The 143,112-nt window shown below is 47.1% G+C and overlaps 3 protein-coding genes and 1 long non-coding RNA gene across 9 annotated transcripts; 3 read left to right on the forward strand and 1 right to left on the reverse strand.

Moving 5' to 3' along the window:
• Positions 1-21,619: 21,619 nt before the first annotated feature.
• LOC310657772 lies at positions 21,620-33,823 on the reverse strand. Its single transcript, XR_014501921.1, has 2 exons — positions 33,584-33,823; positions 21,620-21,817 (listed from the first exon to the last, which is right to left on the reverse strand). It is a non-coding gene; the product is annotated as an uncharacterized lncRNA (long non-coding RNA).
• A 16,082-nt stretch (positions 33,824-49,905) lies between these two features.
• On the forward strand, positions 49,906-53,098 carry LOC310657653 (olfactory receptor class A-like protein 1). 2 transcript variants are annotated; one of them, XM_083398642.1, is made up of 2 exons: positions 49,906-50,099; positions 50,227-53,098. In XM_083398642.1, the coding sequence occupies exons 1-2, from the start codon at positions 49,984-49,986 to the stop codon at positions 51,089-51,091; spliced, it is 981 nt and encodes a 326-aa protein (XP_083254768.1). In that variant the 5' UTR covers positions 49,906-49,983; the 3' UTR covers positions 51,092-53,098. The 2 variants fall into 2 exon arrangements, with proteins under 2 accessions (XP_083254768.1, XP_083254769.1); XM_083398643.1 differs by having other exon boundaries at positions 50,031-53,098.
• Positions 53,099-62,199: 9,101 nt separating this feature from the next.
• Positions 62,200-104,622, forward strand: DDRGK1 (DDRGK domain containing 1). The gene is made up of 9 exons (XM_083398726.1): positions 62,200-62,451; positions 72,423-72,584; positions 77,608-77,714; positions 80,110-80,211; positions 92,021-92,143; positions 97,224-97,262; positions 101,711-101,767; positions 103,138-103,186; positions 104,403-104,622. Exons 1-9 carry the CDS (start codon positions 62,364-62,366, stop codon positions 104,573-104,575), a joined length of 900 nt encoding a protein of 299 aa, XP_083254852.1. The 5' UTR covers positions 62,200-62,363; the 3' UTR covers positions 104,576-104,622.
• A 2,218-nt stretch (positions 104,623-106,840) lies between these two features.
• Positions 106,841-115,486, forward strand: LOC310657679 (uncharacterized protein). Of its 5 annotated transcripts, none has more exons than XM_083398754.1 (4): positions 106,846-107,185; positions 108,499-108,823; positions 111,995-112,159; positions 114,836-115,486. In XM_083398754.1, exons 1-4 carry the CDS (start codon positions 107,030-107,032, stop codon positions 115,036-115,038), a joined length of 849 nt encoding a protein of 282 aa, XP_083254880.1. In that variant the 5' UTR covers positions 106,846-107,029; the 3' UTR covers positions 115,039-115,486. The 5 variants fall into 5 exon arrangements, with proteins under 5 accessions (XP_083254884.1, XP_083254880.1, XP_083254883.1 ...); XM_083398757.1 differs by lacking the exon at positions 106,846-107,185 and adding an exon at positions 107,223-107,546; XM_083398755.1 differs by lacking the exon at positions 106,846-107,185 and adding an exon at positions 107,619-107,739.
• Positions 115,487-143,112: the final 27,626 nt, after the last annotated feature.

Raw genomic sequence — 143,112 nt, forward strand, 5'->3', positions numbered from 1 at the left:
AAAAAAAAAAAAAGAAAACCTCCAGGTAGGACCAAGGAAGGAATTGGAAGGAATTTTATTTATACATACATACATACATACCCCGCCCAGTTGGCTGGGTTTCCCCAGCCACTCTGGGCGGCTCCCAGCGGAATATTAACAATAACCATTAAAAAATGATAAAACATCAAACATTAAAAACTTCCCTGCAAAGGGCTGCCTTCTAAAAGCCAGATAGTTGTTTATTTCCTTGACATCCGATGGGAGGTATTCCACAGAGTGGGCGCCACCACCAAGAAGGCCCTCTGCCTGGTTCCCTGTAACTTCGCTTCTTGCAGTGATAACACAAGAAACTGCCTTCTACCAAATCAGGCCTGCAGTCTATCCGGCTCACTGTTGCCCACACTGACTGGCAGCTGCTCCTTAGGGTTGCCAGCAAGGTTGGTGTTTCCTGCTTGGCAGGGGGTTGGACTCGATGGCCCTTGTGGTCTCTTCCAACTCTATGATTCTATGATTCTATGACAGCTCTACCTGCCTTCTGCGTGCAAAGGAAATGCTCCACAATTGAGCTGCCACCCATCTCCATCAATCAGTTGGAGGGAGAATGTGTGCCTTTAAACACTCAGGATCTTTTCTCTATGCTACAGTTGCAGCAAGAATACTCACTGCGACAAAATGGAAAAGTGATAAAGTCCTTTCTATTTTTTAAAAAATAATATTTATTAAAAGTTTAATAGTTACAGAAAAGAAAAAAGAGGGGAAAAACAATAAAAAATTTAACAAACAATACATCGAAAATAAAAAGAAAAACAAAAAACAATACATCAAAACAACAAGAAAAACAAAAACGTTTAAAAAGAAAAACACATCCAATATTTTCCATTATCTTTCATTAACTTATTTCCTCAACCTCCTCACACCTCCCTTTTTTGTGTTCTAGTTATTAATTATTTCAGCAAATCCTTTCCATCTTTCACTGCTTTCTGTCATTTAATTATCTTGATTTATTTTAACATTATTTTGATGATAAAGTCCCTTCTAGATCAGAGTGGATTCAAAAAATGACCGAATATGCAGAATTAGACCAGTTATCAGAAAGAATAAAAAAATAAATCAAAGGAAGTATTTACCACAAAATGGGAAGTCTTTAAAATATATTTGAAAAGTAGCAATGACAGTTTGAAGTCTGTAGCAGCATTTGAATAACTTCAGTAGGAGTTTTAAATCTGATGGGAAACCTAGGATAGAATAAATAGCATTAAAGCCAAAATATGCTATAATATGGCACTGAATAACGGATGAGAAAAAGTCATTTTTATGTTAAATGTTTTGTGAGCAATATTCAATGTATTGTTGTTGTTGTTTTATTTTTATTTTCTTTCTTTCTTAGTTGTTAGGAGGTGATGGATATCTGTGTATCTTCATATTTTCTTTTTGTATGTGGTGTTTTAAAATGAAATAAAAACTAATTAAAAATAAAAAAATACTCATGATCTGGGCCACAAAGGGCTCCCACTTGCTGAGGGTTGGTTCATTCCGTAACTTCCTAAACTCTGTCCTTGCAGAATGTTGTTTCCTGGCATGCCAGTCTGTCTGCCAGGGTGCCAGCAAACACAAATCCATTTTCTCCTGTTCTGTTTGGCAATGCAGAAGAGGCGCAGGAGCCTTAACGGACCTTTTCTTGCACCAGATCCGCTATTTCCCTTTCTTATGTCCTTGCCGAGAGTTATTTAAGTTGTCGTCATGACTACTGGGGAATAATCTAACTTCCTTTAGGAGTCTTTTATTCCTTAGCAGTCAGTTAGTTTAAATAATGGGGGATCCTTTTTTTGTGTGTGTAGCTGTTCTCTCCTCTCTGTCTAAAAATGTATATTCCTTTTGAAGGGTTTCTCTCCTCCAAACACTTGTTCGGAAAAAGCACACGGCGGCATCAGCCAACGCCGCCACATCGTCTTTGTAAAAATGCGAGGCTGCAGATTCAATTATCAGCCTTCGCAGTTTTGGCAACCCGCAGGTCTCTTTGTACAGAGCAAAAGGTTAATCAGATAGGAGGCCGGCCAAACTTTTGAAAAACCTTCCCATTCTAACATACCCAAAAAGCCTTCTGGTCTGCATTTAAAAAATCATTGACTTCTTTAAATTTTAATAATGAGATATCCACAGGAGGCTAGATTCTGAAACACCATCGAAAAGCGGGGAAGTGGATCAAATGAATTGGTGGCATGCCTCCCCCCTAAGACCAGGTTCCAGAATCTTCCAGAGACCTCCTGAGAGTCCTTGGTTTGCAAAGGCATTGAAACAAAGTGGGAGGCACAGTGTCATGTGATTGGTTATGTGGGCGGGGCTTACCTGCTCCCCCCTCAAATATTTTATTCAAGTTGGCACCCCTGCGATTGAAGATGCAGAACAGAGCCCCCACACATACCCTCACAACGGTTTCCATTTTCATATTTTCTTTTTAAAAGGGGGCAAATCAAGTTTTTGTTTTTTTATGGGGGATGGAATCAAGTTTTGAAGTGGGGTGTTATGTACTGAGCTGAATCTTAGAACAATAGGATCCAGAATGCAGCAGTCTGATTGGTCCTCAGGAGCCACCCAATCCAGCTCCAGGTAGAAGTGAATCAGCAACCTGATTGGCCTACAGGAGCAGCCAATCAGGCTCCTGGATGAAGTGAATCAGCAACCTGATTGGCCTGCAGGAGCAGCCTATCAGGTTCCTGGATGAAGTGAATCAGCAACCTGATTGGCCTACAGGAGCAGCCCGGAATTAGCCAATCACACGGGGCCCATTGTGTAAATAATGTATATATAGCTAGACGTTTTGGGGAAAGTTTCATTCATTGCTACTATGAGCTGAATAAGCAGCATGAAATTCACACTCAACTCGAAGTATATTTCATGGGGAATCAAAATTGCAAAGGCACGCATTGCAAATAGAGCCCTCGAAATTATTAAGGCAGAGTTGGACACTTGTGGCTTTGCGGATGTTGTTGGACTCAAACTCCCCCACTCCAGCCCAGCCAGTATGGCCAATTGTAAGGCAAGGAGTGTTCAGGGTGAGGAATTAACTCTTCATTGTCAAAAGTATACTTGCACGTTAGGAAAAGGTATGTCCCACGTCTCTCAGCGACTTCTAGGTGTGCATCCGATGAGGCAGTTGCAGCAACAGAGACCCCCAACCCCAGCTTATGGATCTCTCCCCCCCCCCACACACACAATTTGCGCTCAAATAAGCAGAGACTAAGCCTGAATGCAACTTCTGTTCCTCCCTCTTCGATCCTCTCCTGGTCCTGGGAGACAGTGGAGCAGGACAGGTAGGGGCAAGAAGACGAACTTCTGTTTTGGGGGGGACAGGGGGCAGGCAGGTGTGGAGGACCCCCTGGTACGGAATGCGGTAACTGTGCCCCTGAAGGACCAGGTGCGCAGCCTGGGAGTCATTTTGGACTCACCGCTGTCCATGGAGGCGCAGGTCAATTCTGTGTCCAGGGCAGCTATCTACCAGCTCCACCTGGCATGCAGGCTGAGACCCTCCCTGCCCCAGACTGTCTCGCCAGAGAGGTGCATGCTCTAGTTATCTCTCGCTTGGACTACTGCAATGCACTCTACGTGGGGCTACATTTGAAGGTGACTCAGAAACTGCAATTAATCCAGAATGCAGCAGCTAGACTGGGGACTGGGAGAGGCCACTGAGACCACATAACACCGGTCTTGAAAGACCTACATTGGCTCCCAGTACATTTCCGAGCACAATTCAAAGTTACATGTTTGCTTGCCTGCGGTAAGAAGCGAGAGTTTATTCTGCGGTTATTATGAGAAGTAGAGAGGGATCGGGGTGTTTCCTTGCTGAAAAGGTGCATTGTGAACCTATCATTCAGAAACCTTTCTGGAATGTTTGTCATGCCTTTTTGCAGGTTTGCGAAAGGAAGCCTATTGTGCAGTAAATATTTTGCAGAGCTCAAAGCTCATTGACTTTGACAGTAAAGTTATGCGCGTTTTTCTCAGTCCCACTCTCCCTATGTGCCTGCCGATGATCGCATTGTAGTGTGCACTGACTCTGTTCCTAATGCTGTTTTTTTTTTTTTTGTACTGCTGTTGTAATACAATAGTAAAACAGATTTTTTGAGAAAACAAGTTCCACGCTCATTTTTAACTACTTAGCTACAGAATAAAGCGTTTCATTTGTTTCAATGGTTCCTCTTCATCCTGGAGAAGAGTGACTAGTGGGGTGCCACAGGGTTCTGTCTTGGGCCCGGTCTTATTCAACATCTTTATCAACGACTTGGATGATGGACTCAAGGGCATCCTGATCAAATTTGCAGATGACACCAAACTGGGAGGGGTGGCTAACACCCCAGAGGACAGGATCACACTTCAAAACGACCTTGACAGATTAGAGAATTGGGCCAAAACAAACAAGATGAATTTTAACAGGGAGAAATGTAAAGTATTGCACTTGGGCAAAAAAAAAAATGAGAGGCACAAATACAAGATGGGTGACACCTGGCTTGAGAGCAGTACATGTGAAAAGGATCTAGGAGTCTTGGTTGACCACAAACTTGACATGAGCCAATAGTGTGACGCGGCAGCTAAAAAAAGCCAATGCAATTCTGGGCTGCATCAATAGGAGTATAGCATCTAGATCAAGGGAAGTTATAGTGCCACTGTATTCTGCTCTGGTCAGACCTCACCTGGAGTACTGTGTCCAGTTCTGGGCACCACAGTTCAAGAAGGACACTGACAAATTGGAACGTGTCCAGAGGAGGGCAACCCAAATGGTCAAAGGCCTGGAAGCGATGCCTTATGAGGAACGGCTAAGGGAGCTGGGCATGTTTAGCCTGGAGAAGAGGAGGTTAAGGGGTGATATGATAGCCATGTTCAAATATATAAAAGGATGTCACATAGAGGAGGGAGAAAGGTTGTTTTCTGCTGCTCCAGAGAAGTGGACACGGAGCAATGGATCCAAACTACAAGAAAGAAGATTCCACCTAAACATTAGGAAGAACTTCCTGACAGTAAGAGCTGTTCGACAGTGGAATTTGCTGCCAAGGAGTGTGGTGGAGTCTCCTTCTTTGGAGGTCTTTAAGCAGAGGCTTGACAACCATATGTCAGGAGTGCTCTGATGGTGTTTCCTGCTTGGCAGGGGGTTGGACTCGATGGCCCTTGTGGTCTCTTCCAACTCTATGATTCTATGATTTGCTTTGAACCTTTCGCTTTCCCCTTGTTCACTGTCCCCTTTACATCCCTTTTTTGCTTTTGAAACCAAAAATATGCCACTCATTTAATTCTTGCAGTTCATATTAAATTCTCTGCCACTTGACCTTTACATAACTCATTATGTAAGTTAGCATACACTCTCTGCATGGGGGAGAAGGTCACCGACTTCCCCTTCCGCTGGCCTGACCTTCACATCTCCACCTCACATCTTTCCATGGGTGCGGGGAGGTCGAGCATCATGCGCACATATCCATGCCCCACTTACAAATGTGGCTGCCCCACCTAACAAGGAAGGCTGGCGACAGGGCTGGTTAGAGTACAAATCTCAGCGTGTAGTTAAGCTACAGGATTTTCTGACAGTGAGAGCTGTTTGACAGTGGAATGTTGCGTGGCGAGTTCCCGGCCCCCCCAGTGGAAATAATGACACACGACACAATTATTAAGGTTAATGAGCTAAATAAGGCCACAACTTTATTGGTTACAGGTGATGAGTGGTATTGGCTTAGGCATTGGTCCTAACCGACTATATCCGACTTCAGCCCGTCCAATTGAAGTCTGGGAAGGGTTAACCACCAGTGGGGAAGAATGGCAGATGAAGGTGATGGACTATATGGAATTGGTGGAAATGACCGGCAGAATCCGAAACCAGGGAGAAGAGTTGGTGGAAGAAGATTGGAAGAAATTTAAAGATTATTTACAGAAATATTATAAAATAAATTAATGTTAGAATGATGTTGGATTGAGGGTAAGGGGTTTTTAGTAACAATGGTACGAAGGAATATGGAAAAATGGAATGCTAATAGATGAAAAGCTAAAGGCATAATATATTAAGATCAAGATAAGGATAAGGATAAAGATAAGGAAAGGATTTGCTGAATAAATAATTGAACTGGAATACAAAGAGGGGAGGTGTGGGGAGGTCCGGGAAGTAAGCAAATGCAAGATATATTATGAAAATTGAATTGTTTTTAATTGTTTTTCTTTATTATTTTTGTACTTTTCTTTTTTCTTATGTGAAAATCTTAACAAAATATTATATATAAAAAAATAAAATAACCACCAGTGGGGGGAGTCCTACTGATGCACATCAACTAGGAACTCCCCTGGGGTCACCAATAGGGGGCATGCCTTAGGCCCTCACCTCCATAGGCTTCGGACAGCCCCCCCCCCCGAATCCTTTATCGGACTACCCTTCAATATGTGGGGCAGGTGACGGCGCTTCCTCCCCTCTTCCATCTACAGAACTATACCAATGCCTAACTGCCAATACCCAGAAAGTTGTGACGATTTGCTACGAGGTAGGCGAAAACCAAGTGGCTGGTGCCAATTTGCCAAGTGGAAAAATGCCTACCAGGCCCCTCAACGGCGACCAACCAAGGTCCATAGCAAGGTCAAGGAACGAAAACCTTATAGGGCGGAGGGTGGGAAACAGGAACAGCTGGGAGGCGGCCAAGAGGGAGATCCCTGGCTATGTCCTGCCTTAAATAGGGCAGGCCACGCCCCCTGAGCCAGCCGATTGGCCGGCCAGGGAGTGATGTGGCCGGGAATCCCCCCAATCACGCGGGGGCTGGGCTCCAGCCTCTGAGCGCATCGAGGGGACGTGAAGCCCGCAACCCCACCTCCTCCATAGGACAGAAGTGGCTTTCTCTCCTGGGAGGTTGTGGTCTGTCTTTTCTTGGAGGTTTCTAAGCAGAGGTTGAATGGCCATCTGTCAAGGATACTTTAGCTGAGATTTCTGCATTGCAGGGGGTTGGACTGGATGACCCTCAGTGTCCCTTCCAACTCTACAGTTCTATGATTCTGTGATTCACCTCCATGCTCTAACACCAACATAAGGACAGCTGATCAGAGAGCAGGAATAATCAGATTTCACTTGCAAAAAAACACAAACCGGATACGCATTGGAAACATTATTCCGTGACCTCAGAACAAGGTTCCCTTGGTTCTGAATAGATGCAATTCGTCCGAACCGTTTTCCGCATCTGCTTGACACTGCTGCTTTCCAAACAGCTTGTATGCTCCCTGACACCTCTAGGCTACAACCGGCAGTTGAGTCAGGACATAAACCCAGAATTTGTTTCTCTACCCCTGTTGCACCTTGAAGTACAGCGGATCAGACAGTGTGTCTCACAAGATTCTTCCTTCTGTCTCTCAAGAATTCAGTTCTTCTGCATCTGAAATTCAGGTGTTGTAAAAGGTACACCGTAGAGTACGGCTAGAGGATGGCTTATTTGATTGTATTGGACTGCTGGCTGTTTCCAGATATGGGAGATTATTGTGGGATGGGAGCTCTTCAAGAAGGCAAGTTATTTTTCAGTGTCCACACAATGTTGTTGGCACTAATATGTCAGCCCATATTTCTTCCCCTTTGACTCTAGATGCACCATTTCCAGGGGAAATGGAATAAGTTAAAAACACACACATAAAACCACCAGGCATCTGAAAGCTAGACTTTAGCAAATCTTTATTTTCTATTTGATGCCTGAAAGTGTAAGTGGGTGTTATATTTATGATGACAGAGCTATACATAGGACAATCCTTGGATTTTGTTCTTCCTTTCCTCATTATGTCATTTGGGAATTATCAAACATATATGCAGGAAAGTACATTTTGATATATAATTTTTTTTTAAAGCCAACACACACAGCAAAGAACCTGTTGCTGTCTATCTGCTTGAAATCTCTCAATGACCTGTTTGCAAATTAAGCCCTCAAGTAGACTCTCAGACACCCCCTTTTATTATTTGGTCCTCCCTGTGATCTCAAATGGGACGCGGGTGGCGCTGTGGGTTAAACCACAGAGCCTAGGACTTGCCGATCAGAAGGTCGGTGGTTCGAATCCCCACGACGGGGTGAGCTCCCATTGCTCAGTCCCTGCTCCTGCCCACCTAGCAGTTCGAAAGCACGTCAATAGTGCAAGTAGATAAATAGGTACCACTCTGGCGGGAAGGTAAACGGCGTTTCCGTGCGCTGCTCTGGCTTGCCAGAAGCGGCTCAGTCATGCTGACCACATGACCCGGAAGCTGCATGCCAGCTCCCTCAGCCAATAAAGCGAGATGAGTGCCACAACCCCAGAGTCGGCCACGACTGGACCTAATGGTCAGGGGTCCCTTTCTGATCTCAAATAGGGCATGGCACAAACACCCCACGCTATAATTTCATGGAATCATATGATCATTTTCTATACTGCTCAGTAATGCCGTCGTATTATCTACAGTGCCAAGAATGCCCACCATCATTCCTTACAAGAAGCAAAACCCTTTCAGGCATCTCCTTGGAACACACACACAAACACACTGTGACCTCATTTCTTAAAGGAGCCCATCCCAACATTGGCCAAAAGAAACACCCTCTGAACAGCCGGCATAGCTCAGTCGGTAGAGCTTGAGACTTTTAACCTCAGGGTTGTGAGTTTGAGCCCCATGATGGGCTAAAGGATTCCTGCATTGCAGGGGGTTGGACTAGATGACCCTCAGGCTCCAGATGCGGAGATGACCTCGTTGCCTTCAGCTGGGCCATCACTTACAGCTGCTCCACTGCCGGTTGGGTCAGAGGAGGCTGAGGCGGCCTCTGGGTCTAGTAACCCATCGACATCCCCCGAGCTGCAAAGACTGAGGTCTGAGCGAAGGAGAGACCTGAGTACTCGCAGGAGGAGTACTCGCCTTCGGGCAAGACAGGGAGGTGAGTCACCGGGGGATCAGGACCAGCCGCTACCCCGACAAAGATAAAAGGTTGTCGGACCTTGCCCCAGGTTGCGGGAGCAATATTGCTGTGTGCTAGATCCTGACTGAGATCCTGTACCTGTCCTTGCCTGGTTTCTTGCCTCATGTCCTGCCTTGGTCCTGTCAGACTGACTCCCAGCAGAACCTTCGGATTCTGGACCAGTCCTGGACCGCGATTCACGGGTTACTCCCAGGTGCAGCACAAATTCTGCGATTCCAAGCTCCAAACCATTGCCATTTTCTTTTCCGCCCGCAGACCGCTCCTCGTGCTTCCTGTGTGAGCAGATTTTTTTTCTCTCAGAAGGCTTTAGCAGCTGGGAGGGAGGCCTCCCACCCCCCTTGACTCATCAGAGCATGGCCGAGCATGAAAAGTGGGGCATTTTAAAAACAGCGTGCAGAAATCAGATGCGCTGCACATGACAACACCTAGCAAAGAGGTCCCTAGGCAGCACGATGCAGAGTAATGTGTTGTGCATACAACATGGGGTAAGCATATGTCAGCTATGCGCTATCCAGTAGCTACGAAAAGTACCAGGATTAGACCGTTGTTGGCAGCAGTCATGTGAAGCTGCGCAGGACATTATGTTTCGCACAGAATTTCACCACCGGGGAAAAAATACCCATGGATGCCAACGTTGGGTGAGGGGAGCCTGGACAGCAATGTGGGGGCAAATGGGTACATGAGAGTCTAATCAGGCTAGGTCATGGATAGGCAAACTAAGGCCTGGGGGCCGGATCCGGCCCAATCGCCTTCTCAATCCGACCCGCGGACGGTCCGGGAATCAGCATGTTTTTACATGAGTAGAATGTGTCCTTTTATTTAAAATGCATCTCTGCGTTATTTGTGGGGCATAGGAATTCGTTCATTTATTTATTTATTTATTTATTTATTCAAAATATAGTCTGCCCCCCTGCAAGGTCTGAGGGACAGTGGACCAGCCCCCTGCTGAAAAAGTTTGCTGGCCCCTGGGCGAGGTGATGGAAGTGTGGGGAGAGGCCTTCTGCAAGTAATTGATTTTGATCTCAGACAAGAGCATCCTGCCCATCAACTCTATGATTCTACGGTCATGTCTTACCTCTCTAGGAAGATGGGGAGCTTAGCAGCTGGCCTTACAACAGTGGAACTCACAGTTTGCATTGCAGAAGGCTCAAGGTTCAAACTCTGAGAGCATCTCCAGGCAGGTCTGGGAATGTCCCCCAACTGAAACCTTGGAGAATCAGGGTAGACAACACTGGCTATATACATACATACTTTTAATACCTTGGTTCTTGAACACCTTGGTACTCGTACGTTTTGGCTCCCGAATGCCGAAAACCTGGAAGTAAATGTTCTGGTTTTCGAACACTTTTCGGAAGCCAAACATCCGACGCGGATTCTGATTGAGTACAGGAAGCTCCTGCAGCCAATTGGAAGCTGTGCCTTGGTTTTTGAACCGTTTCGGGAGTCGAATGGACTCCTGGAATGGATTAAGTGTGAGAACCAGGTAGACGAAAGAAGAATGGCAGACAAAATTAATGGGCTATGCAGAATTGGACAAAATGACAGGAAGGATTCGAAACCTGCAGGAACAGAGATTTACGGAAGATTGGAAGAAGTATATGAACTATTTGAAGAGCAATTGTAACCAACAAATTACGCTAGTAGGATTACAAGAAGTTTTGTAAGGAGAAATATACGAAACGTTACAAACTAGCTAAAGAATAAAGATATCGGTTGTGAGTTTTAAATGTAATAGGGAAAGTAAGAAACGTATACTAAGAGATTAGATTGGAAAATTTTCAGACAGGATTGATGGAAGTCAAAAAATTGTATAAGATGTAAAAGTATGTTTAATTAATGTTGAAAATGGCATGTTAAAAAAATTATTGTGTGTGTGTGTGTGTGTGTGTGTGTTTGAGAACCAAGGTACGACTGTATTAGAAGTGGTTGAAATGCCATACATTATTGTTAAGGATTTTTTGTAAGCTACATACAGAGTTGCTAAGTTTCTGATTCATCTCTCTGTATTCCTTGTCCGTTTTAAAAACAAGCAGGCCCACAACTTTTAAAAGTAAAGACACATGGAGAGAGAGAGACAGCAAATTGAGTAGACAAGTATAATAATAATAATAATAATAATAATAATAATTACTATTTATATGCCGCCCATCTGACTGGGTTGCCCCAGCCACTCTGGGCAGCTTCCAACACATTAAAAAGGTAAAGGTACCCCTGCCCGTATGGGCCAGTCTTGACAGACTCTAGGGTTGTGCGCCCATCTCACTCAAGAGGCCGGGGGCCAGCGCTGTCTGAAGACACTTCCGGGTCACGTGGCCAGCGTGACATCACTGCTCTGGCGAGCCAGAGCCGCACACGGAAACACTGTTTACCTTCCCGCTAGTAAGCGGTCCCTATTTATCTACTTGCACCCGGGAGTGCTTTCGAACTGCTAGGTTGGCAGGCGCTGGGACCGAACGACGGGAGCGCACCCCGCTGCGGGGATTCGAACCGCCAACCTTTCGATCGGCAAGCCCTAGGCGCTGAGGCTTTAACCCACAGCGCCACCCGCGTCCCTCCAACACATTAAGACATCCCAAAAGTATCGTCCCAACCTTCCTCTGCCCTCTGAATGATAACACTGTGTACGTCGCACTCAGAACGTTACTTTTCAATCTTGCGTCTAAATCAGACTTGGAATAGAAGATGCAATTGTGCCTGCTCTGTTCCGCAGATTTGGGGAGATGGGTCTCCAGCCTGGGGCAAACTCATCGAAGGGAATTAATGTTGTGTCTCCTAACCTGGAAAGGCAATCAGCACCGTAACGGATGGGATTCTTTTCTGAAATTGAACGGCGAGGGAGACAGTGATTGGTACAAATGCTCTTTCACGGAAAGGTCATTGAGAATTGTAAATGCCACTCCGGTCCAACTCTACAACGTCAGTGAGGCTTCGTTTTTAATCTTTCCGCTGTTTCTGCGCCTTGCGAACACTCTCGTTGTTTGCCTGGACAAATAAAGAGCTGGCGAGGAAGGCTGGCTTGTCCTTGTCATCGCTGGCATTAGGGACTGCTAAATCCATCCATTTTTTAATGAAGGTGAAAGAGGAGAGTGCAAAATATGGTCTGAAGCTCAACATCAAAAAAACGAAGATCATGGCCACTGGTCCCATCACCTCCTGGCAAATAGAAGGGGGAGAAATGGAGGCAGTGAGAGATTTTACTTTCTTGGGCTCCAGGATCACTGCAGATGGTGACAGTAGTCACGAAATTAAAAGACGCCTGCTCCTTGGGAGAAAAGCAATGACAAACCTAGACAGCATCTTAAAAAGCAGAGACATCACCTTGCCAACAAAGGTCCATATAGTTAAAGCTCTGGTTTTCCCAGTAGTGATGTATGGAAGTGAGAACTGGACCATAAAGAAGGCTGATGGCCGAAAAATTGATCCTTTTGAATTATGGTGCTAGAGGAGACTCTTGAAAGTCCCACGGACTGCAAGAAGATCCAACCTCTCCATTCTGAAGGAAGTCAGCCCTGAGTGCTCACTGGAAGGACAGATCATGACGCTGAGGCTCCAAGACTTTGGCCGCCTCATGAGAAGAGAAGACTCCCTGGAAAAGACCCTGATGTTGGGAAAGATGGAGGGCACAAGGAGAAGGGGATGACAGAGGATGAGATGGTTGGATAGTGTTCTCAAAGCATCCCCACCTCCATCATTCAGCCCGGACGCTGAGGTCCAGCTCCGAGGGCCTTCTGGCAGTTCCCTCACTGCAAGAAGCAAAGCTACAGGGAACCAGGCAGAGGGCCTTCTCGGTGGTGGTGCCCACCCTGTGGAACGCCCTCCCATCAGATGTCAAAGAGATAAACAACTACCTGACATTTAGAAGACATCTGAAGGCAGCCCTGTTCAGAGAAGTTTTTAACGTGTGATATTGTAATGTATTTTTGATCTTTGTTGGAAGCCGCCCAGAGTGGCTGGGGAAACCCAGTCAGCTGGGCGGGGTACAAATAAAAAATTATTATTATTATCTAGGTTGGTGGTCACCACTGTCTCTTGTGAGAGCGAGTTGCATAGTTTAGCTCTGTGCTGAATTTACGTAGAAGCTAAACAAGCTATAGCTTAGGGCCCCACTCTCTTGGGGGTCCCCAAAAAGTTTAAAGCAAAAAAACCTTGAATGTAAGAGAAAAAACAAACAAAATGAAACCTACATACAGCAACAGTGTTTTGTGTTGTGTAGGCTCCTATGATGTAAGTCATGGGCCCTGCCTGCTTGCCTACTCCCTAAAATATCACTGATTTGCTCCTTTCTATATATAGGGTGCCTACATTCAAAAAACAGCGGCTGTTAAGTTGTGGGCGAACATATCAGACAACACAGCAATTCTTCAAACAGCTCTTGTTTATTCAAAGGCCAGAACAGAACTGAACTGAACTGAAGAGCTCAGTCAGTCTGCTTATATAGAGCTCCAGAACAACGTAACTGTAGCAACTTTCTAAAACTATCCAATCACTGAGCGTCACTTTCGATCCTTCATTTGCATACAAACTATCCAATCACTGAATGTCACTTTCGATCCTTCGTTTGCATAACTATCTACAGTATCCCCCTGCTGGCCCAGGGTGAGAACTTCAGTACATAACAGCGACAATTTGTTGTTGACAAAGGACAGCTGGACATATAAAGAGCCCCATTACCTTCAGTAGCTTGGGGCCTCATCAAACATAAATCCAGCCCTGTCTGCGCTGCGTAGGTTTCATCTTTTTCCAAAGGAGAGCAAAGACCTGCCTTTGTAAGAAGTGCAAAGTGTTCTGAGGGGTCTCCTGTCAGAGTCACTCTCATCGAACGTCGGGGAGCCTCTTCGTTTATGTCAACGAGCTGTCAGCCAGCAGACATTTTCTCAAAAGGCGCTGTGCCCTGCCTATGTGTCAGGGAACACAGAGAGGAAGGAACTCGTTTGCCTTTTTCCCTTTTCGCCTTGGAGTGGGATGACATTGGGTGGCTTCTATTTGTGCATAGAAAGATGGCCTGGCCAAACCTTGTGTGGCATTGATGAGCACCTTTGGCCATGAGCAAATGTTAACAGCCTGAGAAATATACTGCAGTGGTGCACAGAAATAAATAGTCCGGCAAGACCAATGGTTGGAAGAATAAATAAATTTATGGTTTATTGCTTCTGGCCAACAAAGCCTTTCCGACTGCAAGCTTTGGCCAAGATGGGTCCAAGAAGTTAACACTGACACACTGGCGATACTGGCCAACTTTGGAGAAGAAGCAGGAAGGAAGTAAATCCTGACAGGAAGTGATGTCATTTACCAACCAGTACGTACTAAAAGAGAGAAGTGATCAGTGAGGAGGAAGAACGAGGAGTCTATCTGTCGCCCCCCAGTGGTTCAAGTAGTTTATTGCACACCCTGTTGTTTTCCGCCCAACGCTAAACACCTGGCAACATCCTGTAATTCAGGAGGTAGCATACAGCCATCATGATCAATGGCTACTGATCTTAATGGCCACAGGCGACCTCTTGGATCAGAGGCATCCCACCTTTTACTTTCTTGGGCTCCATGATCACTCCAATTGCTGAGGAGAGGCTCTTAAAAAAAAGTATATATTCTTCCCATTCATGTCTTCCATGAGTTGACCCCCAGCATGTTACTGAAGTACCCCTGGCACACCTGTTTAGGAGAAAAGCCATCTGCTTTGCATGCAGAAGGTTCCAGGTTTGATCCCCAACATCTCCAGGTAGGGCGAGAAATGGCCTCTGCCTAGTCCAAAAAGGACCGGAAAAATCAGGAAGACAAAAATGTTAATAAGGAGCAGGGAAAAATTATAATCTATCTTAAAAACCATTGTAAACATGTAAAATCATTAGTGGGACTGGAATAATACTTGTAGTTTAATGGTGAATTTTGGAGACAATGGAGATGCAAAAAATTTAGATCATTATAAAAGATGCAGGAGGAAAGGACTAAAAATAGGACCCACAAAGGGGAGGAGGGAAGTCCAGGAGATTCTGTGGAATCTTGTTTCTATATTGTATGTTGATATGTTATTGTAAAAATTTTAATTTGAAAAACCCAAATAAAACAAACCTAGACAGCATCTTAACCTAGACAGCATCTTAAAAAGCAGAGACATCACCTTGCCGACAAAGGTCTATATAGTTAAAGCTCTGGTTTTCCCAGTAGTGATGTATGGAAGTGAGAGCTGGACCATAAAGAAGGCTGATTGCCGAAGAATTGATGCTTTTGAATTCTGGTGCTGGAGGAGACTCTTGAGAGTCCCATGGACTGCAAGAAGATCAAACCTCTCCATTCTGAAGGAAATCAGCCCTGAGTGCTCACTGGAAGGACAGATCCTGAAGCTGAGGCTGCAATCCTTTGGCCACCTCATGAGGAGAGAAGACTCCCTGGAAAAGACCCTGATGTTGGGAAAGATAGAGGGCACAAGGAGAAGGGGACGACATGGTTGGACGGTGTTCTCGAAGCTACCAGCATGAGTTTGACCAAACTGCGGGAGGCAGTGGAAGACAGGAGTGCCTGGCCTGCTCTGGTCCATGGGGTCAAGAAGAGTCAGACACGACTAAACGACTAAACAACAACAACCACAAAAAAAGGAAATGCCCTCTGCTGAAATACTACAGAAGACTATACTGAGCTAGATGGAACCACAAAACACCCATTTCACAGAACAAAAACTGATGATGCTCAGAAACCGCAGTTTGGACTGCACTCCTATTTTATATTGAGGACAATAAAGGGGGGAAAACCGACCAAGAAATTTTGATTGAACTCCCTTGCTCACCCTCACCCCCTCCTACAACTCCCACTAACTCAGGCTTGCCACTCCGAGTCTGAATATAACAATCTAATTTCACACTTCCTAAACATAACAATTATCACTGCTGGCTTGCTTCCACCGTGAGAGGAAGCAGTGCCCGCAAACCTGCACTTTCATTCCTCCCAGAGTATTTATTTAATCGACATGGGCCTTGACTAAAAGGGTTTAACACTTATCATTCCCAAATATGCATGGGATTAAAAAGCACCATATTTCCAGGTCTAGATCTCTGTTACCTTTGCAGCCGGTGTTGTTCCACACCGGGTTATCTGCTGGTTTTTGCCTAACGGGTCGGGGTCCCAATCCTTTGGGGACTGAAGGCATCTTTGAAAATCCAATAAATTGCCACAAAATGCCCACATCTCCATTTGGAAAGGAGAGAAGATTTGGGGAAAAGAAAGAGACATGAAAAATGAAATCAAAGCAAGGACTCAGCTGCATAATGATGATTTGTCCATACAAAGACCCCATGAGCCTTTTGGAGATCAGGCAGCTCTCGCAAACACAGTCCAACCACTAGGGCTCGTTTCCTTCATCCTATAAACACGATCACTCTGATTTGCAACATTGCTAGGTTTTTTGCCTGTCATGTAAACCATCACAAGACTCTTTGCAACATTCCTCCTGCCCTAGGTACTCATTTTTGCAGCGGCATTTTGTCCAGGCAAGCAGAATACTCTTGTCACCTGATTCCCAAGCAGGAAACGTTAATTCCCCCCAAACTCCATCTATAGAACAAACAAACAAACAAACTCCCCAGGAATCGGAAGCAGGGAAGTTGATTAATAATAATAATAATAATAATAATAATAATAATAATAATAATAATTTATTTATACCCCGCCCATCTGGCTGGACTTCCCCAGCCACTCTGTGCGGCTTCCCAAAAAATATTAAAATACTGTAATACACCAAACATTAAAAGCTTCCCTAAACAGGGCTGCCTTCAGATGTCTTCTAGAAGTCTGGTAGTTGTTTTTCTCTTTGACATCTGGTGGGAGGGTGTTCCACAGGGCGGGTGCCACTACCGAGAAGGCCCTCTGTTTGGTTCCCTGTAACTTGGCTTCTTGGCTTCTCGCAGCGAAGGAACTGCCAGAAGGCCCTCGGAGCTGGACCTCAGTGTCCGGGCAGAACGATGGAGGTGGAGACGCTCCTTCAGGTATACTGGACTGAGGCCACTAGATTGATGGGCTTCCAAGTTACAGGAGTACTAGCCTTGGCAGTTTGAGCTTAACCGAAAGCTTGTTGCCTGAACAAAATGAGGTGAAAAAGTGGTTTGGTTTGAACTTCTCAAAACAATGCATGAGCCAAAAAAAGCTATCCCTCAACAGCTGGACTTCTCCAGAGTTTGCAGTGCAGTCCTCCTCCCAAATAATTTGCATGGTAGGGGAAAGTGGGCATGAAAATGCATGTATTTGTGAAATCCATTGGGAGTAAAGCAGTGATGAGCAAACTTGGCCCTCCAGCTGTTTTGGGACTACAACTCCCATCATCCCTAGCTAACAGGACCAGTGGTCAGGGATGGTGGGAACTGTAGTCCCAAAACAGCTGGAGGGCCAAGTTTGACCATCGCTGGAGTAAAGCAACAACGCTTGCAATATGTTATCTGAACCAGTGGGGGGCAATAGACAGAAAGGCAACCTGTTCTTCCTCATCACGGACTCCTTCTTGGTAACCCGTAGATAGTTGTTTCTCAGACTTTTCCTTCCTTCCTCCCTCCTCCAGTTCAGTGAGGGTTGAGTTTTAGGCCTTCTTTGGTTGACCTCACGACTCCATTACAGCCACATAGAAACTGGTGCTCAGAATGGGCTTCTTTGCCAGGAATAATAAATCCAAGTTTTGTGCTGTTTTTTAAAAAAATCATCCTTTCAATCAGCACACTTACCAGACGATTTATTTCGGCATTCTGCTGCTATATATACCAAACTCCAACCAAAACAACAGACAAAGAATGCATTGTATTAGGGGAAATTGCTTGCAAGTATGCATACATTAGCGGCACTAAAATAGTCAATGAATATTCATGAGGGCCGCTTCTTTTTTAAGCAAACTGGGGTGGAAATGTGGAGACCGAGGAGGAGGAGGAGAAGAAGAAGAAGAGGAAGAAGAAGAGGAGGAGGTTGGATTTGATATCCTGCTTTATTACTACCCGAAGGAGTCTCAAAGTGGCTAACATTCTCCTTTCCCACAACAAACACTCTGGGAGGTGAGTGGGGCTGAGAGACTTCAGAGAAGTGTGACTAGCCCAAGGTCACCCAGCAGCTGCATGTGGAGAAGCGGGGAATCGAACCTGGTTCACCAGATTATGAGTTCACCGCTCACCCAGCAGCTGCATGTGGAAGAGTGAGAAGCGAATCCGGTTCACCAGATTCCGAGTCTACCACTCTTAACCACTACACCACACTGGAGTCAAGACGAGAAAAATGAGAAACAGAAATGGGCAGAGTGGCCCATTTCTAGTGGTGACAGCCAATGCCTTAAAACAGTGGTTTCCAACCAGTGTGCCGTGGTACCCTGGGGTGCCTTGAATGATGGTCAGTCGTGCCGCGGGCAACACTGGCCTCTGTCCCTCTTTCCTTTCCTCCCTCCTCTAATGCCGTCTTGCATCTCTGCCTCCCAAAGGCTTGGGGGGCTGTTTGTTGCAGCAGCCCTGGCTACGAGCTCCACAGGCAAATGGTGCCTCTGGGGCTGGCCAGGGGGTGCTGGGTGCCAGGAGCTGGGGCAGCCTCGGAGTAAGCAAGCAAGTGGGCAAGGGCGCCGAGACAGCCATTCCACCAGCTGTTGCTATTGGGAATGGACAAACAAGTGTCCTGTATACCTGAAGGAGAGTCTCCACCCCCGTCGTTCTGCCCGGACGCTGTGGTCCAGTGCCAAGGGCCTTCTGGCGGTTCCCTCACTGCGAAAAGCAAAGCTACAGGGAACCAGGCAGAGGGCCTTCTCGGTAGTGGCGCCCGCCCTGTGGAACGCCCTCCCATCAGATGTCAAAGAGACAAACAACTACCTGACATTCAGAAGACATCTGAATGTTATATCACTTTTTAATTGTTATTGTCAATACACTGAGGTCCAGTGCCGAGGGCCTTCTGGCAGTTCCCTCACGGCAAGAAACAAGATACAGGGAACCAGGGCCTTCTCAGTAGTGGTGCCCTCCCTGTGGAATGCCCTCCCATCAGATGTCAAAGAGATAAACAACTACCTGACATTTAGAAGACAAACTTCAGGGAAGTTTTTAACGTGTGATATTTTAATGTATTTTAATGTATTTAATGTATTTTTGATCTTTGTTGGAAGCCACCCAGAGTGGCTGGTGGCTGGAGAAATCCAGTCAGTTGGGCAGGGTACAAATAAATTATTATTATTATTATTATTATTAGTGGGAGGCTGAGCACAGCGGCAGAGCATATGCCCACGTTGCCCAGGGTGGGCGTGCTCCTTTTGTTTTTTTTAATTATATTTTTATTGGTTTACAAATACAAAAAAAGAAAACAAAGTTGTACATTCAAACTTCTTAATTACCTCTTAATTCCGTTTTTTTGACTTCCCTCAATTTGTCTGAACTTCCTTCATTTTATAACTTTTAACACAATCCTACTTATTGTTATTTATTCTGGTAGCTTCAATTCATTGTTTATACTTATTATTAGATTTTCACATCACAGAGCTTCCTTAAAACTTACAAACATAATCTGGTTATCACTTAGTTTTTGCAAATATTGAATAAACTTCTCCCAATCTTCTGTAAATCTTTGATCTCGTTGATTCCGATTCCTTCCTGTCATTCTGTCCAATTCCGCATAGTCCATCATTTTGGCTCTCCAATCTTCTATTGTAGGCAGCTCCTCTTGTTTCCATTTCTGGGCCATCAATATTCTTGCTGCAGTCACTGCGTATAGAAATAACTTCTTCTCTTTCATGTTTATCTCATTCCCTGTAAAACCTAGTAAAAACGCTTCTGGTTTCTTAGTAAATGTATATTTCAACATTTTCTTCAATTCATTATAAATCATTTCCCAGAAGCATTTTACCTTCTTACACTCCCACCACATATGAAAGAAAGTACCCTCCTTTTCTTTACATTTCCAACACTTGTTCCTTATCTTATACATTTTTGCTAACTTTACGGGGGTTATATACAGGGTGGGCACGCTCCTGAGGGGGGTGGAGGGTGCCCTCCCAGGCACGGGATAGTCGCTCGGGTAATTTTAAAACGTAAAGCAGAAAAATTACCGTAATAAAAATTGGGGGGGGGGGGCGCGGTAAAAGGCAGAGACCTTCAGGCCTGGCAACTTCTCCAGAGGGGCAAGACCTACTGGGAAGGGTTGCTGAGACCACTAGGCAGAGTTGCATTTTTGTTTCGTGGAAGAAAGAGTTAACTTCACTGGCATTTGTGTCCTTTCTTGCTGAGCTGCACCTGACTCCAACCCTGACAGTTGTTCTGGACCACAGTTCCCATCCGTCCCAGCCAGCACGGCCAATGGTCAAGGATGATGAGGTGGTAGTTCAAAACATCTGGAGGGCACCACCAGTTTGGAGAAGGTTGCTCTATGCTGTGAGAAGCAGCAGGCCTTAAAGCTGCGCAGCGCATCCCGGCACATCCCCATGCATGCTGCAGATAAGTACAAGGTTCGCTAATGTACAAAATTCATCCCACTGGGCAGTGGAAAGGTAAAGGTAAAGGGGCCCCTGACCATTAGGTCCAGTCGTGACCGACTCTGGGGTTGCGGCGCTCATCTCGCTTTATTGGCCGAGGCAGCCGGCGTACAGCTTCCGGTCATGTGGCCAGTATGACTAAGCCGCTTCTGGCAAACCAAAGCAGCGCACAGAAACACCGTTTACCTTCCCGCCGGAGTGGTACCTATTTATCTACTTGCACTTTGATGTGCTTTTGAACTGCTAGGTCGGCAGGAGCAGGGATCGAGCAACGGGAGTTCACCCCGTTGCGGGGATTCGAACCACCAACCTTCTGATCAGCAAGTCCAAGGCTCTGTGGTTTAACCCACTCTAAAACCTAAACCAGGGCTGGCAAAAGCCATGGGCAGGAAAAATGAGACGAAGTTTTGGGGGCCCTTCAGGGACCACGGCTGCATCTGAATGATGCCTCATGCATTATGAAGAATGGCTGGGTTGCATAAGAAACTCTCGCCAGCATTCACCAGAGGCTAAACCCAGAAAAAAAAAGCTGATGATGCTAATTCATAGCATGCAATACTCTGGGCAAAACAAAATGCTTTTAAAAAACAACAACAACAACCATAAAAAACCTGGTCATCTTTGAAAGGGAAGCAAGCAGCCGATGGCAATATCTTAACTTGATTGCATGAAAGGGTATTTTTCGTTCAGGCTTCGTTCTTACAAGTAAATCCACATTGCTTCTCATTTTAACAGCTGCACAGATGTGTTCATTCCATATCTCTAGGTATACTTTTGGTGCCACATGCAAAATTCAGCATCCCAAGAATCTCAACATTTTATTTTTTTAAAAACCACACGTTTCTATATCATAAGGCTGCGGGCAATGTGAAGGGAAATCTGATTGGTTGGTAGCCATGGAGAACAGTGTACAGTGGTACCTCGGGTTAAGTACTTAATTCGTTCCGGAGGTCCGTTCTTAACCTGAAACTGTTCTTAACCTGAAGCACCACTTTAGCTAATGGGGCCTCCCGCTGCTGCCGCACTGCTGGAGCACGATTTCTGTTCTCATCCTGAAGCAAAGTTCTTAATCCAAGGTACTATTTCTGGGTTAGCAGAGTCTGTAACTTGAAGCGTCTGTAACCTGAAGCGTCTGTAACCCAAGGTACCACTGTACACCAGTCAGAAAGGTACAGTAAAACAGTCACCTTGGTTGTTGTTTTTAAAAAACAACACAATTGTTTTAAAGAACTACAAAAGCTTCTGCAGCTGAATGAGGTTGTCTTTATTTATAAGAAGAGGTTGCTTCAAATGGAGGTATCTTGTTACCAATACTTGTGACCACAAGTAACCAGGTGAAACCTCACTGCCCATGAACATCTCACCACAACAGCTGTCAATATTTTTCTGGTGCAAAACTCTGAGTTATGTTTTTTTTACATCTGTATCCTGCCTTTTTCTGCAAGAGCAAGCAAGAAAAAACAATGCAACAGTAAATCTTCATTAAAATACATTAGAAACAAACAGATAATTAGAACAAAGCACAAGCAAGGAATAATAATAATAATAATAATTTATTATTTGTACCCCGCCCATCTGGCTGGGTTTCCCCAGCCACTCTGGGCGGCTTCCATAGAAACAAAAAATACAGTAAAATATCACAGATTAAAAACTTCCCTGAACAGGGCTGCCTTAAGATGTCTTCTAAATGTCAGGTAGTTATTTATCGCTTTGACATCTGCTGGGAGGGCATTCCACAGGGCGGGCGCCACTACCGAGAAGGCCCTCTGCCTGGTTCCCTGTAGCTTTGCTTCTCGCAATGAGGGAACCGCCAGGAGGCCCTCGGAGCTGGACCTCAGTGTCCGGGCAGAACGATGGGGGTGGAGACGCTCCTTCAGGTATACTGGGCCGAGGCCGTTTAGGGCTTTAAAGGTCAACACCAACACTTTGAATTGTGCTCGGAAACGTACTGGGAGCCAATGTAGGTCTTTCAAGACCGGTGTTATGTGGTCTCGGCGGCCGCCCCCAGTCACCAGTCTAGCTGCCGCATTCTGGATTAGTTGTAGTTTCCGAGTCACCTTCAAAGGTAGCCCCACGTAGAGCGCATTGCAGTAGTCCAAGCGGGAGATAACCAGTGCATGCACCACTCTGGCAAGACAGTCCGCGGGCAGGTAGGGTCTCAGCCTGCGTACCAGGTGGAGTTGGTAGACAGCTGCCCTGGATACAGAATTGATCTGTGCCTCCATGGACAGCTGTGAGTCCAAAATGACTCCCAGGCTGCGCACCTGGTCCTTCAGGGGCACAGTTACCCTATTCAGGACCAGGGAGTCCTCCACACCAGCCCGCCTCCTGTCCCCCAAAAACAGTACTTCTGTCTTGTCAGGATTCAACTTCAATCCATTAGCCGCCATCCCTCCTCCAACCGCCTCCAGGCACTCACACAGGACCTTCACCGCCTTCACTGGTTCCGATTTGAAAGAGAGGTAGAGCTGGGTATCATCTGCATATTGATGGACACCCAGTCCAAACCCCCTGATGATCTCTCCCAGCGGCTTCATATAGATGTTAAAAAGCATGGGGGAGAGGACGGAACCCTGAGGCACAATCCTGACGTTTGATACAAAATTTGTCTTTAGGGCCCATTTAAAATTGGCTGGTGGTTGGTCCAGCCACAAGGAAAGAAGGCATCCCTCTGGTGGGGCAGTCCCTTAGTCTCATCCAATAAAGCGGTCTGTATGCATTGGTAGGCCCACTCTAGTGGGGCAAAAAATCCAAGGGGTGTACCTTGGGTCTCAAATGGAATCCATTCCAGAAGTCCGTTCAACTTCCAAAAACATTTGAAAACCAAGGCACGGCTTCCGAATCGCTGCAGGGGCTTCCTGCACTCAATTGGAAACCGTGGAAGCCATGTCAGACGTTTGGCTTCCAAAAAATGTTCGCAAACCAGAACACTTACTTGCGGGTTTGCGGCGTTCAGGAGCCAAAACGTTCGAGTCACAAGGCGTTCGAGAACCAAGGTACGACTGTAGTGCTGAACCAGGTTTGGTGCGCTTTGGAAGAAAGTTACTCCAGACTCCTTGGCAGTTTAATATATGGTTACCAGACGTCCCCGTTTCCCGGGGACAGTCCCCAGATTTACAAATCTGTCCCCGGACAAAATTTGTCCCCGGAATGTCCCCGGATTTCATTTAATGTCCCGGATTTATATTTTAATGGTTGTAGATTTCTTAGTAGGGAATGAATGTTGCGTGATTGGTTCAATGGCACAAGACACATCATATGGGGACTTCCGGCGAGGCAAAATGGCGGGCGCCATGGCAGCGGGGAGCTTCTGAAGCCAGCCAGAGCCAACTGCTCTACCAGGCTGGCTCCAGGCTGCTGAAACTGCCACTGCCACTGCCGAGTGGGAATTGGGGACACCTGATGCATCAACTGGGGGAACCACTGACACACACACCCTGCGAAACAAATCAAGCCAGGAGCGAGAGTGCCCGGCCAACTGCCCAGCGGTCCTCTGGGACCGAGAAAAACCTGGAGCCGACGCAGGGAGAAGGAGGAGAGTAGAAGGAGAAGGAAGAGAGAAAGAGAAAGAGAAAGAAGAAAAAAGAGGGGAGCCCCAACCTTGCCACGCCACCGCCGCAGCTAGGGAGGAGAGGAAGGAGAGCACTGGGAGGGCAAGGACACGTGGCTGAGCCCAGGTCCGACCTGAGTCTACTCCATGGCGGCTAGCGCTCCAAGAGAGCAGGCCGGGGCCCTGAGGAAGGTTGCGCAACAGAGGAGACCACAGAAAAGATTAAAGGTAAAGGTAAAGGTACCCCTGCCCATACGGGCCAGTCTTGACAGACTCTAGGGTTGTGCGCTCATCTCACTCAAAGAGGCCGGGAGCCAGCGCTGTCCGCAGACACTTCCGGGTCACGTGGCCAGCGTGACATCGCTGCTCTGGCAAGCCAGAGCCGCACACGGAAACGCCGTTTACCTTCCCGCTAGTAAGCGGTCCCTATTTATCTACTTGCACCCGGGGGTGCTTTCGAACTGCTAGGTTGGCAGGAGCTGGGACCGAGCAATGGGAGCTCACCCCACCGCGGGGATTCGAACCGCCAACCATGCGATTGGCAAGTCCTAGGCGCTGAGGTTTTACCCACAGTGCCACCCGCGTCCCTACAGAAAATATTACTTCTTAATTTATTTTTTTAAATAACTTTTTTTAATAACTTTTTTTTCTCTTTTAAAAAAAAAAGTGTCCCCGGATTCTTTGAAAAAAAATCTGGTAACCTTCTTTTAATATTTTGTATTCATTTAGAGAAATGCAGGTTGAGCCCACGTGGCAATTTCGCAGCTCAGACACCCAAACAGGCAAAGACCGCTGCTCCCCCCATCAAATCTGCAGAAAAGCTGCCAACATCCAACAATGTCCAAACTCAGTTCTCTTTGCTTTTCTTCGGCTGCAGTGCTAACACCGCTTTACACAGGAGTAAGCCCCTTTGGATGCATTAGAACTTCCTTCCGAGTAGATTATTCTCCGGGCTCCTCCTGTGCAATCCAAAGTCTTCCAACAGTATTTTAAACCCTGGGCATTATCTGGGACACTCTGCCTTTGCAAACTCTCCTTCAAGGTAACGCTGCCCTGCCTGTCAATCACAACAATTCCACGCTTCCCCTCCTGTTCCCTCTCCTCCTTTGAATTTCTGCAGAATGCATTATACGCGCTTTGCTAAGCAGAGGAGCACACTGAGCTGACATCTCCGTGGGGCTGTCAAGGCGAACGCCGAGATCTTCTGGGCATCGTATATATATTTATATATTCCGTCTTCCTTTCCTGGAGAGAGTTGAGGAAGCGTCAGCATGTACAAATGCCCTAAATTGGCCCCTTCTGCATGCATTATGTTCGGCAAAATCGACCAGCGAGTTTTGCACATCGGGTCACAAAGCTGTGTGTGCCACTCATAGAATCATAGAGTTGGAAGAGACGACAAGGGCCATCGAGTCCAACCCCCTGCCAAGCAGGAAACACCATCAGAGCACTCCTGACATATGGTTGTCAAGCCTCTGCTTAAAGACCTCCAAAGAAGGAGACTCCACCACACTCCTTGGCAGCAAATTCCACTGTCGAACAGCTCTTACTGTCAGGAAGTTCTTCCTAATGTTTAGGTGGAATCTTCTTTCTTGTAGTTTGGATCCATTGCTCCGTGTCTGCTTCTCTGGAGCAGCAGAAAACAACCTTTCTCCCTCCTCTATGTGACATCCTTTTATATATTTGAACATGGCTATCATATCACCCCTTAACCTCCTCTTCTCCAGGTTAAACATGCCCAGCTCCCTTAGGCGTAGTTTTGCTGGAGGTTTGCCGGAGTCTTTAGTGGTGCATTGTGGGAAATGTTATATTGGACTTGATGGACCTTTGAAATGATCCCGCAGGGATCTTCTTCTTTTTTCTTCTTTTTCTCTTTTTAAATAATATGTTTTCTTAGTTTTACACAATTTTTTGCATTTTAACTTTAACCATTTTGTGCATTTTAACTTTAACCAACTTTAAATATTAAAATAAGAGTTTCTTTTGAACCTTCGGCCCTCTTTCCCTCCCTCCATGGGTTCCACATTTAAGATGATTTATTTTATTTTGCATCTTTTACCGTTATCCATCTGTTATATATCCATAATTACAATAGTTAATTCCACATCACAAGTGTCATTACATCCCTGCCAATGATTTTAACTGTTTACAGAGGTCTTTTAAGTAAATTAAGAATTTACTCCAGTCCTTTGAAAATACTTGATCTTTCTGGTTTCTGATCTTCTCCATCAGTTTTGCCATCTCTGCATAGTCCATCAGTTTCTTCTGGCATTCTTCTTTAGCTGGTACTTCTCCTTCATTCCATTTCTGGGCAAATAGCATTCTCGCTGCTGTTGTTGCATAAATGAGAGAGAGACAGAGAGAGAGAGAGAGAGAGAGAGAGAGAGAGAAGATATGGATTAACTAGAATATGCCGTAGTAATGGAAGCTTGGAGGAAACCATGGAAGGGGGGAAAGGCCATTTGGTGTTAAAGAAGGATAGAACTTTCTTTATGTATGCTACAACAGCAGCAAGAATACTTATTGCAAAGTATTAAAGTATTGGAAGACACAAGATCTACCCACCTTGGAAGAATGGCAGATGAAGGTGATGGACTATATGGAATTGGCGGAAATGACCAGTAGAATCCGAGACCAGGGAGAAGAGTTGGTGGAAGAAGATTGGAAGAAATTTAAAGACTACTTACAGAAATATTGCAAAATTAATGAATGTTAGAATGATGTTGGATTGAGGATAAGTGGGTTTTAGTAATAATGTTATGAAGGAATATGTAAAAACGGATTGTTAACAGGTGAAAATTCAAAGTTACAATATATTAAGATCAAAGATAAGGATAAAAGTAAAGAGGGAAAGGATTTGCTGAATAAATAATTTGAACTGGAATACAAAAATGGGAAGTGAGAGGAGGTTCAGGAAACAAGCAAATGCAAGATAAGTTTGAATTGTTTTTAACTGTTTTTTATTTGTGTACTTTTCTTTCTTTTCTTTTTTTCTTTTTGTAATGTTCTGAAAATTTTAATAAATATTTTATGGGGGGGAAGGGAAGTTTAATGGATTGTTATTTTCAATGTGGAAAAATTGTAACGATGAAAATTATATTTTTTTAATAAAATTAAGACATTATTGTGACAGCAGGTGATTGGCAGGAAAGGCCCCTCTCATGGGTCAAAGTTGGCTGCAGCAGGTAGACGGATTAGGGAAAGATAGACTGTCTGCATCCACTTACCTGGCCCAGCGATACTGCAATCCTAAAACACCGTATTCTCTCATATGCACCTGCCTGGGCTCTGAGATCTTCTTCTGGTCCATCCACTCTTACAGACACGCTTGGTGGGGACTCAAGAGATGGCCTTCTTGGTGGCAGCTCCCAGACAACTTTGGGACTCCCTTCCTGGAAAAGCCAGACTGGCTCCTTCCTTGTCCTTCCACCAGAGGACAAGTCTTTCTTGTTCCAACAGGCTTCTGGGAACGGACTGCTTTTAATGAAAAGTCTGGTGCTTACACATGAAGCTCTGAATAAACATATGTTTCATGAGGACTGGTATCTTAACTTTGGGCTTCTGCAAGTATATTCTGCGACATGTCGTTGATGCAATAGTGGTTGATTTCTACTGGATTTTCCACTCCTCATTCTGCTTTACAGTGGTACCTCGGGTTAAGAACTTAATTCGTTCTGGAGGTCCATTCTTAACCTGAAACTGTTCTTAACCTGAAGCACCACTTTAGCTAATGGGGCCTCCTGCTGCTGCCGGAGCACGATTTCTGTTCTCATCCTGAAGCAAAGTTCTTAACCCGAGGTACAATTTCTGGGTTAGCAGCGTCTGTAACCTGAAGCGACTGTAACCTGAAGCGTTTGTAACCCGAGGTACCACTGTGTTAGATGCATGCAGAAAGCCCAAGTTTAAATTCCTGCCATCTCCAGGTAGAAAAGACGCCTGCCTCAAATCCTAAGGAGGTAGTCTCACTGAATCCCACTCTTGAGTGATGGTGGAAATTGTTGGGGAGCATCTTTGAGAGTTTTAGTCAAAGTCAAGTTTGGCCATCAGGGCTAGGCACGTATTCAGGAGACTGGGATGTTAGCATCCTTTCGGGTGTGTGGAGTTCTTTCTACCCTCGTTTTATAGACGCGCTGCTTTTAAAGCATTATCCTGTCAGAGCGCGACGGGCGGGGTGGAAGAGAAACGGATATAATAAATATTTTAGCTGTAGGTGAAAGGCACCCTGGATCTGTCGGTTCTGATTTCCGCAATGCGCTCTGCTTCGTTGCCTTAGAAGACTCCTGCAGAGTTCAAGCTCTCTCAAACGCAGGCCCAGGAGAGTGCGAGAGAATGTAGGGAAGGTTATGTAGACGAGAGCATTTCCTCGTTATCAGGAGTCTAAATGGGAACAGCGAATTTTAAAAAAAGAATAAAATTACTATACTGAGAGGTTGGTATTTTGTTGGGCAGAGTGGGGCACCCCAGACACTTCCCCCTGTTTGTCAGAGGCACCATCTTCTTAGGAGAATTGAGGGGACCTTTGGATTATGCCGTGGGACATGGGTGGCGCTGTGGGTTAAACCACAGAGCCTAGGGCTTGCCGATCGGAAGGTCAGCGGTTCGAATCTCTGCAACGGGATGAACTCCCGTTGCTCAGTCCCTGCTCCTGCCAACCTAGCAGTTCGAAAGCACATCAGTGTGCAAGTAGATAAATAGCTACCACTCCAGCGGGAAGGTAAACGACGTTTCCGTGCGCTGCTCTGGTTCGCCAGAAGCGGCTTAGTCATGCTGGCCACATGACCCGGAAGCTTTACTGCGGCTCCCTCGGCCAATAAAGCGAGATGAGTACCACAACCCCCATTTTGCCTTTCCTCCAGTCGGGAGCATAAAAGGTAAAGGTACCCCTGCCCGTACGGGCCAGTCTTGACAGACTCTAGGGTTGTGCGCCCATCTCACTCAAAGAGGCCAAGGGCCAGCACTGTCCGAAGACACTTCCGGGTCACGTGGCCAGCGTGACATCGCTGCTCTGGCGAGCCAGAGCCACACACGGAAACGCCGTTTACCTTCCCGCTAGTAAGCGGTCCCTATTTATCTACTTGCACCCGAGAGTGCTTTCGAACTGCTAGGTTGGCAGGCGCTGGGACCGAACAGCGGGAGCGCACCCAGCCGCAGGGATTCGAACCGCCGACCTTTCGATCGGCAAGCCCTAGGCACTGAGGCTTTAACCCACAGCGCCACCCGCGTCCCAGTCGGGAGCATGCGGTGCCTTAAAAGCATTCTTCTTCTTTAGCGATCACTTGTAGCCAAGTAAGATTGTCTTCCATAAACATGGTTTTAACAATGAGTCCATAAATGACTGTGGAGGCCAATTCTGGATCCACACGTCCTTCCACAGTGGGGACATTGGTTTCCAGGTGGGAGTTGATCACGGTGTGGATTTGCCAAGCGTGTGTTCCTCTTAGCACATTTCTCTCTTGCGTCCTGAGTTCGAGTGAAAGCCCATGACACCTTTGGTAAAGGCTGTTCTCCAACTAAAGAGCTCGCAGGCCAGTGTTTTCCAGTTGTCAGTGTTTATACCACTTTTTTTAGATTTGCCTTGAGACAGTCTTTAAACCTCTTTTGTTGACCACCAGCATTGCGCTTTCCATTTTTAAGTTCAGAATGGAGTAGTTGCTTTGGAAGACGATCATCAGGCATCCGCACAATATGACCAGCCCAGCGAAGTTGATGTTGAAGAATCTTTGCTTCAACACTGGTGATCTTTGCTTCTTCCAGTACAGTGATATTAGTCTGCCTGTCTTCCCAAGTGATGTGTAAATTTTTTCAGAGACACCGTTGATGGAATCTTTCGAGGAGTTGGAGATGGTGTTTGTAAGTGGTCCGTGTTTCACAAGCATACAGTAAGGTTAGGAGTACAATAGAAGAAGAAGAAGAGTTTGGATTTGATATCCCGCTTTATCACTGCCCTAAGGAGTCTCAAAGCGGCTAACATTCTCCTTTCCCTTCCTCCCCTACAACAAACACTCTGTGAGGTGAGTGAGGCTGAGAGACTTCAAAGAAGTGTGACTAGCCGAAGGTCACCCAGCAGCTGCATGTGGAGGAGCAGGGAATCGAACCCAGTTCACCAGATTACGAGTCCACCGCTCTTAACCACTACACCACACTGGCTCTCCATTTTGCATTTTGGTTTCCCTGCAAATGTCCCAGTCCTCAAACAGTCTGCACTTCAATCAGGAGAAAGCCGCACTCGCAGAGCTCAGGGGATGCTGGATATTGGAATCAGTGTTGATCCTTGTGGAAAGATAACTGCCTAGGTAGGAGAAGCGATCGACATTTTCCAACGTTACACCATTGAGTTGGATTTGTGGCGCTGCAAAGGGGTTATTTTGTACTTGTTGGTGCAGCACTTTGGTTTTTTGACAGTGACACACCTGCCCAGAAGCTGGCAGAGTGGTTCCAGGCCGCCTGGAAATTCACTTCTGATTAACCCGCCTCCGCTTTTAAAAACCAAGAGGGATGTAACAAAAGGCAAGGCAGGGACAAAACATCCTAGCAACACTTTTCCTGCACAAGTCTTATTTTGAGATTTAAAAGAAAATTGAGAGTTTGGGGGGGGGGGAAATCCCACCAGGAAAACTGAACAGTAGTTTGCTGACAGCACTCCCTAAAGGGTCTCTCCCCCCTGCAGCCTTTGCAGATGTCTTCAGCCAGAGAAGCCCATTCTGCAGCCATCGCTGCCTTCGGTAGGAGGTGCTTGCTAATAACATGTTTCTAATTCCGTCCCGCAGTCCTGTCAAGAGGCGAATGGCCCCAAGGCGATCGTTGCCCCTGTCATCGGCTCCCCACCAAGCTGGCAAAGTCCTCATAAAGGGCGCCACGCTGAGTTTATTATCCATCTCTCCGGCGCCCGTCCAGTCTTCCTTCTCTCACAGGCCTCTTGGCATCTGACAGTAACAAGGGAGAGAGCGATTGCAGCTGCTCTCGCAGCAACACGTTGCAAAATGTCAGATTTAAGTGGTGTTGTTTCCAGGGCTGAAGGCGTGGGAGAACAAGCTACTTCTTCTGGGTTTGCAACTAAGGACGCTTTCAGGATAAAAGACTGGGGACCATGTTGCATTTTGTATGTGTATCAATTTTTTAAATTAAACTTTAAACATCTGTACATAAAAATTCCAGATTTCAAATTTGTTCCCTCTTCCGTGTGACAGTCTTTAAGATGGCTATCATATCTCCTCTCAGGAATTTTTGCCTGTGTCGGCAAAATTTCACCAGCAATTTATTCGAATAGGCATGTTCCCACATGCGCTTGTGCCAAATGGACATATTTCTGCAAGGATTCTCCCCACAATGCGCACACGGTTTGGGTCGAAGAACAGCATCAGACAATTCGGAAAAGTAGTAGAAGAAGAAGAGTTTGGATTTGATATCCCGCCTTTCACTCCCCTTCAGGAGTCTCAAAGCGGCTAACATTCTCCTTTCCCTTCCTCCCCCACAACAAACACTCTGTGAGGTGAGTGGGGCTGAGAGGCTTCAGAGAAGTGTGACTGGCCCAAGGTCACCCAGCAGCTGCATGTGGAGGAGCGGAGAGACAGAAACCCGGTTCCCCGGTTTGCGTCACTGCTGGCTAGGAACACACACAGAAAAAAACATGTTTAAGTCAGGTCTACTTCTACTGTTAAGGGACACGGGTGGCGCTGTGGGTTAAACCACGGAGCCTAGTACAAATTGCAAAGGACCGTTGTGTTCTGAAGGCAGTTGAAATCAGAATGTAAATGGCATGGATGTCTCCTTTATCCCTAGACATCCCTCCTTCAGTCCTAATCCTTTCCATTCAGATCTCAGCTGCCTTGCTTCAAATCTCTTTTACTCTGGATCTTTAAGGCTGCAAAATACCCATCAATTTATTTAAACCACTCCACTACATGTTAGATGAGCCATAAATGCAAGATCAGACTTGTTCAGGGTCTCTGGAGGCTGTTTTGCAGTTTTGAAAGAGTATAATTTTAATTATTACGAAAGCGGTTGCTTTCAGCTTCTTAAATCTACCTCCCTTTATCTCCTGCTGTTGTAACTGCTACCGCCTTAACATTTGCAGGATTTATTGACTTCATCGGAAGAGACATGGCAACTTGCCTGTTGAATTGTGTTTTCCTCCGTGACAGTTCAATAGAATTACTCTGTTTAATAAGCCATATAAGAGCCATTAATTATCATTTACGTGCTCTGTCCTGTCGCCAGCATCAGTAACAAACACAGAGTTCTGCTAGGCTGAACAACCATTTACTGTTTTGTTGTATTGCTCATGGGAGAAGTGAGTTCTTCTAAGGTCTTCTCTTTGGGGTATTTCCACACGTCTCTTTAAGCTGTGAACGTCCTTGTTATTGGAAAAAAATCCAAAACGCTGCCCCTCACTAGCCAAATGAAGTGACCGAGGGTGGAAATGGGGGTGTAGCACAAATTTGAGGGGTCACAAACCAGGGCCCCCTATCCTGCTCTGCCTGCCACTGGGGCTCTCTGGACCCCAGAGCCGGCCTAGGCCTCACCGTCTCGCATCCCTGGTCCCCTCACTGAATGGCCGCCTGGCCAGTGCTCACTCACTCCTTGCTTGGACAGTGAGTGGGTACGGACAGAAGGATGTGGCAAGGGGTGACCCCAGCGTGGCCCGGCACAGCTTTCCTCTCTGTGGGTATCAGGGGGGTTCGTCTGCCAAACCGGTGTTGGCTGGCTGGGCTACCCCCTGTGCAGGTGGACAGGTGGCCACGCTTGGCTCTGGCGGTGAGGGCAGGGCTGGCATGGCAGGCTCAGTTCATCCTCTGTGCCCTGCTTCTGCCCAGTGCATGCAAGCACACATCCCGGGCACTAGCAAATGCTGCTACGCCACTGGATGGAAAGTTGAAAAGAGTTTATTCAAAGCTGCAGCAGTGAGTCTCGCTTTGGAAGAATCAAGTCCAGAAGAAAGGATACACAAAGCTGTTATACAACTGTAGCAAACACATAAACACATGCTCTCTCGTGTCACTGCTGGCTAGAAACACACACAGAAAAAACATGCTTAAGTCAGGTCTACTTCTAGTGATAAGGGACGTGGGTGGCACTGTGGGTTAAACCACAAAGCCTAGGACTTGCCGATCAGAAAGTCGGTGGTTCAAATCCCCGCGATGGGGTGAGCTCCTGTTGCTCGGTCCCTGCTCCTGCCAACCTAGCAGTTCGAAAGCACGTCAAAGTGCAAGTAGATAAATAGGTACCACTCCGGCGGGAAGGTAAATGGCGTTTCCGTGCGCTGCTGTGGTTCGCCAGAAGCTGCTTAGTCATGCTGGCCACATGACCCGGAAGCTGTACGCCGGCTCCCTCGGCCAGTAAAGCGAGATGAGCACCACAACCCCAGAGTCGGTCATGACTGGACCTAATGGTCAGGGGTCCCTTTACTTTTACCTTCTACTGTTACTTCTCCAGCTCAGGCCCAGCATAACTGGCCTTGTAGTTGCAACTGATGGAATGCCTTGAGGGTTAATCAACTGTAGATACACTTCGGTTATGGCTGTGAGAACATGTTTATGTGGACTCAGCAGGCTGGGGTCAGTTGCGTATGTGATGTGATGTAACACTTCAGGGTTATGGCTTTCAGGTGTCAGAAACATGTACTGTCTAGAGGCAGAGTGTGTGTACTGTACTGACCTGAGGGTCATACCAGCTGCCCTAGGTCAAGGCAACATAGCTGGGTCCCAGGTCATGACACACAGGTATCATCCTCTTCACAGGTGTGGTTCATAATACTCAAACGTGAATTATCAAGTGCTCAGAAGAGAAATGCGCTCCTTTATGCCAACGCAGTGATGCTGCAGGAGGGCACCTTTCTGCATGGGGACAACCAAAAAGCAGAAATAAAATCTGTGGGACAATTACACAACAATGATGGCAGTACAGTGGTACCTCGGGTTATAGACGCTTCAGGTTACAGACGCTTCAGGTTACAGACTCCGCTAACCCAGAAATAGTACCTCGGGTTAAGAACTTTGCTTCAGGATGAGAACAGAAATTGTGCTCCGGCGGTGCGGCAGCGGCAGGAGGCCCCTTTAGCTAAAGTGGTGCTTCAGGTTAAGAACAGTTTCAGGTTAAGAACTGACCTCCCGAATGAATTAAGTTCTTAACCCGAGGTAAAGGTAAAGGTACCCCTGCCCGTACGGGCCAGTCTTGACAGACTCTAGGGTTGTGCGCCCATCTCACTCAAAGAGGCCAAGGGCCAGCGCTGTCCAAAGACACTTCCAGGTCATGTGGCCAGCGTGACATCGCTGCTCTGGCGAGCCAGAGCCGCACACGGAAACGCCGTTTACCTTCCCGCTAGTAAGCGGTCCCTATTTATCTACGTGCACCCAGGGGTGCTTTCAAACTGCTAGGTTGGCAGGCGCTGGGACCGAACAGCGGGAGCGTACCCCGCCGCGGGGATTCGAACCGCCGACCTTTCGATCGGCAAGCCCTAGGCACTGAGGCTTTAACCCACAGCGCCACCCGCGTCCCAAGCTAACCCGAGGTACCACTGTAATGAAATGGTATTCCAACCAGCAGCTGTCCCCAAAGAAGCTCCTGCAGGCTTCGCCAACCTGGTGCCCTCCATATCTTTTGGACTACAACTTCCATCAGCCCAGTACAGGAGGAAGGGGGTGCGGGGGGTGCCCTGGGTATCATCGCTGAGGGGTGGGTGTGACAAAATGACAAAAACATGAGTTTAAAATAAATGGGCTTACGAAACTTTTTAGTTCAGTCAAGAAACGTAACAAAACGCGGCTGGCACTGGGTGCCACACTGTGGGGGCCGGCACTTACCGCCCCCTGCAGTGTGGGGGCCTGCAGTGTGGCAGAACCATGCGTCTCTCCTGGAAGTGATGTTGTTATGTACTGAGTTGAATACAATCCAAAATGCAGCACAATAGGATGATCCAAAATGCAGCAGTCTGACTGGTCCTAGAACAATAGGATTCAGAATGCAGCAGTCTGATTGGTCCTAGAACAATAGGATTCAGAATGCAGCAGTCTGACTGGTCCTAGAACAATAGGATTCAGAATGCAGCAGACTGATTGGTCCGCAGGAGCCACCCAATCCAACTCCAGGTGGAAGTGAATCCGCAACCTGATTGGCCACAGGAGAATCCCAGAATTAGCCAATCATGTGGGGCCCATTGTGTAAATAATGTACAGTATATAAAGCAGACATTTCGGGGGAACTTGTATTCCTCACTACTCTGAGCTGAATAAAGAGCATGAAATCCACACTCGACTCGAGTATATTTCAGACGTGGTGGCTTGGGGGCCTGAAACAGCAGTGTGAGGCTTGCGTCTGCACCCTGCCTCTCCCTCAGCTGCCCTACAGCTGAGGGGGAGGTGGCGCAAAGGCTCCACGAAGCACGCCCTGCCCCATGGGCGGCTCGCCCCGTCCCTGGCTGCAGGATGTGCACACCGCACCCGGCACCCGAGCGGCTAATTACACCGCTACATTAGCCCCAGGGCCCTACGGACTGGGGCTGATGGGATTTGTGGTCCAAAATTTCTGGACAACATCAGGTTGGCAAAGGCTGCCTTAAAATAAAATACTGGAGCCTGAGGCTCACCCAAGAATAAAGAAAATAAGGAGAAATGAAATGGAACCTATTAAAATGAAATCTATCCCTAGGACAAAGCTGAGCTCGCTGTGTATAACAGTTAATCAGTGCTATTAATAAGCCAAGCTGGTAAAGGTTAGCTCTGTGTAAAAATAATCAGGAACAGCTCTGATAAGGAGCGAAGCACAATCTTCCAAATGTAGTAACAAAGATTAATTAGGAGGCCACGGAAGTGTGACAAACTCAGCGCAGGGAAACCAAACCTGGTGCAAAATTATTATGAGAGGCAAGAACGGAATATAAAAGCAATTTTCTTCTTGTCTGGGTGTGTTCCAGGAAAGGGGTAAGTTACAGCCTGCAAAGTTATAAGGGTGGGAAAGGCGAAAAGGCTGTAAAGTCAAAGAGTCAGTGAAGGAGATTCAAAGCTTTCTGTCTGATTCCCAGCACCCCATAATATCTTCCAGCTCAGGGACTGTGTCTTAAATTACCAGTTTGCTCAAAATTTGGCTCCGTGGCCCCAATTCAACTAGCCCAGCACATACCTGTCAACCGTCCCTTATTTGGCGGGAAAGTCCCTTATCCCAGCGCTGTGTCCCACTGTTGTCCCTTATTGATGATGTCCCTTAAATTTCCCCGGTTTCAAAGGAAGCAGCTCCTCTGAGAGCCAGTGTGGTGAAGTGGTTAAGAGCAGCTGCTGGGTGACCTTGGGCCAGTCACACTTCTTTGAAGTCTCTCAGCCCCACTCACCTCACAGAGTGTTTGTTGTGGGGGAGGAAGGGAAAGGAGAATGTTAGCCGCTTTGAGACTCCTTAAAGGGAGTGAAAGGCGGGTTATCAAATCCAAACTCTTCTTCTTCTTCTCCTCTCCCTCCCTCCCTGCCGGCCAGGGAGGAGGGAGGCTCCAACTGTGTTGCTTGGCTGCGTTGCTCACCCAATAAGGAGTCTGAGAACAACTGGGGGGTGGAGCTTGCATGCCTTGTGCCGATCAAATTGGCCGCGTTGCCTGGGGACTCACCTTTGCTCAGCGCTTCCCAGCGGAGAGGTGATGGTGGTTTTCCTTGCTGCATCCCCTTTGCCGGGTTGCTGCGCTGTGGGAACCACCGCTTGAGGCTTTCTTTGGCTTCTGGCTGGGCTTTCTGCCTTTGGCTCAGAGGGGCTCAGAAGTTGAACATACCTGTGCCCGGAAAATCCCTTCTTTTGGCTGCTGATCCCTTATTTTCGAGGCTGCTGGTCCCTTATTTTCAAATCTGTAAGTTGACAGCTATGGCGTGGCACAGTGATGGAAGCTAGGCCTATGGGTCCCAGTAGCACAACAAAGTTTCCCCCTTTCCCCTCCCCTCCCCAAACAGACACACCATCCATGTGGGGCTGTAGGGGCCAAGGCTCCCCCCAAAAATTGAGTGAAGGGGCTAGCCCCCCCCCCCCCAATATTCTGCAGCTGGGCAGTGCCTGGAGATAGTCAAGTTGTGGATCCACAGCAATGGCCACAGAAGGAATGCCTGCTGGGTGGCAGATGAAGAATGGCAGATGAAGCTGATGGACTATATGGAAATGGTGGAAATGACTGGCAGAATCCGAGACCAGGGAGAAGAGTCGATGGAAGAAGACTGGAAAAAATTTAAAGTATATTTACAGAAATATTGCAAAATTAATGAATGTTAGAAGAATATTGGAATGAAGTTACATGGTTTTAGCAGAAGTGTTATTAAGAATTATATGAATATTAATTGTTAATGTGTTAAAGTGGAAAATTTAAAGTTAAACTGTGTTAAGATAAATTATAGAACAAAAATTGAGAAAGAGAAAGGATTTGTTGAACTAGCTAATTTGAACTAGAATACAAAAAAGGGAGGTGCGAGGAAGTTGAGGAAACAAGCATATGAAAGATAATGAAATGAAAATTGGATGTGTTTTTAAATGTTTTAATTTTTTCTTGTTGTTTTGTGGTATTTGTAATGGTTCTAGGGATTGCTTGTGCGTAAGTTGCCTTTACTCCTGGCTAGGTTACCTGGTTGAACCCTTTCTGACCGGACAGGCTCTATTCCGTGGCTGCCTCAGTCGCTGGCAGAATCCGTCAGTGGGTGTTTCTTAAACCGCTTCCAACATAAAAACTGCTTGACGCCCAGTCTCCTCCCCCGTTGCCTGCGTGAAAGCTTTCTGCGCAAGGTAGGTGTGGGCAAAGGAGTACTCGTGCCCTCTCCGCTTGTCTCCTGCGAAGAGTCCTGGAGCCACCCCTCCGTTTCCTCTATCTCCTCCACTTCTCCACTGGTGTTGCGCTGATTTCCTTCCCCAGCGGATGGGCTATCCCTCCTCCTACTGGGACCCTCTCCACCATCATCCGGGAGCCCTCTCACCTCCTCCTGCTCCGATGGCAGTTCCCTGACGGTATTGTTTTTTATTTTTATTTTTGATGTATTGTTTGTTTGTTAAATTTTCATTGTTTCTTTTTCTCTTTTTTCCTTTTCTTTTTGTAACTATTAAACATTTAATAAATATCATTTTTAAAAAAAACCAGAAGGAATGACTGCTGGGAGGAGCACAGAGAGGAAAAAATGCCTCTGTGCATCTGCAGCAGCACAACCAGACGCCTTCCTCTGCCCCGGCTGCAACAAAACATGTCTCTCCCACATCGGTTTCTACAGCCACAGCAGGCGCTGTAAGTCTCCAAAGGTTTGACTTCACCTCCAAAGGCACCCTCCTCTGTTGTCTTCTGAGACAGACAGATGCCAGTGTTGGCTTTTCGCAGTATAGTAGCGCAGAGAGCTTGCTGGGGAGAGCTTGCATTAAAAAGAAGGGACTCAAAAATAACTTAAACAAGGTTTAATAAGAAAAACAAAAACTCCATTTACATCAACAACCAAACCAGACCCAACCACCAACCCATCCCCCAGGGTGAAATGGCAGAGCTAGGTGCTGCTCCTTATATACTGTGGCCAATTCCCAACACAGTTTAATCAGTGCAACTCAGCAGCACCTGCTATGCCTCACAGCTGCAAGGCTGGATCTCGTTAGTTACTCTGGCTCTTGCTCCGGCCCCTTAAAGGTATACACATTGGGTGAAACAATGATGAACCTTTAGAGTTAAAGAAACAGTTCAACAGCCAGCAGGTACTGCCTGTGATGGCCTGGGAATCGGATTCAGAGACTGAACCTGAGGAATCCCAGCCTGCACAGGATTCCCCGCCTCCAGGACCAGCTGAGCCGGGGCTGGGGCTTGAGCCTGAAGGGCCCTCACCTGTGCTGGATCCTCAGGTGCAGGCGTCAGCTGAATCTGCTCTGGATCCTGAGGTGATCGAGGACACATTGCCTGCAGGTGCTCCACTCTCAGCCCCGTCAGGGGAAGGTGAGGTTGCCTCTGGGTCCAGTAACCCTCCAGCCTCCCCTGAGCTGCAGAGGCTCAGGGCAGAGAGGCGGAGGGAACTAGGTTTCCGGAGGAGGAGTGCTCGCCTCCAGGCCAGGAGAGGCGAGTCACCTGTGGACCAGGGCTGCCCTATGCCTCAGGGCCAGCCAGCCCAGTCCCAGGTTGGGAGGAGCAACATTGGTGGTAGCCTGTTCCTGCCTGCGCCCTGTCCTGCTCTCCTGCCAGAGTTCCTGACCTCACCCAACCTTGGACCCCGCTTCAGCCTTGACGGACAGCCTCCATACCACACCCTTGACCTCGGACTGGACTCGGACAACGCCACACAGTAACCCCCCGGTACCAGCATACTGCCCTTTATCCAAAGATCACAGGACAGTTCACAACATAAAAATGCAAAATGAGAACCCAAAATACATGATAAAACAAGAACAACAACAAACGCAACAGCCCCCTCCCACCAGCACATTTAAAAGGACATTGAATGTTTATCAGCCCAAAGCCTGTGTTATCAGCTTATTAAAACTGTGTTTGTTAAATGATTAATTCTAAATTTCAAAGACCTATTAGATCACTTTTAGGTAGAGATGAATAGGTCTGTTTTTCTCACTTTATGCGTGTGCTCGCAAGTCTGTTCCGTTCTGTTTGTTTCTGCGTTCATCTGCTTTTTCATAGAATCATAGAATCATAGAGTTGGAAGAGACCACAAGGGCCATCGAGTCCAACCCCCTGCCAAGCAGGAAACACCATCAGAGCACTCCTGACATATGGTTGTCAAGCCTCTGCTTAAAGACCTCCAAAGAAGGAGACTCCACCACACTCTTTGGCAGCAAATTCCACTGTCGAACAGCTCTTACTGTCAGGAAGTTCTTCCTAATGTTTAGGTGGAATCTTCTTTCTTGTAGTTTGGATCCATTGCTCCGTGTCCGCTTCTCTGGAGCAGCAGAAAACAACCTTTCTCCCTCCTCCATGTGACATCCCTTCATATATTTGAACATGGCTATCATATCACCCCTTAACCTCCTCTTCTCCAGGCTAAACATGCCCAGCTCCCTTAGCCGTTCCTCATAAGGCATCGTTTCCAGGCCTTTGACCATTTTGGTTGCCCTCCTCTGGACACGTTCCAGTTTGTCAGTGTCCTTCTTGAACTGTGGTGCCCAGAACTGGACACAGTTCTGGACACAGTGTTTTGTTTTAATCCACATGAAAACCAACTCTCTCTGGTACGGAGAGACTTTGTGGGCGAGTGATTAGTGTGGCAGATTAAGACTTGGGTGAGCTGGGTTCAAACCAGCCTTGAGCTCTCCACCTTCTTGCAGCCTAACCCACCTCACAGGGGTCTTGTGACTTGTCGCGAGGATAAAATTAGAGACGAACCACGTCAGACAACTTGAGCTCCCTGGGGGAAAGGTCGGGGGGGGAATATAAGTAATAAATAATGTGCTTTCTCTCAAAACATATGATTTAAAAGGCATTTTGATAGACTTAAGCTAACACAAAACTGCACCCCAGCATTTCAGACAGAAGTACGGAACCTGACCTTCCAATTCTCACCTTAGTCTGTGAGGTGCAGACCAGGCCAGTACATGTGAAGATCTGCAAATATCAAATTCCCCAAGTATATCTGCCTACACATGGATAAGAAGAAACACCTCCAGCCCTTTCTGAATGTTCATTTTAACAACAACAACATTTTCTGGTCCATCACTCTCCCTCCTACCACAATTGCTAAAGCCTTGAACTGGCCACTAGATGGCAGCAGAAACAAAACCTGTAAAAGGAAAAACAGGTTCTCTTTTGCTCCTTTCCCCATATTTTCGCCCATTTTTATAAAAGTTAAACTGATTTGCCCAGCCCTTGACAGAATGCAGACATCTCACATATTGTCCAGTAGCCCAACAGGAAAAGCTAAGATCTAAGATTGGAGAATATCCCTCTGTGGAGCAGATATGCTGGCTGCTGAAGCTCATCTGTCTCTTCCCGGATGGACAGTCCTGGAGTTGCACTGACCTTGTGGTGCATGAGAAACTTGGTGGTTGGAATATTCTAGAAGAAACTTGTAAATGGCCCTGAACAAGTTGCTAGGCAACGGGAAATTTCCCCAGCAACAGGTGCCCTTACCATGGCATGCGATCAGCTAAGTCTGGGTCAGTGTAAAATGAGTATGTGAATGAGTCAGCATTAGGTCTCTGGCCAGATGGCTGAAAAGAGAAAAAGATTGTCTTTCTTTATTTGCTTTTTTCTTTATTAATGGCCAGCGTAAAGTTTTGTAAATAATAAAGACTCTAAACAGTGGTGTGGCAAGGTGAGGTGGTGCCCGGTGTGGAAAATTTCTAGTCAGCCCTCCCCACGTTGAAATTATTAAAAGAAGGAAAAATAAGATACAATTGCAAATGTTATTTTCTGGTTTATTTATTTAACATTGTGAGCACAAGCACTTAAAATCTTTTTTTCCTAACTTGTGTTCTCTTCAAATTTTGAAATCGCATCATCAAAATCGATTCCTTTCGCTACTTGGACAAGATGGCTCAACCAGAAAGCCGAGCTAGACTCATAATGGACATAAGACAACTTGATTGAGAAATTTATCCTTACAACAACAACCTTGCGAGGTAGCTTAGACTGAGAGGGAGTGGCCTGCCCAAGTCTCTAAATGGTGTTTATTCCTGTAATGGGAATTTCACTAAGAGAGAGGTGGAATGCTGCTGATGCTGCTATAAAAAAAGTAAAAGATGCAAGAAAATTTTTCTGTTAAAAGAACACTGCTGCAGAAAGAAATGAAAACCCAAGAGTAGATGTTCACGCACCAACAGGTTGGATCTTGATGAACCTCTGACCTCTAGCTACAGAGCCGCATCCTGCGCCAACACTGGCAGGGAGCACATCTCTCTATTAGCTGCAGCCAGCAAAATTCTTGCAAGGATCTTAGCAAAACGTCTCTTAACAAAATCCGAGTTGACCCTTCCTGAATCCCAAAATGGTTTTCGGCCTTCTAGGGGGACAGTGGACATGATTTTCACCGCTCAACAGCTTCAAGAAAAATGCAGAGAGCAAAACCAACCCCTGTATATGGCGTTTATTGACCTAACTAAGGCTTTCGACACTGTAAATCGTAATGCCCTGTGGACTGTCCTTCTGAAAATGGGCTGCCCAGATAAATTTGTAAACATCTTTCGGCTCCTCCATGATAATATGACAGCAACAATCGCAGATAACAATGGCTCTCAAAATGAACCATTTACAGTGGGATCAGGTGTAAAACAGGGTTGTGTTATTGCCCCAACTCTATTCATTATTTTCATTGCCATGATCCTACACTTTGTGGAAGGGAAACTCCCACCGGAGTAGAAATCATATATCAAACGGATGGAACGCTCTTCAATCTGAGCAGGCTGAAAGCAAAGAGTAAGGTTACCGTAACTTCCATCATAGAGCTTCAGTATACTGATGACAACGTAGTGTGTGCATGCTCAGAGGATGACCTCCAAACCATCCTAAATATCTTTGCAGAAGCTTACGAAAAGCTTGGCCTATCACTCATCAGTGTTGAAGCAATGATTCTTCAACATCAACTTCGTTGGACTGGTCATGTTGTGTGGATGCCCGTTTATCGTCTTCCAAAGCAACTACTCTATTCTGAACTTAAGAATGGAAAGTGTAATGCTGGTGGTCAACAAAAGAGGTTTAAAGACTGTCTCAAGGCAAATCTGAACAAAATGTAGTATAAACACTGACAACTGGGAAACACTGGCCTGCGAGCGCTCCAGTTGGAGAACAGCCTTTACCAAGGTGTCATGGGCTTTGAAGACACTCGAACTCAGGGCGCAAGAGAGAAATGTGCTAAGAGGAAGATGCGCTTGTCAAATCCACACAGTAATCAACTCCCGCCCGGGAACCAATGTCCCCACTGTGGAAGGACGTGTGGATCCAGAATTGGCTTCCACAGTCACTAACGGACTCATTGCTAAAACCGTGTTTATGGAAGACAATCTTACTCGGCTACGAGGGATCTCCAAAGAAGAAGAAGAAGAATGCCCAGGGAAAAAACCAAAAGTACCACCACCAAGCTGCAGTTGTGATGGTTGTCCACATGGGGGCAGTCCTACCCAGGGCCTGCCCTTGTTTTAGCCTGATGGTGTAGCAGGGATACCCTCTTAAAAGAGCTATTCTCTTCCATGAGAAAGGTGGGCGAATGCATCTGTGGAAATGCAACTGGCCACCTGCACTTTTTATATGCACTTGCATTAAAAGTGATAAATATCCGTGCATTTAAAGTGCAGCATTTTATGATTTAAACACAGCGTGATTCGGTGCATCAGAGTTCATAATGCTGTCTGCTTCATCAGAGGGTGCCCTCTTAGTCAATTCAAAGGACTGGGTTTTTCACCGAAATAATTAAGCATACAGGAATGGCTGGGTCTGTCTCCCTCATGTGGCTGAGCTGTTGAACTGCAGGTGGCAGCCTCTTCATCAACGTACGTTGCCTCCACTCACTGTTCGTGGGATTCTTCTGGACAGGAAGCAGTATAAAAGGGCTTCTTGTTCTTTTTGAACCTTGCTTGAGCAAAATTGGTCTTCCTGAACTCCCATGTGTTCTTGTATCCTTTTGTGTTCTTCAGTCCTGGCTTGTCCTTCAGTCCTGACTTCTGGCTTGTCATAGAATCCTAGAGTTGGAAGAGACCACAAGGGCCATCGAGTCCAACCCCCTGCCAAGCAGGAAACACCATCAGAGCACTCCTGACATATGGTTGTCAAGCCTCTGCTTAAAGACCTCCAAAGAAGGAGACTCCACCACACTCCTTGGCAGCAAATTCCACTGTCCAACAGCTCTTACTGTCAGGAAGTTCTTCCTAATGTTTAGGTGGAATCTTCTTTCTTGTAGTTTGTATCCATTGCTCTGTGTCCGCTTCTCTGGAGCAGCAGAAAACAACCTTTCTCCCTCCTCTAGGTGACATCCTTTTATATATTTGAACATGGCTATCATATCACCCCTTAACCTCCTCTTCTCCAGGCTAAACATGCCCAGCTCCCTTAGCCGTTCCTCATAAGGCATCGTTCCCAGGCCTTTGACCATTTTGGTTGCCCTCCTCTGGACACGTTCCAGTTTGTCAGTGTCCTTCTTGAACTGTGGTGCCCAGAACTGGACACAGTACTCCAGGTGAGGTCTGACCAGAGCAGAATACAGTGGCACTATTACTTCCCTTGATCTAGATGCTATACTCCTATTGATGCAGCCCAGAATTGCATTGGCTTTTTTAGCTGCCGTGTCACAATGTTGGCTCATGTCAAGTTTGTGGTCAACCAAGACTCCTAGATCCTTTTCACATGTACTGCTCTCAAGCCAGGTGTCACCCATCTTGTATTTGTGCCTCTCGTTTTTTTTTGCCCAAGTACAATACTTTACGATGGTCAGATGGTCCTGGCTTGTCCTTCACCCCTGGCTTGTCTGTTGATCCACGTATGTGCTTCAGTTCTGGCTTGTCCTTCAATCCTGACTTCTGGCTTGTCCTTCAGTTCCGGCTTGTCCATTTGTCCTGGCTTGTCCTTCAGTCCTGACTTCTGGCTTGTCCTTCAGTTCTGGCTTGCCCTTTGGTCCTGGCTTGTCCTTCAGTCCTGACTTCTGGCTTGTCAGATGGTCCTGGCTTGTCTGTTGATCCATGTTTGTGCTTCAGTTCTGGCTTGTCCTTCAGTCCTGACTTCTAGCTTGTCCATTCATCCTGGCTTGTCCTTCAGTCCTGACTTCTGGCTTGTCCTTCAGCTCCGGCTTGCCCTTTGGTCCTGGCTTGTCCTTCAGTCCTGACTTCTGGCTTGTGCATTGGTCCTGGCTTGTCCTTCAATCCTGACTTCTGGCTTGTCCTTCAGTTCCGGCTTGCCCTTTGGTCCTGGCTTGTCCTTCAGTCCTGACTTCTGGCTTGTCCTTCAGTTCCGGCTTGCCCTTTGGTCCTGGCTTGTCCTTCAATCCTGACTTCTGGCTTGTCCTTCAGTTCCGGCTTGCCCTTTGGTCCTGGCTTGTCCTTCAGACCTGACTTCTGGCTTGTCCTTCAGTTCCAGCTTGCCCTTTGGTCCTGGCTTGTCCTTCAGTCCTGACTTCTGGCTTGTTCTTCAGTTCCGGCTTGCCCTTTGGTCCTGGCTTGTCCTTCAGTCCTGACTTCTAGCTTGTCCTTCAGTTCCGGCTTGCCCTTTGGTCCTGGCTTGTCCTTCAGTCCTGACTTCTAGCTTGTCCTTCAGTTCCGGCTTGCCCTTTGGTCCTGGCTTGTCCTTCAGTCCTAACGTCCAGCTTGTCCCACAGCTTTTTTGATCCTGACTCCATGCGCGCACAAGACAGTTCCTGTGGCCCATCTCACCAATGCACCAAGACAGCTATATCCCAGATCTTTTCAAGCAAGCGATCAGAGAGAGACAGAGCGAGCATGCAACTTTCTGCAGGTTGCCAGCGCTGCTGCTCTGCTGGCAATGATTCAGCCCCTTTTGCTAATGTGTTAGTGTTTTTCTGGCTTCTCCCATATGTTTTCGTGACGCACACTTGCTTAATTAAAATCACATTTCCCCGATGCAGCTCAACACAAAGTAATTAACTTCACACGTTGCAAGCAGATCTTTGACACAATTGGGAGTGTTCAGAGAAGGTCTACAAGGGCGTGGAGATTCTGGGAGCACAGCTTTTTCAGAAACCCCAATAATGTCATCAAGGTAGATCCGGTTGCTCTGAGTGGGTGGCAAGTAAATGAGCCTAGTTAGGGTGGAGCAGTAGAAACTCAGCTACTTGACATGACCACAAAATGAGCATCGGCAGTTCCCATAACAGATGTCCAGTTATCAAAACCATGCTAACTTATGTATGTGAGATTCTCCTTCCGCATGGAATTAAGCATGTTTTCAAGGGGCATTTAAGTGACTGCAGCAAGTCTAGCAGAGTAGCGACTTTATACCTTCTCTGGAGGGTAGGACTCGAACTCATGGCCTCGAGTTACAAGAAAGGAGATTCTGATTGAACATCAGGAATAACTTTCTGATGGTAAAAGCAGTGTAACAGAGGACCACGAGATGCAGTGGATTCTCCTTGACTGGAGGTTTTTAAGCAGAGGTCATGAATGCTTTAGTTGAGATTCCTGCATGGCTGGGGGTGGACTAGATGACCCTGGGCGCCCCTTCCAACTCTGTTATTCTTACAGGGTCCAGTGTCATCATCCTAACACAGCAGAATGCATTCTGACATTAACATACCACTTATGGGAGAAGCAGAATTTTGAGACAGCCACATTTAGACCAGGAATCCCCAGTGTCTGGAGGCAATATTTGGAAAGCTAAGAAACTGCTGAGGTTGCCCACAAGAGACCGATTTCACAGAAGGAAAACTGGAGATACCCAGATTGAGGTTGAATCCTGACAAGGCAGAAGTACTGTTTTTGGGGGACGGGAGGTGGGTAGGTGTGGAGGATTCCCTGGTCCTCAATGGGGTAACTGTGCCCCTGAAGGACCAGGTGCGCAGCCTGGGAGTCATTCTGGACTCACAGCTGTCCATGGAGGTGCAGGTCAGTTCTGTGTCCAGGGCAGCTGTCTACCAGCTCCACCTGGTACGCAGGATGAGACCCTCCCTGTCCGCAGACTGTCTCGCCAGAGTGGTGCATGCTCTGGTTATCTCCCGCTTGGACTACTGCAATGCGCTCTACGTGGGGCTACCTTTGAAGGTGACCCGGAAACTACAATTCAGAATGCGGCAGCTAGACTGGTGACTGGGAGCGGCTGCCGAGACCATATAACACTGGTCCTGAAAGACCTACACTGGCTCCCAGTACGTTTCCGAGCACAATTCAAAGTGTTGGTGCTGACCTTTAAAGCCCTAAGCGGCCTCGACCCAGTATATCTGAAGGAGCGTCTCCACCCCCATCATTCAGCCCAGACACTGAGGTCCAGCTCCGAGGGCCTTCTGGCGGTTCCCTCGCTGCCAAAAAGCCAAGTTACAGGGAACCAGTCAGAGGGTCTTCTCGGTAGTGGCACCCGCCCTGTGGAACGCCCTCCCACCAGATGTCAAAAAGAACAACAACTACCAGACTTTTAGAAGACATCTGAAGGCAGCCCTGTTTAGAGAAGCTTTTAATGCTTGATGCATTACTGTATTTTAATATTTCGTTGGAAGCTGCCCAGAGTGGCTGGGGAAGTCCACCCAGATGGACGGGGTATAAATAAACTACTACTACTACTACTACTACTACTATTATTATTATTATTATTATTATTATTGTTGTTGTTAACCGGCCCCGAAAAGCAGGCGAAATATTCACACACACCAAAGCCAAAGGAAACTCAGAGAAAGAAAACAGAGAGCAACCCCCACAAAAGGGTGACCCCCCCCCCCAGCCAACCAAACCCTTTGTTGTTGTTTAGTCATTTAGTCATGTCCGACTCTTCGTGACTCCTTGGACCAGAGCATGCCAGGCACTCCTGTCTTCAACCAAACCCTACCCCACTGATTCCCCCCCCCCCCATGAAAACATTAAAATACAAGGTTCTGGCAGGCTTGGAGATCACCGAAGGGGGTTGACTGAAAGAAGCATGGTGCCCAGAGGTGCCACGTTAGAGACACCATCATTACACAACAGCAACCTGCACTGCACAAGATCCACCTTTCTCCAGTCCAGCATCCTTCAGATGTTATCCAACTCCCATCAACTTTGCAAGTGTATCAACGTTTTAACTTTATAAACCACCTTTTCGGAGCCATGCAGTTGGGTGTGCTTGTTGTTGTTGTTGTTGTTTAGTCGTTTAGTCATGTCCGACTCTTCGTGACCCCCTGGACCAGAGCACACCAGGCACTCCTGTCTTCCACTGCCTCCCGCAGTTTGGTCAAACTCATGCTGGTAGCTTCGAGAACACTGTCTCACCATCTCGTCCTCTGTCAGCCTCTTCTCCTTGTGCCCTCCATCTTTCCCGACATCAGGGTCTTTTCCAGGGAGTGTTCTCTTCTCAAGGCCTTCAACTGTATGGGAATCACATGCCTTCCAATATTTCTCCAATGAAAATAGGGACGTCCCATTCCATAATGATAATTTTACTATTTATACCCCACACATCTTACCGGGTTGCCCCAGCCACTCTGGGCAGCTTATACATATATAAAAACATAACAAAACATTAAACATTTTTTTAAAAGACCTTCCCTTTACAGGATTGCCTTCAGACGGCTCAGGGGTCGGATAACTCCATACCCTCCAACATTTCTCCAATGAAAATAGGGACATTCTAAGGAAAAGTGGGTTAAACCACAGAGCCTTTGGATTGCTGATCAAAAGGTCAGCGGTCTGAATCCCAGCGATGGGGTCAGCTCCTGTTGCTCAGTCACAGCTCCTGACAACCTAGCAGTTCGAAAGCACATCAAAGTGCAAGCAGATAAATAGGTATCACTCCGGCAGGAAGGTAAACGGCGTTTCCGTGCACTGCTCTGGTTCACCAGAAGTGGCTTAGTCATGCTGGCCACATGACCCAGAAGCTGTACGCCAGCTCCCTCGGCCAATAAAGCGAGATGAGCGCCGCAACCCCAGAGTCGGCCACGATTGGACCTAATGGTCAGGGGTTCCTTTACCCTTTACCTTTAAGGAAAAGTGGGACATTCTGGGATCCAGTCAGAAACTGGGACAGCTTCTCTAAACCAGGGACATCCCTGGAAAATAGGGACACTTGGAGGGTCTGGAATCAGATTTAGGCCACCCTTTCTCTTTTCTCTCTCCCCAAAATCCCATCCAACATGGGTTGCGTAGAAAGTAAACTTTGGAAAGAACAAAATTGGGGCAAGAACGATGACAAATGACTGGTGGGTCCTTTCCTGCTTGCAACAATGGTTGAAAGACAACCGGTTTTCAATCCCTGGATAAAGATTTCTGTCCTCAGCAGATTTCCCAGCAACCAAGAACAAAGGCACTTTGCTGTTTCCAAGAGATCCTCTGCATGTCTCTTTGCCGCAATTCAGTAGCCAGCTGTGTGTTCTCATAGCACCTGTGAGCAAAATCCAACCTCCCTTTTACCACCAGATCACGGCCACAGGTGCGAACTACAGATTATGCACGGAAGTGTTCTTTAAAGACCTACCCATGTCTTTTTTAAAAAGAAAGAAAAAACAGCTTTGGAGGATGCAAATGAGAAGGGAGCTGTGTACTTAACCCTCCTCCCGCTGACCACTTTTTGACAATGCTTTTAAAACGTGTTTTTGCAAGGAAACGGACGGGGCAGCAATAGCCCATAGCATCTCTCCAATTGGGCAGTGTAACTAAGAAGGGAGAAACAACCGGGTAGGTTTGTGCTTAACCCTCCCCCCACCCACCGTTTCTCCACCCCCAAATCTCTTTCCACCTGCTGTACCTTTTAAAAGGTGTGTTTACGAGAAAGCGGAGCAGACAGGATTAAACTTAGGTAGTAGCAGCCTGTAGGGCGGGGCGGAATTAGAAATCTGCCCCCTACCTAGGCGGGGCATCAGTGATGTTGGGGAGGGAGGACCAGCCCACTCAGGAAGCAGGATGAGGCCGCTGCACCGGGCAGCAGATTTGGACCCCCTTTGGCAGATCTGTCTGCTGCTGCCTCTGCCATTGCCAACTCCTCCTCTTCCAATTCAACAAGTCTACATTTCTGTGTATATACAGCTCGCTAGCTAGATCTTGAATGCTGCAAATCTCCTTCCTTGCACTTGCAGAATGGAGGGTGAATTCAAAGCGGCATAAATTAGAGTGAGCGGTGCACTGAGTACATAACACAGGGCCAGTCAACATGGTGTTCTGCAGATGTGGTGGGCCACACCTCCCACCACCCCTAACCATTGGCCACGCTGGTTGGGGCTGGTGCCAACTGAAGTCCGACATCGCCTGATGGGCATCCCTTTGGCTACCCCGCTCCGAGCACATCTGAAAGTTGTTTTGGCCACGTATACGGCCTCGTGTTCCCTCCCGCATCCTGCCCCCTCCCTCGGTTTCCTCCCTGCCTTGGCACATTTCTTATCAGCCCCTGGCTAATCTGCTTTACACCTGACCCTTTTCAGCAAAAGAAGATAACAAGCCTTATGCAAATAGCAGAGTAATCATGTCCCCGGTGGGAGTGCGCCAGGAGAAGTTGTGCCCATATAAAAGAACACCCGGATCTCATGAGCAGGGGGGAAATCGCCTTCCGGACACCGGTTGCAAAGAAGCTGGTGCCCTGTGTCAGACCGGAGAGCTACCGAAAGGAAGCCAAACAAAGAAGCGAGGTGCCTGGAACCCGGTAATGTGCGCACGAGGCCCTGCCTCACCATGGTTCACGATCTCATGTTCGCGACATCCATCCTTATGTACCTGTCGTCCTTCGTCGGCATGGTCGGAAACCTCATTGTCCTCTTTGCCTTCATCAGCAACGCCATCCGGCACAAATCGCTGCAGCCCCTGGACCGCATCATCGTCAACATGTCCCTGGTGAACTTCCTCCTCTGCTGCTACAAGGCCATTCCGGGGCTCCTTATCTTCAGCAGCACCAAGGTGTTTGGAGAACTGGGTTGCAGGATCCTACTCTACACGTACCACACCCTGAGGCTGATCAGCATCTGGTCGGTGGAGAACCTGAGCTTCGTGCACCTCATCAAGATCCGTCGGCCCAGCTACCGGTGGTCCAAGTTCATCTACCGGCACCAGGGCAAATACGTCAACAGCACCCTGGTTGGGTGTTGGATAGTCAGCATCTTCTTACAGATACCTTACTTGCAGTATGAGAAGACGGTGGGCAGAAGGAACAAGACCATCGCCTACCTGGCGACCTCAACCTGCTTAAGGTCTACAGGGAGCTTTGCCATGAAGTTCACCACATACGCCTCGGTTAGTTTGGACCTCGTCTTCGTCATGCTGGTCATCGTCCTCAATGTCTTCATCATCGACCTTCTCTGCAAGCACAGCCGGAAAGTGAAAGCTGCTTCTTCGGTCACCAGCGGCAGCTGGAACAAGCACACTGCCCAGGCCACGAAAGTCTTGCTCTCTTTGCTGTCCATATACGTGGTCTGCTGGATCTCCAATGACATGGTCTGGATCGCCATCGCCTCGGGGTACATCAAGAGCAGCTTCGAAAATAGCGTCCTCAGCGCCCTCTATGGCATCTTGTCTTCCGTTTATTACTCGGCCAGCTCATACGTTGTGGTCTTTGGCTACAGGAAGGTCCGGGAGTACCTAATGGAAGCCTGTTGGTGCTTGAGGTGCACCAGGCAAACCATGGTTGAGAACCTGTCCTAGGAGGATGTCCCCCACAGATGGTGGCCAAGTCCTTTCCCAAACTCACAAAAGGCTGTTCCTCCATGGGGAAGGAAGCCGCCACCTGAGAGAAAACAGATCACAGTTTGGGAGCCAATGTTCCTTCAGACTATCAGCTATCCATCTCCTGGATCCTGACCAGTTGATGTGTTCTGCATCCTCGTTGGTGGGAAAGGATGTCAGAAGACTCCACAAGGAGGATGGCAGCCAGATGGGCATGGAGAACTCATAACTGTTGCACTGGGTTCAGGCTTTTATGTCGCTGCCTCCAGTTCTTCTACTCAGGTTAAAATTATGGTTATTCTTCTTTTGATATCTCGCCTTCCACCTTGAGGTTACATCTCAGATTTCAGGGAAGCAGGGCGGCCACCACCTGACCACCTTTGATCGTTCTAGCTAGCCGTGTAAATGGATGAGGGGAAAGGGAGATGCAAGGCAGACAGGACTAGAATACTGGGGAGACAGAAGTCAAGCAGCGGCAATTAGCCCAGGGAAGAGGGGAGCATGCAGACAACATGGCCTAAACCAGTGGTGGGCAGATGTCAGGCTCCTGGGATGCGCTTTATCCTTTTACTTCATACCCGAGATCTACCAACCCGAGACAGGTACACATAGCTGTCAACATTTCCCTTTTTTAAAGGGAAATTCCCTTATTCTGAATAGGATTCCTTACAAGGGGAAAGTTGACAGCTATGCAGGTACAGAATGAAAGAGCAGGGCGTCTGTGAGTTCAGGCATTTGTTTTCAACAACAGAACTGAGCGCACAATCCTCTCTCACCATAGTCTGCTCTCTTGATTTCACTAGCCAAACAGAGGTGGAGTGTGGTCCTTCCATCGGTGCCACTGTTAAAACAATTGAGAGTCGGAAACTCTGGCCACACCCGTTCCGAAGGGGGGAAAGGTGAGAGGCAGGGAAGGAATATTGGCTGGGAAGGAGCGTATGGTGTGGGATGGGGACTGGAACTGGCAGTTTTGCGGCCCTGTGTGTGAGGAGGAATGGTCACGAAGGAAGGCAAGGATTGGAGGAGGGAAATGGAAAACCCAGAGCAATTGGTTGGTGTTGTTTTCCCAGTACAGAGTTCCAACTCTGTGTTGACCACCACGGACAGCATCCGAGGATCCTTTGAAGGAGAGCAATTTTACATTTATTCTTCCGGCGGCTCTGCTCTAACTCCTGAAATATTGGTAACCTCTCTCAAACCATTTATTATTGTATGTTTCCAATGTCCCTATTTATCAGGGAGGGGCTCGACTGCCTGGGCAGCAATCTCTGAAGAAGCACTGTCTCCATTCAGTCTTGGTTTTGGCCTTTTGGACATACCTTGCTATTAAAAAACATTCCAGTGTTCGGATTCAGCTAAATCTCTGACTGCTTGGTTGGGTGTGCCTTTGGCTTTTCTTAGGCATTCATTTCTTTGCAACAGGCTGGCTTGTAGCATTCCCAACAGTTTGAAATAAGCCCTTGGGTATAACAGGAATACTTGTGCTCCGTTACACCTTAATGTCCTTATGCCCTCCTTCGCACGTAGGTGTGTTGGGGAAAAGATGTGTTCATACACCCCCACACCCCCATCTCCAGTCAGAGATTTAGCAAGGTATGTCCAAAACCGAGACCGAATGGAGACAGTGTTTTTTCAGAGATTGCTTTCCAGGCAATCAAGCCTCTCCCTGATAAATGTTTTGTGAGCACCTCCATCATATGCTCAGGTTGTACATAGGTGTAAATAATATGCCCCGTATACCTCAAGGAGCATCTCCACCCCCATCGTTCAGCCCTCCAGCTCTGAGGGCCTTCTGGCAGTTTCCTCACTGGGAGAAGTGAGGTTACAGGGAACCAGGCAGAGGGCCTTCTCGGTGGTGGCGCCTGCCCTGTGGAACGCCCTCCCATCAGATGTCAAGGAAATAAACAACTAACTTACTTTTAGAAGACATCTGAAGGCAGCCCTGTTTAGGGAAGTTTTTGATGTTTGATGTTTTGTCGTGTTTTTAATATTTTGTTGGGAGCCGCCCAGAGTGGCTGGGCACATCCGGCCAGATGGGTGGGGTATAAGTAATAATTTATTATTATAAAACCATATATCCTAAAGACACCACAGTCTCTGCTGACCTTCATACTGAGGAAATCAAACTTGTAAAAGTGCCTGGGACGCCCTGGAACCTCTCTCTGCTCAGAGACTGGGGTGACATGTAGCGGTAGAGACTTCTTGGTACCTTTAAAGCAACTCTCGGCCCTGAGACCTTACCTTTGGAACTTCAAAATGGGAGTCCTGGGCTGGTTCCCCTGCTTGATACGAGAACCCTACGTAAGCAACAGACCCACTCCTGGCCACAACTGAACAAGGCATTCTCTGGGGGAAAGCGAGTTCTCCTTTCCAAAGGCGAAGGGAGGCAGGTAAACATTTGCCGGCAATCAGCTGAAGGCAAATGAACAGCTCCAAGCATTGCCACCCAGCCTGGAACACGGGAACAAAAGCTCACAGCGGAACTGACCCTTTCGCGTCAAAGTGCTCGTGTTTGGTTATGTTGCAAAGCGGGGAGGGGAGAGGGAGAGGGAGAGGCATGGTTTTCAGAGGCTGCGTTGAGAATGCCCAAGAGCAGTGAAAGTGAAAAAATTCAAAGAACTAAAACAGAGTGAGCTAGAATATCACCAGCTAACAGCAACATTTGAGAAGGGTGAAACAATCAAGGGTTTTGATTTTAAAAAATTCAGTATGGGAAAAGGAAATATTATACAATAATCAAAAGACTATCTCAAAAATCTACAAATGGTTAAAGGTAAAGGGACCCCTGACCATTAGGTCCAGTTGTGACCGACTCTGGGGTTGCGGCGCTCATCTCGCTTTATTGGCCGAAGGAGCCGGCGTACAGCTTCCGGGTCATGTGGCCAGCAGGACTAAGCCGCTTCTGGTGAACCAGAGCAGCGCACGGAAATGCCGTTTACCTTCCCGCCGGAGCGGTACCTATTTATCTACTCGCCCTTTGATGTGCTTTTGAACTGCTAGGTTGGCAGAAGCAGGGACTGAGCAATGGGAGCTCACCTCGTTGCGGGGATTTGAACCACCGACCTTCTGATCAGCAAGTCCTAGGCTCTGTGGTTCAACCCACAGCGCCACCTGCGACAGAATGAATAATCAGAAAAAGAAGAAAAGGGAAATGCCACTAAAAAGTGGGAACAAGATCTAGGCCATACAATAGAATACGAGGAGTGGGAGAAATTATGGAGAAAAACTATAAACTTCACAGCATGTTATTTAATAAGAGAGAATTATATGAAAATGTATCATAAGTGGTAATTGGCCCGGGTAAGGCTGGCTAAAATGAACAAAACGCACAATAATAAGTGCTGGAGGTCTATGAAACAAAATGGAACCTTCTACCATATGTGGTGGACATGCCCGGAGATTGGGAAATTTGGGGGCATGATTCATGAGGAGATAAAGAAAATACTAAGAATAACCTATAGTAAAAGTCCAGAGGCATTCCTATTAGGAATATTAAATGATGACATTCCAAAAGGTAAAGTTAAAATATTCTTTTATGCGACGTCAGCGGCAAGAATCCTGGTAGCTAAGTACTGGAAAGGGAAACAAATACCTACCAGGGAAGAATGGCTATGTACAGTGGCGTAGCGTGGGGGGTGCAGGGGGGGGCCGGCCGCACCGGGCGCAACATCTGGGGGATAGGGTTAAGGGGCGCAAATCCATGGGTTAGGGGGCGCAAATTACTTGCCTTGCCCCGGGTGCTGACAACCCACGCCACGCCACTGGCTATGTAAACTTTGTGAATACTTGGAGTTAGCCGAACTGACGGACATAATAAGACAAAAACCAAAAAGTTTAGTGAAGAAGGAACAGGACTGTTTGAATGAATACTTCAAAAAACAAGGTTCAAGGGTAAAAATCTGGTTGAGTTCAGAATGACCTCATGAATAGAAAGGGAAAGGAATATTGACAAATATATACATAAACAAATTAGGATTGAGATGATAAGGAAATACAGAAAGATATAAAGAGACTGAAATGAAGTGTTGTGAGGTCGGTGGAAGTCTTAGTTTTATCAAGTTTGGTTACATAACGATGAATACGGTGTTGGGAATATGTCTGTCTTTCTTCTTTTCTTTGTCTTTTATCTTCGTTTCTTTCTTTCTTTCTTTTTTCTTTTTCTTTTCCTTCATTCTTTGTTTAGTGTTTTAATCTGTAAGATTTGGAACTGTTTCTTCTTTGTTTTGATGTATTGTTATATTTTGTTGTTAATATTATATTTTGTTGTTTGTTGTTAATATTAATAAATAAATTTTTCAGTTAAAAAAAAGAGAGAGAGAGAATTCCCAAGAGTAAAATGAATGCTGCAAACCGGTGGGGCGATCTCAAGCAACGAGGGCGGGGGGGAGTTTCCCCAGAAACAAAACGAACCACAAAAGTACCGTAGATGACATAACACATCCCAATCCTGCCATATTGTACTCATAAAAAGGAGGCAAACATATATTACCAATCTTGATGGTATAGAAAAACCTAGAAGAGGAATGGGTGGCATATACCATAAATAAGAAGAAGAAGAAGAGTTTGGATTTGATATCCCACCTTTCATTCCCTTTAAGGAGTCTCAAAGCGGCTAACAATCTCCTTTCCCTTCCTCCCCCACAACAAACACTCTGTGAGGTGAGTGGGGCTGAGAGACTGTGACTGGCCCAAGGTCACCCAGCAGCTGCATGTGGAGGAGCGGAGACGCGAACCCGGTTACCCAGATTACGTGACTACCGCTCTTAACCACTACACCACACTGACATTATTATTACTATTGCAGACCGAAGGTCACATTTCCCTTTGGGGGGCTGTATGTTGGGGGACAGAGGGAAAAAAGAGTAGAACAGCAAATGTCTATGTTACCTTTCGCTGTACAGTGGTACCTCTGGTTGTGAACAGGATCCGTTCCAGAGCCCCGTTCGCAACGTGAGCAGAATGCAACCCACGTCTGCGCATGCGCGGGTCGTGATTCGCCACTTCTGCGCATGCGCATGACTTCATTTTGAGCGTCTGCGCATGCGCGAGTGGTGAAACCTGGAAGTAACCCTTTCCAGTACTTCCAGGTGGCCGCGGGACGCAATCTGAAAAGATTTAACCTGAAGCAAATGTAACAAAAGGTATGACTGTACTAGGCTAGTTTCCACACACACTCCAGTCCCGTACGCACCAAACCTTTAAAGTGTGTGACTTTCCCAAAGGATTCTGGGAGCAGCAGCTCACCTGTCACAGAGCCGCCACGATCTCCTTGAACAAACGACAGCTCCCAGAATTCCTTGGGGGAAGCCATGGGGTGCTTGTGCAGCCGACACTGAAGCCTCTGAAGTTGGGTTGACATATTTGAAAAAGGCAAAATCCAGATACAAAAGCTGTTCTGAAAAATTTAAAAAAAATAAAGCTGAGCTTATTTTCATGGAAATTTGCAATTTCCGGCTGGACGCTGTTTATGAGGGCCAAATCCTGACTATGTGAGGGAAATTCTGGACACACGGAAGCCCTGTTCTGAAAAATTTCAGGGCCTTGGTGGACACCCCATTTGTCCCCATCATTTTACAAGCAATGCGATGTTTTGCTCATTTCTCCCCTGGTGGGGCAAGGGGTGGCATTTCCTCCCCTTTATTCATTTCACTTTTATAGAAAGGCGGTATACAAATTAAAAGCGAAATTAAAGGGGGGGGTGTCATAGACAACATAGACAGCCGAGACCACACACGTGATAACAATATGATCCAATAAAAAAAAACATCACAATAGCTTTAAAATGTACAACTTATATCAAATAAAGCAAAATTCAATAACGCATTAGAATATAATAGTAAACAGTCAAATTAAATATCAGCAAATAATTTTACAGTTATCAATTATAATAAAGAATTACTAAACTGTAATCAGGGCGCGCGGGGGGCGCTGGGGGTTAAACCACAGAGCCTAGGACTTGCCGATCAGAAGGTCGGTGGTTCGAATCCCCGCGACGGGGTGAGCTCCCGTTGCTCGGTCCCAGCTCCTGCCAACCTAGCAGTTTGAAAGCACATCAAGTGCAAGTAGATAAATAGGTACCACTCTGGCGGGGAGGTAACCGGCGTTTCCGTGCGCTGCTCTGGTTCGCCAGAAGCGGCTTAGTCATGCTGTACGCCGACTCCCTCGGCCAATTAAGCGAGATGAGCGCCACAACCGGAGAGTCAGCCACGACTGGACCTAATGGTCAGGGGTCCCTTTACTGTTACCTTTAAACTGTAATCAATAAAAAATAACGGCAAGTCACAAGGCATAAAATACCACAGAACACACAAAATGATGTAAAAGGGTCATATTGGAAAACAAGAACACACAACTTCTTCTTCTTCTTCTTCTTCTTCTTCTTCTTCTTCTTCTTCTTACTATTATTTTATATCCCTGAACTCCTCTCTTCCCAGCAGCTTCTGCTATTCTCAAAGTCATGGTCTGGGAAAGGATGCTAGGGCTGGAGGGTGGAACAAGGCAGGTGGAAAAATCCATTGCCTGGTGAATCACACAAAGTCTCTCTCCACTCACGGTGACACGGCTCTGCAGTCCACCCTACTTCCCCCCAAAATGAGCAGCTCGAGCTGAAGAGCAAACACACCTGGGTGGACTCAAAGGCGGTTTGCTTAGCTGTTTGGCAAACCAGAGCCATCTCGGTATACAAATAGTCAGACGGGAAAAGCGCCCGGCAAAGGGACAGATTAGGACATCTTATCTTTACATTTCCTTCCCACTGGCTGGCCACGCTCCGATTCTCTCTTTAATCACGCCATCGTAAGGTCATCAGTTTTCCTGGAAAACAATAACTGTCAGTTTCACATCTGGACATGGCGAGAACAGATAGGGATACGCAAACAAGAGGGGGACACCCCCAAGTCTTGTTATAAGGTGGCCAAGTTCCAATTTTGCAGGTGAAATTCCTGTTTCGCAGGATCACTCCGCTCCTAGCAGGCTCGCAAGTGGTCTTGATACTATCTTAACAGAAATGCAGGTACCAGCATCACCTGGCGGGATGAAGCCACAGGGGCCGGCCTCCCGACACGGCTGCTGCTGCATCTTACCTGGGCATCTTACCTTACGTTGGGTGGCACAGGCAAAGTCAATCTAGTGCTCGTGCCAATGTTCCCAGGAAGCCCCGACCTCGCCACCCCCATCCTGCCATTTGGGGAAATCTCCCACCAAGGGCCCCAGCTGTGTATTTTCTGAGGCACAGGAAGTAAACAAGCATCTGATCAGGAATTGCCCCTGAAATATACTCAGAGTTGCAAAGTGATTTCATGCTCTTTATTCAGCTCATGGTGGTGAGGAGGAAGAATGAAAGTCCCCTCAAAGTATCTGCTTATATACATTATTTACACAATGGGCTGCACATGATTGGCTAATTCCAGAATTCTCCTGTAGGCCAATCAGGTTGTGGATTCACTTCTATCTGCAGCATGATTGGGTGGTTCCTGCCGACCAATCATACTGCTGCATTGTTCTAGGGCCAATCTGACTGCTGCATTCTGAATCCTATTATTCTAGGACCAATCAGACTGCTGCATTTTGGATCCTATTGTTCTAGGACCAATCAGACTGCTGCAGTTTGGATCCTATTCAACTCAGTACATAACAGCCCCTTTATTTTTTGCTCAGATACAGATATAATACTTGATACTTCCAGCTGATGAAAGTGAATGCATCGAAACAGGGCCCTGTCCTGGTTTCTGATCCATAATTGACTTCTGACTTCTGCTCAATGATTGAAACTAAGACCTTCACGTCGAATCTGACTATGGACTAACATGATCTTATCTCTACTCATAAACTCTTATTTCTAATTCTGTAACGAATTATTGTGTTATACATATTCTTATGAGTTTGAGTTTGTAATCTCTGTTAGAGTTTGTAATCCTTGTCAGAATACATACTTTTGAATGGATTAGTTTTTGTTACAACTATTGATTTGCGAGTAGGGACCACTCCCACTACTGAAACTTACACTGGCCTGAGTTCCTGGTGTGCTTTCTTCTTGGTATATTTAATAACAAGAACTCCAACTTATTTAACGATAGAACAGGGGTCAGCAAACTTTTTCAACAGGGGGCCGGTCCACTGTTCCTCAGACCTTGTGGCGGGGTGGACTATATTTTGAAAAAAATATATGAATGAATTCCTATGCCCCACAAATAACCCAGAGATGCATTTTAAATAAAAGAACACATTCTACTCATGTAAAAACACGCTGATTCCCGGACTGTCCACGGGCCAGAATTAGAAGGCAATTGGGCCGAATCCAGCCCCTGGGCTTTAGTTTGCTTACCCATGCCATAGAAATCATAGAGTTGGAAGGGAATTTAGAGATGGGAAGGCCTGTGGGAAAACCCAGAAAAATGTGAGGGACCAGTTTTTTCCTGTTTTTCCCCATTTCTTCGCCTAAAGCCATTTTTTTCCAGAAAAAACAACAACATTTGATATAGTTTGAATATTCCACACACTTTTTTCCTTCTTCATTTTTTTCTGGAAAAAAATGGCTTTGGAAAAAAACAGAAAAAATCTGGGTTCCCTCCACCCCAGTTTTTCCGGGTTTTTTCCAGGCCTTTCCATCTCTAGAAGGGATCCCAAGGGTCATCTAGCCCAACCGCCTGCAATGCAGGAATCTCAGCTAAACCACCCATGGCAAATGGCCATCCAACCTCTGCTTAAAAACCTCCAAGGAAGGAGAGTGCAGAACCTGTAAAGGCTTACCTAGCACTTTTGTTACATATCTTTAGGCACCAGGCAAAAACATTTCTTCATAACGAGGCATTTGGCTGATTAAACCATCTTTAGCCTTTTAAATGTGCTTTGGGGAGGGGGCGCTATTCGTTTTTGTTTGTTATGCATTCTGTGATCTCATTTTGTATCTTTATGTCGTGAAATGCTCTATGATCTTGGGATGACAGGTGGTATACAAATAATAATACAGTGGTACCTCGGGTTAAGAACTTTATTCGTTCTGGAGGTCCGTTCTTAACCTGAAACTGTTCTTAACCTGAGGTACCACTTTAGCTAATGGGGCCTCCCGCTGCCGCCGAAGCACAATTTCTGTTCTCATCCTGAAGCAAAGTTCTTAACCCAAGGTACTATTTCTGGGTTAGCGGAGTCTGTAACCTGAAGCGTCTGTAACCCGAGGTACCATTGTAATAATATTAAACTACCCTGATTATTGTAGGAAAATGCATCTTAATCCAGCCTTTCCATTGAAATCTCTAGTGAAGTACAGTGGTACCTTGGGTTGCAGACACTTCAGGTTACAGACTCCGCTAACCCAGAAATAGTACCTTGGGTTAAGAACTTTGCTTCAGGATGAGAACAGAAATCATGCGGCAGCAGCGGGAGGCCCCATTAGCTAAAGTGGTGCTTCAGGTTAAGAACAGTTTCAGGTTACGAACGGACCTCCGGAACGAATTAAGTTCTTAATCCGAGGTACCACTGTATGTAAGAATGCAGCCAGACCACCAAACTGCCAAGAACCAGCTTAGGAGGAAACTAGTGATGACTGTTAAAGTAAAAACAAAAAAACCCACACAACCCCAGATAAAGTACAGTGGTACCTTGGGTTACAGACGCTTCAGGTTACAGACTCCGCTAACCCAGAAATAGTACCTCTGGTTAAGAAATTTGCTTCAGGATGAGAACAGAAGTTGTGTGGTGGCGGCGCGGTGGCAGCTGGAGGCCCCATTAGCTAAAGTGGTACCTCAGGTTAAGAACAGTTTCAGGTTAAGAACAGACCTCCAGAACGAATTAAATTCTTAACCCGAGGTACCACTGTATTTGCAAGAGACGATGCAGGAGCAGATTTGCAAAGGGTCGCTGGTACCCCTGACTTCTGTAATAAAATGCATCTTAAATGAGATATTCCTTTGAAATCTTCGGTGGCTGGAGTCGGTGGAAGAAGATTGGAAAAAATTTAAAGCTTATCTACAAAAACATTGTAAAATTAATGAATGTTAGAAGGATGTTGGAATGAAGCCATATGGTTTTAGCAGAAATGTAATAAAGAATTAAGTAAAAGCTGATTGATAACGGGACAAAATTAAAAATTTAAGGTTAGACCGTTAAGATAAATTATAGAACAAAAATTGAGAAAGATGGAATTTGCTGAAATAGTTAATCGAATTAGAATACAAAAAAGGGAGGTGTGAGGAGGTCGATGAAACAAGTTAATGAAAGGTAAAGATAAGGAATATTGGATGTTTGTGTTTAGTGTTTTGTTTTTCTGCATTGTTGTATTGTCTTTTTATGTTTTTATATTCCTTTTTCTTTGATTTTCTTTATGTATTGCAATTGTAATTGTAATGTATGTTTTGTTAAACTTTTTATTGTTCTTCCTTTTTCTTTTTTCTGTAATTTTTAAACTTCTAATAAATATTATTTTTTTAAAAAAGAAATATTCGGTGGCTGTGCTTGTTTGTATTAAGTATCTACAGGAAACGGTGCAAGGAACAGATTTGCAAAAGACGTTGGTACCTTGAGAATGGTAAGAATATGCAATTCTGCTCCCACTACCTTTTCTAGCGCACTTGCAAGGGGTCTATGGAGGTCTATGGAGCTTCTATGGAGCATCTTTGGAACTGCAGCGACATCTAGTGGTCACACAAGGAAATTGCAGGAACACTATTATTTGTGTGGAGGGGGAATATCCCCAAGGAATACACGGGGAGCCGCATCTTAATGCCCTCCAGGTGTTTTGGACTACAACTCCCATCAGCCAGAGCGTACCTGTAGAGTCAAGACCCAACGCGCCCCACACCCACTGCTCAGCAGGCAGCTACTTAGGCAGCCCCTCGGGTACATTTTTAAAAAAGGGTCCTATCTTTAAAAAGCTACAGAAAGCAGCACCGCAACAGAAAGCGACAGCGCTGGGGTTCATTTAGGCCGGGTCTTGGCCTGCTTTTCAATCGCAAAGGGAGGGGAAACTTGGTACTTTCCAAGCAGGCGACCTCACTAGCCAGCCATAACAACGGCCGGGCGGGGTCCTCTCCGGTTGCTAGGCTACGCCGCGAGAGAACGCCCCTTAGCGCTTCAGCTTCCTCACTCCGGAAAGCTTCGTCGGCGGTTGGCTCTGGAACCGCCCCTCTCTCCGGGAAGTGGGCGTGGTTTGCTTTCCCGAGCCGCGCCGAACACGTCGCCTCTGCCGGATTGGCCGGGCTCTTCTCAGTGTCGGAGGGAGGGCGTGGCCAAAAGGGGCGGAGCTTGCGAGGCGAAGATGGACCCGGTGCTTTACGTCTTGGCGGCGGCGCTGTTGGCGGCGCTTCTCGTCTTCGTCAGCCGCGTCAGGGGACAGGCGCGCGCGGGTAGGACGGGGGGGGGGGCGGGCGAGTTCTCTACCTGGTCCGTCAGGGGGGGCGGAATCTCCCACCTGCTTGGAAAGACGGGGGGGGGGAAGGTTGTGGGATAGAGAAGTCTGGGGGGGGGAGTCCTAATACGTATATATTATATTATATTATGTTATATTATATTATATTATATTATATTATATTATATTATATTATATGTAGAAATGTAGTATGTATTAATAATATAGTATAAAATAATATCTATAATATTATATTTGACAACATCTTTAAGAGCTTTGTCCCCTTGGGGTGGGTGTCTAAATAAGACCGCCTCTGAGCATGTGCTGAGTGCCTCTTCTTTTCCTCCCAAGCTCATGACTAATACCCATTCCCCAGCATCAGAGGCTGCTTTTTGCTTCCTGTTGAAACCCAGTCAGATAGGTGGCTGCGTATTATTATTATTATCGGTGCTTTTTTCTTAAATATATATATATTTAGAGTTACTTTCATTTTCCTACTTATATTGAAACACTGCCGCTCAATGAGGCCAAACTCAGATTCACAAAATGTTTGGGCAGGGGTCAGCAAACTTTTTCAGCAGGGGGCCGGTCCACTGTCCCTGAGACCTTGTGAGGGCCAGACTATACTTTTTTTGGGGGGGGGGATGAACAAATTCCTATGCCCCACAAATAACTCAGAGATGCATTTTAAATAAAAGCACACATTCTACTCATGTAAAAACACACTGATTCCCAGACTGTCCACTGACCGGATTTAGAAGGCGATTGGGCTGCATCCGGCCCCCAGGCCTTAGTTTGCCTACCCATGGTTTAGGGGGATGTGTACCCCTGCATCCCCCTGGGGGGAAAAGCACTGATTATTATTATTCCTATTACTGGCTTCTGCTACCGAATGCTGTGTGCTGTATCAGTGAGTTTTGTCCTGCATTTCAGGTCTCCTCTCTGCCAAGTTAGGGCCACCCTCTTAGGATGCAACAGATTGTAAGGGATTGCTTTGAATTCACTTCAGCACCATATTTTAAAAAATATATTAAAAAATTGTGCACCACTCGCCCCACCCTGTCCTGTGTTTTGCCAGAACAAAGGTGGCAACCCTACACGCAGAGTGCCTCACACAGGATGGAGTTGGCCCATTACATTATTATTATTATTATTTATTAAATTTTTATACCACACATCATCTGAAGATCTCGGTCTTCTTCACAACGTAAAAGATTACAAGATGAAAACAAAATCTGCCTGGTAGTCTGATACCTTATAGGCGTAGGTGATGTGGTGTCTGCCCAGTATTGGCAGACTGCAGCTCCTGCCATCCCTTGTTGCTAGCCAGGAGCCACTGGGCTTTGGGAGTCTGGTAGCATCTGGAGAGCGCCACGTTGGCAACAGCACCTGGATAATGAGCAGGAGTTGTTCCTGGACTTAGCTGGAGAAGCTTGGCTTTTTTGGATAAAGCATATACAGTGGTGCCCCGCAAGACGAATGCCTCGCAAGACGGAAAACCCGCTAGAGGAAAGGGTTTTCCGTTTTGGAGGTGCTTCGCAGGACGAATTTCTCTATGGGCTTGCTTCGCAAGACGAAAATGTCTTGCGATTCCTGGGGTTTTTTTTTCGCTCCCCACCCCCTTTTTCTAAGGCACTAAGATGCTAATAGCCTTTTAGCAGCTAATCCGCTAATCCCTTAAACCTTTAATAGCCGCTAATAGCGCTAATCCGCTAATGGGCTTGCTTCGCAAGACGAAAAAACCGCTAGACGAAGAGACTCACAGAACGGATTCTTTTCGTCTTGTGAGGCATCACTGTACGGTTTGGATTCTTAGATCACGGACTGCAGTTTCTTGAGGATGGACTTCTGGCAAGCGATGGGCTGCACCTCACAACGGTTGGGAGGAATGTTTTTGCCAAAAAACTAAGAAACCTCATCAGGAGGGCTTTAAACTGACTAATGTGGGGGAGGGAGACAGTGCTCCTGAAGGTAGGAGTCTATTAATTGATGAAGATGATCATCCAAATGTCATAGACCAAATGGAGCAAACAGCAAGCAGACCTAGTGGTGGGAGGAAAAAATCCTTAAATAAGAGACACGGGGGAATGACTAATGGACTTCAATGTCTGTACACTAATGCACAAAGCATGGGAAATAAACAAGATGAGCTTGAGCTCTTGGTACAGCAAACTAAATATGACATAATAGGCATCACTGAAACCTGGTGGGATAAGTCCCACGATTGGAATGTAAAAATGGAGGGATACAATCTATTTCAGAGAAACAGACCAGACAAGAAAGGAGGAGGAGTGGCGTTATATGTCAGGGATGTGTATACCTGTGAAGAGATCCAAGATTTAGAACCTCAAAGCCAAAGTGAGAGCATTTGGGTCAAAATTAAGGGAGAGAAGAATAATAGTGACCTCATTGTGGGAGTTTACTATAGATCCCCAAGCCAAACGGAGGACATAGATGATGCCTTCCTGGAACAGATGGCCAAGCATGCAAAAGGAAGGGAGATAGTAGTAATGGGGGACTTCAATTACCCAGATATTTGTTGGATGTCAAACTCAGCCAAGAGCATAAGGTCAAACAGATTCCTCACTGGCCTTGCAGACAACTTCATTGTCCAGAAAGTGGGAGAAGCAACAAGAGGAACAGCCATTTTAGATCTGGTCCTAACCAATGTCGATGACCTGGTTAATGGGGTAGAAGTGGAAGGATCATTAGGCGCAAGTGATCATGCTCTTCTGAAGTTTACTATACAACGGAAAGGAGCAGCCAAGCATACTAGGACTCAATTTCTTGACTTTAAGAAAGCCGACTTCATAAAACTTAGGGAAGTGCTGGGTGAGATCCCATGGACAGTAATACTAAAAGGAAAGGGAGTTAATGATGGCTGGGAGTTTGTTAAGAGGGAGATAGTAAAAGCACAACTTCAGGCAATACCAATGAGACGGAAACATGGAAGGTGCCTAAGGAAGCCAGGGTGGCTATCTAAAGAACTTTTAACTGAGTTAAGATTAAAAAAGGATGTGTACAAAAAATGGAAAAGGGGGGAAACCACCAAAGAGGAATTCAAACAAATAGCCAGCACGTGTAGACACAAAGTCAGAAAAGCTAAAGCACAGAATGAACTCAGACTTGCTAGAGAGGTTAAAAGCAACAAAAAAGGCTTCTATGGGTATGTTCGTAGCAAAAGGAAGAACAAAGAAACAGTGGGGTCACTCAGAGGAGAAGATGGTGAAATGCAAACAGGGGACACAGAAAGGGCTGAACTCCTCAATGCCTTCTTTGCCTCAGTCTTCTCCGATAAAGAAAACAATGCCCGACCTGAAGAATTTGGAGGAAATGATTCAGCAGAGGAAACACAGCCCAGAATAACTAAGGAGATAGTACAAGAATACTTGGCTAGTTTAGATGTATTCAAGTCTCCAGGGCCAGATGAACTGCATCCAAGAGTATTAAAAGAACTGGCAGATGTGATCTCAGAACCACTGGCAGTCATCTTTGAGAATTCCTGGAGAACAGGCGAAGTCCCGGCAGACTGGAGGAGGGCAAATGTTGTCCCTATTTTCAAAAAGGGGGAAAGAGAGGACCCAAATAATTACCGCCCAGTCAGTCTAACATCAATACCAGGGAAGATTCTGGAGCAGATCATTAAGCAAACAATCTGTGAGCACCTAGAAAGGAATGCTGTGATCACCAATAGTCAGCATGGATTTCTGAAAAATAAGTCATGTCAGACTAACCTGATCTCATTTTTTGACAGAATTACAAGCCTGGTAGATGAAGGGAACGCAGTGGATGTAATCTACCTTGATTTCAGCAAGGCATTTGACAAGGTGCCCCATGATATTCTTGTAAAGAAGCTGGTAAAATGCGGTCTTGACTCTGCTACCACTCAGTGGATTTGTAACTGGCTGACTGACCGGACCCAAAGGGTGCTCATCAATGGTTCCTCTTCATCCTGGAGAAGAGTGACTAGTGGGGTGCCACAGGGTTCTGTCTTGGGCCCGGTCTTATTCAACATCTTTATCAACGACTTGGATGATGGACTCAAGGGCATCCTGATCAAATTTGCAGATGACACCAAACTGGGAGGGGTGGCTAACACCCCAGAAGACAGGATCACACTTCAAAACGACCTTGACAGATTAGAGAACTGGGCCAAAACAAACAAGATGAATTTTAACAGGGAGAAATGTAAAGTATTGCACTTGGGCAAAAAAAATGAGAGGCACAAATACAAGATGGGTGACACCTGGCTTGAGAGCAGTACATGTGAAAAGGATCTAGGAGTCTTGGTTGACCACAAACTTAACATGAGCCAACAGTGTGACGCGGCAGCTAAAAAAGCCAATGCAATTCTGGGCTGCATCAATAGGAGTATAGCATCTAGATCAAGGGAAGTTATAGTGCCACTTTATTCTGCTCTGGTCAGACCTCACCTGGAGTACTGTGTCCAGTTCTGGGCACCACAGTTCAAGAAGGACACTGACAAACTAGAACGTGTACAGAGGAGGGCAACCAAAATGGTCAAAGGCCTGGAAACAATGCCTTATGAGGATCGGCTAAGGGAGCTGGGCATGTTTAGCCTGGAGAAGAGGAGGTTAAGGGGTGATATGATAGCCATGTTCAAATATATAAAAGGATGTCACATAGAGGAGGGAGAAAGGTTGTTTTCTGCTGCTCCAGAGAAGCGGACACGGAGCAATGGATACAAACTACAAGAAAGAAGATTCCACCTAAACATTAGGAAGAACTTCCTGACAGTAAGAGCTGTTCGACAGTGGAATTTGCTGCCAAGGAGTGTGGTGGAGTCTCCTTCTTTGGAGGTCTTTAAGCAGAGGCTTGACAACCATATGTCAGGAGTGCTCTGATGGTGTTTCCTGCTTGGCAGGGGGTTGGACTCAATGGCCCTTGTGGTCTCTTCCAACTCTATGATTCTATGATTCTATGATTCTATGATTCTATACTCTACCACTGACTTACGGTCCCATTTTTCTGGCATTGCTGACCTAGGTAGGCTGTGCCAGAATCTGTTTTTTGCATACCCTGTGTCTCTTGCCCCCTGAAAAGAGTGCCTCTAACCATGTGCAGAGTGCCTTCATTGCTACCCTGGAGGTAATTTCAGCATCACATGTCTGAGGAGGGACAAACGAACGAGATGGGGAAAGGTTTCCTGAACCCAGACTTCTGATTGTCGATATTAAGCATTTAAGGAGTGGTTCAACAATTTTAATCCAGATCAATGCAAAATGGCGGCTGCGGCTGCTACCTCAGTTTTTGCTTGTGCTTGCGTGTATTACAGTGCCCCCACCATAGCTTATAAGCATGCAGTGGATATAATCACAGCTGCACGCCTTACTGTGCTTTAGCTGTGGTGGCAGTGCTCACCAGAAATTAAAAAATAACCACCCTTATTAGATGCACACATGCATGCGCTTTGGGTTCTGCTGTATTTGAGAGCACATCAACCAGGAGATGAGCCTTTCTAAGCAATTGTACCCTGAACCACAAAGAGCTGCACCATACCAGGCACCCAGTATTTGAACTCTGTGCACAGAGGCCAGAAATTATTTCTGGTCCTTTCTGCGGGGGTTACTATACATCTGACATCCTTTCTGCATGGCACTTCAAGGCAGATCATTAATGATGTCTCAGGCATCATCCACGTCAGCAGACTTGACATTTCGCAAGCCGAGGAGGGCTGAGTTGGGTATTTGAATCTGAGGTGTTGCAGGATGTGGTGCAGCGGGGGGGGGGGGGGAGAGAGAACTGCACAATTGCACAACTCTGTGTGTCTTGGACAATTCTGTGCGCGCACTCCATCTTTACACTCTTTACATAGTGCAGGCGGGTCTTACACGATTTGTCTTGGCGGTAGCATCTTCTCTCTCCCCTTTTTGATTTAGCATCAAGGCTGCAGGAGAGTTCAGTAAAACTTTGTGATGGGAGCGGGGCAGCGGCAAGCCAACAAAGTTGCTATGTTGCTGTTCTTATTTGGATATTTCCATGAAGCACATGCAAAATAGAATTTAAAAAATCATGCGGTCCTTTATCCACATCCTGGCAGTGGTGTGTCTGTGAAGGACTATTTTCTTAGATAAATAATTTGCACACAGAAGTTTCTGTAGTTTTGTGCGAGTGTTGGAAGTTCACTCTGGGGCTACCATTTTTATTCCATTTTAATATCCAATTCTAGCAGGGGTTTTTTTTACTATCAGTCCTTTTATAGTGTGCCCAACGGCCAACAAAGCTGAATATTAACTGAACAACAAATTGTAAAACATCAGAAGAAATAGGTAATAAAATTATGTGGGGGTTTTTTACAGACAAAATGAATATGCAGCAACTATACTCCTAATCCTATTATTATTATTATTATTATTATTTCAATACTGCCCTTCATCTGAAGATCCCAGGGTGATTTACAATATAAAAACACATATCATAGCAACAAACAAACAAAATACCCCCACCCAGACATTTTAAAAGGCCATAAATTGTTTAATTCGCCAGAGGCCTGGGAGAAGAGGAATGCTTTTGCCAGGCACCTAAAGATCTGTAGTGAAGGTATATAAAGCAAGCATTCCAGAAACGGAGCCACTGCAATTAGATGAACTTTATATGTTGAATTTAAGTGCAGGCATAACAGGCGACATTTAGAATTACAGCTGAAGTCCCTAATATATGTGTATATACTGTATATTCTAAGCCCATAGCCCAGTTTGCTGTAGAAACATTACTTTACTCAGATGAACTTTTCCGCTTCCTCAGACCCACACAGTCATGGATGTGCTGCAACAGGGATTCCTGCCGCACGTTTTGAAATAATAATAATAATAATAATAATAATATTTTATTTATACCCCGCCCTCCCCAGCCAAGGCCGGGCTCAGAGCGGCTTACAAGCAATAATAAAAACAAGATGAATGATTACAACTTAAAACAAAAGTAAAGTACAACATTAAAATAATGGAACATTAAAATATTAAAATGTAGCCTCATCGGAGGAGGAGAAGGAAAAGAAAAAAAGAAAGAGAGGGAGGGAGGGAATCAAATTGGCTCCAAGCCAAAGGCCAGGCGGAACAACTCTGTCTTACAGGCCCTGCGGAAAGAAATCAGATCCTGCAGGGCCCTGGTCTCATGAGGCAGAGCGTTCCACCAGGCCGGGGCCAGAGTTGAAAAGGCCTGGCTCTGGTTGAAGCCAATCTAACTTCCTTAGGGCCTGGGACCACTAGGGTGTTGTTATTTATGGACCTTGAGGCTCTCCGTGGGGCATACCGGGAGAGGCGGTCCCGTAGGTATGAGGGTCCTAGGCCGCGAAGTGCTTTAAAGGTCAAAAGCAGCACCTTAAATCTGACCCTGTACTCCACCGGGAGCCAGTGCAGCTTGAAAAGCACTGGGTGAATATGCTCCCATGGCAGAGACCCCGTGAGGAGCCTCGCTGCAGCATTCTGTACCCGCTGGAGTTTCTGGGACAGCTTCAAGGGCAGCCCTGCGTAGAGCGAATTACAGTAGTCAAGCCTGGAGATGACCGTCGCATGGATCACTGTGGCCAGGTCGGGGCGGGAAAGGTAAGGGACCAACTGCTTGATGCGGCGAAGGTGGAAAAATGTCGCCTTGGCTGTTGCTGTAACTTGCGCCTCCATGGAAAGGGAAGCGTCAAGGATTACACCCAAACTCTTAACGGAAGGCAATGGCACTAATTGGGCCCCCGCAAGAGAAGGGCGTTGGTCCCTCATCCCCATGCCATCCCGACCTAGCCATAGGACCTCTGTCTTCGAAGGATTTAGTTTCAATCGGCTCCCACGAAACCATCCAGCCACAGCTTCCAAACATCTGGTCAGTGTGTTCGGGGCCGAGTTGGTGTGGCCATCCATCAGCAGATAGAGCTGAGTGTCATCAGCATATTGGTGACAGCCCAGCCCAAAGCTCCGGATAATCTGGGCAAGGGGGCGCATAAAGATGTTAAAAAGCAAAGTAATACATGTTGCTACCTAAAGTTAAAATAAGCAAAGTAATACATGTTGCTACCTAAAAGAGCCTCCCTCCTCTCCCCTTAAGAACCTTAATTCATGAGTCTAAAAATTACCTGATTAAAGCACTCCTTTATTTATTTTTTATTGGTACTTCTCACAAGAGACGAGGCAGGCAAGACCCACCTTGCCTTCTGATGGGACCGGTTCAAAGTGTCTTGTAAATATTACCCCAGCAAGTAGAGGCAAGATTCATCGTGCTGGTTCCATCAGTGCAAGGACTTTTGGCTGCATGCCAGAACTGCACCCCTTTTCTCCCTGTGTGTCCCCAGAATCTGTTTTCGGGGCTTCCCCAACAGATTCTGAGAGAGTGCAGAGTGCAACGGAGAAGCCTGGGGGTGGTGGGGAGTGCTGCATAAATGGAAGTCCTTGTGCTCACAGAAAAAACACACAGAATACCACTCCAGGTCTGAAAGCACTGTTGCAGTTTGCTCCTTGGGATATCCTGACTTTCTCCAATAGCATAAAACTCGTGAGAAACCTCAGGGCGTATTTCAAAATCCCCGGCTTAATACGGGTGGCACTGTGGGTTAAACCACAGAGCCTAGCACTTGCAGATCAGAAGGTCGGCGGTTCGAATCCCCGCAATGGGGTGAGCTCCCGTTACTCGGTCCCTGCTCCTGCCAACCTAGCAGTTCGAAAGCACGTCAAAGTGCAAGTAGATAAATAGGTACCACTCCGGCAGGAAGGTAAACAGCGTTTCCATGCGCTGCTCTGGTTCGCCAGAAGCGGCTTAGTCATGCTGGCCACATGACCCAGAAGCTGTACGCCGGCTCCCTCGGCCAATAAAGTGAGATGAGCGCCGCAACCCCAGAGTCGGCCACGACTGGACCTAATGGTCAGGGGTCCCTTTACCCTTTACTGAATACTTAACATGTCAGCTCTGCCATTGGTTTTCCTGTTTGTAGAGTTGCAGCTAGCAGGGGAAATCAGATTTTCAGATGCATCGCCGTCTCGATCTCTGTTGAGCAGTGCTTTCTGGGGCATTTGGGTTGTAATCCTATACAGCAGAAGAGATGAACCTGTTTACCCCCTGCTCCATGAGGTTCTTGGACTCCCAACTCCCATCAGCCCCAGCCAGCACGGCCAATGGCCTTGATGACGTTGGATGCAGTCGTTCCACAACATCTGGCCACAGGATTCCCCACCCATGCCATTCACAGTCGCCTGAACTCAATGGGACTTTCTTCTAAGTAGACATGCATAGGATTGAGCTGTGTGTCCTGTGGGTGGTGCCATTGAGCCATGAGTTCAGCACGCATTTAACTCCATGCTTAGGGTGCGCCGTTACATTCTTTTCAAAAGCATTTTGCGCACAAATTCCTTACAGTGGTGCCTCGCAAGACGAAATTAATTCGTTCTGCGAGTTTTTTCGTTGAGCGACTTTTTTCGTCTTGCGAAGCACCACTGCAGTTAAACACTAACAATGGCGGGGAGGAGCGGGGAGAAGCAGGGCAGCTGCCGCAGCCGGTACCTCAGACTCATCCGCGCCTTGTGGCCACCGCGCGATGCGGCTGCTGGAGGGCGGCGGGGCTCAGGAGCGCAACTCCGGCTGCAATGCTGGCTGATGGCGGCAACAGCTCTCTGAGAGGAGTGCGCGAGGGCGGTGGGCAGCGGCGCGAGGCAGCCGGAAGGTCGGCCATCAGCCGGAAGGTGGGAGGGAGCCGGAGGAGCGGGGAAGCGAGCGTGCGTGCGTGCGTGCAGTGACCGTCGCCATGACAGGAGAGGCAGGGCCGTTTCGTCTAGCGAAGCAAGCCCTTAGGAAAATCTGCCTTGCGAAGCACCTCAGAAAACGAAAAACCCTTTCGTCTAGCGAGTTTTTCGTCTTCCGAGGCATTTGTCTTGCGGGGCACCACTGTAGTAATAGTACTGAAGCAAAAGACTCGGTTCTGAATAAGCTAGCTGTGGTGGAGACACAATCAAAGATGTCCCCTTTCTCTAGGTGATGAGGAGCACCAGCAGAATGTGGCGGCCGTGGTTGCAGCTGGCAGGCCTCAACCCCACACCAGCGAGCGGGGAGAGGGGATGCCCCGACGTCGGAGGAACCTGGGGAACAGGGTGCTGCTTCAGAGACGCTCGCAGCAGGCAGAGGATGCGGCAGAAGGTAACCGGTGCAAACAGCTTCTCCTTGTCAGATTAGTTTTTGGCTATTCGAAGAGTCTGTTCGACCCTTCCCGTCCAGCATCCCATCTCCATCCACAGTGGCCAACTAGGACCCATGTGCTCGCTTCACAAATAGCATCTACACTCCACCTTTTGAGGATCCAAGACAATGCACCACGGCGGTTAAAAAATGTACAGTGATCCAGTTTGGACGCTAATGCCAAGTCAAATCGTGACCAAATGCGAACAAGCAAAGGTTAGGGTACTCAGAGCAGAAATGGCAGCCGCTTCGCTCTTTCTGTTGCCATGCTGCTGAGAGTAAAGCCATGGTTTGGCTTAGCATGAACATCCAATTCAGGCTTGCGGTTTGCATGAACCCAAGTTTGGACATAGCACTAAGACCAAACCATGGCTCAGCTTTGGGTAGCGTGGCAGTGGCTGCGATTTCCACCCTTGCGTCTCCACATGCTTGGTTGTTCACGCTAAACCATGGTTTGGTTTAACATTACGTGCTCACTGTTTTACTATGCGGCCTAGGACCCATTTACCTACAGGACCGTCTCTCCTGGTATGCCCCGCGGAGGACCTTAAGGTCCACAAATGACAACATTTTGGAGGTCCCAGGTCACATGGTGGTTAGATTGGTCTCAACTAGGGCCAGGGCCTTTTCAGTACTGGCCCCGACTTGGTGGAACACTCTGTCACAAGAGACTAGGGCCCTGTGGGACTTGACATCTATCCACAGGGCCTGCAAGACAGAGCTGTTCCGCTTGGCCTTTGGTTTGGACCCAGTCTGACCCTTACGTTTCCCTCCCCTTATGGTTTTGGTCTATGAGCTACTTTTACAGTGAGGCTGCATTTTAAATTGCATTTTAACCTGTATTTTAAATTGGTTGGGTTTTGTGTGTGTGTGTTTTTTTCCTATTACGTTTTTATTGTAATTTTACTGGTGTTAGTTGCCCTGAGCCTGGCTCTGGCCGGGGAGGGCGGGGTATAAATAAAATTTATTATTATTATTATTATTACTACTACTATGCCAGTAAAATTGCATGGGAAAGTGTGTTCAAAATAGCCTACCGTAGAAAGGTACATTTTAAATTATTATTATTATTTATACCCCGCCCATCTGGCTGGGTTTCCCCAGCCACTCTGGGCGGCTTCCAACAGAACACTAAAATACAATAACCTATTAAACATTAAAAGCTTCCCTAAACAAGGCTGCCTTCAGATGTCTTCTAAAAGTTTGGTAATTATTTTTCTCTTTGACATCTGGTGGGAGGGCATTTCACAGGGCGGGCACCACTACCAAGAAGGCCCTCTGCCTGGTTCCCTGTAACTTGGCTTCTCGTAGTGAGGGAACCGCCAGAAGGCCCTCAGAGCTGGACCTCAGCATCCGGGCAGAACGATGGAGGTGGAGACGCTCCTTCAGGTATACTGGACCAAGGCTGTTCAGGGCTTTAAAAGCACGTATTCCTTCCTTCACCCTGCCATGTGGCCCCCGGAATGTTCCTCCAATGGAATTGCAGCCCTCGGGCTGGGAAAAAAGATTTCCCTGCTCCAGAGATGGGAGATGGTGGCTGCCAGCATATACATAGAGTCAGTAAGAGAAGTTCCTAGGGGAGGGAGTTACGGGTTAATGTAGATCAGCAGCCATTGGTTATGTTGATAACTCCACACTGAGAAGTCCTTGCCACTGCAGCCAGCTTGCCATGCGGCCTGGAACAGTTCTGTTGGTGGGAACTTGCACAACCGCTGGAATGGAAGGTGCTTTCTTTGCTGTGAAATTGGTAGCACATAAAAAGCGCGCAAGCTTGCCTTCCTTCTTTGAAAGTGGCAGAGCCTCGTCTTTGATCTGCACGATCCGTTCGCCTGCTGAATTCACGATTGCGTTTTAGCGGCGCACAGATGGCAAATTGACAGCTCTGAACTTTTCAACTTGGGGTGGAACTCTTTGAAGTGCGAAGGCATTTCAAAAAGAGTGAAATAAGAAAAAAGCGCTTTTGATGTTTTCAGGCCAGGCTGCTTATAATTTCTGTCAAATTACCAAACCCATTGAAGTAATCTCGGAGGCACGGCGCGGCTTGTGTTGAATCTTTCAGTTCAGCGAAGGAGTTCACCACTGGGGATTGAGTCGAGGCTGCATTAGGCTTGAGTCACTTGCCCGCTGACCAGGCCAATGCCATAAATTGGCTCCCTGCTTTTTGACCATGGCTGCTCGATATTGTCAGACACGTCGCAAAGTAAAAAATATTTTGACCTAGTTCATAAGGAACAGTTGTTTAGGGAAGTTTTTAACGTTTGAAGTTTTAGTCTGTCTTTAGTGTTCTGTTGGGAGCCATCCAGAGTGGCTGAGGAAACACAGCCAGATGGGCGGGGTATAAATAATAAAATTATTATTATTATTATTATTATTATTATGCATGTATGGGAAACCTGTGTCTCTCCTGATATTTTTGGAGTGCAGTTTCTATCATCCTTGGTCACTGGCCATGCCTGCTGAGGCTGATGGGAGTTTGAATCCACAACATCTGGAAGTTCAATTCCCCACCTGTAGCTACATAATTTAGCTTTGGGCTTGTACGCTCCTCGCTTGCGGTTGCAACAAGGAGACTGGAAGCTTCCCACCACCCCGTCCCCTGGCAGCAGATTGTCAGACTTTGAACCTTGCACAAACCATGGTTTACAGCTCCATCTGGTGCGTAGGCTGAGACCCTATCTGCCTGCAGACTGTCTCGCCAGAGTGGTGCATGCTCTGGTTATCTCCCACTTGGACTACTGCAATGCGCTCTACGTGGGGCTACCTTTGAAGGTGACCCAGAAACTACAACTAATCCAGAATGCGGCAGCTAGACTGGTGATTGGGAGCGGCCGCCGAGACCATATAACACCGGTCTTGAAAGACCTACATTGGCTCCCAGTACGTTTCCGAGCACAATTCAAAGTGTTGGTGCTGACCTTTAAAGCCCTAAACGGCCTCGGTCCAGTATATCTGAAGGAGCGTCTCCACCCCCATCGTTCTGCCCGGACACTGAGGTCCAGCTCCGAGGGCCTTCTGGCGGTTCCCTCACTGAGAGAGGCCAAGTTACAGGGAACCAGGCAGAGGGCCGTCTCGGTAGTGGCGCCCGCCCTGTGGAGCGCCCTCCCATCAGATGTCAAAGCGATAAACAACTACCTGACATTCAGAAGACATCTGAAGGCAGCCCTGTTCAGGGAAGTTTTTAATATGTGACATTTTAGTGTATTTTTCATCTTTGTTGGAAGCCGCCCAGAGTGGCTGGGGAAACCCAGCCAGATGGGCGGGGTACAAATAATAAATTATTATTATTATTATGGATAAACCATGGTTAAATCTAACTTCAGATCCTGGTTCGGATGTAGCACACGTTGGTTAGTTGAAAACGGAAGCAGGCTCTTCCATCCTCCTCCTTGCAGCTGTTCTGTGGGAGGAGAGAAGACAAAGAAGGCTTGTGGATGTTCAACCACAGTTTAGTGTTACACCAAAATCCCATTTGGGAATAAGCGGCAGCCTAACTTTCTGATTGTGTTGTGGGGTCATCTGATGAGAGTGGCAACAGTAAGGGTGAGAGTCCCTCATACACGGACCCTGCAAGAGTCAGGATCACACCCTTCGTTCAGGAGCAAATACACACATCCCAACACACACACACAGTTAAGCCACACATCGCCTTAGGGTATCCTTTGGCCTTGTGTTGCAAACGCCAGAATCTCTGAACAGAAACAAGAACACAGAACCAGGCTCATTGGAGGCCAGTAGTCGTCGCAACAGGGCAGGTTTCCTATAGTGATGTAGGCATATTTCAGAACTGGGGGTTCAGAATATGAACCCCTCTAGTTTGGGAAGCTGCAACCTGTGATGAACCGGGTTCAGACTCCTCCCAGTGCAGCCAGCCTTCTTTTCCAGGTCTCCCACTCCACAACCAGCTCACAACTGATAAGGAGTAAAGTGTTATTAGTTAAGCCTTGCTGCCCTCTTCCCAATTCCCAAGTATGTTCAAGAGTTATCGTTTCTTGGAGTCCTGAATCTTTGCCTCCTGATTCAGGTCATTCTCTCTGTCCATCATCTGATTAGGGTTGGGTGATACATCAATATCCAAGACCAGTTTGAAGTCCATATTGTGATAGGAGTTTCATAATTTCTGACTCTGCAATATATCGCGTATCATGATGTGCGTGTGTGCACTATGAAGAAATCATGGCGCTGGGGAAACCGTGAAGGCCTCTGCATAAAGGTAAAGGTACCCCTGCCCGGACGGGCCAGTCTTGACAGACTCTAGGGTTGTGCGCCCATCTCACTCAAAGAGGCCGGGGGCCAGCGCTGTCCGAAGACACTTCCGGGTCACGTGGCCAGCGTGACATCGCTGCTCTGGCGAGCCAGAGCCGCACACAGAAACACCGTTTACCTTCCCGCTAGTAAGCGGTCCCTATTTATCTACTTGCACCCAGGGGTGCTTTCAAACTGCTAGGTTGGCAGGCGCTGGGACTGAACAACGGGAGCGCACCCCGCCGCGGGGATTCGAACCGCCGACCTTTCGATCGGCAAGCCCTAGGCGCTGAGGCTTTTACCCACAGCGCCACCCGCGTCCCTGGCCTCTGCATAGCCCCATCCTTATTTCAGACATCATGCCATATTGTTATTTTTTTGTTTACCTGGTGATACATCATGATGTCAAAAACCAGGTATCGCCCAGCCCTAACGCCAATATTTTTTGTGTTAAGATAGATTCCCCTCCAACCCATTCAAAGGTTCTCTAAGGAGCCGGCAATAAATATTCAGCGAAGCAGATGAACAATTTATAACTACCCTATATAAATAGCCTAAAATCAGAATCTTTTGCGCACGAATAGCATCCACGTCCCAGCCCCCAGGAAAGACTTAAGAAGTTTCCTGAAAGACAGGTAGGAGCCAGCCAAGTTGGCCCCCTGTTGTGCGATCCCTTTGATAATGGGCTCTCTCTCGTTACTTTTTCATTTTCTCTTCTTAATCATTTAATATCCTTATGCAGAGGAGAACGACGGAGCCGAAGCGGCTGAATCTCAGTTTTCTGGGAAGGTTGGAGCAAAGAAACAGCGGAAGCTAGAGGAGAAACAAGCCAGGAAGGCTCAGCGGGAGGTGAGTGTTCTCCAGAGTTTGCAAAGTAGGGATAAGGAACTTCAGGCTTGCTTGCAGGCCAATCGCAGCCCTGCAGGATTCCCCCTTCATGGACCTGGTTTGCATGACTCCAAGGCGTACACCTCACAAGCCTTTATTGGTACCCGAACCGCTTTTGTGTGGCTGGAATGTGATACTTGTCTGGATGGGGGATAGAGAGAGGTTTGTGAGTGTATTTCGTTTCATTCCACTATTATTATTATTATTAATATTATTATTATTATTATCATCATCATTATTATTAAAGAAATATTTTATTTGATTTTCCAAAATATAAACGTACAACACAAAACAGTACAAAATCCAAATATCAATATTGCTCTGAATCTCCTGACTTTCCCCCAAACCTTCCATGGGTCCTATTGATTCTATTTTCAACTGCATATCAGTACTTCTCCAATTTTTCATCTTCCTAGATTATCTATCTGTTCTGTTGCATTACAAGTGTATTTAAAATCCTCCTAAGGTTTTGACCTGTTTACAATGATTTGGTATATACATTATAAACATTTCCCATTCTTTTTTAAATTTCTTGTCTTCTTGATTCCTCAGCTTCCCATTTAATTTTGCCATTTCGGCATAGTCCATCAACTTCATTTGCCATTCCACTCTGGCATCTTCCTTCCATCTCAGAGCGAGTAATTATTATTTCTTCTTCTTCTTCTTCTTCTTCTTCTAATTATATACTGCCCATCTGATTGGGTTGCCCCAGCCACTCTGGGCAGTTTCCAGCAGAATATGAAAGAACCACGAAACATTAAACATGGAAAACTTGCCCATACAGGGCTGCCTTCAGATGCATATATTTCTATGCTGCTTTAAAATAAGCACAACCCCAGCAAAAGTCGTACTATAAGACTTGCAAAGCATCACAGCCCAAATAACCCATGAAACAATGTTTGCAACATTAGCAAACTAGCAACCAAAAACGAACGAAGCACTGCTGAATTCACATGCTCTCTCTCCCCACCTCCATGACTCATAGTCTTCCGCTCGGTTCATAAAAGACACAGAGACATAAGGCCCATGGCAGCAACTCTGTTCTGAAGGCAAGGCGGGTGGGAAAAGCCCTTGTCTGACAGTCAGAACCAGGTCTCATTTCCCCTGGAAATGAAAGGAAATGAGTGTGTGCAGAAATTAGCCCGGGTTACAATGGTAAAAAAACTGCCTTTGGGCCAGCGACAGTCTTTTGGCCTCGCCTACCTTGTTGTGAGGATGAAATGGGGAGGAAGGTGTAATGGTTCTAGGGGTTGCTCGTGCGTAAGTTGCCGTTACTCCTGGCTAGGTTGCCTGGTTGAACCCTTGCTGTCTGGACAGCCTCAAGTTCCGTGGCTGCCTCAGTCGCTGGCAGAATCCGTCAGTGGGCATTTCTTAAACCGCTTCCAACATAAAAGCTGTTTGACGCCCAGTCTCCTCCTACTCTCCCTGCGCGGAAGTCTTCTGCGCAGGGAGGGTGTGGGCAGCGGAGTACCCGTACTCTCTCCACTGGTCTCCGTCGAGGAGTCCTGGAGCCACCTCTCCGATTCCCCCATCTGCCCCCCTTCTCCACTGGTGTTACGCTGATTTCCTTCCCCAGTGGATGGGCTACCTCTCCCCCTACTGGGACCCTCTCCACCATCGTCCTGGAGCCTCCTCTCCGCCTCCCGCTCCGATGGCAGTTCCCTGACAGAAGGGAACCATGTGCACCAACTTTGAGCTCCTTGGAGGAATGGTGGGATCTAAATGCAAAAAATAAAATTAAATTAAGAGGGGGGCAGAGGTACTTTGCCAAGGGGACGGGGCCATGACAGAGAAGGCCCTGGGGTGGGTGAACACCTAGGCAGCACCCAGAGGCGGCTCCACTAAGAGGGCTTTCTGATTACAAGGACCAACCGAGAAGGTTGATATGGGGGGAGATGATCTTCTGGTCAAGGTTCGAGAAGCAAGGGCCGGGCGTGGACCCCCAGACCTTCTCCCCTGGCCTTCAAAGCCACAGACACACACAGCCTGGAATGTGTCCTTAGACTCTAGCCGTGTCTCTGGCTGGGATGGAGGCTGTTTGAGTGTGCCTACAGACCAGCCTTCTGCACAAAGGTCACATTTACATTTGTGGCTCCGCCTCCTTTTGCCTCTGCCCCCGCCCACCGATGGAATGCGGCCCTTGGGAGGTTACTCAGAAGGGAATCTGGCCCCTGGACTGAAAAAGGTTCCCTCCCCACTCCTGTGATGTACGTGGGTCACATGCCTTACATACATGTGTGTGTACGTGTGTTGGGTGGCAGGTAGGTGGACTTAGGTAGCAGGTAGGTGGACTTAGCTTGCAAACTTGCCAGGGAATAACACTCGCTTTTTTCTCTCTGCTCCCCAATTTCCAAAGGCCGAAGATGCGGAACGGGAGGAACGGAAGAAGCTTGAGCAGAAGCGAGAGGAGGAGCGGCGCAAAGAGGACGAGCGACTGCGCCTGGAGGAGGAAAAGCAGGTAGGGGCGAAAGGGTTGGGATTTGAGACGGGTGTGCTGTGAATACAGAAACATCCCATGTGGGGACCTGGTGCAAAGACATCAGATAATAAACCACCAGAGAGGAGGCTGCTTGGGACACACTGGTACGCCACCAGGAGCTTTCCGGAGAAAAGGCAAAAATATAAATATACAATGCATCTTACACAGGGGTTCAGTTCAAAGGGTTCCGTGTATCCATGGAAATTGCGTAGTCTCAAACCCTTGGCTAGCGAGCGAAGGGGAGAGAGAAAGAATGCCCCGTGCTGCTGACGCAAAGCTTTTGAGCTCTCTGCCTTGCTTGTGGGGTGATCGGTGGGGAGACCCACTCAACATGCCGGCTCCTGAAGGCCAGGGATGCTCACACAAGATCTCTTGAGAATTCAGATGGCCTTGCGAGAGCATCCTAGAGCCAGCAGGCTGAACCTTTAAGCTTTTCCCCTAGTTTGCATTTAACTTTTGCACTTTCAGCCAGCTTGTGCTGGGTCCGGAGGTTAACCCGAGCAACGCAGTCCAGGTCCGGTCCCGAATCCAAGGGTTCCATGAGGAGTCAGTCTGACAGGGCCAAGGCAGGACATGAGGCAGGAAACCAGACAAGGCACAGGGTCTCAGGCAGGTTCTAACATACAGCAGTGTTGCTCCCGCAACCTGGGGCGGGGTCCGACAGCCTTTTATCTTTGTCGGGGTAACGGTGGGTCCTGATGCCCCGGTGACTCACCTCCCTGTCTTGCCTGAAAGCGAGCACTCCTCCTGCGAATACTCAGGTCTCCTTCTCTCAGACCTTAGTCTTCAGCTCTGGAGACGTCGGTGGGTAACTAGACCCAGAGGCTGCCTCAGCCTCCCCTGACCCAACCGGTAGTGGAGCAGCTGTAAGTGATGGCCCAGCTGAAGGCAACGAGGTCATCCCCGCATCTGGAGCCAGGGCAGGCTCAGGCCCCTGACTCAGCCCAGCTGGTGCTTGTTGCAGGGGAACCTCTGCAGACTGGGACTCTTCAGAATCAGGCCCCAGACTCTGTTCAGATGCCGCCTGAGGCAGAGGATCCGGTACAGACTGAGCCTCCTCTGGTTCCGAGTCCGAGCCCCAGTCCCAGGCCATCACACAGCTTTCAGCTGTACATGGTTGAAATCACACACCTAAGATGTGATTGTACTACGATATGTGTCATAATTTTAATTGGTGATTGTCCCCAACCTGGACAGCTTTGAAAAAGGATTGGACAAATGATGATGGTGATGATGTGCTGCCCTTCAACATAAGATTTCAGCTCACAAGATAAAAATACAAGGTAAAAGCACAAATAAGTAGTTAAAACAGAAACAACAAAACAATACCCCCTCCCTAAAACTCATTTAAGAGGCAGTAGAATATTAATCAGCCCAAGGCCTGGTTAAAGAGAAACACTTTCGCCTGGCACCTAAATGAAGGCACCAGGCGAGGCTCCCTGGGGAGAGCATCCCACAAACGGGGAGCCACTGCAAAAAAGGCCCCATTTTTGTGTTGCCACCCTCCTGACCTCTCACAGAGGAGGCACACGAAGAAGGGACTCAGAGGATGAAGGCAGAGTCTGGGTCGGATGCTAGCTACTAGTTCCAATGGCTATGCTCTGCCACCACTCTGGAGCACCGACTGGTGGGAATCACAAGTGGAAGACGCAGAAGCAGGGAGAGTTCTGTTGCACCCGGGTCCTGTTTGTGGGCCTTCCCACAGGGATCTGGCTGTCAATCGTAAGACCAAGAGGTTGGACTACATAGGCCCGCTTTGTCCTGATCCAAACTACAAGAAAGAAGATTCCACCTAAACATTAGGAAGAACTTCCTGACAGTAAGAGCTGTTCGACAGTGGAATTTGCTGCCAAGGAGTGTGGTGGAGTCTCCTTCTTTGGAGGTCTTTAAGCAGAGGCATGACAACCATATGTCAGGAGTGCTCTGATGGTGTTTCCTGCTTGGAAGGGGGTTGGGCTCGATGACCCTTGTGGTCTCTTCCAACTCTATGATTCTATGATTCTAGGTTCCAGTCGCTTCTTCAAAAACTTTGTGTGCTTACAGCCAGGCCGGCACTTCATAAGTTGGGAGACACTAAAAAAGGGTTGCTGTTGTTATTGTTGCTGTTGTTCTTTGTACAACACCTTAAGTTTTTTTTTAGGTGCTTGATTGAAAAGCGACACGCAGGCTCACAATCTTAATAGAAATGACGCACAAGATAAAAGGGATCAGGGGGAGAGAGAGAAAGCGCAGGAGCATATTCAGGGCACCGTTCCTTCATCAAGTTATATAAATGCATGCAGTTGCGGAGGTTTCGTAATACCCTCAAAATGCTTTGCGTCTGCAACCTTGCAAAAGAAGATCCTTCTTACTCTCACGTTGCAAATGGGGGCGGGGGGAGGCTGAGAAAGAGTGGGTTGTGTGAAATTGTCTGGCGGGTTTATGAGCGAGGTGCGATTGTGTTGGGCACTTCCTACTCTCAGCTCAGTCTTCGCCTCTGTGCCGCGGCGAGCCTCTAGCCTAGGCTCACCAGCAAAACACCTTAAATTTCATGTGTGGGTGTCTGTACACCCACCCACATATAATACAGTTGTACCTTGAATCCCGAATGCCCTGGAACGTTTTGGCTCCTGAATGCCGCAAACCCGGAAGTGGTTGTTCCGGTTAGAGAACGTTCTTTTGGAACCCGAACGCCCGACGGGGCTTCCGCGGCTTCTGATCAGCTGCAGAAGCTTCCTGCAGCCAATCAGAAGCCGCGATTTGGTTTTCCAACGTTTTGGAACTCGAACGGACTTCCAGAATGGATTCCGTTCGATTTCCAAGGTACGACTGTATATATTTATTCATACATACACAGAGAGAGAGAGAAAACCAGAGAATTGCATAGACGTTGACTAATGCCAAGCAGTATTGGCATGGGAAATTTGGGCACTTAAGGCTTGCACAGAGCTTAGAAACACACACACAGGAGAAAGACCTTTGGTCTAGTTAATATTGTCTGCACGGACTGGCAGCAGCTCTCCAGGGTTTCAGATAAGGGTCTTCCAGCCCCACCTTCAGAGGCTGGGGGTTAAACTTAGGACCTTCTGCATGCCTATGGATTCTTTGCCACTGAGCTACAGACCTCACCCCTACACCCCTTGTTCTTCACGTCCCGCATGGGCAGGCAGTCTTCCCCTTAGTCTCTCAACCCCCACCCCCGGCGAGACAGCAGCTGCAGCACGAGCCATATTTCATGGATTGAGTATATTTGTTGTTGTTGTTGTTTAGTCGTTTAGTCGTGTCCGACTCTTCGTGACCCCATGGACCAGAGCACGCCAGGCACTCCTGTCTTCCACTGCCTCCCGCAGTCTGGTCAAACTCATGCTGGTAGCTTCAAGAACATTATCCAACCATCTCATCCTCTGTCTTCCCCTTCTCCTTGTGCCCTCCATCTTTCCCAACATCAGGGTCTTTTCCAGGGAGTCTTCTCTTCTCATGTGGTGGCCAGAGTATTGGAGTCTCAGCTTCAGGATTTGTCCTTCCAGTGAGCACTCAGGGCTGAATGGATCAGTTTGATCTTCTTGCAGTCCATGGGACTCTCAAGAGTCTCCTCCAGCACCATAATTCAACAGCATCAATTCTTCAGCGATCAGCCTTCTTTTTGGTCCAGCTCTCACTTGCATACATCACTACTGGGAAAACCATGGCTTTAACTATACGGACCTTTGTTGGGAAGGTGATGTCTCTGCTTTTTAAGATGCTGTCTAGGTTTGTCATCGCTTTTCACCCAAGAAGCAGGCGTCTTTTAATTTTGTGGCTGCTGTCACCATCTGCAGTGATCATGGAGCCCAAGAAAGTAAAATGTCTCACTGCCTCCATTTCTTCCCCTTCTATTTGCCAGGAGGTGATGGGACCAGTGGCCATGATCTTTGTTTTTGTGATGTTGAGCTTCAGACCATAGTTTGCGCTCTCCTCTTTCACCCTCAATAAAAGGTTCTTTAATTCCTCCTCACTTTCTGCCATCAATGTTGTGTCATCAGTATATTTTACAGGACAGCAAATTGTGTGCAAGAGGGTGCCCTCTGTGCAAGTGTACACAAACACATGGGATCAGGCAGGTGGCTCTTGAAAGCCAATGGTGGCCAAGCTGACACTCTGCCCGATGTTGTTAGACTACAACTCCCATCATCCCTGACCTCTGCCCAACTTGGGTGGGACTGGTGGTTGTTCCTGCTGGCTTCTTGTGCTCTCTAAGCCCAGTGCTGTCTGTTGGTGAAGCAGTATAGAAGTGATCCAAATAAATAAAGATTGCATCAACCTGGGACATTCTGTGAGCAAAACCCGTTATTTACCATTAAGCTGGCAACTTAACGGATAAGTCAGCAGGGTGCAAACCGCATAAAGAATGGAGAGATAATTCGATTGTTTGCAACTGGTAATAAGGTGCAGAAAACTTCCATGCGGAAAACCGGTTTGCTTTGCCTGAGTTTCCACGGGAGATGGCAGGAATCTCTTGCTTCAAACTGAGCTTTGCATTGCTTATTCTCAGACTATTTTCTTAACTTCCTCAAAGCAGGGGGGAAATCCCCTGTTACCAAGCAAAACTAAAGCATTTTCAGGTTCTTCTTTCTTTGCTCACGTTTGCAAAAGCCTTTAACGAACAGTTGTCTGTTTGCAATGCAAAATTTAGATTCCTTGCTGATTCCAAAGTAGAGAAGGGAGAGGCTAGTCAATAGAAGTGTCAAAGGGAGGTTTTGGTTTTCATACGTTGGTTGAGCTTGCTTAACCGTTCGAAACTTGTTTCTTGCTTTAAAAATAAATAAATCAGGCCAGTGGTTCCCAAACTTCACTCTTCTCTCCCCGCCACAAACCACCTGAAAAGAGTCGAAGGCCTTGGCCGACTACTTAATGATTTTCCTGCCTGTTGTCGCAATTTTAATGCCCTGTTTTTAACTGCAAATTTATTGCTTCTTCTTTTATTCCTCTATATTGTGTTTTATCGTATGGCAATTTGAATTCCATTGAAACATAATGGTTCTGGGTAAAGGAAAGTATCGTGTGGGAGGTGGGGGTCTCCATTGGGGAGAGGAATTGAGGTCATCCTATCTGCCTGTCCTCCGGTCTAGGACTGCCTCTTAGGAACACCAGGTCGGTCTTGAATAAGACCTCCCTTATCCATAATTTGATTGTGGATGAGGAGGCTGCCCTGGTCTGTATTACCGAGACCTGGGTGGGTGAGCAGGGGAGAATTGGTGTTGCCCAGCTATGCCCAACTGGGTGCTCTGTCCAGCATCAGAACAGACTTGAGGGTGGCGAACAGGGAGTTTTTGTGATCCACAGAAATCCTCTCTCTCTGTCTCTCTCTCTCTCTTTCTCCAGGATTCCTGTCCACTTCCTGTTGCATTTGGCATAGGGTAATTGGGACAGGGGACGCGGGTGGCGCTGTGGGTTAAAGCCTCAGTGCCTAGGGCTTGCTGATCAAGAGGTTGGCGGTTCGAATCCCCGCGGTGGGGTGCGCTCCCGTTGTTCAGTCCCAGCGCCTGCCAACCTAGCAGTTCGAAAGCACTCTCGGGTGCAAGTAGATAAATAGGGACCGCTTACTAGCGGGAAGGTAAACGGCGTTTCCGTGTGCGGCTCTGGCTCGCCAGAGCAGTGATGTCAAGCTGGCCACGTGACCCGGAAGTGTCTTCGGACAGCGCTGGCCCTTGGCCTCTTTGAGTGAGATGGGCGTACAACCCTAGAGTCTGTCAAGACTGGCCCGTACAGGCAGGGGTACCTTTACCTTTTTTAATTGGGACAGATTAGGGATTCTGCTGGTTTGCCGCCTGCCCCTCTGCCCGGCAGACTCCCTGCCTGAGCTGACAGAGATGGTGTTGAGGACTCCCAGTGTTGGTTCTTAGGGGCTTCAATGTCCATCCCAAGATGGTGGTCCCAACATGTCATTGGCCTGACTCATGTGGCAGGCCACACTCTGGATCTCGAGACTATTCAGAAGATCATCTGAAAGTAGGAGGCGGGGGTTGCATCAGTCACTTGTCATAGTTGGATCACTTCCTGGTGAGATTTAGGCGTTCAGATCGGCCTAGGACCCACGTACCTACGGGACCGCCTCTCCCGGTATGCCCTGCAGAGAACCTTAAGGTCCACAAATGACAACACTTTGGAGGTCCCAAGCCGCAAGGTGGTTAGATTGGTCTCAACTAAGGCCAGGGCCTTTTCAGTACTGGCCCCGACTTGGTGGAACGCTCTGTCACAAGAGACTAGGGCCCTGCGGGACTTGACATCTTTCCGCAGGGCCTGCAAGACAGAGCTGTTCCGCCTGGCCTTTGGTTTGGACTCAGTCTGACCCTCATGTTTCCCTCCCCTTATGGTTTTGATTTATGGGCTACTTTGAAAATGAGGCTGCATTTTAAATTGCATTTTGACCTGTATTTTAAATTGGGGTATTTTTCCCCTATTATGTTTTTGCTGTAATTTTACTGGTGTTGGCTGCCCTGAGCCCGGCTCTGGCCAGGGAGGGCGGGGTATAAATAAAATTTATTATTATTTATTATTATATGGCCCACCCTCAGAGGTTGATGGATCCAGCTGACTTACAGGCAGCTTGGGCTACTGATACAATCACCCCAGTGTCCTCTCCTGCTTCATAGGGCCCACTTGGGTAAAGGTAAAGAACCCCTGGACGTTTAAATCCAGTCAAAGGCGACTGGGGTTGCAGCGCTCATCTTGCTTTCAGGCCAAGGGAGACAGCATTTGTCCACAGACAGCTTTCCGGGTCATGCAGCCAGCATGACTAAATCACTTCTGGTGCAACGGAACACCGTGACAGAAACCAGAGCACACAGAAACGTCGTTTACCTTCCCACCCCAGCGGTACCTATTTATCTACTTGCACTGGTGTGCTTTTGAAATGCTAGGTTGTTAGGAGCTGGGACAGAGCAACGGGAGCTCACTCCGTTGTGGGGATTTGAACCGCCAACCTTCTGATCGGCAAGCCCAAGAAGCTAAGTGGTTTAGACCACAGCGCCTTAGCATATACCGGAGCTCAGGACAATGAAACAAGCCAGGAGACAGCTTGGACGCAATTGCAGAAAAACTAGACAAATGCAGTAAAACGCTGGGGAGTGCTCAATATCGCGCCTACTCCGTGGCAGCGAAGGCAATGCAACAAAGAAATGCCACTTAGCAGAAATTTTCTGGGTGGCATGGGCCCTTTTGCCCACAGTTATCAACGGGGGCTCGCTGTGACTTCTTTGCAAAGCATTTTAGAGATTAAATCACTTGGCTCCACCAAGATCTTGAGTCTACTGTTGCAGCAGATGAATCTCAAGACACGTCCATAGTTCTGCCTAGTTCTGTTGTGTCGATTAAGTTTCAGTTAGCATGGCTCAAGGGCATGAACAGGAGGGCATGGTTCGGACTGGGCAGCAATCTGTGCCCTCTGCCCTCGTGGCTGATAAAAACTAGCCAGGAGTAATTATTTTGCATTCATTTTCTAGCCTGGGCTTCCGTTATTCTTGCATTTTCTTGGTCAGACTATTAGAGGGGAAGGGGAGCACTGATTTTGAGCATTCATGCACACTCTCACGCAGTCTTTTCCACAAGTCTTTTCTGGCATTTGAAAAAACCAAAATGTATATTTTTAAATTGCTTTGTTTCCTCTCAAAATCCCCAGCGGCCCCGATAGATGCTTCCACCCCACAACCGCCCGTTGCTTCAGCATACAGCAGCCCTGGGAATTTCCCTTTCGCCCGTGGAGTTTTCTTGTTGGAGGAAATGGTTTACCACAGACACCTGATCAGCGAGAGCAAATATCTCACGTTGCAGAGCTTCAGCTCCTTGCGATGTGCTGCTGCCGAAAAGCCTCCCTTGTGTTATACACACTCCCCGGGTTTTGTTTTTTTACATGCAAACCCAATTTTATATCAATAACATTTGAATGCAGCTTATTGGTTTGAAAGGAGAATAAAGGCTCTTAACGAATTATGCAGGCATCCCCTCGATATACTGGCCTGGCTCTTCTGTTTTAATTGCCACCTACATTTAAACCACAGAGCCGAGGGCTTGCTGATCAGAAGGTTGGCGGTTCGAATCCCCGCGAAGGGGTGAGCTCCTGTTGCTCGGTCCCTGCTCCTGCCAACCTAGCAGTTCAAAAGCCTGTCAAAGTGCAAGTAGATAAATAGGTACCACTCCGGCGGGAAGGTGAATGGTGTTTCCGTGCGCTGCTCTGGTTCGCCAGAAGTGGCTTAGTCATGTTGGCCACAGGACTCGGAAGGCGTACGCCAGCTCCCTCGGCCAATAAAGCGAGATGAACATCACAACCCCAGATTCGTCTGCGACTGGACTTAACGGTCAGGGATCCCTTTACCTTTACATTTAATTGCAGGGATGGGAAACTTGCTGTGGCCCTAAGGTAGTGTTAGAAGCCAACTCCCATCAGCGCCAGCCAGCATGGCCAGGGGATCTTGTCACGGATGGTGGGTGTCGGAGTATGGAAGCAACAGCAGTGCCGCAAGTTCTCCATCTTTTGTCTGTTGCAGTGGGATTCACTGCATGTTTTAATTGCGGGTGCTTAAATGTTTATGTAACTGGTTTTTACAGCTTGCAATCTTTTTAGAAACCTGTTTTGGCATGTTAAGCAGTATGTTGTCCACAAATGACAACATTTTGGAGGTCCCAGGTCGCAAGGAGCTTAGATTGGTCTCAACTAGGGCCAGGGCCTTTTCAGTACTGGCCCCAACTTGGCGGAACGCTCTGTCACAAGAGACCAGGGCCCTGCAGGACTTGACATCTTTCCGCAGGGCCTACAAGGCAGAACTGTTCCGCCTGGCCTTTGGTTTGGACTCAGTCTGACTCTTATGTTTCCCTCCCCTTATGGTTTTGATCTGTGGGCTATTATTAAAATGAGGCTGCATTTTAAATTGCATTTTAACCTGTATTTTAAATTGGTTTTCCCCCTCCTATTATGTTTTTACTGTAATTTTACTGGTGTTAGCCGCCCTGAGCCCGGCTCTGGCTGGGGAGGGCGGTGTATAAATAAAAAATTATTATTATTATTATTATTAAATAATTTTCTCATGTTCCCCCACGAAGAGGGAAACCAAGATGATCCAAGGTCTGGAAACCAAGCCTTATGAGGAACAGTTGAGGGAGTTGGGTCTGTTTAGCCTGGAAAAGAGGAGACTGAGAGGAGATATGATAGCCATCTTCAAATATCTCAGGGGCTGTCAAATGGAAGAGGGAACAAGCTTGTTTTCTGCTGCTCTGGAGGAGTAGGGCTCGAAGCAATGGCTGAAATCACAAGAAAGGAGATTCCCACTAAATATCAAATAGAACTTTCTGATGGTAAGAGCTGTTTGACAGTGGAAGGGACGTGGTGGACTCGCCTTCATGGGGGGCTTCTAAGATGAGGTTGGATGGCCATCTGTCATGGATGTTTTAGCTGAGATTCTTGCATAGTAGGGGGCTGTAATATTTGATCCTTGAGATCCCTTCCAACTCTCCAATTCTATGATTTTAGAGGGCTGGTTGTGCCATTGGAACAGAGGTTGCATCTTTGTGGATTTCAGAAATTAACTTGCACTCTTGCACCAAATCGTGGTCAAGTCTGATAACTGGGGGGTTTGAAATGATACCTTGGCTTGAGGGGTGGGGACTTCCTTTTCTCTGCGAGTGATTAGAGACGGCCTCATGCAAATTGGCAGTGCTGTTTTGTCTATATAAGACCGTTGGTTTCCCTTTTGGTCTAAGCCAGCGCATGGAGGTGAGCAGTTCTAGAAACAGAACTTCTCAAGAGGCAGCTTGCTAAAATGAAGAGTTCGGAACAGAGGAGGGTTCTTTCGAACTGTCTCCCCGGCCGGCCTCTCCTCCTGGGGAACTGGAACACTGTCCCCTTAGCAAGGTAAGCAGGAGCTGTGACGATGAGAAATCCCTGCCTTAAATCAAGTCAGATTCTTGGTCCATCTAGTTTGGTCCTTCTCACACTGACCAGTCATGGCTTTCCAGGGTTTCAGGCAGGAAGTCTTTCCTAGCACAACCTGCAGATGTTGAGATTTGCACCCGAGACTGTCTGCCACGGCCCTTTCGACTGCATTGCTTTCCTTTTTTGAACCCTTTCCCTTACTGACCTATTACTGGAAATCAGAAACAGATTTCCTCCGAGTTCTTTAAAAAATATATATATAATTTTTATTGAATTTCCACTTTTTTATAAACTGACTTCAAATTAAATAGCTTCATGTATTGACTTCCCACCCATACCTCCACAGTGTTTTCGTTCACAGCCTTTTCTCCTGTATTATATACAAGACAATCGTCTCTATTACAGAAATCCCTCTGATACAGGTAAAGCGAGTTTTGCTCTAACACTGGCATTGGCAGTTGATTGATTTCCCATTGCTTTACAGCATGGGTAGGCAAACTAAGGCCTGGGGGCCGGATCCGGCCCAATCGCCTTCTAAATCCGGCCCATGGACAGTCCGGGAATCAGCATGTTTTTACATGAGTAGACTGTGTCCTTTTATTTAAAATGCATCTCTGGGTTATTTGTGGGGCCTGCCTGGTGTTTTTACATGAGTAGAATGTGTGCTTTTATTTAAAATGCATCTCTGGGTTATTTGTGGGGCATAGGAATTTGTTCATATATTTGTTTTTCAAAATATATTCCGGCCCCCCACAAGGTCCGAGGGACAGTGGACTGGCCCCCTGCTGAAAAGGTTTGCCGACCCCTGTTTTACAGCAATCCATTTGATTCATTATGACTTCTGTTGTTCGTTTGATTAGCTGCTTGCTACCACCAAGGTTTTATAATCTGCATTGTTTTAAATTCCGTTTAATTGGTTTCCGACTATTGTCTTTTACAAGTTTGGGGCTTTTTTGTATTTGGAGCTGCGGTGTTTTAATTTGTGTGAGCCGCCTCGAGTCCCAGGGTCCGGGGGAAAGGCAGGATATAAAGAAGTATAACACTACTAATATAAAGGCTGTCTCGCAAGTGACTGGCTGCCCGTAAGCCGTCCTGAGGTGGGTCCAGGCGGCAGGAAGCACTTTGCAAAAATATACCGTATTTTTTGCGCCATAACACTCACTTTTTTTCTCCCAGAAAGTAAGTGCATGTTATGGAGGGAATGCCTACGGGTGGCGGGGGGGATCTGCTGCAGTCGTGAGCAGAGGATCCATGGTTCCCCTTCCTTCCCTCCTCCGTGGCTCGTTTTGAAACAGCAAAGCGGGAGAAGAGCCGCTGAGTGGGGAGGAGAGAGGGACAGAGAGCCTGCTTCTTTAAAGGAGCAAAGCGGGAGAGGAGAGGAGCCTTCTCCCCTTAAACCCCTCTTCTGCATTGTTAGCAGCATCCTTCTCCACACACCCCAGGCATGCTCCTTGTCCCTTGAGTGCTTTTCTTTCCCTCCCCACTTAAAACGTGGTTACAAAGCACGGATCCACATGGATCCTCAGGATTTTTGCACTGGGTCACCCCAAATTCACCATCAGATCACATAGCATGTCCATGGCTACATCTTGCACCAAAAAAATCATGCACCCACTGTTGCCTGGGGCCGCAGTGGTGCAAAAACGTGGTTACAAAGCATGGATCCACATGGATCCTCAGGATTTTTGCATTGGGCTACTCCAAACTCACTGTCAGATCACATGTCTGTGGACACAGCATGAACCACAAAAATCATACATCCACTGTTTCGTTTAGAATATTTTTTTCTTGTTTTCCTCCTCTAAAAACTACGTGCGTGTTATGGTCTGGTGCGTGTTATAGAGCGAAAAATACGGTAACAATGCGCCATTAAATAATGCAGTTCTGTCTTCCCTCGCTTTGCAGGAAGAGGAAAAGAAGAAGGCGAAAGAGGAAGAGGAGAAGCGGGAATATGAGGAATACCTGAAGCTGAAGGAGAGTTTTGTGGTGGAAGAAGAGGGAGAGGATGAAGGCATGACTGAAGAAGAGGTAAGTTTGGCCGGGCTGGAGTGCGATGACCGGCTTGTGGGATAGCTGCGGGTGCTTCTCTTGAATAGATACAAAAGGTTGGATCCAGCTATGGCAGACACTTGATTAGACTAAGTTATTCATCTTGACAGATTAGAGAACTGGGCCAAAACAAACAAGATGAATTTTAACAGGGAGAAATGTAAAGTATTGCACTTGGGCAAAAAAAATGAGAGGCACAAATACAAGATGGGTGACACCTGGCTTGAGAGCAGTACATGTGAAAAGGATCTAGGAGTCTTGGTTGACCACAAACTTGACATGAGCCAACAGTGTGACGCGGCAGCTAAAAAAGCCAATGCAGTTCTAGGCTGCATCAATAGGAGTATAGCATCTAGATCAAGGGAAGTCATAGTGCCACTGTATTCTGCTCTGGTCAGACCTCACCTGGAGTACTGTGTCCAGTTCTGGGCACCACAGTTCAAGAAGGACACTGACAAACTGGAACGTGTCCAGAGGAGGGCAACCAAAATGGTCAAAGGCCTGGAAACGATGCCTTATGAGGAACGGCTAAGGGAGCTGGGCATGTTTAGCGTGGAGAAGAGGAGGTTAAGGGGTGGTATGATAGCCATGTTCAAATATATAAAAGGATGTCACATAGAGGAGGGAGAAAGGTTGTTTTCTGCTGCTCCAGAGAAGTGGACACGGAGCAATGGATCCAAACTGCAAGAAAGAAGATTCCACCTAAACATTAGGAAGAACTTCCTGACAGTAAGAGCTGTTTGACAGTGGAATTTGCTGCCAAGGAGTGTGGTGGAGTCTCCTTCTTTGGAGGTCTTTAAGCAGAGGCTTGACAACCATATGTCAGGAGTGGTCTGATGGTGTTTCCTGCTTGGCAGGGGGTTGGACTCGATGGCCCTTGTGGTCTCTTCCAACTCTACGATTCTATGATTCTAAGTTGCAATTTCCATGGGTTTACCTGACTTGGCTATCTTCACCCCAAAGAGTTCAGGGCTCAGAAGGCTTCTTTTTCCAGGTCATATCCATGTCCGTCAGAGAGAGGGTCACGGCATGTCAGCTGCGGGAGGTGGAATTATTAGATTGGCGCAGGACATGGGGCCAAAGAGCCCCATTTAGATGAAGGACTATGGCACGTTAGGAAGAAGTCAAGTTCCTAAAAGCAAAGAATCGGATCAAAGTGACTCCCAGTTAGTAATGGCATTTCAGCCAATGGGTCAGTTGGATAGTGTTAATTGGATGGTCAGCCAACCCACTTGTTATTTGACTGCGGTCCAATATTATAAGGTATCCCCCAAAACATAGGTAGGCAAACTAAGGCCCAATCACCTTCTAAATCTGGACTGCGGACGGTCCAGGAATCAGCGTGTTTTTACATGAGTAGAATGTGTCCTTTTATTTAAAGTGCATCTCTGGGTTATTTGTGGGGCCTGCCTGATGTTTTTACATGAGTAGAATGTGTGCTTTTATTTAAAATGCATCTCTGGGTTATTTGTGGGGCATAGGAATTCGTTCATTTTTTCTTCAAAATATAGTCCGGCCCCCCACAAGATCTGAGGGACAGTGGACTGGCCCTCTGCTGAAAAATTTTGCTGCCTCAAAACGTCACTGTCTCAGTTGCGACAATCATTCTCGGTTTAGTAAACCAGAATTTAGGAAGCTAGGAATAATTGCCTTCCCGCTGCAGGCAGCCTTCTTCATGAGTATCCTCGTTTGAGTGAAGCCCGGTTTCGTCCAAAGCAGAGAACTTTCCCCTAATGTCAATTAACAAATAGGATAATGAGCCAGGATAAGATGCTCCTTGGGTGATGCTTGGGCTGCCTTAGCCTGTATTATTTTTCAGGGCTGTTGCGAGTTTAAAATGGGGACTCTGTAAAGAGCTAATAAAATAAATGGTTACATGTCTTTCAACAAAAAAACCACAACTATTACTCTGTAATAAAATAATTGCTTTTTTTAAAAAAGGAAATAGCAGTATCGCTGCACAATAACTGCTATCTGCCTTTTGGTTTGTAACTGACACTCAAACCTCTTGATAATTTTATTTTTGGTTGATGTCATAATGCTAAATTGTTGTGTTTTTTTTTAAAAAAGAAAACATATAATTTGATAAAATACTATGCTTCTTTTTGAGATTCCTGCGTTGTAGGGGGTTGGGGTAGATGACCTTCAGGGCCCTTCCAAGTCTACTATTACATGATTTGACTGGCCAAATGGACAAAAAAGAATTATTTTCTTTTTTGGACTGGTCAGATGCCCAGCCCTTCTCTCACCAGCTTCTGCTTTGGCTGTATGTCAGGCTAAAAAAAATAAGCACCGGGAGCACAGAAGGTTCAGGATTCAACACCGTAGAGTCTTAGTAATTCAGCGCCCGCTGCCATTGAATGATTAAACAAAAGGCACAGTGTCAGCCCAAGTCTCTTTCATGTCGATTGTTGCAGCCCATCAATGCCGCCAGCTAAATTCTGCTCTCAGGTGGAACATGAACAGACTCGGCTGGAAGGGAGGGTGTGAAACAATTTCCTGTATTAAGAGCAAAAACAATCTTGAGTAGATGGCAACCTTCTAAGGCAGGCATAGGCAAACCCGGCCCTCCAAATGTTTTGGGACTACAACTCCCATCATCCCTGACCACTGGTCCTCTTAGCTAGGGATGATGGGAGTCATAGTCCCAAAACATCTGGAGGGCCGAGTTTGCCTATGCCTGTTCTAAGGTCACGTCGCATGAATCTTCATTTTCTCTTGTGCCAAAGTTTTTTTTTTTTATTGCAAGCTTATGGGTCAAGTCCTTTCCCCATAGTTTTATTTACAAAGGGCGATGGTCAACATAGTCCTACTCAGAGTAGACCCACTGAAATCAGTGGGCGTAAGTATGACTGCATTGGATTTCACCCAAAGATACTCAGCGCTGTTACAATAGTTCTGATACAAAAGCCCAGACCACTTAATACCTCCTGCATTTACTAAGTTCCCTGCGCCAAATTAGAAAAAGCGATTCGACCCCACCGCATGGTGATGTTACCCTACGGTCTTGCCATCTTTGATGAATTATTTTATTTCGCAAACAGTGTTTTGGGGCAGTGATGAGCCAGTCTGGTACAGAAACTATCATAAATATTTATCATGTTAGATTCCAGAGTAGCTTTATTTCTCCTCATTTTGTTGTTGACCCATAACATTTTGGCCAGTATTTCTTAACATATACATCAGGCATATTTAAAAAATAAAATAAAATAAAATAATAAAATAAAATAAATGTGAGTGTTACAATTGTTGCATTTTTAGCACTTAGGCTGCAATTCTCTGCCCAGTTACGTGGGAATAAGTCCCATTGAACTCACAGAGAGTTAGTTCTGAATAGACACCTTTGCCCTATAGATTCTGATCCAAATTAACGGCTGCCAAGATGGAACCCAGGATGATATCCTCTTTTTTAAAAAATACATATTTAATTCAGATTTTTTTTTTTTTATAAAAAGCATGTTCATACAGTAGTTACAAGGGGCTTAAAAAATGCCATATAGGATTTTGGTGCTCTCTTGCGTGTCTGTCTAATTTCGTTTTTTAAAAAGGAAGAAGTCGGTTGAGTACATAAACACACACACAAAAACCTTGAGACTGCTCCAAAATAGTGGCTTAATTTGGTGGCCGTACGATAAAGAGTTGAAACATTATGCCTCTGAGCACATGCTCAGTCCAGGAATTTACCGGTATGGTCAGTGCCAGAACCAAGCTCACAAGGCCTTTCATATGAAAATCCATTCCTGGTCCTCTGTCTCTCTCCCTGCTCCCAGCATTCTTTACCATCAACTGGTTTTAAACCATTGCTCTTGTTAAACGACGGGGAATCGGAAATCCAGAGCAACATACTGCAAATTGTCGAAGAGATATGCCAAGTGGTCTGCCCACTCCTGCGATTGTGTACACGGTGCTTTAAAAATAAATATATGCAAAGAGAAAGGGGGGAAAGTCCCTGCCCCAATGAGCCTACAGACTCACCAGTTAAGGAGATTGCAGAGGGTAGACCAGGCATAGGCAAACTCGGCCCCCCAGATGTCTTGGGACTACAATTCCCATCATCCCTGACCAATGGTCCTGTTAGCTAGGGATGATGGGAATTGTAGTCCCAAAACATCTGGAGGGCTGAGTTTGCCTATGCCTGGGGTAGACCGAGGCAAGTGGACAGCAATAAAGCAACAAGCATGCAAAGGTGCAGTCACACAAAACTGCTTCAGTTGCGGGTTTTCAGGAAGGATTTGAAGAAGAAGAAGAAGGAGGTGAGACATTTTTGCGTGGTGCCATCTACGAAAGTCAAATAAGTTGGAGTTCTTGTTATTAAATATGCCAAGAAAAAAGCACACCAAGAACTCAGGCCAATGTAAGTTTCAGTGGTGTGAGTAGTCCCTACTCCCAAATAAATAATCAATTTTAACAAAAACTGATTCATTCAAAAGTATGTATTCTGACAAGGATTACAAACCCAAATAGAGATTACAAACTCTAACAGAGATTACAGACTCAAACTCATAAAGATATGTATAACACAATAATTTGTTACAGAATTAGAAATAAGAATTTATGAATAGAGACAAGTTCATGTTAGTCCATAGTTAGATTCGACGTGGAGGTCTTAGTTTCAATCACTGAGGAGAAGTCAATTATGGATCTGAAACCAGGACAGGGCCCTGTTTCGATGTATTCACCTTCATCAGCTAATTTTTAAAGGGTCGTGTAAGTTTGAAGACTTTCGGATAAATATATCCTGTTATCTTCCACGTTTCTCAGAGGTAGCAACTACGTGTGGGTAGATCAGACTTTGGCTCTCGGTGGTGGTGGAAAGCTTTTTAAGCCACTTCAGGCAAAATCCACAATAAACCGGGTGGTCAGTTGCAGGGCAGAATTTTTTCCGAAAGCGGAATTACCCACCCGGAAATTCCTAACTCCAAGGGGGCTACGCATACTTAAGCAATGAAGGCCTTCTGTCCCTGACACGGTTGGCCCTTTGCATAGAAATCCAGGCAGAGATTGGTTTTATAATCTATAGCAGCATCAGATTAATAATAGTTTCTTTTACTGTACCTAGTCCCGCAGCTTCGTATCAGAACTTCTCGACTACATCAAGGTAGGTTACACTCCTTTTGCTCTTTCCCTTTAACAATGAATATCATCCCTTTGCACTGCACATCTGTTGTTCGGCAATCAAAGCGCCTCGTTCTCTCGCATAAAGTGTTGTGTCTCTTGTAAGCTACTTGTCTGCACTGCATCTGTAAAATGGGTTCACTATTCAGCTTGGTCTGTGGCAGAGAGTGCTGCAGTGAGTTCTTTCAATACTCTGCCCCTTTGGTCACTCGGGTTCGTCAGCAGAACTGGGATCTGTATCTGCCATTTGCAAGCCCAAATTGAAGCTGCAGAACATGCTCCTGGTACACTCCTTCAATGGAGGTTTTCTAAACGGAGGTTGGACGGCCACCTGCCAGGGTTTCTCCAGCTCTGGGTCCTGCATTGTGTGGGGTTGGGCTAGATGACCCTTTGATTCCCTTCCAAGTGTACAGTCCTGTGATTCTATGAGCTTTGCAGCCTGTGTGCAGCCCAGGTGCCGGGGGAATGGAAGAAAAAAAGGTGGCAGGAATCCGAGAATACAAGCAAGGAAGGGCCAATAGCTTTCAGGGGAGGAGGTTTCAATGACTTGCCCCATTTTGGTCAGACTGTACAGTGGACGCTCAGGTTGCGGACAGGATCCGTGCATGATGCACATTTGCAACCTGCAGCATGCGCAACCCACGTCTGTGTATGTGCAGGTTGCAATTCGGCGCTTCTGCGCAAGCACAAAGCGCGATTTAGCGCTTCTGCACATGCGCGACCGCCGAAAACCGGAAGTTACCCGTTCCGGTACTTCCGGGTTTCGGCGGTCTGTAACCCGAAAAAACGCAACCTGAAGCAGCTATAACGCGAGGTGTGACTGTATAACCTTCTCTTAATCATTGAGCTCAGGGGATGCTGTTTGTAGCAGAGGGGCAATGCACAGCACTGATTGGTCAGCATTCGGGAAAATAAGCAGTGATTTTTTTTAAAAAAAAAAGTTTTAAGAAAACTGATTAGGGTATTTGAGGGGAACACCCACCTCACCCACACAATACAGTGGTACCTTGGTTCTCAGACTTAATCGGGTCCGGAAGTCCGTTCCAAAACCAAAGCATTCCAAAACGAAGGCACACTTTCCCATAGAAAGTAATGCCTTAAACCAGCAATTTAACATGAATTTTACTATCTAACAAGACCATTGAGCCATAAAACAAAAGCAATAATCAATGTCCTGTACTATAAAATAAATAAGACAGTTTTGTAGATTATAAAAATAAAAATTAATTTTTTTTCTTACCTGCACTGATGATAGTCATATATTATATATATATATATATATATACAGCTTAACATTAGGCCAGGATTCTCATCTCTGCCTCGTATTGTCAAGTTCCTTCCCTTATGATTCTCCTGTTTCTATGGTGAATGAATCCGTACACCCCACCCCCTGCCCGCTCAAAGCACATTTTTCACAATTAAGGTCGCATAAAACCTTTAACGCTGCTTCCCCTCCCTGTTCAAAACTGAAAGCCTTAAACCACCAAGTTTCGTACTTGAAGCAATCCCTCCCACGCAGCCCAAATGAAAGCAGAAGATCTTAGCTTTTGTCAGATCGCTGCTAACTGAAAGCTTTTCTGAAGAGGAGAAGAAGCAGAGCACGAAACACCGATTCTGGCTTTGGCATTAGCTAGTTGGCGGGACAGCGGCTGTTTGTAAGAAGAGCTCTCTTGGATCAGGCATTTGCCCACCTGGTCCGGCCTCCTGCTCTCACAGTAGCCAGCCAGATGTGTGGGAAAAGCCCATTCAGCAGGACCTGAGTGCTTGTTCCTCTGAGGCATGAAGAAGGCGGAGGAGAGATTGTCTGCACACATACGCAGTCTATGATTGCTTGGGGGAAACCCTGGAGAGGAAGGGGACTTAGATGGATGTGGGAAGGCAGGGACCTTCAGTCTCAGCACCTGCTTCATGGGAACAAGACCTGCTGAAGATGAGTTGCTGCACTCATTAGGGCTACAGTAGTAGAAGTAGTTGTTGTTTAGTCGTGTCCAACTCTTCGTGACCCCCTGGACCAGAGCACGCCAGGCACTCCTGTCTTCCACTGCCTCCCGCAGTTTGGTCAAATTCATGCTGGTATCTTTGAGAACACTGTCCCACTATCTCGTCCTCTGTCACCCCCTTCTCCTGGCGCCCTCCATCTTTCCCAACATCAGGGTCTTTTCCAGGGAGTCTTCTCTTCTCATGAGGTGGCCAAAGTATTGGAGCCGCAGCTTCAGGATCTGGCCTTCCAGTGAGCACTCAGGGCTGATTTCCTTCAGAATGGAGAGGTTGGATCTTCTTGCAGTCCATGGGACTCTCAAGAGTCTCCTCCAGCACCTTAATTCAGAAGCATCAATTCTTCGGCGATCAGCCTTCTTTATAGTCCAGCTCTCACATCCATGCATCACTACTGGGAAAACCATAGCTTTAACTATACCGGCCTTTGTCGGCAAGGTGATGTCACCCAGTAGTAATAATAATAGTAATATTTTTTATTATTTATACCCCCACCCATCTGGATGGGTTTCCCCAGCCACTCTGGTGGCTCCCAACAGAATATTAAAAACACAATAAAACATCAAACATTAAAAACTTCCCTAAACAGGGCTGCCTTCAGACATCTTCTAAAAGTCATATAGTTGTTTATTTCTTTGACATCTGATGGGAGGGCGTTCCACAGGGCGGGCGCCACTACTGAGAAGGCCCTCTGCCTGGTTCCCTGCAACCTCACTTCTCCCAGTGAGGGAACCGCCTGAAGGCCCTCAGAGGTGGACCTCAGTATCCAAGTTGAACGATGTGGGTGGAGACGCTCCTTCAGGTATACTGGGCTGAGGCCGTTTAGGGCTTTAAAGGTCAGCACCAACACTTTGTCACCCTGTGCAGATCACGGCTTTTTGCTAATAAAGAGTTAACTCCAACGCGCACAGTGTGATTTACTGCCGGCTAGCTCCTAACATGCCTGCTCCTTATCACCAACCCGGTCAACAATTTGGCTGCAGCTTTATGAGCCAGTTGAATTTCTGAGTCCTTTTTAAAGGCAGCCCCATGTAGGGCAGGTTGCAGTAATCCAAGCGGGATGGAACTAAGGCATGTGCTGGCACATCAGACATCTCAAGGAACGGGCTCAGCCGGCACACTAGTTTTAACTCTGCCAATTCACTCCTGGCTACCGCAGAGACTTGAGTATCCATGCTCAGGGCTGAGTCCAGGAGCATGTTCTAATTGTGAGCCTCAGGAGGAGTGTAACCACACGCAACATGGGTTGAATCCCTATTCCCTGTCCTGCCTTACACGGCTGACCAAGAGTTTTGATTTCCTTCGCCCTCATCCAGTCCACCACGGCTGTTGTTGTGCAGGTGACTCTGGGCTGTCAGGAGCAGGCAGGCAGGATCCTGGCTGCATCGCCCTGGCAAAGCTGGTGCCCAGCTGAGCAGGACCGCAGTTGGCATTCTTCCCCCTTAATCCCTTTAGAAGAAGATATGCAGAACCCTGGCAGTTCCAAGCTCTGAGAACTGGTTTTCATGGACTGGTTCCAGTTCAGTATGTTCAGTCCATAATGCTCAGTTCTCTAGCTCGGCTGCATCTGACTTCATAACTTGGGGACTTGGAAAGGCTGGCCTTTATCCGATGAAATGGGTTTATTTGTTTACACACTGTACATTTCCCTTTCCTTTTTTAAGGACTGCTATTCACATTGGTTGGGACGCGGGTGGCGCTGTGGGTAAAACCTCAGTGCCTAGGACTTGCCGATCGTATGGTCGGCGGTTTGAATCCCCGCAACAGGGTGAGCTCCCGTCGTTCGGTCCCAGCTCCTGCCCACCTAGCAGTTCGAAAGCACTCTTAAGTGCAAGTAGATAAATAGGGACCGCTTTATAGCGGGAAGGTAAACAGCGTTTCTGTGTGCTGCGCTGGTGCTGGCTCGCCAAGCTGCAGCTTTGTCACGCTGGCCACGTGACCCGGAAGTGTCTTCGGACGGCGCCGGCTCACGGCCTCTAGAGCGAGATGAGCATGCAACCCCAGAGTCGGACACGACTGGCCCGTACGGGCAGGGGTACCTTTACCTATTCACATTGGTTATTGTTTTTTAGCCAACTTTGCGTTTGGAAAAGTGTCTGTAGGGATAATAATTACCAAGCGCCCAGTGTAAGATTTTGGGCTGTTTTCCGTTGAGTTGCAATTACGGCTCCCGTTGCCGAGTTCAAGCAGAAGAGCAATTATTTTGACAAATGTATTTTACATTGGTATCGTCAAAAAATATTCAGCGACATTCATCTTGGATAGCAGACAACAGTTTCTTTAGCAATATTTATCATTTCTGTCAAAACTAAGTTCCCAAAATCTTTCACCAACTGATAATATAGTACATACCAAAGTCCAGTTTGTGTTAAAATAAAGCTGCAAAATGTGTACTGTTTGACTCGCTAATTTCGGTTTTTTGCCTCTTCCTCATAGAGTGCCAAAGTGGTTCTTTTGGAAGACCTGGCCTCCCACCTGGGCATAAGGACACAGGTACGTGTTTGCAGGCCAGGCCACAGGTGCCTGTGTGGTGTAGTGGTTAAGAGCGGTAGTCTCGTAATCTGGGGAACCGGGTTCGCGTCTCCGCTCCTCCACATGCAGCTGCTGGATGACCTTGGGCCAGTCACACTTCTCTGAAGTCTCTCAGCCCCACTCACCTCACAGAGTGTTTGTTGTGGGGGAGGAAGGGAAAGGAGAATGTTAGCCGCTTTGAGACTCCTTAAAAGGGAGTGAAAGGCGGGATATCAAATCCAAACTCTTCTTCTTCTTCTTCTTCTGCATCAGCGACAGAGACACCGCCAATCCAATCCATATGTTTTGACACCGACCTCATGGGATGGTGTCCTATCAGGACTGCATATCCTCTCTGTTGGCATCCAGCCACGTTCGCTGGGGAAATGCGCTGCCCTGTGTTATCATAGCACAGGGGAAGGGTTCCTGGACGCAATGAGAAAATTTGGCACAGTAAATGAGAAAGCCCTAAAACTAGGATTCTCGCCAAATGCCACTCTTGCTGTGGATTCTGCAAAAACCAACAAAATCATGCGCCAATGCATCTGGGATGCCAAGTTGCAAAATTATATAAACACAGCTTCTATTTTTCCAGCTTTTAGAATCAGAGCGGGCGTTTCTTCGTGGAGATCATCTGATCCATCTATTCCAAAATTTAGGAAACCATTTAGGAAACCATTTACCCAGGCTAAATTTAATGTGCTTCCATCTGCAGTAGTTGCAGCAGTGCCATTCAATGGGCGCTTAGGCCCCTGTCAAACAGAGAAAATAGAAAATGTGGAACATGTTTTATTGCATGCCCTGTTCTTCCTATTGTGATATCCGCCACCATTTCACTAATCAAGTTTTACAAACTATACTGGGCAGATCTGAAGTGTTTTATATTGATTATCTTTTGGTTGACCAGTCTCCCGAGATTATCGCCAAGGTAGCTAGTTTTTGTGCGGCAGCGATAGCTTGTCAGCACAGGATCTTGCCCTAACTTTAAAATTGCTAACACCTTAAGTTGCTCCTCATCATTAAATTATCATTGTTTTATAGTTCTCCCATCTGTTTTTATATTCTGCATTGTTTTTAAATTCTGTATTTAATATTGAACTTAATGTATCATACTGTGTTTTACATATTTTTCTTTCTTCCTACCTTCTCAACTTGTTATCGAAATAAATAAATATATAGGCATTCCCTCTTCGCTTTTAATGTATGCTGACGTGTAAGAGAAATGTCCCCTGAAGCAGACACTTGCCAGGCCTTTGTGGAAAGGCTGGTGTGTCGTGGTGTTGTCTGAAAACATGCCTCTGCACCTGGAAGTGTGAGATTTGCTGCTTATGGGGTTTGTTTTTCCTCAACAGGATGCAATTAACAGAGTGCAAGACCTGATGGCTGATGGAACGCTCACAGGTAACAGTGAAAACATTATGGGGCCGACTGCCTTGTTTAGACTGAAGCAGCAATATAGAGGCAGCAGCACCTGAACATCTCCAGTTGATTATTTTTGATATTCAGTTGCTGTTTCAGCTTGGTATCATCCAAGTGCTGAAAATGTCAGCCGTCGGAGTAAAAATAGTTGCAGATGGGTCCAAATTGTTGTTTAGTATTTAGTCATGTCCGACTCTTCGTGACCCCATGGACCAGAGCACACCAGGCACTCCTGTCTTCCACTGCCTCCCGCAGTTTGGTCAACCTCATGCTGGTAGCTTCGAGAACACTGTCCAAGCATCTCGTCCTCTGTCGTCCCCTTCTCCTTGTGCCCTCCATCTTTCCCAACATCAGGGTCTTTTCCAGCGAGTCTTCTCTTCTCATGAGGTGGCCAAAGTATTGGAGCCTCAGCTTCACGATCTGTCCTTCCAGTGAGCACTCAGGGCTGATTTCCTTCAGAATGGAGAGGTTTGATCTTCTTGCAGTCCATGGGACTCTCAAGAGTCTCCTCCAACACCATAATTCAAAAGCATCAATTCTTCGGCGATCAGCCTTCTTTCTGGTCCAGCTCTCACTTCCATACATCCAAATTAGCACAACTTAAACGTCAAGGATTACTTCTGAGAAGACTTGCGTCTGGCCGTTGTTGGCTGACCAAAAACTGAGATAGTAGAAAACATCAAACATTAAAAACTTCCTTGAACAGGGCTGCCTTCAGATGTCTTCTAAAAGTCAAATAGTTGTTTGACATCTGATGGGAGGGCAGTCCACAGGGAGGGTGCCAAGAAGCCTGCCGCATTCCTATACTGGGGTGGAGGAGATGCTTTAAAAAAAGGCTGATTGAATTTTTGTAGAGGGGGCCATCAACTCTTTCCTCCTCCATCAAGCGACATGCTCCAGGCAACACATCCTGCCTCGCCCTTGGCTGGTGATGATAGAGTGATAGAGTAGGCAAATCTGCCAAGAAGAGTAAAAGCAAACCCACCCACCCCCATTAATTAGTGGGACACTTAAAATCACATTTAGGCCCCTAATGGAACCAATTTGTCAATTAGAGGTTACAGGCCTAAGTATTTATATCGTGCAGCCGAACCCAAACCTTTGGAGACGGGCTGATTAAGAAATCCTAGCTAGGCAATAAAACGAAGGTAAAAAGTGCAGCCTGTGGAGCTTAATTCCGGTTTGGCCTTGCCTCTAGGCGTAATCGATGACAGAGGAAAGTTCATCTACATCACGACGGAGGAGATGACGGCCGTGGCCGACTTCATTCGGCGGAGGGGACGCGTCTCCATTACAGAACTGGCTCAGCAGAGCAATTCTCTCATCAACCTAGAACCCGAAGCCAGGGCAATCGCTAAGGGGGTTGCATGAAAAGGCAATTTTTACACGCTCAGAGGAAATAAAGTGTGGTTATAAAACGGGTGTCTCCATCGAATTTTTGTTTTCCTTGTCATTTCATTTATATGCCACTTAATATATTTTAATATATTATATAAAGTAATATATGAAATATATTATAATATAATTTATATGCCACGATGGCTTCTAAGCAGTTTACAAAACCCAAATGCCAACCGTAAAACATTATTAAAACGCGGTGTTGTTTTATGTACTTTCTTATGCTTGTTCAGTATCGTACAGAATCGGAAGACGGGTGTCGTCGCCTCCATTTTTTAAAAAAAATACCAGAACAGTTAAAATACATCATGAAGTGGTCTCTTTATAAACTATGCAATAAAATAATCAAGTTAAAACAGGCGACTCAGGTGAAGAAATCACCTGATTTCTTGGCGGAAGGCCAAAATAGTGTGTAAAAAAAAAAGTAAACAAATACATATATAACAAATAATTTTTTTGTTTGTTAAGTGGTGTCATCATTCCCTCTGCTCCTTTTTACACCGTGAGTGCCATTGTTTCTATAGTCAAACCAGTGTCACTGTCCACAAGAGAGAGGTATTGGTAGGACTGAACAAACCTGCAGGTTTGCAGAACTCCAAAAAATAGAATAAAAAAATGTTTCAGGAGGAGAGAGAAGTGTCAGAAAAGCAGAGGAAACTCCCAGACAGCATGATGAGGGCTTTGATGTAACATTTGGAATTAGGGGGCATTCAATAAAGTTGAGTAAACACTTGCAACTGATGTAAAAAGGATAAGAAAATACTATTGGATATACAGATTTTTTTTTTAAAAAACCATTTTTATTGATTTTCCAATAAAAACAGCCAATCAACATATCCACATCATAATCGAATTAAAAACAAGAAACTAAAATAAAACAAGACCAAATTGTAGTCCAAATTGTAATTATTAATTTTCCCGGGCTCCCCATAGTCTGGACCTCTGAAGCATATCTGCCTCTTCTCGTTGTTTTCATATTTTCCGCCTTCTGGTCTTAACGCTTTAAAGTTCTCTGTCCCTGGCTATGTGATTCTCAATCATGTCAAAAATCATATGTCCTTTCATCCACCGAATACAGCTTTATTTGTAAATATATATTTTTTCAACTGTCTATTTACCAGAGCAGCTTTTCCTGACTTCATTCCAATCCAGGCTGTTGTCCAAGTTTATCATTTGAAGTTTAACGATGCAGCAACTCCCAAGTTGTTAAATCACTCCAATCTGGGCTGTTGTCCAAACCTTTCTTTTGAGATTTAGTGACGCAGTGTCTTCCACGTTGTTGAGTTGTTGCTATAGATTTTGGGGCAGACTGTTTGCAATATTGCAATGTAAATGAACTGTATTCCACAGATATAAATCATTTGGCGATCGATCAGCCTTCTCGGAGACCACACAACCCCCCCCCCCTTTGTGGATATAAAGAATTTGATATAAAGGGTAATATAGCAAGCAGGGGAAGGAAATGTGTTTAAAACCAGAATAAGAAGTTGAGAGAAGGGAGGGGGGGGAATCTGGGGACTCTTCAGTATGTGATTTGATATGTTATTATAACGATGGAATTGTAAAACCTAATAAAAAATTATTTAAAAACAAGCAAACAATAAAGTTGAATGGAAGGCTCCAGAGAAACAAAAGGAGGTTCTTTTTTACACAGTTGGCAGAGGACTTTGTGGGTGGCAGAGGAGGACCACAAGGATACCATTGGACCCACAGCACCACACTGTCAACTCCTCAAACAGGCTCATGATTTTAGGGCAGAAAAACTACCCAGATAGCACATCTCGCCAGATTATTAGGAACAGCAGTGTTGCACACAAAATTCAACGAAGATGTCTAACATTATAGATGCAGAGCCACTGCCTGTTTAATACACAGCATATTTTCTCACCGGGTCTGGTTTCTGGGGATCACTGAATGTATATAATAATAATAATAATAATAATAATAATAATAATAATAATAACAACAACAATAATAAAGCACTTCTGTCAAAATCCCTGTTGGACTACTTGAATCTCAGTGCCGTCTTGCTCAGAAGTTGAACTGAAGTGTTCCAAGTTGAATCACCCATTGGATTTTTGAAAATTGAATAATTTGGTGGCTTCTTGGTGGCAGATTCAATGTGGATGGATGGATGGGAGTTGAAGCCCCACAACATCTGAACATAAGAACCCAAGGAGAACCTGCAGGATCAGGCCAATGGCCCATCTAGTCCGCCATCCTCTTCTCACAGAACACAAGAGCCCTCTGCCCTCCCATGGCAACTGAAGCATCACTAGCCAACATGCTTAGTAGCCATCGAAAGACCTCTGCCATGAATTTGTCCAATCCTCTTTTAAAGCCATCCCTGCTTCTTGAGGGAGCAAGTTCCACAGTTCGGCCACGTGGCGGGCCTACGGTTCCCCATCTCTGGCGCTGACATGACCGATGCGCTGGCAGCTGTGGCAACAGAACAGTTGCCCTTCCATTGTTTTGCCGCAGAGGTTCTCTGGCCTGCTGTCGCTTCCACACGCGCTGGTCTGCGCACAGCCACATGGGACTGGAGGGGAACGCGCAGCCATGTCGCAACAGAACGAAGTCCCGGTGAGCCGCCATGCGCAGGGCGCAAGGCGACTGTGGGGAGGTTGGGGCTGGAGAGCGCAACCCCCCTTGGGCGCATAACAGTTGCTGAGCAACAGTTGGGCCTGGGCCTGAGGAACAGGCCTGAGGAGCCGGTATTGTTGGTGCGCAGGCGAAAGCCTTGCGCCTCAGGCGTCCGTGTATGTGGCAAAGCGAAGGCCTTTCCGAAGGCTGGAGCAAGCCATGAGGCCATAATCCAGAATCCATGCCATAAATGAGAGGTTGGGCCTCGGATTGAGGCCCTAGGAAGCATGGGCGTCTCGCAGGGCCTTCCCAAGACATTTTGCGGCCTGAGGCGGAGGACAAGATGGCCCCCTTCCCCAAAGTTCGCAGACACAGGAGCCACAACCTATATGGCGGCCGTTCTCTTGTGATTAAAAAATGGGATATCCCTCCCAAGTTATCCCTATTTTCCAGAGACAATCCCAGATTTACAGAAGCCGTAAATTTTTTGAGCCTGGAATGTTCCACCTTACCTTAGGATGTCCCTATTTTTAATCTCTGTTGGAAGCCACAGGGTACAAATAATTGATTATTATTATTAGAGGGTCTAGAGCAGTGGTTCCCAACCTTTTTTTTTTTTTTTTTTTTGCCATGCCCCACCTAAGCATCTCTCAAATCCTGGTGCCACCCACCACCCCCTGTGACATATAATTCTTATTATTCAAATAGTGAACTCCTATTCACGTGGAGGAAGCCTAAAAGGCCATTAACTGTTAATAACTCGTTCTCGAATTGCCCCCCCCCTTAATATGGCCCACGTTGGGAACCACGGGTCTAGAGTTATCCGACCCCCTGAGCCAATGAGATCAGTAACTAGGCAACCTTCAGAAAACATCTGAAGGCAGTCCTGTATAGGGAAGTTTTTTAAAAACGTTTAATTATGTTTTATGTATGTCAGAGGCCATCCAGAGTGGCTGGGCCAACCCAGTCAGATGGGCAGGGTCTAAATAATAAAATGATGATGATGATGATGATGATGATGCTGGAGGAATAGGACATCCCTATTTGCATCAAAGAAATGTTTTTCTGGGATCCTTGCAAGGTATGTACATGGGGCCAACAACAGCTTCAGATTTTCCACAGGAAGGAGGCCTGCCGCAATGGTGAAAAATAGCTTCCTGGGTGCATTGAGAGCCACAGTGGGCCGGACACAGAGAACCACAGCGTTGGAAGGGACCCCTGGAGGTCCTCCAGTCCAACCCCCTGCAATGCAGGAACCTCAACCCGAGCGTCTGTGGCATGTATGGAACTGGCCCCACCCTTTGTCTTTGCAGGAGGCCCACGTGTGCAAGTCGCAGCAAGAATCGATCCAGTCTGCAGAGGTGCTGAGCGTGCTGCTGGCGTCGAAAGGCGTGCGGGCCCGCTCCGTCCACGAACAGCTTGACGGCTTGTCCCTGTCCACCATCTACTGCCTGCTGGCCGCTCTGATGCAGTGCCTGAGCCTAGCCAGCCTCTGCGTGGCCGTTTCCCTGCTCAAGTGGGTGGCCGTGGTTCAATACCCGTACACCAGGCAGCCGAAGCGGTGGGTGACGTACAATTTCGGGGTGCCCGACGTGATGGAAGTGTACGAGACACAGCAACCCAACGGCACAGACATTCGTAAGAGGGCCTTCTCCCCCAACCAGCCCCTGCTCCTGCGCCGTTTCAGGGTGGGTGGGGATTCTGCTCCAAGGGGGCCCAAATCTAGCCCAACACCCTCTATCCCATGTAGAGATCAAACCTGAAACCTTGGTGTTATCAGCTAGGTCTAGGTGGGTATGTTTACGTTGCTTTCATTTGCTCTTGTGCTTCGCTGTTCAAACTATTTTAAAATTAGGAGTTCAACCCCACACCCCACCCCTCTAAAAGTATATTTAAATCACTTGCTTTTCAAAAAGCTTTTGCAAAAGCTCGGTTTGTTTTGCTGAAGCCTTGTATTTTTGTCCATGGTTGTCGTAAATTATCGTTACGGCGCTGAGTGAATAGGGAATACAAAGTTCTACTCCCTGAAGACCCTGGACTTGCTACTTTCACAAAACAGGCTGAGCCGTTTGCCAAGGCACGGACTCTCTCTCATTTTCAGAAAATTGTTGTTGTTGTTATTATTATTATTATTATTATTATTATTATTATTATTCCCCTGTCTTTTCCACTGACAGTGAAGGCCGTTTACAGATAAAAATACAGTGGTACCTCGGGTTACAGACACTTCAGTTTACGCGTTTTCAGGTTGCGGGCCACAGGAAACCCAGAAGTACCGGAAAGGGTTACTTCCGGATTTCGACACTTCGCCAGAAGCCCTAAATCACGTCACGCGTGTGCACAGACGTGGCGCTGCAGGTTGCGGACGTGCCTCCGTCACGGATTACGTCCGCAACCCGAGGTTCCACTGTAAGAGCAGCTAAAAACACAGAGGGAAAACAACTGAAAATCAATTAAACATTGGTATAATTAAAACAGGGACCCGGGTGGCGCTGTGGGTAAAAGCCTCAGCGCCTAGGACTTGCCGATCAGAAGGTCGGCGGTTCAAATCCCCGCGGCGGGGTGCGCTCCCGTCGTTCGGTCCCAGCGCCTGCCAACCTAGCAGTTCGAAAGCACCTCCGGGTGCAAGTAGATAAATAGGGACCGCTTACTAGCAGGAAGGTAAACGGCGTTCCATGTGCTGCGCTGGCTCGCCAGATGCAGCTTGTCACGCTGGCCACGTGACCCGGAAGTGTCTTCGGACAGCGCTGGCCCCCGGCCTCTTGAGTGAGATGAGCGCACAACCCTAGAGTCTGGCAAGACTGGCCCGTACGGGCAGGGGTACCTTTACCTTTACCTTTATAATTAAAACAGCACAGCACCACCCTTTTCATTAAAAGCAATGTTGAACCAAGAAATCTTCACCTGCTAGCAAATGAACAACAAGGAGGGGGCCAGTTTGACTTCTTTAGGGAGGGAGTTCCAAAGTCTTGCTTCAGGACTTGGTAGGCAGACTGGCAAGGTTTAACAATTATTAATCAAGAACCTTTATTAGGCATAGCAAACCACACATTATCAAACAGACACCGTATACAAATGGTGCAAAATACGAACTCAACATAACAAGGTGTGTCCCAGTCATATCTTTGACTCCAGAGAAGATCAATTTGCATAAATAATACAGTACAGCACTACCAAATCCCCGATCAGTTAAGAACCACTAATTTTCTTTAGTCTTTCTACGTGGACAGCACTCAAAAATTCAGCCACTATTAAAGTAATTTGATCATTCCTGTCCGAAAGCAGGTCCTGAACTGTTGGTAGCATAGAAATCTGCCTATTGAGTTGTAAGGCCTCTAATCATTTTCTTCTGGCATAAATGCCAAAATCACAAGAAAAGAAAATATGCTCCAAAGTATCAGGTTCCTGTTTAACAAGCCAGAGCATCTCTAGATAAAAGCGCCATGGGTACCACAAGCTGGGTTAGTAGCTCTGCTGCCAGTCAGAACAGACAGCCTTGGGGTTAGGTGGATCCAGCATCCTGTTCTCACAAGATGTAGCCAACCAGATGCCTGTGCCAAACTGGCAAGCAGGACCTAAGCACAAGAACACTTCCCCTTCCTGAAGTTTCCAGCAACCGGTAGTATTCAAAAGCATCGCTGTCTCGACTGTGGAGGCAGAGAAGAGCCATCCTGGCTAGGAGCCATCGACAGCCCTCTTGTCCGTGAATTTGTCACAGTCCTCTTTTAAAGCCTTCTAGGTTGGTGTTCGGGACGCGGGTGGCGCTGTGGGTTAAACCACAGAGCCTAGGACTTGCGAACAGAAGGTCGGCGGTTCGAATCCCTGCAACAGGGTGAGCTCCCGTTGCTCGATCCCTGCTCCTGCCAACCTAGCAGTTCAAAAGCACGTCAAAGTGCAAGTAGATAAATAGGTACCGCTCTGGCGGGAAGGTAAACGGCGTTTCCGTGCGCTGCTCTGGTTCGCCAGAAGCAGCTTAGTCATGACCCGGAAGCTGTACGCCTGCTCCCTTGGCCAATAAAGCGAGATGAGTGCGCAACCCCAGAGTCGTCCGCGACTGGACCTAATGGTCAGGGGTCCCTGTTCACCACTGCCTCCTGTAGCAGTGAGTTCCATAGTTTAACAGAGAGATGGCCATAGCATGTAGCAGAGCATCTGATTTGCATGCAGAAGGGTGTGGGTTCCGCCCCCAGCATCTCCAGTTAAAGTTAGGAAAGGCTTTTGTCGAGCCTGAATGAAACCTTGGAAAGCTACTGCCTCTCAGTCTGGACAGTTTGGTAGTCTAATGATCTGACTCTGTATCAGGCAACGTCCTGTGTTCCTCAATAAGCTCGCCAAACTACACTTCCCAGGATTCTTTGGGGGAAGCCTTGGCATTTTGGGTGAAAAAATGGGTACAAATTGATTCCGTTTTTTGAGCAGATGTGTTGTGCTTTACAGAGCCTAGGGCTTGCCGATCAGAAGGTCAGCGGTTCGAATCCCCGTGGCAGGGTGAGCTCCCGTTGCTCGGTCCCTGCTCCTGCCAACCTAGCAGTTCAAAAGCACGTCAAAGTGCAAGTAGATAAATAGGTACTGCTCTGGCGGGAAGGTAAACGGCATTTCTGTGCACTGCTCTGGTTCGCCAGAAGCGGCTTAGTCATGCTGGCCACATGACCCGGAAAAACTGTCTGCGGACAAACGCCAGCTCCCTCGGCCTATAGAGCGAGGTGAGCGTGCAACCCCAGAGTCGTCCACGACTGGACCTAACTGTCAGGGGTACCTTTACCTTTACTGTTTGCCATATGAATTTCCCTCTCCTTTCTATTCCGACAGCGGAAGTTCATTTCTTTCCCAACACTGCTTTCGTGCCGTGGTTTATCAGCATTTGTTTCGTGGGCATGTTCTTGGGCTTTGCGGCTTTTCTCCTGGATTTCATGGAAATTGAGATCCTAGGCAAGCGTAAAACAGCCGTTGCTACTTCCCTGCACATTTTGTCAGGTAATTTGCCAGTTTCTACGTAGACTTGCCGGTTCTTTTGCATCTAACACTGATAAGGGACAGTTTCAACTCAACCCATAATTGCATTGGTATTAAAAAAATTGAGCAAGGGAAATCTTCAGTTTGCATGCATAGCTGGCTCACAGAAGAGAGCGGCCCTTGTGTGCTTTGTCCCGACTCGACGTGTTCTGTGGCTCACAGAACAATAAGTGACTGTTGTGGGGAATGGAAAACCGAGGTGGAGGAATGCAATGGGGAAATCTGGGAGAGGGCATGGCTGGCTTGAACCCTGGACAGGAACACCCCAAACAGCAATGTGTTGTTGCAGGTCTTGATAGTTTTCATGGTTGTTGTGGAAGATGCGCCAGTGAATAAGGCACAAGACACAGAAAATTCCCAAAGAGCCCACAGTCAAAATCTAGGTGTCAGTGAGAGAACAAAAGTAATGGGTATAAATTTTCTGGGTGTGCCTTGCACATTTATCCACAAAGAGAAGGCAGAGTAGATTTTAAATTTAATTTATACCTGACCCACCCAGATCTCTCCAATTGGGCCCTGTGAGGTTAGTTTAATAAACTGAGAGTAGTTTAATAAAACTTTGCATGCCATACTTTGCATGCCATACTGGTGGAATCTACACACGTATAAAAACCATTCTGAAAATGCTTTTATTTAAAGCATTTTTAAAAATACATTGAGGTTTCCATAAGTTTTGCCATCGCCATCTAGTGTCACATTGTATATTGTACTTAGAACACACTTAAAACGTTTTTTCCCCGGCTGTATAGCTGAGTCCATGGAACACGGGTGGTGCTGTGGGTTAAACCACAGAGCCTAGGACTTGCCGATCAGAAGGTTGATGGTCCGAATCCCCACGAAGGGTGAGCTCTCGTTGCTCAGTCCCTGCTCCTGCCAACCTAGCAGTTCGAAAGCACGTCAAAGTGGAAGTAGATAAATAGGTACCACTCTGGCGGGAAGGTAAACGGCGTTTCCGTGCGCTGCTCTGGTTCATCAGAAGCGGCTTAGTCCTGCTGGCCACATGACCCCGAAGCTGTACGCCGGCTCCCTCGGCCAGTAAAGTGAGATGAGCGCCGCAACCCCAGAGTCGTCTGCGACTGGACCTAATGGTCAGGGGTCCCTTTACCTTTACCTAGCTGAGTCCATAGTGAGAAGGTGATTGTGGGGAATTTAATGCAGACAAATGCAACTAAGCATAGATTGCCAGTAAGCAACACGATTAAGAATGCTGTTGTATTTGTCTGCATTAATTTTCTCACACCCTACATGCCATGGAGCGGGTCCGCCTCACATTTACGTCAACAACTTTGCTGGCTCAGGGTATCAATAATCCCAAACTGGGCCGAACCTTTGGGGAAAGGCTGTAGCTCCGCTGTAAAGAGTCTGTCTTCTACACGGTGGCTCCCAGCTTCCTTCCCTGGCATCTCTAGGTAGGACTGGGAGCAACCCTTGGCTGAAATGCTGGACAGCTGCTGCCAGTCAGTGTTGACAACACTGCATCAAATGGACCAGTGGTGAGAGCCAGTGTGGTGTAGTGGTTAAGAGCGGTAGTCTCGTAATCTGGGGAACCGGGTTCGAGTCTCCGCTCCTCCACATGCAGCTGCTGGGTGACCTTGGGCCAGTCACACTTCTCTGAAGTCTCTCAGCCCCACTCACCTCACAGAGTGTTTGTTGTGGGGGAGGAAGGGAAAGGAGACTGTTAGCCGCTTTGAGACTCCTTAAAGGGAGTGAAAGGCGGGATATCAAATCCAAACTCTTCTTTAAAAAAATAATTTAAAAATGGACCAATGGTCTGACTCTGTTTAAGGCAGCTTCTTGCAGTGATAGGGGCTAGAGCCTTCTCCATGGTGGCCCCTGATTGTGGAACTCACACCCTCTGGAGATAAGGCAATCCCCCTCCATAACAAAAGGCAATACTATACCCATTTTCATGCAGGCGTTTGGGTGCAACACTCTAGGTGGAATCTGTTTTCTTTTTATTGCTGTTGAATTGTTTTATTGGTTGATTTGCTTTTAACTGACATTTAGATTTTACGTGTTGTTTTAAATAGTCTTGTGCATCACCCAGGATGGGCCACTGGCTTGTTCCTGCAGGGCTCAGGATAGATAGTGAAATATACTCGGAGTCGCTAGTGGATTTCATGCTCTTTATTCAACTCATAGTGGTGAGGAGGAATAGGAGTTCCCCCGGAATGTCTGCTTTATATACATTATTTACATAATGGGCCCCGCGTGATTGGCTAATTCCGGGATTCTCCTGTAGGCCAATCAGGTTGCGGATTCACTTCCACCTAGAGCTGGATTGGGTGGCTCCTGTGGACCAATCAGACTGCTGCAATCTGGGTCCTATTGTTCTAGGACCAATCAGACTGCTGCATTTTGGATCCTATTCAACTCAGTACATAACAGATAGATAGATAGATGATAGATAGATAGATGATAGATAGATAGATAGATAGATAGATAGATAGATAGATAGATAGATGATAGATAGATAGATAAAATTTAAGCACTGTGCATGGCTTCCCAGAACCAACAGCTGTCAACAGATAAGCTCATAGCTGCCCTGCCTGCCTGTTCCATCTCTATGACACAAACGGGAAGAATTGGACTCTAATGAGACCTTTCTAATGGCCTTTCTTTCCCCTCCCCCTGCAGGCATCTTCCTTGTAATCCTCATTGGAATCTGTTGCTGGTGTTTTGTGACGGTTAACGAACGGATCTACAGGGATGATCTGATGAACGCCGAGTTGCTCAGTTTCCTAGGAGAGAGTTTTTATATCGCCCTGCTGTCCCTTGCCTTCGCGAGCTTAGCTAGCACGCTAAGCTTTCTGGCGATGAAGCTCAGCAGACAAGAATAGCGTCAGCGCAGCCGAAAACGGCGGAGAGAAGCCTACAACCCGCTGCACAGTCTAAACACCCTGCCAATGGTCTGGTTTGGATGCAGCACTCCCTGGTTCAGGAACCATGGTTTGTGAAGCCTGAAACAAAGGTGAAAACTATGAATTCACCCCTACCCTCGTGTGGAAAGTCCTGGTTTGTTTTAAGTTCCAAAAGGGGAACTCTGGTTTGCTGTTAGTGTACTAGCTAGGATATTAAGCCATGGCTGTCAACCAGAGTTGTGTGTAGTGGGGAATTCTGGTTTAAAGAAAACCTGCCAGAGCAGGAGGGGAGGAGCACAGTTCTTGTTCCTAGCTGTTGTTTATGAAGGTGAGAAGATTGCATACAAGTCTGCCCATTGTTGTGACCACCAACCAAATCACACTGCTTTTCAATAAAGGTTGGCAAATAAACCTAGGCAAGAAACAACGTCTTGTTTGGTGTTCTGTTCCAAAACCACCAGTTCCAGGTTTATGTATCCTGCCTCCAGGAACCAGCAAAGTTTGGGTGTTAATTTGTGGGTGAACATAGCAGACGACACAGCGATTCTTCAAACAGCTCTTGTTTATTCACAGGCCAGAACAGAACTGAGCTGAAGGGTTCAGCCAGCCTGCTTATATAGAGCTCCGCTACAAAGCAACAGTAACAACTTTCTGTAACTACCCAATCACTGAACGTCACTTTCAATTCCTTATTTGCATATGTGGACCTGAGTGAAAACTATCTACAGTATCCCCCTGCTGGCCCAGGGTCAGTACATAACATTGGGTACCACTTCTTAAGCAGCGATGTGGAGGATCGAAAGGAGGAGAGGCAACAACAGGGGAGGAATTGTTTGCTAAAGAGCTAGTGCCCCTGAAAATACATTTGCACGGCTTAGGACTGTAGGAGTCATCTCTTTTTTCCCAAGATGATGTCAGCGTCATCTCCTAAGATTTCAGAAGTGGGCAGGAGCCAAGTCTTCCTTTCTCCCCGTGTTGCAAAGTCACCTTGTTTCATGGTCCACATCAGGTTAGCATGATGTTTGCAACATCGGGTGGGGAGGAGGGAACAGAGGCACCCCAAGGCAGCCTTAGAGCAAGGGAAATCTGCTGGAAGTGAAAGCAGCTAGCTATTCGTCTCATCAGCATACATCAGGCACACAGCCCTGATGCCATTAAAAAGGCAGTTTCGGGAGGTGATAAGGAATGTGGAATGAAGAAGCAGGGGGAGTAACTTAACTCATTCTATGTCTACAGATTCTCTGGTTTGCCTCCCCCACTCCCACCCCAGCACCACCATGGGTCCAAAAATCTGCATTTAGCTTTCATTTGAACTGCATTGGGAGACACCCATTTGGGCAGAGAAGCTGCAGACAGGAAATTTATTTCTGATTCACTGCCCCTCTCTTGAATCTGCCTTTCCTTCATTAAGAAACAGCGCCCGGCAATGCTTAAGTTTATATACATGTCCTGTTATTCAGCCCTCAATTCCCAGCTCTTTATAAAACTACTGAAAACTGCAGCTGGAGAATGCGCCATAATGTTTGGTGGGATGAGGTATGCGCCGACTCTTTGTACCATAGACAAATTTGAGTCTTTTTGGTGCAAGTCAGCAAGTCAAGAGTCGTGTTTTCTCAGCCTAACCTACCTCGCAGGCTTGTCGTGAGGATAAAATGGGGAAGGGGGAGAACGGCGGCACCTTGAGTTCCTGGGAGGAAAAGGCGGAGTAAAAATATAATACCGTAATATTTTTGTAGAAAAAATATATCAGGAGCGGCCTGCAGCTAACCACCGAAATAAAAGGGTAAAGGTAAAGGGACCCCTGACTATTAGGTCCAGCCGTGACCAACTCTGGGGTTGCAGTGCTCATCTCGCTTTATTGACCGAGGGAGCCAGCGTACAGCTTCCAGGTCATGTGGCCAGCATAACTAAGCCGCTTCTGGCAAAACCAGAGCAGCGCACGGAAATGCCGTTTACTTTCCCGCCAGAGTGGTACCTATTTATCTACTTGCATTTTGACGTGCTTTCGAACTGCTAGGTTGGCAGGAGCAGGGACTGAGCAACGGGAGCTCACCCCATTGCAGGGATTCGAACCGCCGACCTTCTGATTGGCAAATCCTAGGCTCTGTGGTTTAACCCACAGCGCCACCCGCGTCCCTTAACCACCGAAATAGCTTTGCGCAAATAAATCAGGACGGATGCTCATTGCTGTATGACTGCCCCGTAAACAAAGCAGAACAAATGCTCTGTAAAGGTTGTCTAGCCCCCTCATAAGCCTTGTGCAATCAACACGGGAGGAATCCTGAATAAACAGCTTGTCTGGAGGGGGTCTGTACTGTCGTGGTCCAAAAATGGGACAATCTGTGCCTTGCCCAGGGGATGGCAGCAGTGTCTCTCGGATTTCTGCGTGACACGTCTCTATAGCAACCGTAACCGTAACAGCAAGGTTACTCGAAACTCCGCTGCTGCAATTCAAAGAGCAGGTTGGCTTGCCCAGAGTCATGCTGCTTAGTGAAAGTTTCATTACCTATTCTTCCTTTAATTTCCCCACCACCAAAGTCATGCCCTGGACGCCTCAGGCTCTGGATCCCATTTCTGCCTGCAGGTTCCCAGGGCTCTTTGCCTCCATTCGAGGTTAATCATTCACTTTTAAATTTCATTTATTTATTTATTTCACCGTGCCAACGGTTTGCATGAATAGAGTCATTGTGCGCAGCCCCCAGACAATGGAGCAATGAAGAAAAAAGAGAGGAAAGTAGAAAGAGGAGATGCCCAAGAAGTGCTCCAGCCGACGATAACAGGAGCTAAGCATAGAATCATAGAATCATAGAATCATAGAATCATAGAGTTGGAAGAGACCACAAGGGCCATCGAGTCCAACCCCCTGCCAAGCAGGAAACACCATCAGAGCACTCCTGACATATGGTTGTCAAGCCTCTGCTTAAAGACCTCCAAAGAAGGAGACTCCACCACACTCCTTGGCAGCAAATTCCACTGTCGAACAGCTCTTACTGCCAGGAAGTTCTTCCTAATGTTGAGGTGGAATCTTCTTTCTTGTAGTTTGGATCCATTGCTCCTTGTCCGCTTCTCTGGAGCAGCAGAAAACAACCTTTCTCCCTCCTCTATGTGACATCCTTTTATATATTTGAACATGGCTATCATATCACCCCTTAACCTCCTCTTCTCCAGGCTAAACATGCCCAGCTCCCTTAGCCGTACCTCATAAGGCATCGTTTCCAGGCCTTTGACCATTTTGGTTGCCCTCCTCTGGACACGTTCCAGTTTGTCAGTGTCCTTCTTGAACTGTGGTGCCCAGAACTGGACACAGTACTCCAGGTGAGGTCTGACCAGAGCAGAATACAGTGGCACTATAACTTCCCTTGATCTAGATGCTATACTCCTATTGATGCAGCCCAGAATTGCATTGGCTTTTTTAGCTGCCGCGTCACACTGTTGGCTCATGTCAAGTTTGTGGTCAACCAAGACTCCTAGATCCTTTTCACATGTACTGCTCTCAAGCCAGGTGTCACCCATCTTGTATTTGTGCCTCTCATTTTTTTTGCCCAAGTGCAAAAAAGCGGCTCCGGGTGCAGACTCCATAAACTGGGTGCCAGGATTATATGTAACTCGTTCCCCAACTTTTATTTCAACCCACCCTGTTCGTTCCACTGTGCATCTGCGCTAATCAAGCAAACTCCTCTGCAGATTATTATTACTGCATGCAGGATAATCTCAGTCTTCTCAAATAAACTGTACGAATGCCATTAGCAAAAAATAAATAAGAAGAAGAAGAACAAAAGCAGATTTAGACACGCCTTTGGGGCAGTTGCAATATGGTGAGATTTCTTGGGGAGTGGGGAAGGACGCTGTATATGTCTCTACTGGAGCTCAGCAGCATAGCATGGGTTGCTGTTGCCCAGGGCACACGCTAGGCAGGCACAGGGCACAGAGCCAGCCACACCAGCCCAGCCCTTGCCCCTGGAGCCAAGCGGGGCCATGCTATGCTGCCTGCCCACCCGCCAGTCCAGAAGGGAGCCCGGCCAGCCGACAAAGCCCTTGGTGGGCGAACCCCACGCCACCGATGCCCATAGAGAGGGGTTGGGCCACGCTGGGGTCACCCCTTCGAGAGGAGCAAGCAAGTGCTGGCCAGGCAGCCCTTCAGCAAAGAAGCCAGGGACAGGCTGGGTTCCAGGGCCCAGAGACCTCCGCGGGCAGGCAAGGTGGGATAGGGATCCCTCAGGATTGCCTTTCTGGAGCCACAGCCTCACTGTCCCAAGTAGGACTGGGACAGAGGCCTGTCTAAAATCCACTCGGTGTGACCAATACTAAGGTAGATGGACCAATGATCTGGTTGGGTATGACACAAACTTGACATGAGCCAGCAGTGTGACGTGGCAGCTAAAAAAGCCAATGCAATTCTGGGCTGCATCAATAGGAGTATAGCATCTAGATCAAGGGAAGTAATAGTGCCACTGTATTCTGCTCTGGTCAGACCTCACCTGGAGTACTGTGTCCAGTTCTGGGCACCACAGTTCAAGAAGGACACTGACAAACTGGAACGTGTCCAGAGGAGGGCAACCAAAATGGTCAAAGGCCTGGAAACGATGCCTTCTGAGGAACGGCTAAGGGAGCTGGGCATGTTTAGCCTGGAGAAGAGGAGGTTAAGGGGTGATATGATAGCCATGTTCAAATATATCAAAGGATGTCACATAGAGGAGGGAGAAAGGTTGTTTTCTGCGGCTCCAGAGAAGCGGACACGGAGCAATGGATCCAAACTACAAGAAAGAAGATTCCACCTAAACATTAGGAAGAACTTCCTGACAGTAAGAGGTGTTCGACAGTGGAATTTGCTGCCAAGGAGTGTGGTGGAGTCTCCTTCTTTGGAGGTCTTTAAGCAGAGGCTTGACAACCATATGTCAGGAGTGCTCTGATGGTGTTTCCTGCTTGGCAGGGGGTTGGACTCGATGGCCCTGGTGGTCTCTTCCAACTCTATGATTCTATGATTCTATGACACAGTTTCCTGTGTTCCAATGAGGATAATAGCACTCTCTTGTTATTTGTCCGCAGAGTGTAATATTCAGAGGTATGCTTCCTGTTAATGTAGAGGTTCCACTGAGATTTAAAGGCAAATAGCCATTAATAGTTGCATCTTCCAAGGACATAATACTTTGATAATCGGATTTCCTCCCTTCCTCTCTGTCATCTTTCCCATTGCCACCATTTAGACTGGAAGCTCTTAGGGGCAGAGACCTGTATTCTTATTTTGTAATGTTACACTATTAAGTGATATGCTAGGATCCCTGCCTGTCAGTTTAGACTGCGCTGGACTAGAGGAGCGGATGGTTTGATTCAGTATTAGCCAGCTTCTGATCTGTTTTCATTCTATGCAGATTTAACCCGTTGATCTGCATATGATTAGCTGAGTTTAAACTAGTAGTTTGACATGTACTAACCCATTGACATGTGCTATAAGCAGAGACATCACCTTGCCTACAAAGGTCCGTATAGTTAAAGCCATGGTTTTCCCAGTAGTGATGTATGGAAGTGAGAGCTGGACTATAAAGAAGGCTGATCGCCGAAGAATTGACGCTTTTGAATTATGGTGCTGGAGGAGACTCTTGAGAGTCCCATGGACTGCAAGAAGATCAAACGTATCCATTCTTAAGGAAATCAGCCCTGAGTGCTCACTGGAAGGACAGATCGTGAAGCTGAGGCTCCAATGCTTTGGCCACCAAAGCAATGGATCCAAACTACAAGAAAGAAGATTCCACCTAAACATTAGGAAGAACTTCCTGACAGTAAGAGCTGTTCGACAGTGGAATTTGCTGCCAAGGAGTGTGGTGGAGTCTCCTTCTTTGGAGGTCTTTAAGCAGAGGCTTGACAACCATATGTCAGGAGTGCTCTGATGGTGTTTCCTGCTTGGCAGGGGGTTGGACTCGATGGCCCTTGTGGTCTCTTCCAACTCTATGATTCTATGATTCTATGATTCTACCTCATGAGAAAAGAAGACTCCCTGGAAAAGACTCTGATGTTGGGAAAGATAGAGAGCACAAGGAGAAGAGGACGACAGAGGACGAGGTGGTGGGACAGTGTTCTCGAAGCTACCAGCATGAGTTTGACCAAACTGCAGGAGGCAGTGGAAGACAGGAGTGCCTGGCGTGCTCTGGTCCAGGGGGTCACGAAGAGTCGGACACGACTAAACGACTAAACAACAACAAACCCATTGTCTGCAAAGAGGAACGGCACCCGTTGAATTTCTGCCTGCGAAAGGGCAATCAAAGACACAGAGAATAGGTGGCAATTCTCCCGGGAGTCTTTCACAACTTTAATGCTGTAGATTAAAAGCATTGCGGGGAAATTAAAACAGTGACCAGTAGCCAACTCCAAACTGCCACAGGTTTAGCCAATGTTTGGGCTGGGGGGCGGACACCATCTTAAGAGGGGACCAGCCGCAAGACATTTGGCTAAAGACCCTCTTAAACCTTTCCCTCTTCGAACACAGAATCTGAGCTTTCCTCATTTGAAAGTGGCGGTGATTGCGAGGTTGGTATACAAGCAGATATTCTCAAAAGCAGCACCGGATGAAAAATTAATATGCAATTGCAACAATCCTGTACAAATTCTCTGTGTGTGTTCCTCTCTCTCTCTCTCTCTCTCTCTCTCTCTCCTGAATCTCCTTTTTTAAAAAGCATTTGCAAAACTTGTGATTTGATGTTGGCAAGCGGCGGCAGCGGGAGGAATATCATGGAACGGAGCATCTTATTATTTATATCGGGGGTTTTATTGTGCAGCTTGATACTGCCGGGCGAGGGTGGGCGGTCGCCTCTAAAAAATATAGGCCCGCTGGCAAAATAAGGTGGCACCTTTGCTTGACCTGCCTCAGCCAAGCCGGTGATGTAAGGCAATCCCATCATCAAGTCACCGAAGGAGAGGGTTGCTATGGCAATCTGTCTTCCCTCTCTCATCTTTGATGTTCGGCAGCTCGTTCGCCTGAGTGGGAATGCGCAGCAGCGAAGTCACAACTCGGCGCTACAGAATCCACAGAGGTGGAAGTGGCTTTGCTGGGCGTTCCCGCGTCTAAGGCAGGGAGGAAGGCCGCTGGCACCTTGGGCAGCTGGGGAGCGCAGGAATGGGAGCAGGGTTAGGCCCACCTCTCCGGGGAAAACAGGGTGGCAGGGTGTCCTAATTTGCAGAGGACGTTCCTCTCTCTGAAGGTTGGCATCCTCAGCCAAGCCGGCACTCTTCGTTCGCTGCATTGAATGGCATGGTCTGGCCGGGGGTGTGGCCTGAGAAGAGGGGGTGTGGCTTGGGTATACCTGAAGGAGCGTCTCCACCCCCATCGTTGAGCCCAGACACTGAGGTCCAGCGCCGAGGGCCTTCTGGCGGTTCCCTCACTGCGAGAAGCAAAGCTACAAGGAACCAGGCACAGGGCTTTCTCGGTGGTGGCACTCGCCCTGTGGAATGCCCTCCCATCAGATGTCAAAGAGATAAACAACTATCCGACTTTTAGAAGACATCTGAAGGCAGCTCTGTTCAGGGAAGTTTTTAACATGTGACATTTTAATGTATTTTTAATCTTTGGTGGAAGCCGCCCAGAGTGGCTGGGGGGTCCTAGCCAGATGGGCGGGGTACAAATAATAAATTATTATCATCATCATCATTATCATCATCATCATCATCGGGGGCCCCATATTTGGCCCACTGGCCCAAGGTTACCCACGCTGCTTGGGTATGCGCACATTTCAAACCCTGCGGCTTAAAGTTCTCTCCGTGTCATTTTCTCCGCATGCCACAGATGTGCTGAGGCGCATAACGGAGATGACCGCCGCAGCCGCTGACAAGGACCCTTTTGTCGCTTATTGGCACCCCCGGCCCTGACCCACACGTAAAGAGACCTGCGGCTCAGAGGCTTGATTATACAGATTTCAGGGACCCCAGAGTCGGAGCAACCTTGTCATTTGGCGCAGCAACGGCAACCTGAGAGGGTAAACAAGGCACAAAAGCGCTGTGAGGCAGTTGCAGAGTGTTGAATTGCCGGCCTGCCGCAGGAAGCCGTGGCGGAATAAAGCACACCGAGGCTGTCGGCATAATTTAATTAGCTTTTTCTAGGCATTTGGCTCAGAATGCCAAAGACCCCCTGCCTAAGGCATTGTAGCCGTCTGCGTAGGGTCAGGAGCAAAGTGGGCCCCTTCATGGTGACTAATGAAATGAATTCATTTATTATTATTATTATTATTATTATTATTATTAATTTACCGCCCTATACCCAGAGTTCTCAGCGGTTCACAGAATAAAATCAAAAGATAAAACTACAAAATACATCATCAAAATCAGTGCTCTTTTCCCCCCTAAAAATGTTTAGGGGTACTCTCATTTTGACTCAAGAAAATCACCATTCTGTAGTTCAAATCGGGGGAAATAAGTAAATAAAAATAAATACAGTAAATGGACAAAAGTACAAAGATTCACAAGATGTTTAGGAGTATGCGTACCCCTGCGCCCCCCCCCCCCCCGAAAAAAGCTCTGATCAAATTTAAAATGATAACCCAATTAAACCCCTCCAGAACAAAACCCCACATTTTAAAAGGGCATAGGAAGTCAATCACATCATCCAAAGGTCTGGTTAAAAAGGAACATTTTTGCCTGGTGCCAAATGTGTATAATGAAGGTGCCAGGCGAGCTTCCCTGGGGAGAGCATTCCACAGACAGGGAGCCACTGTAGAGAAGGCCCTGTTCTCATGTTGCCACCCTCCACACCTCTCAAGGAAGAAGCACATGAAGAAGGGCCTTGGAAGATGATCTCAGGGTCCGGGTAGGTTCATATGGAAAGGGGTGGTCCTTGAGGTATTGTGGTCCTGAGCTGTTTAAGGCTTTATAGGTCAAAATTTGACCAGGGAGTCAAACATAAGCCAGGTGAACTCTGGCATCAAGCTGATGCCTGTCCTTCCTGCCAGCCAGAGTCCTTCTTTCATTCACAGCATGCAGACGCAGTGGATTCCCACATTGGTTGGCTTTTTAATTTTGAGAGGCAGCGTGGTGTAGTGGTTAGAGTGTCGGACTAGGAGCTGGGAGACCAGGGTTCGAATCCTCACCCGGCACTGGAAGTAGTGGATTCACAACGGAGATGCATTAGCCTCTTATCTCCTTTGGGTTCAAACTTCGACTGCCCCCTCGCCCCCAGCTTCTCACGCTTGGCAAAGACAGGTTTGGAGTTCCCTGGTATCGCCAGGGGCCGTTTCCTAAGGAAAGAAACCACATGTTTTCCGTTTTCACTCACCAGATAAGAGAGCTAACAAGACCAGCAGTGTGCGTTAGAGTGCTTTCTCTTTTTTAAAAAGTGATTATGCAACCCAATTTAGCAGATGCATGTGTGACACATCTGGAACTGCCAGGGAAATCAGAATAACATTCCTCTGCGTGTGTGCACACCAAAGGTACCCCACGTGTCAATAAATGCTATTATTTAGGTCAAGGGCTCTTTGCAGTACAGTGGTACCTCGGGTTACAGACGCTTCAGGTTACATACACTTCAGGTTACATACGCTTCAGGTTACAGACTCCGCTAACCCATAAATACTGCTGTTGTTGTTTAGTCGTTCAGTCGTGTCCAACTCTTCGTGACCCCATGGACCAGAGCACGCCAGGCACTCCTGTCTTCCACTGCCTCCCATAGTTTGGTCAAACTCATATTGGTAGCTTCGAGAATACCATCTCGTCCTCTGTCGTCCCCTTCTCCTTGTGCCCTCCATCTTTCCCAACATCAGGGTCTTTTCCAGAGAGTCTTCTCTTCTCATGAGGGGGCCAAAGTATTGGAGCCTCAGCTTCACGATCTGTCCTTCCAGTGAGCGCTCAGGGCTGACTTCCTTCAGAATGGAGAGGTTTGATCTTCTTGCAGTCCATGGGACTCTCAAGAGTCTCCTCCAGCACCAGAATTCAAAATCGTCAATTCTTCAGCGATCAGCCTTCTTTATGGTCCAGCTCTCACTTCCATACATCATAAATACTACCTTGGGTTAAGAACTTTGCTTCAGGATGAGAACAGAAATTGTGCTCCGGCGGCACGGCAGCAGCAGGAGGCCCCATTAGCTAAAGTGGTGCTTCAGGTTAAGAACAGTTTCAGGTTAAGAACGGACCTCCGGAATAAATTAAGTACTTAACCCAAGGTGCCACTGTGGCGCTGTGGGTTAAACCACAGAGCCTAGGACTTGCCAATCAAAAGGTTGGCAGTTCAAATCCCCTCGACGGGGTGGGCTCCCGTTTCTCGGTCCCTGCTCCTGTCCACCTAGCAGTTCGAAAGCACGTCAAAGTGCAAGTAGATACATAGGTACCGCTCCGGTGGGAAGGTAAACGGCGTTTCCATGCGCTGCTCTGGTTCGCCAGAAGTGGCTTAGTCATGCTGGCCACATGACCCGGAAGCTGTACGCCGGCTCCCTCAGCCAGTAAAGCGAGATGAGCGCCGCAACCCTAGAGTCATCCACGACTGGACCTAATGGTCAGGGGTCCCTTTACCTTTTACCACCGTATCATGGGCCACCCCCTTTTTCTTGCACAGTGGTTGCTGCACGAGAGGGGGACTGAAAGTCTTGAAACCTGGCTCCTTCTGCATTCCATTGCAGCTGTGCCTTTGGGGAAGGGTCGCAGCTCAGCAGTAGGGCATGTGCCTTGCATGCAGAAGGCCCCCGATTCAACCTCCTCAACATATTCAGGGAAGGCTGGGAGAGACTCCCTGCTGAAACACCTCAGGAGAGCTGCTGCCGGTCAGTGGAGGCAATGCTGAGACTCAGAGTTGTCTTTATAGATGGTATTTAACTCTGAGTAGACTTGCTAAGATGGAATGCGGGTGGTGCTGTGGTCTAAACCACTGAGCCTAGATCAGGGGTTGGCAACCTAAGGCCCGGGGGCTGGATGCGGCCCAATCACCTTCTCAATCCGGCCCTTGGACGGTCCGGGAATCAGCGTGTTTTCACATGAGTAGAATGTGTCCTTTTATTTAAAATGCATCTCTGGTTTATTTGTGGGGCCTCCCTGGTGTTTTTACATGAGTAGAATTTGTCATTTTATTTAAAATGCATCTCTGGGTTATTTGTGGGGCATAGGAATTCGTTCACATTTTCCCCCTAAAATATAGTCTGGCCCACCACATTGTCTGAGGGACGGTGGACTGGCCCACGACGGGAAAGGTTGCTGACCCCTGGCCTAGGGCTTGCCGATCAAAAGGTCGGCGGTTCGAATCCCCGCGACGGGGTGAGCTCCCGTTGCTCGGTCCCTGCTCCTGCCAACCTAGCAGTTCGAAAGCACGCCAAAAAGTGCAAGTAGATTAATAGGTACTGCTCCAGTGGGAGAGTAAACGGCTTTTCCATGCACTGCTCTGGTATCAGTGTTCTAGAATCATAGAATCATAGAGTTGGAAGAGACCACAAGGGCCATTGAGTCCAACCCCCTGTCCAAAGAAGGAGACTCCACCACACTCCTTGGCAGCAAATTCCACTGTCGATCAGCTCTTACTGTCAGGAAGTTCTTCCTAATGTTTAGGTGGAATCTTCTTTCTTGTAGTTTGGATCCATTGCTCCGTGTCCGCTTCTCTGGAGCAGCAGAAAACAACCTTTCTCCCTCCTCTATGTGACATCCTTTTATATATTTGAACATGGCTATCATATCACCCCTTAACCTCCTCTTCTCCAGGCTAAACATGCCCAGCTCCCTTAGCCATTCCTCATAAGGCATCGTTTCCAGGCCTTTGACCATTTTGGTTGCCCTCCTCTGGACACGTTCCAGTTTGTCAGTGTCCTTCTTGAACTGTGGTGCCCAGAACTGGAGACAGTACTCCAGGTGAGGTCTGACCAGAGCAGAATACAGTGGCACTATTACTTCCCTTGATCTAGATGCTATACTCCTATTGATGCAGCCCAGAATTGCATTGGCTTTTTTAGCTGCCGCGTCACACTGTTGGCTCATGTCAAGTTTGTGGTCAACCAAGACTCCTAGATCCTTTTCACATGTACTGCTCTCAAGCCAGGTGTCACCCATCTTGTATTTGTGCCTCTCATTTTTTCTGCCCAAGTGCAATACCTCTGTTGCGCCAGAAGCGGCTTAGTCATGCTGGCCACATGACCCGGAAAAACTTTCTGCGGACAAACGTCAGCTCCCTCAGCCAGTAAAGCTAGATGAGCGCCGCAACCCCAGAGTCGTCTGTGACTGGACTTAACTGTCAGGGGTCGCTTTACCTTTTAGACTTTCTAAAATGTATAAGGAGCGTCTCCACCCCCTTCGTTCTACCCGGACACTGAGGTCCAGCGCCGAGGGCCTTCTGGCGGTTCCCTCACTGCGAGAGGCAAGGAAAAATAGTGGGTGCCATGGCAGCAAGCAGCGAGCAGCTCCTGAAGCCAGCCAGAGCCAACTGCGCTAACAGGCTGGCTCTGGTCTGTGCCGCTGCCACGTTTCCTGGGGACAGATATTGCAATTCTGGGGAGATTCTGGGGACGGAATTTGTCCGGGGACACATTTGCAAGTCCGGGGACTGTCCCCAGGAACCAGGGAAGTCTGGTAACCCTAGACTAAGAACCATCGACAACCCCCTCCCCGCCCCCCAGAAAAAGCTCAACAACTTTGTGTCCAGATTTCCACTTTTGGACCAGACACCAATGGACCTGGGACCCCTGGTCTGTCCTTAACTCTCATGGGAAGTGTTAGAGTCATGGGGTGGAAAATTCCTCTGGTGAAGATTGCAAAGTGGCAGAAACACTCCTTTGGTACATTGGCTCTTTACTACAGTCATGTAACGAGTGAAGGGGCCTGTTTGTCCACTATCTCAGCAACTATCTGCCCCATTGACCCCTCTGTTTTCCTAGCTCCGGCCCTGGGACCAGCCAGAGAGTCGAGAAGATTAGAGCCAGTGTTCTTTGCAACAGGAACATTGTCGCCTCAAATCACCATCAAGCCTAGCTATGAATGGGTCAACAAAACCGAGATCACATCAGCATTGGATGCCTCGTTAACGTCAGCTGATTAAATTGCCATTTTCGAAGGATGCCCTGTAATTGCTGGGGTCCCCTTATTTATCGCTCGAGCTGCAGTGAATTTGCTCCCCATAAATTCCCCTCTGTGAGTTTCGATCTCACGTATTATCCATGTATTCTCCAACTCTTCAGATACTTGTTTAATATTCACTGAGCATTTGACAGATGTGGCTGAAATCTTAGGGTATTTGATTTCAACAATTCGATCTCTGATGCTATTTGAGACATGTGAAACCAGGACACCATGGTTTGTGCTGCTAAACTGTGGGTTAGCATAATGTGAGAATTCAGCCCCAAACTATCAGGTAAGCAGTCTAGTGTTGTCTTCCATGACTGGCTCATAGCAGCAACTCTCAGGCAAGACTCTTTGCTACCAAAGAGATAATTTCACTGCAGGTACTAAGGTAAGGATGCAGCTGAGATCTTTCTATTAGATTTTGTTTGTATTTTAATCAGAAACTATCTAATTCACATTTCTCAAGTTAATATGCAAACACAGCTATCAAAATTTGTACTTCTCTCAAATTAAAACAACCACCCCCAAATTAATAATAACAGTCCTTTCACATTTAACAGGCCACAGATTATTTAATGGTCAAAGGACTGGGTAAAGAGGAAGAGGAAGAAGAAGAAGAAGAAGAAGAAGAAGAAGAAGAAGAAGAAGAAGAAGAATGTATATGCTGCCCATTTGACTGGGTTCCCTCAGCTACCCTGTGCGGCTTTCAACAAATTAAAACACAATACAACATCCCTTCTACAATTGGATTGAAGACTTCTACAAATTCGCAACATATGACTTCTACAAATTCATAACATATGAGCAACTTGCATATAAACGCAGACTTGCCACGGACAAATTCAATGATATTTGGAATCCATTCTTACAAATACTGCAATATGTTAAGATCTGGTGAAGTAAAATAACAACCTTGTAAAATATACAGTTTTGGGTTCCCCCTCCCTAATTTGTTTCCCTTTCTGCACGGGTTCTGTTTCTATTTCTCTTTCTCTCTTTTTCTGATTGTATCTCACCATGTTTGGTGTACATATAATTATGCACTTTTTGAACTTTCAATAAAGATGTTAAAAAATTAAACAAAAACAAAAACCCAATACGATATCAAACATTTAAAACTTCCCTCCTGAACAGAGCTGCCTTCAGATGTCTTCTAAATGTCAGATGGTTGTGTATTTCCTTGAAATCTGACAGGAGGGCAGGCGCGACTGGTACCTAAAGATATGTAAGGATGGTGCTAGGCGAGCCTCTTTGTGGAGAGCATTCTGCAATCGGGGAGCCACCACCGATAAGGCCCATTCTCATGCTTCCACCCTCAAACCTCTCTGTGATGGGGGACATGGAGAAAGTCCTCAGGTGACGAGTTCAAGGCCAAGGTCAGTTTGTATGGGGAGAGGAGATGGTTAAGGTATGGAGGTCCAGAGCAATGTAAGTGTGATGACCTGGGACTCTGGCTCAGAACCGGAGGAAGACGGAGTCTGCACCAGATCCTTTGCCTCAGGCATCATCTGAACTAAGTCTGGGGCCTGATTCTGAAGAGCCCCAGTCTGCACAGGTTCCCCTGCAACAAGCAGCAACTGGGCCGAGTCAGGGGCCTGAGCGTGCCCTGGCTCCAGATGTGGGGATGACCTCGTTGCCTTCAGCTGGGCCATCACTTACAGCTGCTCCACTACCAGTTGGGTCAGGGGAGGCTGAGGCGGCCTCTGGGTCTAGTAACCCACCAACGTCTCCCAAGCTGCAGAGGCTAAGGTCTGAGAGAAGAAGAGTTTGGATTTGATATCCCGCTTTATCACTACCAGAAGGAGTCTCAAAGCGGCTAACAATCTCCTTTCCCTTCCTCCCCCACAACAAACACTCTGTGAGGTGAGTGAGGCTGCGATACTGCTGAGAAGTGTGACTAGCCCAAGGTCACCCAGCAGCTGCATGTGGAGGAGCGGGGAAGCGAACCCGGTTCACCAGATTACGAGTCTACCACTCTTAACCACTACACCACACTGGAGAGACCTGAGTACTCGCAGGATGAGTGCTCGCCTTCGGGCAAGACAGGGAGGTGAGTCACCGGGGGATCAGGACTGGCCGTTACCCCAACAAAGGTAAAAGGCTGTTGTACCCTGCCCCAGGTTGCGGGAGCAACATTGCTGTATGCTAGATCCCTCCTGAGATCCTGTACCTGTCCTTGCCTGGTTTCCTGCCTCATGTCCTGCCTTGGCCCTGTCGGACTGACTCCCAGCAGAACCTTCAGATTCTGGACCGATCCTGGGCCGCCTTTCATGGGTTACCCCAGGGCCCAGAACAGTAAGACTTTATGGGTCAAACACCAGCACTTTGAAAAGTAATTTTATGCTCACACCAACCCTGTGAGGTAGCTTTGGGGGAGAAAGAGTGAGTTGTCTAAGCTCATCCAAAGACCTTCATGCCAAGTGGAGATTTGAACCTGCCAGGCCTAGAGTTGGTGCCTCTCTGGTGTGATCACATTTTCTCCTCCCCCCCCCCCCCCGCAAGCACAGAAGAGGCAACGTGCGGCCGCAAGCAGCTCGCTGCAAACAGCCTGCTTCCAATCTGCCACGATCTTTGGTCTCCATCGGATGCATATTAGTCCCGGGACGTGTCGTCATGTGATTTCTCCTGGGGCCAAGAATCTCCTTATATGATGAAATGAACATCTGGCGAGCGTCGGATCCAATGGACACTAAGCTCTAAATAAGCTGGGAGCTGAAATATAACCAGATGCTTAGAAGCAGGAGGCTTAAACTTGTAACTCCCCGTGGCCCAAGAAACGGAAGGGGTCTCGGGGCATCATCCAGACTGACCCCTCCACAAAGCCCACGACGATATCACCTTGATATAGCACCATCTATATCAGTTGCCAACTAAATCGCCTCACTTTCAAAGATGGCCGGGTCAGACGAGGAACCGTAACCGCTTCCATTAAAGAGAACGAACGCTCAGGTGCAAGGCTTCTCATCCGCCATGACTATTCCGGCCGGTTCATAGCAAATTTTGTTATTTGCTGATAAGGAACCGGGATCCCGCCGCGATAATGGAACGGAATTGTTTCTCCTTCTCTTTCAAGTTAAGGAAATCAGAGATGAAGCTATGGGGACTGAGTAATAAAAGATTATTCTCATAATAACAACGCAGAGGTTTGCAGGGAGTTGAAACAGCTTCCCAGAATTAGAAGCTGTCAGTAATTATAACCTAGTTCAGTGTGGGTGCTATTTAAAGATAATATGTTAAAGGCGCCTTTGATAGAAATTATTTGATTGTGCCATTGGGGTGGGGGTGCCGGGGGCTCATTCAGGCTAGCAGCCGCAAGCCGCACTTGGGTGTCAACGTGGTCTTTTCTAACGGGAACGTTTGGTATGATTACCCACGGATTTTTGGATTTCTGTTTTCGTTCGTTCTCTGCATCAGTGTTCCCCAACTGTTTGATAGCTGAGGTGCACACAGTTCTGAGTCAAAACTGGGCAAAACACTTTTTGCAGGGGAAATGGATGGCGCCTTTGAGAGTAAAAGCAGGAATTACTCAGAAGTCAAGACAGACAATGCTGTCCATTTCTGTTTCTATTTTTCAGTCTTCAGTTCTGTTCTTTATTGCTACAATCACAGATCAATCTCCATATTTTTTCCAACCTAAATTCGGTTATTGAATCACTTTATTTGTTTGTTTGTTTTCAGGGTAAATGTTTTGAGGAAGTATTGACATATCCTTGGGGATAATAAAATAGTCAAACAAGCCAATAATTATATAGTCATTTACCTTTGCTGGAGTCTTTGCCTTCCTTTGCACAATCCCATTAAGGAAAATATTTCCAGTAAGAGTCGGCTCTGCACCTCATTGCACATTTTATTTTATAAAAAAAGGTCTCACCAAAACTCACCAGCATTTTAGGGCTCATTTCTCCTTCAATGCGTATTTTCTATGCAATTTTGCCTGAACACACACACATTTTTTGCAAATGTTTTCCTGTGTTACGATGCCTTTTCAATAACACATGCAACTTGATGCACACATTCCCGCAAGATGTGCATTTTTTGCACACAATTACGTGGCATTTCGTAATCTGGAAAAGTGTGGAATTTGGAAAGAGCTGCGTTTTTTGCTCATCCGCTGTTTCAGGAAATGCAAATCAGGAAGGTTCGCATTCAAATCCATCTCTCACACTGACAATCTCTCACACACTCACATTTCTCTCTCTCTCTCTCTCCCTCCCATCCACACACAGAGGACCCGAATTTTCCCATCTCCCTGCAACAAGAGGCCCCTCCCCACCAAAAAGAAGAAGAAGAAGAATCTTAAAAGCTGCTGGAACTGAGATGTGACTCCAAGCAGTGATGGATAGTGGAGGAGGCAGAAAGTATAATTTCGGCAGAAGAAGCTGCGTAGGAAACGTGTTTGCTTCAGAGGCTAGGTGTGTAGGAGACGGGTGAAGTTTCATGCCAAGCTGCTGGTGGATTTGCTCAGGAGCTGCAGGCAAGGTGGGAGGAGCAGGCACGTGCGCAGAGGGGGCATCGCCAACCCCCCAGCGAAGCAAGCAGCAAGAGCTGTCAGAGAGTCGGAGAGCCAGACCTCGCCCTGCATTGGCTCCCAGGACGTTTCCGAGCACAATTCAAAGTGGTGGTGCTGACTTTTAAAGCCCTAAACGGCCTCAGCCCAGTATATCTGAAGGAGCATCTCCACCCCCATCATTCAGCCCAGACACTGAGGTCCAGCTCCGAGGGCCTTCTGGCGGTTCCCTCCCTGCGAGAAGTGAGGTTACAGGGAACCAGGCAGAGGGCCTTCTCGGTAGTGGCACCCGCCCTGTGGAACACCCTCCCACCAGATGTCAAAGAGAAAAACAACTACAGTCATACCTCAGGATAAATATGCTTCAGGATAAGTGTTTTCGGGTTGCGCTCTACGGCGACCCAGAAGTAACGAAGTGCGTTACTTCCAGGTTTCGCCGCTCGTGCATGCGCATGTGCAGACAGTAAAAATGACGTCACGCGCATGTGTGGAAGCGGTGAAACGTGGCACGCACAGACGCGTCTTACGTTCGGTTCAGGATGCAAACGGGGCTCTGGAACAGATCCTGTTTTCATCCCGAGGTACCACTGTACCAGACTTTTAGAAGACATCTGAAGGCAGCCCTGTTTAGGGAAGCTTTTAATGTTTGATGCATTACTATATTTTAATATTTTGTTGGAAGCTGCCCAGAGTGGCTGGGGAAGCCCAGCCAGATGGGCGGGGTATAAATATATTATTATTATTATTATTATTATTATTATTATTATTATTATTATTTTCTTTGCTTGAGATGAGTCAGTGGCAGGACATATGCCTCGCATGCAGAAGGCCCCATGCTCAATCCTCTGCAGCCCCAGGGTCGCAGAGCGAACTGCCAGCATAGCATACTGTGGGAGTTAACGTGAGTACTTTTTACCACATGTGGTGGACATGTAAAGAGGTAAAAGCTTTCTGGGAGATGATATATAATGAGTTAAAGAAAATGTTTAAAAGCACTTTCATTTAAAAAACAACCCAGAAGCTTTCTTCCTGGGTATAGTGGGTAAAGAGATACCAAGACAAGATAATAAAAAAAATGTTCTTATATGCAACAACTGCAGCAAGAATTTTATTAGCCCAGAAATGGAAACTGACTGGAACCAGTGAGATCAAGTATTCCAAAAAGACTGGAACAAATTTATATTATATTTGAAAGACAACTGTAAGCAATTAACACCATTAGCAGGGTTATCTGAAGATTTATAAGATGAATTAGTTACCTATTCAGGTTGAGTAATTTAATATTTTAAGTAAAGATATAACAAGGAAAGGAAGTGAAGTGAAGTGCAAAAATGTAAAATTTAATTTTGGAAGCTATTAGGGAGGGAGGGAAGCCGTTTAGGCTCGATTGAGCCAAGAGATTTAGTAAGTGGATACGATGTTACGTATTGGATTATATGTAAAATTAATAAAAATTATTTTTTTAAAAAAAATGAAGTGGGAGTTAACGCTTTACCAACAAAACACGGTCCTCGCAGATTAGTGGAGTGCCAGGCCTAGTGAGCAGAGCAGCTCTTTCCCTGTGGGTCTTACTCTTGTTTATTTTCACTTATTTTCATTCTCCTTTAGCAGCTGGCTTTCCCTAGTGGTTGGCCCAGGAAGATAGGATGATAGTTTTACCAAGTCAGACCACTAGCCTATATAGCTCAGTATTGTCCACACAGACCGGCAGCTGCTCTACAATGTTTCAGACGGGGGTGTACTCAGCCCCACCCGGAGTCAATGCTGCAGAAGGCAGGATTGGGATTCAGTATATGACCTCAACAGAAAGGAGAACTGGACCCAAACTAACAAAATGACTCTCAATAGGGACAATTGCAAAGTTCAAATGTTCAGTGAATATTCAAGAAGTATCTGGAGAAAACACAGATAATGAAGTGAGATCAAAACTCAAAATGGGGAGTTTATTGGGAGGAGCAAATTCACTGACTCTTGAACTACACCCAAAATACGATACAATACTCTTTATTGTCATTGTCCCATACAGAACAACGAAATGGAAAAAATCTACATCGGACATTCAAAAACCAACAAGCCTAATATCCCAGCCTGGTTAGCCCCCTGAAAACTGATACCCCGTAATTAAATACAATATGCTCCCACAGAGACTACCTTACACTGTGTTTAAAACCAAAATCGCATTTGGATAGAAACTGCTTCTCAGGCGGCTAGTCCTAGTCTTTATAACCCTTTATAACCAAATGAATTTCAACTGAAGTAAATGTCAGGTTCTGCCCTTAGGCAGGAAGAACCAGCGGCACAAATATGAGATTGGGGAGACCTGGCTTGACAGCAGTACATGTGAAAAGGATCTAGGCTAGGGGTCTTAGTGGACCACAAGCTGAACATGAGTCAACAGGGTGATGCAGCAGCAAAAAAAGCTAATGCTATTCTAGGCTGCGTCCACAGAAGTCTAGTGTCCAGGAAATAAGAGTACCATTCTATTCTGCCTTGGGGAAACCACACCTGAAATACGGTATCCAGTTCTGGGTACCACAATTTATGAAGGATGTTGACAAGCTGGAAGGTGTGCAGAGGAGGGCAACTAAGATGATCAAGGGGCTGTAGAGCAAGCCTTATGAGGAGCAGTTGAAGGAGCTGGGTATGTTTGCAGTGGCATAGCGTGGGGGGTGCAGGGGGGACGGCCGCACCAGGCGCAACATCTGGGGGGGGGGGCGCACTCGCAGCTCTCTGTCCCTACCTGGCTCACTCACTCTCTCTCACTGCAGTGCTGGCTGTGCGAATCCGATCCGAGCCGCCGGGTCGCCGCCCACTGTGGAGGGGAGGGTGCCAGGCGTGCGGTGCGGTGCGGAGAGAGAGTGAGGGCCTATCTGGGGGAGGGACAGTGCAGCGGGGGGGGCGCAAATTACTTGCCTTGCCCCGGGTTAGGGGGCGCAAATTACTTGCCTTGCCCCGGGTGCTGACAACCCACGCTACGCCACTGTATGTTTGGTCTGGAACAGAGGAGACTGAGAGGAGATATGATAAGGGCTGTCACATGGAAGATGGAGCAAACTTGTTTTCTCCTGCTCTGGAGGGTAGGACTCGAACCAATGGCTTCATGTTACAAGAAAGGAGATTCTAACTAAATGTCAGGATTAACTTTCTGACAGAGCCACTTCCGCCCTTCGGAGGTGGGGTTGCGGGCTTCATGCCCCCGCGTGATTGGGGGGATTCCTGGCTGCATCACCTCCTGGCCAGCCAATCGGCTGGCTCTGGAGGTGTGGCCTGCCTTATTTAAACTAGGATGAGGCCGGGGATCTCCCTCTTTGCTGCCTGCCAGCTGTTCCTGCTTTTATAAGGTTTTCGTTCCTTGACCTTGCTATGGACCTTGGTTGGTCGCCATTGAGGGGCCTGGTAGGAATCTTTCCACTTAGCAAATTGGCACCAGCCACTTGGTTTTCACCTACCTCATAGCAAATCGTCACAACTTTCTTGGTATTGGCAGTTAGGCATTGGTATTGCTCTGTAGATGGAAGAGGGGAGGAAGCGCCGTCACCTGCCCCACATATAGAAGGGTAGTCCGATAAAGGATTCCGGGGGGGGGGGTGGCCCTGTCTGAAGCCTGGGGAGGTGAGGGCCTAAGGCACGCCCCCTATAGGTGACCCCGAGGGAGTTCCTAGTTGATGTGCATCAGCAGGACTCCCCCTACTGGTGGTTAACCCTTCCTGGACTTCAAGCAAACGGGCTGAAGTCGGATGTAGTCGGTTAGGACCAATGCCTAAGCCAATACCGCTCATCACCTGTAACCAATAAAGTTGTGGCCTTATTTAGCCCATTAACCTTAATAATTGTGTCATTATTTCCACTGAGGGGGAAGGGACTCGCCACGCAGTAAGAGCTATTCAACAGTTAAAAAGACTCTTTCAGAAGATAGTGGACTGTCCTTCACTGAAGGTTTTTTGAAACAGAGGTTGGATGGCCATCTGTCTTGGATGCTTTAGCATTGCAGGGGGTTGGACTAGATGACCCTTGGGTCCCAATTGTACAACTCTATGATTCTAAGGGTTTCTTGATCAGGGCAATTGTCTTTTCAGATTCAGCTAAACTCTGACATGTCAGTTTGAGTTGTAAAAGTGGGCTTCTTATGGGGCTATTCTTTAGTCAGATGATCAAGGGTCTGGATACCAAGCCTGATGAGGAATGGTTGAAGGAACTGGGTGTGTTTAGCCTGTAAAAGAAGAGACTGAGAGGAGAGAAGAAAGCCCTCTTCAACACCTCAAGGGCTGTCACAATGTCACCTCCCGCCTTGCCAACAGCCTTAGCCAAAGTGGCAGCCATCGTGTGTGCCTTTTTGGGGGGTTGACAACCTCTGATGGAAACTGCCACCAGCCTCCTCCAGCCATCTGCTTTTAGTTTCTTCCTTTCTCCTCAGGTCCCTGCAAGGAGAAGGGGGCTCTTATGCCGAGAACGAGAGAGATGCGCCCACTCTCTGTGAGTAACCACTGTCAAATTGGATCCTGCCGCAGCAAGACAATAAATAGCGTCTCTCTTCCCATTTAAGTTGCTATGGACATGGGGACACAGGGAAGCTGAGTCAAATTGCTGGCCTGCATCGCTCTGGGGTGGGGAGAATTTGGCCCTCCAGGGGTTGCTGAGTTTGAGTTGAGTTGAGTTTTGGATTTGATATCCCGCCTTTCACTCCCCTTAAGGAGTCTCAAAGTGGCTAACATTCTCCTTTCCCTTCCTCCCCCACAACAAACACTCTCTGAGGTGAGTGGGGCTGAGAGACTTCAGAGAAGTGTGACTGGCCCAAGGTCACCCAGCAGCTGCATGTGGAGGAGCGGGGAAGCGAACCTGGTTCACCAGATTACGAGTCCACTGCTCTTAACCACTACACCACACTGGCTCTCAATTTTTGACTCCCATTTGCGCCCAGCATGCAAGGCCAAGGAGGATGGGAGTTGTAGTTCAGCAATGTGCGGAAAATAAAAGATGCCTGCTTCTTGGGAGAAAAGCAATGACAAACCTAGACAGCATCTTAAAAAGCAGAGACATCACCTTGCCAACAAAGGTCGGTATAGTTAAAGCTATGGTTTCCCCAGTAGTGATGTATGGAAGTGAGAGCTGGACCATAAAGAAGGCTGATCGCCGAAGAATGGATGCTTTTGAATTCTGGTGCTGGAGGAGACTCTTGAGAGTCCCACGGACTGCAAGAAGATCAAACCGATCCATTCTGAAGGAAATCAGCCCTGAGTGCTCACTGGAAGGACAGATCCTGAAGCTGAGGCTCCAATACTTTGGGCCACCTCAGGAGAAGAGAAGACTCCCTGCAAAAGACCCTGATGTTGGGAAAGATGGAGGGCACAAGGAGAGGGGACGACAGAGGACGAGATGGCTGGACAGTGTTCTTGAAGCTACAAACATGAGTCTGACCAAACTGTGGGATGCAGTGGAAGACAGGAGTGCCTGGCGTGCTCTGGTCCAGGGGGTCACGAAGAGTCGGACACGACTAAATGACTAAACAACAACAACAACGTGTGGAGAGCTGAAGATTCTCCATCTCTGCTTTAGCTCAGTGTTATCTACAGTGGCTCTCCTGCTGGATCAGGCCAATGGCCCATCTAGTCCAGCATCCTGTGCTCACAGCGAGATGCCTGTGGGATCTCGAGCACAAGAATGCTCTCCCCTCGCTATTCAGAAGCATCACGGCCTCCTTCTGTCGAGGCAGAGCAGATATTAGCCATTGATACCTCCCTCCTCCATTAATTGGTCTGATCCTCTGTTAAAGCCATCTGAGTTGGTGGCCCCCACCACCTCCTGTGGCAATGAGTTCCAAAGTTTAACTATGCATGGTATGAATAAATACTCTTTTAAAATCTGTCCTGAATTTTCCAACCCTCAGCTTCATTGGCAGAGGCACCAGCTTCCTTAGAGGGGGCTGACATGTCACCATGCAGTGTCCTCTGAATATTGATGGGGGCAGCCCCCTCAAAAGAAATATTTGAGGGGCCGAAACTCCCTTGGTCCCTAGGATGCCCCTGCCTCAAGTTCTGGTTCTACTTTTCTCTGTTGACTCTCCCTGGGCCATTTTACTAATTTCTATCCTGTCTCCTCCTTCTGATATTTCATGCATGCTCTCCCAGAATGTGGGCATTTCGGGGGCACCTTTTCTTGGGCTGCCGAATTGCATTGCAAAATTCAGAGGCGTGTGGCTTTCAGAGAATTGTAATTCTTCTTTATTTCTCAGGTTGCTTCAGCGAGTATGAATTGGGTAGATTTGCATTAGAAAGCAAATCTAACCATCCTTACTCACTTTTTTCACCTGTTTTTGCAACCCTGCCTCCTGGCTCGCCTTGTGCTTTTGATTGTCACATGCTGCTTCTGACTCACCTCAGCCTGCTTCTCATCACCTGCCTGACATGTATTGCAGATGCGCAAAGGGGGCATGCACCCTGGATTCTGCCCCCCACTTATGAGTTTGCCACCTCCTCTTGTGCAATGTGTGGAGACCTGAGATTGGTGCAGAAATCAGTGCAAACACCTCTCTCTCTCTCTCTCTCTCTCTCTCTCTCTCTCTCCTTGCTTTGGCTACCTCCGTCTGGTTGCAAAAAGAGAGAGAAACCTTCCAGCGATCCATCCCATCATATTCCGGGCCTCTAAAGACTCCGCAACGCCCACAAATATCCTCGCGCTTGATGAAAACAGAGCAAATTCAAAAGCCACATTTGGCAAAATTGCATCAACAAGCAGATTCCCAGCCAGGGCGCCGTTCCGACGGGGGTAGATATTTGCAAAGAACAGCCGGGCCATGTGTTTGATTTGGCGCCTCGGGCAGGATGCGCTCCTTTGGTGGCACAAATCTCAGCTCCTCCTGCTTCCCTTGTCTCATCATGCTTTGGCCTGGTGGGTGGGTGTCCACTAGGCCATAAGGCAGCAGAGCATAGGGAAGGGGGCTGAGCTGGTGGGAACCTGTGTTGGCATCTCGACCCCCATCGTTCAGCCCAGATATTGACACCCAGCACCATTGCTCAGCCGCCACTGACTTTGAGCACCGAGAGCCTTCTGGCGGTTCCCTCACTGCAAGAAGCGAGGTTGCAGGGAATCAGCCAGAGGGCCTTCTCGGTAGTGGCACCTTCCCGTCAGATGTCAAGAAGATTAAGACCTACATGTTTCCGAGCACAATTCAAAGCGTTGGTGCTGACCTTTAAAGCCCTAAATGGCCTCGGCCCAGTATACCTGAAAGAGCATCTCCACCCCCATTGTTCTGCCTGGACACTGAGGTCCAGGGCTGAAGGCCTTCTGGCAGTTCCCTCACTGCAAGAAGCCAAGTTACAGGGAACCAGGCAGAGGGCCTTCTCGGTGGTGGCACCCGCCCTGTGGAACGCCCTCCCACCAGATGTCAAAGAGATAAACAACTATCAGACTTTTAGAAGACATCTGAAGGCAGCCCTGTTTAGGGAAGCTTTTAACATTTAATACACTATTGTATGTTAATATTCTGTTGAAAGCTATCCAGAGTGGCTGGGGAAACCCAGCCAGATGGGCGGGGTATAAATAATAAATTATTATTATTATTATTACACCTGAAGGCAGCCCTGTTTAGGGAAGCTTTTTAATGTTTGGTGTTTTATCGTGTTTTTAATATTCGCGTTGGGATAGGGTTGCCATACGTCTGGATTTTCCCAGATTTCCTAATGATGGAATTAGCACCCAGGGGGAATTTGGGGGAATGTCCAGTTTTTTTGAAACTTTCTCAAGAAACGCTCAACAACCTTTTGAAAAGAAAGCTCTGTAAGTTTTTACTTCTATAAATATGGCAACCCTATGTTGGGAGCCAGCCAGGGCGGCTGGGGCAACCCAGGCAGATGGGTGCCATACAAATAATGTTGTTCTTGTTGCAGCAGCAGCACTGAAGCAGTTGTCCTGGGTCTGATCTCATGGGTCAGGGAAAGCCTGGATGAAAACCTACCTCTTTCCAAGGCATCTGAACAGTGGCATAGCGTGCGTTGTCAGCACCCGGGGCAAGGCAAGTAATTTGCACCCCCTAACCTGTGGATTTGCGCCCCCTAACCCTAACCCCCAGATGTTGCGCCCGGTGCGGCTGGCCCCCCCTGCACCCCCCACACTACGCCACTGCATCTGAAGCAACGGGTGGTTGCTGCTTCACATATGGCAGAGGGAAGGGCACAGCACATGGGCAATGGAAGAATGGAATCATAATTTTATTTTTATTTTTTTAAAAAACGGTATAATTGGCTAAAGTGTGAAAATATTGGGTAAATATAGGAAAACTAACAATTTATTTATTTATTTTAAAAGAGGAAGAATGGAATAAATAAATAAATTGTAGACTTGGAAGGGACCTCAAAGGTCATGTAGCCTTGCCCCTACAATGCAATAATCTCAGCTAAAGCATCCATGCAGGGCCTGCAAGACGGAGCTGTTACGCCAGGCCTTTGGTTAGGGTTCAGTCTGATTCTTTTCTTTCTGGAAAAGAACAAGCATTAAAGAGACCTCCTACACGGCTCACAGGTCCTTTATAAGACCAGTGTTAACAGTTGGCCCTGGAGAATATGAACCACTCTCAATTTTACCCGTGACTGCCATCTGTCCAGATTTTCATTTGCTCTGAACTAATTTTAAGATGTATTTTAATGAATTGATTGCCTATTTTTATGTTTTCATGTTCTTTGTATACTGTGTTAGTTTTATGATGTTAGCCGCCCTGAGCCCGGTTCTGGCCAGGGAGGGTGGGGTACAAATAACAATTTGTTAATATTTATTATTATGACAGTTGGCCACCCAACCTCTGCTTAATAACCATCTTTCTCCATCTTAGATATTTGAAGACAGCTGTCTTCTCTCTTCTCAGTGTCCTTGGTCTGATCAAGGCACAATGTTGTTGTTTAGTCGTTTAGTCGTGTCCGACTCTTCGTGACCCCCTGGACCAGAGCACGCCAGGCACTCCTGTCTTCCACTGCCTCCTGCAGTTTGGTCAAACTCATGCTGGTAGCTTTGAGAACACTGTCCAACCATCTTGTCCTCTGTCGTCCCCTTCTCCTTGCGCCCTCCCTCTTTCCCAACATCAGGGTCTTTTCCAGGGAGTCTTCTCTTCTCATGAGGTGGCCAAAGTCTTGGAGCCTCAGCTTCAGGATCTGTCCTTCCAGCGAGCACTCAGGGCTGATTTCCTTCAGAATGGAGAGGTTTGATCTTCTTGCAGTCCATGGGACTCTCAAGAGTCTCCTCCAGCACCAGAATTCAAAAGCATCCATTCTTCAGCGATCAGCCTTCTTTATGGTCCAGCTCTCACTTTCATCCATCACTACTGGGAAAACCGTAGCTTTAACTATACAGACCTTTGTTGGCAAGGTGATGTCTCTGCTTTTTAAGATGCTGTCTAGGTTTGTCATTGCTTTTCTCCCAAGAAGCAGGCGTCTTTAGAGTGGTAAAATTACTTCCCTTGATCTGGACACTAGACTTCTGTTCATGCAGCCTAGAATACCATTCGCTCTGTTAACAGGCAGGAGTATCTCTGAGCATATGCAGAGTGCATATTCCCGCCCCCAAACAACCATGGTTTGGACTCCCCCTGCCCTGACATACCTGAGCTTAAGGGAGTTAAAAGTTTCCATAGCAAAGGGCTTTCAAGTACCTTTGAGCTCCGGCACCTCTTATCTCCGAAAAATGAAAACAACATGTAATTGTATAATTATTCCCGATCTCCCTGGGCACACACTTAGTGGGCTGTGTGCATTTCTTATTTAAACCCAGTCTCTATAGCAGCGGCGGAACCGCATTAGTCGTGGGAGATGAGAAGAGCTGTCGAAGGAAGTTGAGAGTGACTGAATCACAGCGCAGGTCGAAATGGCTTAGAACCAGCATGGCAAACACAGGGGCCTGGATCCGGCAGCCTGCCAGCCCCCCATCTTTCTCCCCATCGGGTGACTGCAACAGAACAACCACCCCATTGCCTCACTGGGAAGGTTTAAACCCTTTCTGAATTCATTGAATCCTTGGAAGTTGCCCTTGACCCCACCCAGATTCTTAGGAATGTAAATTAAATAAAGCCAAGGAACAATCGTCATTGATTTATTATCAACCACTGTGATTACATAGGGGCGCGGGTGGCGCTGTGGGTAAAAGCCTCAGCGCCTAGGGCTTGCCGATCGAAAGGTCGGCGGTTCGAATCCCCGCGGTGGGGTGCGCTCCCGTTGTTCGGTCCCAGCGCCTGCCAACCTAGCAGTTCGAAAGCACCTCCGGGTGCAAGTAGATAAATAGGGACCGCTTACTAGCGGGAAGGTAAACGGCGTTTCCGTGTGTGGCTCTGGCTCGCCAGAGCAGCGATGTCACGCTGGCCACGTGACCCGGAAGTGTTTGAGTGAGATGTGTTTGAGCCCCCGGCCTCTTTGAGTGAGATGGGCGCACAACCCTAGAGTCTGTCAAGACTGGCCCGTATGGGCAGGGGTACCTTTACCTTTACCTTACTGTGATTACATATCTTAAAGTGTAAAAAATAAGGAAATGACTATTGAATTATAGAGTCGTCTCATTAA

The sequence above is a fragment of the Podarcis tiliguerta genome (assembly GCF_965153285.1).
Source record: "Podarcis tiliguerta genome assembly, chromosome: 9".
NCBI classification, from domain to species: Eukaryota; Metazoa; Chordata; class Lepidosauria; order Squamata; family Lacertidae; genus Podarcis; species Podarcis tiliguerta.

Coding starts and splice junctions, on each gene's coding strand:
- LOC310657653 (XM_083398642.1), top strand. CDS start 49,984: ATGAGCAGGGGGGAAATCGCCTTCCGGACACCGGTTGCAAAGAAGCTG. Junction 50,100..50,226: donor AGCGAGGTGCCTGGAACCCG/GTAATGTGCGCA, acceptor TGCCTTCATCAG/CAACGCCATCCGGCACAAAT.
- LOC310657679 (XM_083398754.1), top strand. CDS start 107,030: ATGCGCTGGCAGCTGTGGCAACAGAACAGTTGCCCTTCCATTGTTTTG. Junction 107,186..108,498: donor CGCAACAGAACGAAGTCCCG/GTGAGCCGCCAT, acceptor TTGTCTTTGCAG/GAGGCCCACGTGTGCAAGTC. Junction 108,824..111,994: donor ACCCAACGGCACAGACATTC/GTAAGAGGGCCT, acceptor CTATTCCGACAG/CGGAAGTTCATTTCTTTCCC.
- DDRGK1 (XM_083398726.1), top strand. CDS start 62,364: ATGGACCCGGTGCTTTACGTCTTGGCGGCGGCGCTGTTGGCGGCGCTT. Junction 101,768..103,137: donor ACCTGGGCATAAGGACACAG/GTACGTGTTTGC, acceptor TTTCCTCAACAG/GATGCAATTAACAGAGTGCA. Junction 103,187..104,402: donor GGCTGATGGAACGCTCACAG/GTAACAGTGAAA, acceptor CCTTGCCTCTAG/GCGTAATCGATGACAGAGGA.